Genomic DNA, 132586 nt, shown 5'->3' with positions numbered 1-132586 from the left:
AAACAAATGGAATGGTGGGGACAAAGAAAGACTGGAAGGAAAAACTTCCAAATGGTGCCATCTCTGGGTAGCCAGAAGTTAGCTGATTTCTTTATATTCTTGCATAGTTTCTAAATTTTCAGCTAAGCATGTATCTTCCTAATAATCTGGAAAAAGTAAAGTGTTAGGGAGGAGGGGGGAGACAATCTATGTCAAGAATGTGATAGTAGGAGGGGCACCTGGGTGGCTCAGTTGGTTAAGCATCTGACTTTGGCTCAGGTCATGATCTCGCAGTTTGTGAGTTTGAGCACCACATCAGGCTCTGTGCTGACAGCTCAGAGCCTGGAGCCTGCTTCAGATTCTGTCTGTCTCTCTCTGCCCCTCCCCTGCTCACTCTCCATCTCTCTCTCTCTCTCTCTCTCTCTCTCTCAAAAATAAATAAACATTAAAAATTTTTTTAAAAAGATATGATGGTAGGAAAGAGAGTCTAGACTCCATTTGAGATTCTACCAAATATGAGTCTCATTTCCAGGCCTCAAAAAAACTGAAATCCATTCACCATCAGAGTGTGGCAGGGTTGAGCCTTCCCTCAACTTGAAATTAAGGAAACAGCCTGAGTTAAATCTAAAAGACAGGAGAGCCAGGGTGGGTGATGAGACAGACCTTGGAACGGGCACCAGTTGATGTGGGTTCTGGTCCCAGCCTCATCTCCCCTCTCTGTGTGATGCAGGGTAAGCCCCTTCCCTCCCTGGACCTCAGGGTTCTCATCTACAATTTCAAGGGCTCGGACACAATGGGTTCTAAGCTGTTTTCCAGCTCAGAATTGGCAGCTGAAAGCCATAGGCTCTTGGCCATACTTTCCCAAAGTCTCCATGGCCCAATGGACCTCAGAAAGTCTTTCAACCCCGCTGTTCTACCCCTGCCTTTAATAAAGCCACATCTGGAGTGTATCTCCTCTGTTCCCTGTTTTGTACAGTTCTTCACAGCTGGATCCCCATAAATCAATTTGTTCTGCAGACAAGTTCCCAGAACTGTCCAGAATCTTACCCAGAAAGGGCAGTTTTATTTCCCTTCAGCTTCTGGTTCCAAAAGGAGTTTCCTAAGCCCATTCCATGTCAGGACAGGCTCCCCAGGTCTTTCCAACCCCATGGCCAGCTGGGGTTTTGCAGAGTAGCCCAGACTCACGCTCCCCTCCCCTACCTGTGGGTGCAGAGGATGAACCAGCCTGGGAGCCTGCTTCCTGGCCCCTCTTAGGATGCGGTGCCCCCACCGTACAGTGAAAAGATTGGACTAAAATGACCCCCCAAGCCTCCTGCAGTTCTTGAGTTCAAAGTTTTCCCACAGATGAATAATGAGAAGAGATGAGTTGAAAAGTTAGCTTCCCTATGGATGGAGGGGGAGGGAAACTGGGGAGCCTCTGAGGACTTCTTTTGCTCATTCGTTCAGCCACAAGGCAGCAAACAGCACAGAATCCAGGACTTTTATGAAGAGCAACTGTTATTCTTGGGCAGAGGTCTGAGATACTCCTTATTGTTTCTGACGGCTGGCCTGGTACCCAGCATGTCTTAGTACAAGCAACTCTCAATGTTTGGTCAGCAAATGGTCCCCGAGCACCTGTTCAGCTGGGTGCTTTATGCTCCCAGCTTTGCCCGCCTCATCTCGTTTAATGCCCACGACCCCCTGAAAGTTAGGTACTGGCACTGCCTCTATTTTACAGAGGAGGACTTGTGGTTCAGCGGGGTTAGGTTACTTGCCCAAAGTCACAGAGCTGGCAAGTGACCAATCAGAATTTATATCCGGGTCTGTCCTTCTACAAATTCCAACCTTTTTTAAATCTAGCCAGCCAAATAAAGCCAAATCTAGGTCCGTAATTGTTTTCCTGCTAACAAGAGTTTGGACTGAGAATTCATTTGGGAGAATTTTTAAAGATAATCTTTCCCAAATGTACTTAGTTAGCAGAAGTACTTTGCTTAAAAAGCTGAATAGTACTCAAGGTTTATAATAAAATCAGCAGTCCCCTGCCCCTCCCCACCCCCACCCCATCCAGATCTGGCTCCCAGGCTCAGCATTTCAAGCTATTTCTTCCAGTATTTGCCTCCGTATTTCAGATAACATAGCAGCCCTCCTTTCTCGTGATTTTTCTGTTTTAGATCATTATTATTGACTTCCTGTTATGGAAAATGAAGGTTGCCTTACACCATTTCTCCCAGTCTTGCTGCCATACACACAGACACGCATGCACAGCTCCACCCTGCCCCACAGCCCCTGATGTGATTTTATTGCCCTCAGAGCATCTGGGACAACCTAAGCTCGCCTAGACCTCTCTGCAGCAATGGTGAACAGAGTCTTGACCTTTGGTTAAATGGAGCAGATGTAATGCAAACGTTTATCTTCCCTACTCCCAGAACTCCAGTGGAAGCCACATCCCATCAGAATGGTTTGAAGAAATGAGGCTGGCTGGCCTGGAACAGAGAAGACTTGGACATATATCCTCTCTCCTTGAATCTCTGAGAGGCAAACACACTGGGTGGCCTCCCAGGGAGATCCAGAACAATAAGGGAACCTTCAGGGAGACAATTTCAGCTTCATAAGCCATTTGAGAAAAGAATGGCCTGAAAAGGGAGGAGCATCCCTCCCAGGGGCTGTGGACAAGCCAGTGTCTCTGACCACAGACTGGGGACGAGGAGTGAGTCCTGCATCAGGAGTGAGTTGAACATAGGACTTCTACAGTCCCTTCAAATTCCATAACCCAGTAGTTTGCTTCCTTTTGTAACAGTTGGCAATTAGACTCCGGGGCTGAGTTGCAATCACTCTTGAGTTAATAACCAGAGCTGCCCAATAGACACACCCTTCTGGCAATTTCTTTTTGGGATACTGAAATAACTGTCTTAATTCTAATGAGCGATCACTTCCACTGACCCTTGCCTTGTAAAAGAAGGTTCAAGATGACTCACAGGGGAATCATGACATAGCAGATGTGACAAAACTCTCCGCCCCATGGGTTTCAAGCACTCTGAAGACAGAAACATGCTGGATGGAGTGATTGCAGCTGCCCTGCCCATAGACTGTGGGCCTCCCTGGCTCTGCAGCAAGAATCTCATGGGAGAGACTGCAGAAATACCTCCCAAACCCAGTTTTGCTGCCTTTGAAAGAGAGAGAGGGCAGGCTGTATGGACAAAAGGGATTGCACCCGGACAGCTGGCCATGAAGGAACCGGTCGGAACCTTTGGCCACTCTGCACTTGGGACGGTGTCCCCGGGTTTGTTCCCGGACTTGGCACCTTCAAAAGAAATGAGCTTGCCCAGAGACAGGAGTCCACCGTGACCTCCTGAACTTTCCAAGCAGGACAGACTCAGTAATTCTCACGCCATAAGTAACTGGCAGTGTGGCGTAACTGGACCAAGAGTGAAAGGGGCCCTGCGGGCAGGAGCTGTTGGGTGGGTCATCCCTCCTCTGGGGGAGGCAGAGGACAGAGCTCAGATAGCTGAGCTCAGATCCCAGCACTGCCACCTATCAGCTGTGTGGCCTTAGATGAATTCCCTACTCTCTGTGAGTCTCAGTGTCCTCACATTTAAAAGGGGCACAGGGAGGGGAGGACTAACACCTACCTCACTGGGTGTTTTGAGAATTAAATTAGATCATTTACATGAACTGTTTAGAGCACAGCCCACCTCATGGAATAATAATAATAATAATATATAATATTATAATAAATATAATATTATATAATAATAATATAATATAATAAATATAATATAATAAATATAATATAATATAATATAATTATAATATAATATAATAAATATAATATTATATAATAATAATAATTTATTATTATTATTATTATTGCAGCAAAATTATTATTTTTGCAGCAGCAGCAAACAGGAGACAGCAATCCTTACCCAGATGACTTTGTAGGATCAAACAAAATAATACCTTGAGGGGCACCTGGGTGGCTCAGTTGGTTGAGCGACTTTGGCTCAGGTCATGATCTCGAGGTCCCTGAGTTCTAGCCCACATTGGGTTCCCTGCTGTCACTATGGAGTCTGCTTCAGATCCTCTGTCTCCCTCTCTCTCTGCCCCGCCCCTACTTGTGCTCTCACTCTCTCAAAAATAAACAAACACTAAAAAAAAATAATGCCCTTGAAAACAGAACTCTAAAGTTGTGTATAAGTATGAGAAATCTAGTGTGTAGTACATTAAACCTCACAAACATTAGGAGACTGAAGAGGCCAGTATTTCCCACCCTGCTTGTTAAATAAACATTGTAGTTGTGGTACAACCAGCCACGTAGCAAGGTCTTTAGAACTTTTTATCAAGATTGGTGACTAATTTTATTTTATAATTTAACATAATATATTAAAGCCAATGTTTGAAGATACGACTTTTTTTTTAATAGAATACCAATATAACACTTTAAGAAAAACACACCCAGACCAAATTTAGAACACAGGGGACCGGATGGAATGACGGAATGGCAAAGAAAGTGCCGTCCCTAACTTGCTGTGTGACCTCAGGCAAAACCCTTTCCCTGCCTGGCCTCAGTTCTGCCATTGGCTACCTTGGGCACGGAGTGACCTCTGGGCACCTTCCACGTCTGCATCCTGTGGACCCATGAGTTGGAGGATTTTTAGACCAATAGACTCGGCCTCAAGTAAAGCTGTGGTATGTTTCCTGAACTGACAACACCATCTGGCGTGTGTGTGAGGGTAAGACACTAGTGACTGGCCAACCTGGAGCTTTCTGCCCTCTTTCTTTTTCTCGCTTGAACATCTGGCCACTCCAAATATGGCCCACAGACCAGCACCCTTGGCATCATCCCGGAGCTCGTAAGAAATGTACAATGTCCAGGCCCAACCCGGATTTACTCAACATGAATCTACCTTTTACCAAGCTTCCAGGTGATCCTGTGCACATGCAAGTGTGAGAAGCACTGTTTTCACAGGCAGAAAGAAGGAAGCTAGTTAGTGCAGGCAATTTAAGTTGAACATATACTCAACCCTTAAAGAAATCTGGAATTGACTCACATACATAAAATAAATCCTTCCCAAATAATGTCTAAGGGGTTCATCATGTGATGAAGATTTCGTTTCTTGGGAATGTTTACAAGTTTTCAAAAAGGACCCTTCTTGAATGGTATAAGCAGGCATCCGATGACAAACATGGCGTCCCTGAACTTGATTTTCAAATGCGCCTGCACTGTCTGCATTGTTGTTAAGGTAATAACCACACTGGTGGGTATGTTTCCAGAAATTCAACATGAACTCGGCCACTCTGAGCTCCCAGCGGCCATCCTCAGGTTCTAGCCACTTGGCCTCATCACAACACGGCAGTGGACTTCTTCAAAGCCAACTAGAGAATTTCTCTCAGCAGGTGACCTCTAGGAGCTGAGGCTATCAGTCTTATAAGCACAAAGATCCAAATTCTGCCCACAAATAGTGGGCTTAGAAGAAGACTCCAGGCCTCAGAAAAGACAGCAGCCCCGACAGATCCTCAATTTCAGGCCATGAGCCCAGAGCAGAGAAGCCAGCTAAGTGATGCCCAGGCTAACGACCTACAGGGAAATGAGGGCTATTGTAAGCCACTGGGTTTGTGGTGGTTTGTTACACAACAATAGGAAACTAATACAGGTTTTGGTATTCAGAAGTGAGACAATGCTGTAACAGATATCTAGCATGGGGAGCAGCTTTGGAATTGAACAGTGGGAGAAAGCTGGAGGAATTTTGCAGAACATGGTAAGAAAGGCTAAATTTCCTTGAACAGACTGTTCATAGATATATGGATGTGGGGTACCTAGGTGGCTCAGTCGGTTAAGCGTCGGACTCCTGGTTTTGGCTCAGGTCATGATCTCATGGTTTGTCAGTTCAAGCCCTGCATTGGGCTCTGCAAAAACAGTGTAGAGCCTGCTTGGGATTCTCTCTCTCTCCCTGTCTCTGCCCCTCCCTCACTCGAGCTTTCTCTCTCTCAAAATAAATAAATTAATTAACTTAAAAAAATCTGGATAAAGAGGGCACCTAGGTGGCTCAGTGGGTTAAGCATCCACCTTCAGCTCAGGTCACAATCTCAAGGTTGGTGGGTTTGAGCCCCACGTCAGGCTCTGTGCTGACAGCTCAGAGCCTGGAGCCTGCTTCAGATTCTGTGTCTCCCTCTCTCTCTCTCTCTCTCTCTCTCTGCACCCTGCCCGGCTCATGCTCTGTTTCTCTCTCTTAAAAATAAACATTAAAAAAAATTTTTTTAATGGATGTTGAGGACACTGTTGGTGAAGGATTATAAGGATTGATTAGAAGAAAGTGAGGACCACGTTATTGGAAACAGGAGTGAGGGGACCCTTGTTATATGGTGGCAGAAAGCTTAGCAAAACTTCCTGCACTTACATAGAATTTGAAGGGATGAACCTGTTATATAGCTAAGATTTCCAGGCAGTGCTGGGTGCTGCCTGGTCTCCTGCCATGCATAGAAGAATACAAGAGACAGATAGATAGTTACACAAAAATGAAGTAGGACTAAATTATTTAGAAAATTCTCAGACTCTCCAGATGGCAAAAGATGGTAAAAATCAGGATGGTTGCTGAATGTGTATCACAGAGAAAAGGTTGAGTGTATGACTGCACCAACTTTTGTTAAAACCCCAGAGAAATCAAAAGGTCAGAATATTAAGTCACACCAACTGTGGGGCCCTTTCAAGATATTATGGGTGTGGGCACCTCAAACGTCTTCACAGCTGAACCAGGGGCATCTAGGAAACTTGAAGTCATTATCCCCCAGGCATCTTAACAGGAGGCCAACAGAGAAGAGACGTTTTTAAAAAGATCTGTGGATGTGGCTTCTGTTTAGTGAAGTGAAAAGCAGTGAATTCATACAAGATGCTCAAAGTTCTTGAGAAAATCATTTTAGCAGAAATCCTGCCAGCTTGGACTGAAAAAGGGACAGAGTACAAAATGAACGGAGACTCTTGGGCCCCTAAAATTCCACTGGAGGAAGCAGGTTGGTAAAACTATTCAGTTGCAATCATGTTACCTTTCATAAAAAAGGAAGGAGGACACGAAAAGGGGGAACTTCATGCCCAGAAGAAAGAGACAAGAGTCCCGAAGGTTCTTCCCAGGTCTTGAAAGTGAATCCAAAAAAGGCAAACATTTATGTGGCTAGATTTCAGAGTGTTATGGACCTGTGGCTCCTTCTGACCTTCATGTCCCCCTTTTAGAGACAGAAAGTCTGCAACCGTGATCACATGCTTTCCCACTGCTGTGTGCTGGCCATGTGAGGGCAGATAACCTGTCCCTTTGGCTTTGCAGGCCCGTGGGTGGAGAGGAGCCATACCCTGGCCACAGCACATGCCAGAGGGCTCCCAGGAGCCCCATCTGGACCTGGACCCAACTTAGTTTTTGGATTTTCAGCTGGTGAGATTTCGATTCAGATGATGAAATTTCTGACTTTGAACTCATACTGTAATGAGACGAGGCTCAGGAACCTGGGGTGGGGATGAATGTATTTTTTGTGTGGAGGGGGTATAAACTACTGCGGGCCAGAGGGCGGGCTGTGGCAGGCAGAATGGGATGAGCCCCAAACATTCTGCCTTTTGGCAGACATGCTCTGTGTGGTCTCATCCCCTTGAGTGTGGGCAGGGGCTAGGAATATGATGGGATACAACTCTGCTGAAGACATTTTGTGGATGTAAATAATACCCTGGATCAGATGATTTCTGAGTTAAGAGATGGGAGATTTATCCTGGGTCAACTTGACCTAATCAAGTGAGCTCTTAAAAGAGATAAGAATTAGCAATAGGCACTCTCCTACTGGCCTTAAAGAAGCAAACTGTCATGTTGTGGAGAGGGCCACATGGCAGGGAGCGGAAAGTGGACTTTTAGAGCTGAGGTCTTTAATTCTGTGGCCCCAGAGAATTGGATTCAGCCAACAGCCAGGGAGCTTAGAGGAGGACCCTGAGTCTCAGATGAGATCACAGCCAAGGTCGACACCTTAATTGCAGCCTTGGGAGACCCTGAGCAGAGAATCAAGTCGAGACATGCCCCAAATTTGACCTACAGAAACTGTAAGATACTATATTTAATGTTTTAAGCTGCTACAATGCAAAAGCTTCAAAGCAGTTATTAAAAATATATTCAAAGAATTTTTTAACACTATATTCAAAGAACTAAAAGAAAATGCGCTAACGATGGGTCAGTACAGAAGAAATCTCAACATAGAAATGAACGCTACAAAAAAGAACCAAATGGATATTCAGAGATGAGAAATATAATAACCAAAAAAAACCAAAACCAAACAAAACATAAACCCAGCAGCAGGTTTGAGATGGTAAAAGAAATCAAATGAACTTAAAGACAGATTATCAGACATTATCCAATTTGAAGAATAAAAGGGCAGAAAAAATATTTGAAGAGATAATGGCTAACATCTTCCTACACTGATTTTAAGAGCATTGCATTCCAAAGGCTGCAACAAACCCCAAGTCTGATAAACACGGGCTACATCTAGACGTATCTTAAACTGCTGAAAGACAAAGACAGAGAAAATCTTAAAAGCAGCAAGAGAAAAATGGCTTATCACAGACAGGTAACCAAATGATTACCAAATGACCTCTCATTCAAAACAAAGGCAACACTAGGGTGGTATAATCTGAAACTCACCACGATGAAGGCGGGGGATAAACCATGTAAATGAGCATTCTATAGCCAAGCAAACTATCTTCCAAAAAATTGAAGGTAGAATAGAAACATTCCCAAATAAATAAAAACTGAGCTTTTGTTGCTAACAGATCTAGTCCAGATGAAATACCAAAGAAAGTCTTTACACTGAAAGAAAATGGTACCAGAGGGTACTCAGATTCACAGCAAGTCGTGAACAGCATGGAAAATGATACTTAGGTGATAAATATAAGAGACTGTGTATATATACATATTTTTCTTCTCTTATTACTCTTCAGAGTAATAATAAAAATAAAGCCATAATTATACCATTCTACTGAGTTTATAACATATATTAACACAATTTGTATGTCTACGATAGCACAGAGGAGGGGGTAGGAAATGAAGCTACACTGATACAAATTTGCTAAATTTTATTGGAATTAACTCAATACTATGCTGAAGATTGTGATAAATTCAGGAAGCAGACTATAACCCTAGAGTAACCACTAAAAGTGTAACTAAAAAATTTAGGTAAGAAATCAACATGCTTGGGTACCTGGGTGGCTCAGCTGGTTAAGCATCTCACTCTTGATCTCAGCTCAGGTCTTGATCTCAGGGTTGTGAGTTCAAGCTCCACATTGGGCTCCGCGCTGGGCGTGAAGCCTACTTTAAAAAAAAAAAAAAAAAGGAAGAAAAAAGAAATCAACAATCTTAAGGGCATTCTTATCCCCATTATGTAGATGAGGAAATGAGTCCTGGGAGGTGAAATAACCTACATAGCTAAGGCTGGCCCCCAGGACCCCTGGCTCAGCACACTAGGACTAGGGGCCAACTCACACCTTCCAGTGGGTCAGATGGAGACACCCAGGCTCAGATTCCTCATCCATCATTGAAGGAAAATGTTCATCAAAATATTGTAAATTGCCTCCCAGTCTGTACAAATATTTCCCTTGGCATCCTAAAAAAATATTATTTTTATTAGTTTTCTACCCTAAAAATAACCGCACATAAGTTGATAGCAGGAGGAAGAGGGATGACTTCTTAAGCCAAACAAGTTGGTGGCAGTGCCCAGTGAGTGCACACAAAAATGCACGTTGTGGCCCCCTTGCACTTTTTTTTTTTTAATGTTTATTTATTTTTGAGAGAGAGAGAGAGACAGAGCGCGAGCGGGGAGGGGCAGAGAGAGAGGGAGACACAGAATCCGAAGCAGGCTCCAGGCTCAGAGCTGTCAGCACAGAGCCCAGTGCGGGGCTCGAACTCACGAACCTCAAGATCATGGCCTGAGCTGAAGTCGGACGGTTAACCGACTGAGCCACCCAGGCACCCCACCCTTGCACTCTTTATGAATTTGGTCGGCATCCATTTATGCCTGCTTGAACCGTCTTCCCACACCCCTGCATGGAGCTCAGACTGACACACAGCAAAGGTAAAATATGCATAACATAAAATTTCTCACTTTAACCATTTACGAGAGAACTGAGCTGTGCTGGAAGGGGTTCATACCCTAGTCCCACCTGCCAATGAGCTATTTAATCCCATAAGGATAAAATCACTAAATTCTTTAATACTTATTTTTGAATAAATGGCCGCAGATGCTTATTGTGCTTCACATTGTATAACACGTTATTTATGAAAATAGAAACTTAACAAGGGGCGCCTGGGTGGCTCAGTCGGTTAAGTGTCTGAGTTCGGCTCAGGTCATGAGCTCACAGTTCATGAGTTCAAGCCCCACATCAGGCTCTGTGCTGACAGCTCAGAGCCTGGAGCCTGCTTGGGATTCTGTGTCTCCCCCTCTCTGCCCCTCCCCTGCTCACGCGCACTCTCTCTCTCTATGAAAAATAAACATTAAAAAAAAAAAAAAAGAAATTTAATGAGCCTGTACTGCATGCCAGGGACTAAGCTAAGCCCTCATCTGCTCTGTTATGTAATCCTCACAATTCCCCTCTGAGGCTGGTTTCATTATTCTCATTTGACAGAAGAAGAAACCAAAGTTCAGTGTGGTTAAGAGGCATCAGATTGACATTAGCCAGGTCAGTTGGAGTTGTTCTGGGTGATTGTTAAACCAGATTGCTCAGAGAAGGGAGGATGCTTTTAAGACAGCATGAGGGGGTAGGAAATGTATGTTGAAATCAAGTACGCCTGTGTCTTCATTGCTCACATCTGATTGGTTACAAAAACAAAGACCTGCAATGTCCTCATAGTTTCCTTTTAATCATCACACTGATGCCATCAGGTGGACAAGATCTCAGAAGTGGATCTGGACTAGTTCACAGATCAGAATTCCTGACAGAAACAGCAGCAGGAGCTGCTATAGCACGGAACTGAACACGGGGTTCAGGACCAAATCTCATCAATGAACAAATTTGAAAACTGCGTTTCATAGAGCACATTGAATTTCCCTGATGCTAATGTGTGATTAAAACGTGAAATGACATAAATGTCTTTTAAAGTCACAGAGGTAATTACCAAAAGTAGCCAGCCACATCACAGCTGGGCATTGTCGGAAGGCCACGGTGTGCTTCAAGTTTACTGTGGCTCAGCAAGTCACACTGTTCCTTTAAGACTTCAGCTTTGGTGGGGCGCCTGGGTGGTTCAGTAGGTTAAGCATCCAACTTCGGCTCAGGTCATGAGTTCACGGTTTGTGGGTTCGAGCCCCACGTCGGGCTCTGTGCTGACAGCTCAAAGCCTGGAGCCTGTTCAGATTCTGTGTCTCCCTCTCTCTCTGACCCTCCCCCATTCATGCTCTGTCTTTCTCTCTCTCTCTCAAAAATAAATAAACATTAAGAAATTAAAAAAAAAAAGACTTCAGCTTTGGTTTAGTTCTCTTTAGCTAATGTAAACCTTTGCTGGAATTTTGACTATGGTGGCAACACATAAGCAAATAGCATTCTTTATTTCAATAAACCTGGAATATCTCAACAGTGTGAAGGAATCAATACAATGTTCCTCGTGTCCATCTGTCTACACTGAGAAAAACCTAACCCCATGCTTGAGGTGTTATCAGTGTACACAGAGTACATTACATGAGTCTGATTTCCACACATTCGTGGAACCCTCACAAACACCAAAAGAGAAGATTTACCTCTTTGCTAGGGGTTAAGAAAAAGACATGACAGTAGGACATACATCTTGATAGAAAAATATTTAAAGATTTTAATTCTCTGAATGCCACGAGTTAACATTTTATGATCACCCTTCGAAAATAGGGCATTTGGGAGCAATTTTGAAGTTTTCCAAATCAGTACAAAGCTGATTAAATCCAACGTCACATTCACAGATTGCAAAATGACTTCCTTATAAAAACAAGGAAGCCAGGGTTGGGGTGGGTCTGTCACCAGAGTCCGGGGGCCTTGCCACTCCTTCATGGAGCTCCTTGGTATTACATGTGTTCCTTAAAGAACCATTTCTGATGTTCCGAGTTGGTGCAGAGCCGTAGAAATGGTATGAAACTGTCACTGAAGGCCTTCTTCTCAGCCTGAACGCATTTACTGGACTGTACGTGAAATAAAGAACCATCCTACAAGAGAGAATAAGCACTGGCTGTTTACCAGAAATACAAATAATTCCTCAGAAAGTAGCTTTTTCCTTAAAATGTGTTAAGAGCTCGGATGATTTTTTATCATTGTAGAAATATTTACTGAGCACTGTGTTTGCCCCGTACTGAGGCAACTCAGGACTGCCCACGCATAGACAGGGCCAGGAGTGGACAAGCGCGTCAGGCTCGCCAGGGTTCCCGACTCCACCGTCAGGGCGAGTGGTGCCACCTGCTGGCTGCTCTGGGGATCCGTCAGATCCCAAGTCTCCTCCCTACTGCTATTCTTCTCCTTGAGGGAAATTAGGATCAAAGATTCTTTATTAACATCTTCCGCTTCCCTTAGGTCAACTAATTCCATCCCTGGCGATCTCTTTCTCTTAGGTATTTAAATACAGAATCAGGAAACTTGGCTGTAGTCCCAGCTCAGCCAGAGAACAGCTGGGCAAGGGGACAAGTCACCTGAGGACATGGGTTCTATGGGACTGTGCCAATTTCCCCAACCCCAAAAGATCATGGTCCTCTTTAAGGCCTTCCCCTTGTCTTCCTTTTCCCAACTGTTCTGAGTTACCTCAGCGAAACTCTCCCCCATCCTTGAGTCTGTGTTTTCCCTCCACCTCTCTGTTGTAAGCTTTAAGTTCCCTGGGAACTTAATCGTGGCTAGGAAGTGACATACCTGTTCCAGGGAAAGAGAAGCCTTTGGGAATAAAATTATAGGCAGAAGAATCTCAAAAATATTAACTCTGAAAACCCTTAAAAGAGTTCAAATGTTGCCTTCAGAGTACCATGAAAGGAAATAACTAAATAGCATCCCTTTTCCCAACCTTCTAAGGAGACTTTACTTTTCCTTAATTGGTCACTGAAATTTAAGATACAATTTTAATGATGTTTCAAACCAATTTTATGATTTCTAGCTTACATTACTGTGTAAGCCCCTTGAGGGCTTACAGTTAGAAGAAACAAGAGAAGGGGATGGAGGTGGGCGCTGCAGAGAACCACAGACGGGAGCTTGCAGAAGTATCTTCCCTCTTATTTCTGATATCAGACGGATAACACCATGGCGCAGGCTTGTTCAGGTAGCCCGCAAATTTCACTGATAATCATAATATCTTCTACAGGAAAATGTACTCCAACTTTTAATCATGCTTAGAATTAACCCATTTATTAGCAAATTAGACCAATCTTTCCATCCCTGGGGCCAGGCTGGGAACGAAAGCTTCCTATGGAGATAAAAATAAACTCATTTCATCTTTTGAATTATTTTCTTTGGATTTACTCCCTCAAGTGCTTTTTAGTGAGTCAAAAGATTTGACAGATTCACGAGTCCTGTTACAGCTTGTGGCCAAGTGTGGCGGGGCTAGTGCCTAACGGGCCTGAAATAATACCCGGTTCCAAATCAACATCAACTATTCTGATGGAGAGCCAGCTCCATCAGAGAGATGTTTTCTTGGTGATTACCCTGCAGGTAACAACTGATCTCTATAGAGCTTTATGGTTTCCAAGGACTATTTCTGCTGTCCATCTAGTCCACACTAGAGGTAGACAGGCTGCTATTATTGTTCCCATTTTACAGCTGGGAAAAATGAGGCTTAAAGAAATGGAGTAGCTTGCCCCTGGATCTAACCTCACATCCTCACGCTTTGGCTATTCGTTTCACTCATTTTAAGCCCATTTCATCCTTGAGTGTGTTTGCGACAGCTCCTCACTCCGGGACTATGGCTCACGGTCTAAGGAGGCCAGAACGACTAGATAGGAGTCAAAGCACTCCTGATGCTGGATGCCGGGGCCCCCGACCATACTGTTGGGTCCATGGTGAACTCCCTGGTCTCCCCAGATGTGGCCGCATCCTTGAGACCCTCGAGGACTGTGCCAGGGAACACTCTTTACCTCCACTCCCCCTTCTGCAGCCCATGCACCGAGAGCAAGGAGGGCAGCAGACGGCTCACTTACCTCCCGCAAGATGAACTTCTGATTCTCCGGGGCAGTTTCCTGGCAGAGTTGCATGATGAGAATATCCATTCCTGCGTCCACAGCGATGCAGGCCTCTGGCTGGTGAGTGTTATAGCGTATTTCATTCCGGGACGTGTACTCGAAAAACTAAAAATGGAGCAGCCAATCGTGCGTCAGTTACTCTCTGATGTGGAGAGAGGGAAATGGCTGGACGAGAGCCTGGGGTGACTTGGAGCTGGAAGAAACTCAAATCCCACCCACTCATCTCTAGGTGTCTGACACTGCTTAAGGCAGGAAGGCTTTAAAGGTCCAGGTAGCCAACGTTTCCCTCCTCTGAGTCTCCTGCGTCTCCTGCGTCCTCCACGGGCCTGCCCTGGTGGTTTATCTGCCTCCTGGGGCTGGGATCTGTTGCAATTCACAGACCTTCCAGAACTTGCTCCCCTGACCAGCCTGAAGCTCAGCACTTAACCCAGACAGACCTGCCCCGGCCACCAGCAATTGCCCTAAACACTGCTTTACATGGCACTATCCATCAAAACCTAGAATTCTGTTCAAGCATTAATTCTAAGGAAGTCATCGGACACGCAGATCTGTTGCTCCCCACCCCCCCACTTTTGTTTCTGACAAGAGGTTAGTGGCATGGTTACTTTACAATCAAAAACAGGCAGGCAGGGAATCAGTTAACTAAACAGTAATACAGCCACACAAAGGATTATCAAGAGGCCATTAGGAATGACATTCTCAAAGGATGTCTAATAACACGTGAAAAGTATGACGAAGTGGAAAGAATGGAATATAAAACATACAGACATTATGATAATAACTATTTAAAACACATGATCTAAAGGCCTTGCATAAAGGAAGATGAGAAATAACTAAGTCTTAGTTCTAATGGTGGTTGCAGGGTTCTGTCATTCACTTACTGCTTATATTTTTTTGCATTTCCCAAATATTCTGCAAAAGCATATAGTACCCTCATAATGCAAATATATATATATATATATATATATATATATATATATATATATATATATATAAAATATTTAATTTAAAAAAAAAAGAGAGACTTCCCCTCATTTCTCTCTTTAAAGACCCCGCACAAACGGTCCCTTGAACATTCAGGCTCCCACTGTCTGCTTTCCCCTGGCTCAAGAATGTCAAACTATAGAGAAGCAGCACCTACCTGGTTCTGACCCATTCCGTGACAGTGGTAGAGAAGGACCTGGTGTCCCACGATTTGGTTTTCATTGGGAGGGTTATAGTCAAAGCAGTAATCTCTCAGTCCTTTGTTCTGGAGCTAAACAAAACATAAAGGTGGCATTTTGGTCCAGATTTATACACAACAACAGGTTCCACCCAAGGCTCCCACGGTAATGACTCCATTGGAGAGGAGTCATTGGGTCAAGAACTGGACTTACTGGGTAAGAGCTCCTTAGATTTTTAGTTTTGAAAGTGCTTTCCCATTCTATACCATAGGCAAGAATCATAACCCCCAGTTCTAAAGATAAATCTGGGTTGCAGAGAGATTAACTCTTTATGACCTGAAAGCTCTTATCTCTCCATTTCTCCTTGGTGCAGACTTATTGCTGCACTGGTCCGTGCAGAGCTGGGTTGCTGCCTCACACATGTACCAAGGACCCCTGCAAGCAGGATCTGCAAAAGACATCCTGTGTGAGAGGCTCACCATTTTCCAGATGAGAAGTCCACCATTCTAGACTATAGAAACAGCACAATACAGAGCTGATGGCCCAAGGTCACACGAGTGGAGATGCCTGAGTCTTGAATCCAGGAACTCAGACCCCAAGTCCAGTGCTCTCCCCATCCCTCAACGATGTCTAATCTAATGCCATCTCTAAGGTACCTTTTAGATCTAAAACCCTTCGATCATTCCAAGAGAAAAAAATCATGCTCCCACCTCCCTTTTAGTAGCCTCCAGGGAAAGACATATACCTTCCAAATCTCTTTCTGGAGAGTTCAAAGACCCCTCAATGAACTCCTTATGAATCCCTCTCCTGCCCTGGCCCTTGTCCACCCTTGACTAGCCTGTTTCTGAAGATAAGACTCAGTCATATTGAAAGAGGATTCCACAATCCAATCCACTAGCTCACAAAGCACAGACTTCCATGTTTCTGAAGTCCCTTTGCTTGTGAAGAAATCTGGTTAGAATAAGCAGAACACCTCAGATTTGGAAGGGCTCAAATGTCATCTAGCAAATCAGTCCCCACGCTTGACCACCAAAGGACTGTGACCTCAAATGAACTCCCTATGTTCAGAAAGATTTGAAACGGAAAAAACACTAAAAGAGAGGTGGGAACCCTTGAAAATTAAAACTGAGATAAACTAAGCTAGCTGTATCAAGTTGGTGAAACAGAAAAAAGAATGATATTAAATGACTTTAGAACATTCCCCACTGTTTTTGTTTTTTAGAACATTCCATGTTTGATTACATTTCCTTAGTGAACTATATTCTATAAACAAATAGAGCAGCAAAGAAATCCTAAACCTCATTCAGTATCAACTGTCAGTGGTAATAGTGGATTATTATTTTGAAACTATTTTAAATATCTTTTAAGATAAAGCAAATAAGTAATATGGTAATATTTCTGAAACTAAGATTTTCAGTGTAAGAAAAAAGTAATACAAGTATAATATCGAAGAAGAAAAAATCCTGTAAGATTACATTTAAATTTGAGATATCAGTATGAGTTCATGATTTGTTTCTCAAAAATAGGCATTTCCTTTCTCTACCCACTGAAAAACTATAGCACTGTGCACCCCACATGGTATCCACTGGCCATATGTGGCCACTGGGCACTTGAAATGTGACCAAGTCCAAATTGAGATATGCAGTGAGTGTAAAATACACAGCAGGTTTCAAGACAGTATGAGAAAAAGACGTAATGCATCTCGATAAATTTTTACATCAACTACATGTTGAAATGATAATACTGGGGATACATTGAATTATATAAAATATATTATTAACTTCACTTGCTCCTTTTTAAAATATGGTTACTAGGAGCACCTGGGTGGCTCAGTTGGTTGAGCGTCCAACTTCAGCTCAGGTTGTGATCTTGTAGTTTGTGGGTTCAAGCCCCACATTGGGCTCTGTGCTGACAGCTCAGAGCCTGGAGCCTGCTTCAGATCTCCTTCTCTGTCTGTCACTCTCCCACCTGCACTCTCTCTTTCTCTCAAAAATAAACATTAAGGGGCGCCTGGGTGGCGCAGTCGGTTAAGCGTCCGACTTCAGCCAGGTCACGATCTCGCGGTCCGTGAGTCCGAGCCCCGCGTCGGGCTCTGGGCTGATGGCTCAGAGCCTGGAGCCTGTTTCCGATTCTGTGTCTCCCTCTCTCTCTGCCCCTCCCCCGTTCATGCTCTGTCTCTCTCTGTCCCAAAAATAAATAAACGTTGAAAAAAAAAATTAAAAAAAATAATAATAAACATTAAAAAAACTTTTTAAATAATAAATAAATAAACCTTAAAAATAAAGTTAAATATAGTTAAATTTTTAATTACGTATGTGGCTAGCATTATGTTTCTGGTGTAGAGTGTGGTCTAGAGACAGAGACCACAGCTGGCATCCGGATTGTGGGCTCTGAACGCTGCGCCCCACTGAAAGGGTCAGGGGCTCTGGGAGGGATGGCAGCAAATGTAGAAGATGAGCGTGGCCGGGATCAAGGAAGCACTCAAGCTACTACAAGGGGTCAAGATCACAAAAGCCAAAATGAAGAGGTTCTCACTAGCTGAAGATGGGCAACCTGAACTGTTCAAAGAAAAAAACAGAAATCAACAGACGAACTGCAGCACACTGACCATATAAAACCCCACTGGTTTACAGTGATGCTCAAGAAAAGAAAAAGCCAACAAGCAAATGAGCCAACAAACAAACTGGAGGAAACTGAAGTGCCAATTATTACTCTGAAAACAGGCAAATAAAGAGAAGGACTTAAAAATTTGTTATGCCTTTTCTTGTTTTTAATTTTTTAAGTTTATTTTTTTATTTTGATAGAGAGAGAGCGCGCGCAAGCTGGGGAGAGGCAGAGAGAGAGAGAGAGCAGGGGAGGAGCAGAGAGAGAGAGAGAGAAAGAGAGAGAGAGAGAATCCCAAGCAGGCTGCACACAGTCAGCTCAGAGCCTGATGCGGGGCTCAAACTCATAAACTGTGAGATCATGACCGGAGCTGAAATCAAGGGTCAGATGCTTAACTGACCAAGTCACCCACTCATCCCTAAAATCTGTTATGCCTTTTCTGAATGAACTCTAAATTTCACGAATACCAAATGGTCCCAGTTAACAAGGGAACGTTCTTCTTTACAGAAACATCTCAGCTAAAAATGCAGAGGAAATGAAAGGATTAGAAAAAGCACCATTTGACAATGCCACTTGAAGTTTGGGTCTAGGTGATGATTATCAACAGTTACAGAAAACACGAGAGAGGATGCTGACATGGCCCCTGATAGTGGCTGGTCCCGGACAGGCCCCATGGGCCCGCTGATCAATGTCATCGCTAGAAGCAGGATGACCAGAGGTTAGGTGCTCCTGCGATGATGCTGCAGGAGCACAAAACACACCTGTGAAGTGTTCTTGCCATAAAAGGTTGATGATTCCATTCCAATCAGACCTTTGGACCTCACTTCCATTTTAAGAACTATGGGCAAGAGGCACGAGTTAAAAGACACCACAAGGAAACAATTAGGTAATTCCAAGGGTGAGATGTGCTACTGGACAACGGATGCTGTTTTTGCAACAATATTAGCACAAGTGGGGAGGAGGAGGGAAGAGGTCTGCCTTAGATGAAGGAGACGTGGGAGGGAGGGCTAGCAGCCAACCACAACGCGAGACCTTGTCTGGACCCCAGGTGGAACCAGCCAGTTACCCTGAGAGAGGTGTGAAAAAGCAGGGGAATGTGGGTAAGGGCTAGATATTAAAGGGTACCAAGAAATTACTGCTCACTCGACGGGGGTGTGATAATGGTCTGCGGTTAGAAGATACCGTCCATACAGACGTGCACGGGGAAGCGAATGGGAGTGAAATGACAGGATGGCTGGGGTTTGCTTGAGCAAAGAAAAACATGAGAGGATGCAGCAGAGGAGACAGAAAGCAAGAGAGGCAAAATCATCATAATTCTAGAAGCTCGGGAACAGGGTTCATTACATCATTCTCTCTGCTTGAACCTTTTCATAGCAAAGACTGAATTTAATGCATTAACGTCCTGCTTTGTGTTTATCAGACTCCCAGAATGGAACATGGGCACTTCTGATCAACACGACACAGCAGAGGACACCTTCCTAAGTTGGTGTCGTTCCTCCCCAAAGCCAAAGGCACTGGACATTTTAGTTGGCTTCATCCCAGAGACATTTCTTTCAGGTTCTTTGAAATAACCGAAGTGACTCTTCTCCCTCTACTACTGCCTTTATCAATCCCCGAGCTGGGAATTATTAACTGGTCCAGCCATCTGAAGCTTGAAGTAATGTGAAACCGGACATGGAAACACCAGGTGAGCCTCAGTTTCTTTATCTATAAAATGGGAGGCTTATAGTCACCGATTTGGAGATGGCTTCTAGTGCTGACATTCTGGACTTAAGGCCCAGACACGGGGAGAAGGAAAGACAGTGGATTAAAGCAGGGAGGGGAGAAGGGGTGCGGAAGGCTAGCAGTCCCCATGAAGGGGACTTTCTTGGCTAGGATTTATTGGTCAGGGAAGCCCCTGCCCACCAGAGGCCCGCCTCACTCACCATCCCAAAGAAGCCAGGCCTGTCTTCAGGCACGTGCAATTCTGGGTACACATTTTCCAAGAACCACCTGAAGTCCTTACACTGGAGCTTTGCACGGAGCTGCTTCCTCTCTGTCACATCGCCAAAGGGTTCCTGAGGAAACAGCAAAAGCAGTGAGTCCCTGCAGGTCACGTACTTCCTACCAAAGCCTTCTCTCCACGGATGCTTCCCTCCTCTGCAATGTGTACCGAGAACCCACTGTGTGCTGGGTCCTGTACAGGCTCAGGGGGTCAGACCAGCCTCAGACACAGCGACAGCACCTTGGCAGGACAGACCCATCATACAAACAACTGCATTCTCGGGCACTCTCGCTACAAGGAGGTGTGGCCAGGTGCTCTAGGGAAGGACACGAAGCGCCTGGTAATGAAGTCAGGGAGCCGAGTCCTGGGGCTGCATCAGCTCCCTGGACCCGTGCATCTGCACCATCGATGAGTGTGTGATCACAGACCAGTGGACGTCAGTCGAGTACATACACCCTGACGTTCTGAATTACTGCTGATACCTGAAGCGTTCACTTTCAAACACAGGTGAATATTCTCAATGTAACCATGCACATAGACCTTATGTGCTCAACATGCTGAAGTCTGAACATATGCTTATAATGGTAAGTGCCAAGTGCTGCAGTGAAAAATACTTGTGGAAGTTTAGTTTTCTGGACAAAACAAGTGATTAAGAACTTCTAAATAATTGCGGCACCTGGGTGGCTCACGGCATGATCTCGCAGTTCGTGAGTTCAAGCCCCATGTCGGGCTCTGTGCGGACAGCTTAGAGCCTGGAGTCTGCTTCAGTTTCTGTGTCTCCTCTCTCTGCCTCTCCTCTGCTCGCACTCTGTCTCTCTCTCTCTCTTTTTCAAAAATAAATAAACATTAAAAAAAAATTTTTTTTAACTTCTAAGTAATTAAATAAAGTAAGCATCTATTTAGCATAGCCACAAGAGCAGTGCCGAGCACTATTACTGTCCTTGCAATATGATGTTAAAGTAATAAAATTTAACAGGCTAAATATTTAACAAAATGGTAATGTCAGGAAAACGTCTGAGCAAAATTTCAGAGTTTTACTTATTTCCCAGAGGGTCTTCCTTTGATGAGTCATTGTGCCCTCATCTTCAACCAAATATCCCTTTTAACACTCGACCACAGGCATCCAGACAAAAGGTGTACGCGGGGCCCCTCTAATATGTCATTCTTTGGGAAGCCTCAGGAAGAGAGAGCTGTGGGTTCCAGACTGGGTAATGGGAAGGAGCAGATGTTTCCACCCTGCAGCCTTGGGCATGACAGAGGAAGCAATGACCCTGGAGCCCAGAGGCAGAAAGGGGCCAAGGTCAGGGGCAGGTCCACAGGGCTCTGCAGAGCAGGGAGTGGGTTCTATGCACCCCAGGCTCAGTTCTGCCCACATCACCCACGAGGCCTTGGGCAAGCTCTCTGAGCTTCAGTTCTGGCATCTAAAATGAGAATTGGGGTGCCTGGGTGGCTCAGTAGGTTGAGTGTCTGACTCCCTCAGGTCATGATCTTGCAGTTCATGAGTTCGAGCGCCTCATCGGGCTCTGTGCTGACAGCTCAGAGCCTAGAGCCTGCTCCGGATTCTGTGTCTCCCTCTCTCTCTGCCCCTCCCCCGTTCACACACAGTCTCTCAAAATTAAATAAACATAAAAAAAAATAATAATAAATAAATAATGAGAATTTCATAGCTATCCTGAAGGGCTGCTGTGAGGATTCAGAAAAAGAGATTTGCATTTTCATTTTAGTTGATGCTGGTGCAGAGTGGGTACCCTGTCCCGGGGCCTGTAGAGCTGGCCAGTGCAGAGGCAGTGGACCTATTTGCTAAAGCTTATTTGTAACCCTAAAACCACTACCACCACCATCATCTGCAAACACATACAGAGAGGGATAAAAAAATCTGAGTCACCCAACGTGACGCTCCTGGCTGAGATCATGTCTCAGCTCTCACGCTGTAAACAAGTGTCCTGTTCATCGCCCACCTAGTGCCACATTTTGCTGCTTTGTGTTGGTGACCTCACTGTTTAAAAGGCCCCCAAGCGTGGTGCTGAAGGGCTGGCTAGTGTTCCTCGGTGCAAGAAGGCTGTGTTGTGCCTGGCGGAGAAAATACGTGGATTAGGCACGTGCCACGGTGTTGTTGGCCGTGAGTTCAATGCAAACAATCTTTCGACAGAAATATACACAAAACCACGTATTGTATACTGTATGTATTGATCGGTTGGCAAAAATGTCAACCTGCAAGAGGCCTGAAGGAACCTAGCACCGTATTTCTCTGAGAAGCAGCAGCTCAGTAGCCTTGAATCAGTGTTTGCAATGGTGACACAGACCATAATTACTGTAAATGATGAGAATCAACATGAATGTATTATTATAAGTGAGGGGATAAAGTTTTCTTATACTTGTATCTATTTCTGGAACCAGGTCCACTATGGCGGGGAGGCCAGAATCAGCTGCTTTTGCTTGGATGAGGCCAGCTGGGATACAGGTGGGCCGGGGAACTCACCAGGCGGGCATGGGGGTTGCGATGGTAGTAGAGTTCTTTAAATTCATCCATCCACACTTCAGCTGCTCGGACACTGTTGGCCAGAGCCTTACTGCGGGAGTAGGGAGCTTGCTTGGGGAAAACGTGGCCAACGTGAGAGCACGGGTGTGTTTCCAAGGTCCCACCGCACTGCCAGATCTGTGCAGAGAGCAGGAAGGAGGCCGGGTGGGTGAGTGGCAGGGCAGGGGGGGGAGGGGTGGCGCGGAATGGTGAGCTGCTGGTCCACCGTGCCCGCAGCAAGGAGGCCAGGCACACAGACATCATGATGAACACTGCCAGGCCTCACCCTCCATGGGGTAGGAGGCCACCTCCCCAGCACATTCAGGACACAGGATGCAGTCAAAGAGCAAGAACACAGCCCCAAAGACAAGCCGCTGGGAGCAAGATCCCAGAGTCCATGCACTAGAGCTCATGCACGTGACTCACAGGAGCACCCATAACTGACCTCACTGGGAAGCCATTACTCATTATGTAAAACACAGGCTCATTACCTGATCTCCTAGCCACAGAAGATAGGAAAGCAGCGAGTAAGGAGAGAGGTTTGGAAGGAGAAAGGAAGAACTTCTAGAGGCAGAGAGCAGCCTGACACCTAGGGAAGAGGCAGAAAGACCATTAAAAGCACATCCTAAACCTCAACAGGCTGACTTGTCTGAGACCAGCTCATGCTGGGGCACAGGGCCGTGAAGACCCCATGGTTCCCAGGATGTGAGACCAGGGAGAGTATCTGGTACTTATAATGGGGGTATGAGTCCTCAGCGGAGGGCCAATTCTTATTAACTCTAAGCAGGAAACCATATAAAATACTACCAAAATTTAAAATTTTCTATTAAAAACTACAGACATTAACATAAAATGTTGATACTCAAAATGCAGGATTCGGTTAACTGGAAAACCCACTGAAATGCTAGTGGCCTCTCAAAGGGGCATCCGTGGGACACAAGCAGCAGAATCAGGAAATGGGCTTTTCCCAAAAAGCAGATTCCTGGTCCCTACCAAAAATCTATCAAGCCTGACTTTCTGGAGACTGTACCTATAAATGTGTCTTTTTAAACAAGTTCTTTGTTAAACAATTCTTATATGTGGCAAAGTCTGAAGGTCACTGTGCTAAACAGGTTATTTCATAAGTAAATAAGCAAATCAGCAAATCAAGACTCCACAAGATGGGTCTGGGAAGCAGGGGCCTGGGTGTTAGCCCCGTCTCTGCCACTCACTGTGTGGGTGACCTTGAGCCAGTCACTTCCCCTCTCTGGGCCCCAGTCTCTCCCTGCTGTAGTAAGAGAAAAGAACTAGGTGACCTGCAAGGCCTTCCCTGCCCCAAATCTATGAAAAGTACAATTTTTTAAAAGTTCAAACAAGAAGGCAAGCAGGTTTATAGAATGTGCACGCCATTACTATCCTCTTTCAGGATCGTTAGATAAAAACCATCAACATGGAAGAAAAGTCTGCCAGGTTCTCCTGGAAAATCCCATCATTCCCAGAGAGAGAGAGAGAGAGAGAGAGAGAGAGAGAGAGAGAGAGAGAAGGGACCAGTGAAGGATGAGTCCAAAGAGAAGACTGGAATACTTACCCTAAAGGAGAATTCGAGGTTTTCTCCGCCCCAAACTTCCATTCCTGTATCATAAGACCCCAGATATTCAAAATATTTCTTACTCACAGCAAACAGCCCTCCAGCCATTGTTGGGGACCTAGGAGAGTGTGATAACCACAGTGCAGTGTGAGCAGCAGGTGAACTGTCGGGAGCCCTCCAGCCTGCCCAGTCGTCTCTAAGCACACCCTGACTTTACGCTCTGTACCAGGCCTTGCGCTGGGCCGGGAGGCATAGATGTGCCCCACGGTCCCTGCCCTAGGAGGCTCACAAACATCTCACCAGGCAGCACTGTGTGGGCACAGAGGGGAGGGCATGGGGCAGGTGGGCAGGGTTCAGTTTCCCAGAGGAAATGAGGCCTGAAGAGAGGAGTTGGCAGAGAAGAGGAATGGAATGTTTCTCCAAGAAGATACCAGCATGAGCACAGGCCTGAGGGTGAGATAAAACCTTGTACCTCTAGAAGCACAGACAACCCAGAGAGCTGAGGAAAGAGACAGGCTCCCCAAGAGGATGGCTAGCGCTGGGCTGTGGTGGCCTTGGTCACAGGGTCACAGGGCAACACAGATGCCCTTTGGAGCGTAGAAGACCACAGAAGGCAGCTCTCATCTCAAAGCTCCTCCAGGGCCCATTCCTCTCCTGCATGAGTGGCCTCCTTCCAGGACCCCGATGGCCACTTTTGCCTTCTTCTTCACCCAGCCTTGTTTTCTCCCCAGCAGGTTCCTCTGGTTCTAGAAATGGCCCAAGCCTTCTGTCCTACCACAGCAGAAAGCTGAAAGGTCAACACACCAAGACATGCAGATGCCAAGGAATGTATTCAGAGGTAGAGAAACTGTACATCATCAAGGGTCTAACTGTTTAAAAAGGTTAAGGTCTCCCGGCAGTGCTTCTGGGCCTTGACAAAGTATTGGCTTTCCCTGCTTTCCAAGCTCTGGGCCAACGAGAACAGGACAGCAAGATTCCTTGTGGAAGGGAAGGCTCTAGACTACAAAGCACTTCCACGTGTTTCATCCCCAAAATCTAAGGGGTAGGCAAGGTGGATATGCTTGTACCTATTTCACAGGTGAGGAAACTGAGACCCAGGGATATTATAGGAAGGGAAGAGGAGGTGGCCATGACATCCCCGAGCACATGTGTGTGATGGGGAGGAGGGGACCATGGGAGTACATGTCAGCATCCCAGGTTGGATGTATGAACCTGGATAAGACCCTTCCTATTCTGAGCCTTAGTTTACAAATCTGTTCAGTGAAAGTTGAGTAGGATGTCACTCAGGACTCCTACAGAAGCCGGGGTGTCACCACAATCCCTGCCTTCCCCATTCTCATTCAGTCTCTCTCAGTTCGTCCACCACATCATCTCTGGAGTACCCCGTTTCTCTCCATCTTCTCCTGCACCGTCATTCCTGACTCGAAGATTATGATGCCTCCTAAAGATGTCCCTGCCCGCTGCCCCGCCCCCTCCAGGCCCCTTGCCAACATGGCATCTAGCAATCTTTAAAGAATGCAACAGGCAGGGTCATTTCCAGCTCAAATCCCTTCAGTGGCTTCTATTCTCTCAGGGTAAAGTCCAAAGCCCCGTCCTTGGCCTTCTAGGCTGGATGTGACTTGGCCTCGTTCATTTCTCTACCCCCATCTCGTTTTCTTTAAATTTATTTATTTATTTTTTTTTTTTTTGGGGGGGGCACGCAGAAGCAGGGGAAAGGCAGAGAAAGAGAGAGAATTCAAGCAGGCTCAACGCTGACAGTGTGCCCCATGTGGGGCTCAGACTCATGAACCGTGATATGATGACCTGAGCCAAAATCAAGGGTCGGACACTTACTGACTGAGCCACCCAGGCACCCCTCTACCGCCATCTCTTAAGACTGTCTCCACAGGCATCTCCCTCTGGCCAGTGGGTCATCTCAAGGTCAGAACTCAGAAGTCCTCCTGCCAAATATGGGTGCAGATCTAAGACACCATTTCCAGCTCAATGCACCAGCAATAAAGCTGATGTCCGATCTCCCTCTGCCTGACTCCTACATCTACCTCCCATTTGCTCCTGAAATTGGAAGGGGAGGAAGAAGCCTTTATATTACTTCAACACCTCAAAGAATGAGAGCAACCAAGCCTCCGCTGAACCCACTCTACTCAGACCCAGGCTCACCAACTAGCCAAAGGTGGCCCATTCACCCCCCAGGTCCACCTATCCCCCAGTTGAAAAAGGACCTGACAGTGTGTCCTCAAAATGTTAAGCATGAAATTATCATATGACCCGCCAATGGTGCTCCTAAGTATATACCTCAAAAACCTGAAAACAGGGACTCAAACAGTAACAGTAAATCAATATTCACAGCAGCATTGTTCACAATAACCACATGATAGAAACAACCCAAGTGGCCATCAGCAGGTGAATGGATAAACAAACATGGATGTCTACACAGTGGAATATTGTTCAGCCATTAAAGGAACGGGGTTCTGGAAGAACCTTGAAAACACTTATGTGGAGTGAAAGAAGCCAGACACAAAAGGACAAATACTGTGTGATTCCACTGATACGAGCAATCTAGACTAGGGAAATCCATCGAGAGTACACTAGAAGTGACCAGGGGTTGAAGAAGAGACAGTCATTGCTCAATGGGTATAGGGTTTCCACACGGGACAATGAAAAAGTTCTGGAAGTGACGGTTACTCAATACTGTGAATGTGCTTGATGCCACTGAGCTAAACACTTTAAAAAATGGTTGAAGTGAACAATTTTTTTGTTATGCATATTTTACCACAGTTTTTAAATACGTAAATAAATAAAATATACCAACATAAAATTCATGTGGGTGGCAAAGATTTTTTAATAAAAGTAAAATTATGCTCGGGCACCTGGGTGGCTCAGTCGATTAAGTGTCCGACTTCGGCTCAGGTCATGATCTCGCAGTTCATGAGTTTGAGCCCCACTCTGGGCTCTGTGCTGACAGCTCAGAGCCTGGAGGCTGCTTCAGATTCTGTGTCTCCCTCTCTCTCTGCCCCTCCCCCACTCATGCTCTGTCTCTGTCTCTATCTCTCTCTCAAATATAAAGATTTTAAAAATAAAATAAAATAAACAAATGCTCTGGAGAAAGTGGGGGAACAACAGCTAACCAGCCCTCCCCGGGTACCCTCACTGACACGGTGGCCAGACGCAACGAGGCACGCTCAGAGAGTGAGTGGCCAGAGGTTAGCCTCTAACCTGATGACATCGATGGGCGACCGCATCCGCGTCCTCTCCCTCTCGGGAACCACGTGCCACGTGAACACCAGCCTCCAGTCGAAGCCGCCGATCTGTGGCTCCCCGGCATTGCCCAGGTACTCAAAGGTGTTCCAGTCAATCACATCGATCACAGGGCACACCACTGCCGACTCCTCTTCGTGGATCCTACGAACATCCGGGATGCCCCATGTGCCTCTCCATGAGGACAGGTGGCGGGAGGACGATCAGGGAATTTGGGGATGACTCTCCTCATCCTTCCGCGAGGAGGGAGGAAAGCCCGTGTGAGGAAGGCCTACGTCTCTCGTTGCAGGTGTCTGCAGCCACATGAGGCCCTGGCGGGTGATCCTCACAGGGAACGCTCAGGTGGCGGGGGAGACCGAGGAAGGAAGGATTCTGGCTTGAATAGGAAAAGTCCCCAGCTTCAATATTCAGATTCCATCTATGGACATACTGGATAAATCTGAGTCCCTCCATGAAAGTCAAGACATGTGAAAACCAAAGGTCACTTTTAAGACAGAAAGCAGATTTTGCAATTTCTAAAGACTGCCAAGAGGGACCTCATTTAATCACAACGAAATGTCTTAGTGTTGAGAACTAATTATCCCTCTAAAAAACAGAGATACGCCCAGACCAAAGGATCAGCTTTGGAGTTAGAATAAAAATTCGAATCCTGCCTCTTGTTTGCCGTGTGACATTAGCCAAGTCACCTAACCTCTCAGAACCTGTCACCTGTGGGTGACCCTGGAACGATAATATCTACTCTTAGGGTTAAGGTGAGGACGCCCTTGGGGGATGTTTATAAGGTGGCTGGCAGAGAACCTGGGACCTACTGCTAGTCTTTTCTTGTCCTCTTTATTATTGTGAAACAGGTTACAATACTGTAGAGAAAAATGCTGCAGATATCAGCCCATGTGCCTGTTTTAGCTATTCTCTCTGCAAACATGATCACAGACCCAACCATCCTTCAGCATGCTGCCATATCGTGTAGGGTTTTTTTTTTTTTTGCACTTGACAGTGCACTAGGGAAGATGAAGTGGGACTGGCCTGTGTGTGAACACTGGATTTCTCTGGGCTACATTCTGGGGGCTTTTATCTGGAATTTGAGACCTAAAACATCGTAAGTCACACAGAGCAATGTGAAGAAACAGAGATCGACCAGACTTGAGTTGTAAGTGTCCTTAGAATAATCCCAGAAAGTCAGAGGGGGCAAAGTGAATACCACACTCAGGTAAGAATTACAATATTCGGCGAAATTGCATTGTTCAGGATAGACTGTATGAATAAAACCTGTGCATTCACTAACTGAGGAAGATTTAATTTTTAAATGTTTATTTATTTTTGACAGGGGTAGGAGGTGAAGGACAGAGAGAGAGGGAGACAGAGGATCCAAAGCAGGCTCTGCACTGAGAGCGGAGAACCCGATGTAGGGCTCGAACTCACAAACCGTGAGATCATGATCTGAGCCAAAGTCAGAGGCTTAACTGACTGAGCCACCAGGTGTCCCTCCCCCCCCCCCGAATTCTTTAAACAAACTTAGGGCACTCTTAAAAGGTTTGAGAAGACAAGTGGCTGACCTGCTGGGCAGGTTCAAAGAAGCTTCTTAGCCCCTGACAGAGACCAGAAGAAGTTGTGACTTGCAATCAAACTGGTCGGGTGGCCTAATTTTTATAAGAAAAGGAAAACTGGGGGAGCCAGCATTGGAGTAAAGGACCCTGAACCATGGTTAGAAAGTGTGCAGGCCCAGTAACAGCTTGCCCCGTGGGTGGGGGGCGGGGGCAGGCATGCTACTGGCATGTGGGGCAGAACCAGTCTTTGTTGTGCAGGGCTGAACTGCACACTGTGGGATGTCTGGCATCCCCAGTCCCCGGCTCATAAAATGCCAGGAGCACCACCCACCTGACTTGAAAACCAAAGAATATCTATTGCCCAAAGCCCCTGGAGGAACATGGTTACTGCTCCTGTCGGACCGTCCAAGGGACAGGGAGGGTTCCCATTTGGGACCATCTGAGGGACCAGCGTGTGTCAACTCTGGTACACACCTAGGTCCCTGGGGAGCTTCTGAAACATCCAGAAGCCCGGGGCCACCTCTAGAGATTAAGATCCAGTGGTTGGCCATGAGACCAAGGAGTTGGTATGCTTTAAAAAAATTTTTTTTAATGTTTATTTATTTTGAGAGACAGACAGAGTGTAAGCAGGAGAGGGGCAGAGAGAGAGGGAGACACAGAATCTGAAGCAGGCTCCATGGTTTGAGGTGTTATCACAGAGCCCGATGCGGGGCTAGAACTCATGAACAGTGAGATCATGACCTGAGCCAAAGTCGGATGCCTAACCGAATAAGCCACCCAGGCACCCCAGGAGTTGGTATGTTTTACAAGTTACCCAGATGGGGTTCTATGGGTAGCCAGGGTGGAGAATCCTTTTATCTGGGGATATGGAACAAGGACTTGTCTATGGGGAGGGCTGCCTCACTGGCCTTCAGAGGATGGGCTGGAGTGGAATGCTGGGTGGTATTAGTGCATCAGGGGACTTCAGATCGGCCGAGAGGCAGCCATGTGTGTTCACAGTGGGGAAGGGGTGAAGGGCAAACCCACTGGTCCAGGTTCCAGAGGGAACCCTTAGCTGTCACCATGCTGTAAAATTCCATCACAGGCCTGAGGAACCCTGGGTCCTTGCTGCTGGTGAAGCTCATCAGAGCTGAGGAGGAGAAGGAGGCAGCTGTGGGACCCACAGGGGACAGGACATAGATAGGACAGCAGAAGTAGCAGAGCAGGGGACAGCCTGGTCTCACACAGGAAGGGAGGAAAGTGGGTCCCCAGCTCTTCCAGACAGACCGTGGCAACCAAAGTGCTAGAGGCCATGGGAAAGCAGTTTGCCAACTGCAGAGATCCTGATCTTCTTTAAAAAATTTTTTTAAATGTTTTATTTTTGAGAGAGAGAGAGAGAGAGAGAGCGTGGGCAGGGGAAGGGCAGAGAGAGAGGGAAACACAGAATCAAAGCAGGTTTCAGGCTCCAAGCTATCAGCACAGAGCCTGACACGGGGCTCAAACCCACGAACTGCAAGATCATGACCTGAGCCGAAATTGGGCGCTTAGCTGACTGAGCCACCCAGGCGCCCCAGAGACTCTGATCTTCTGACCCTTTGCCTGCTCCGCGGGGAGGGACCAAACGAAGACCCTCTCAATCTTGGACCTTCCTCCTCCACCTGGAGGAGCTCTGACTTTGCCAGCCCAGCTCCTGCCTGCTGTGATGCTGACTCAGGAGAATAGGGAGATGAAGGAGGAGAGGAGAGGAGAGGAGAGGAGAGGAGAGGAGCCCAGCGGCAGTAGATTTGGAGGACAGGCAGATTGGGAGGGTTAGCGTATGAGGCTGTGGGACAGCAGGAGACATGCCCTTAAAGACAGGGCTGTGTTATGACTTTTCATGACTTCATAAAAAATAACATATATTTAAAGCTGTATTTTATGACTTTATTGCTAGAAGGACAAACCACACTCCAGGCTAAATCCATTGTTATGATGCTCATTTTTTTTCTTCTGATGTAAAATAATTAACATAAAAACATTTTTGCGGGTCTATTAAAAAATTTCATGGGTCCTAAGCATTGTAGGTACTGGGTATAATGGATAAGACAGCCTTGCTTGAAGGAAATACACCAAAACGTATATTCTTCAGCACTGTGATTCTATATGATTAATAGCTTTTTCTTGGTTGATCAAAATACTTCCTAAGTGTTCCACAACAAACGTGTATAATAAGTAGTGGTAAAAGTAAACACTAAAAAGGCCTCATACATGCTAGCATGTTCTAAGGGCTGTATGTGTATTCATTCATTTAATGGCCGCTGCAGCCGTGTGGGGCACAGACTGTTATCATGCCCAGTGACAGAGGACTTGCCCCAGGGGCATCTGAACCCAGGCGCCAAGGTGAGAAATTTGTTTCTGCTTCTGCACAGCATTGGGCCCCCACTCGCACGCTCACGCACCTCTCCAGCAGCGGCTCGAGCCACCCCTCGTGGCACTCACAGTGGCAGTCCAGGAAGGTCAGCACTTCACCCTTCGCCGCGGAAGCGCCTAGAAGCCTGGCTCGCACCAGGCCCTCCCTCTTGTTGGCGCGGATCAGACGCACCTTGGGCAGCCCGGACAGCTCATTGGCCAGGCGCTCCTTCAGGTGCTCTGGGGAGGCAAGCGAGACAAGCGGGGTCACCACTACGCATGCCAAGTGGCATCCTTCCAGGCCCTCCCTAGCCCCAAATGACAACTGAATAGACAGAAGCCTCCTTTGCTCTGCACCTACCTGGGATGTCCTCACCTCACGCAGAACCAAGGCTGGACGTGTACGACGAAGGCCAGGGGTGGGTGGCTGGGGCAGAGGAATCCCAGAACCACCCAGGGCTCCCCGTCAAAACACACGCGCACTGAATTGTGTGCTTGAAATGGGTGCATGTGGTGTCTGGATATATCTCAATAAAGCTGTTACCCCCTCAAAAATACATTACACCTTGACTTGTGAACATTTAAAAATAAAACACACAAAAATTGCCCAACCACCATTTTTCAGGAAAACTGGGTTAATATACACTTGGTTTATTTATATTAACTAATTATGTAACGTGTTATAAAATTTTAATTTATGTGGAATTATGTTGACAAATTTTATTTACATTTATGTTAACACAAATTTTGTCAGGAGCTCATTTCATTTGACACAGTAATAGTAATAATAATAATGGCAGCTACCACTAGAGGGCCTATTGTAAGAATTACTGTCCAGGTGATTTATATGAACTCATCAGAGCCTCAGAACTTTCCCATGAGGTAGGTACTACAACTATCCCCATTGATAGATGAGAACACTGAGGCCAGAGAGGCTAAGTAATGTGTCAAGATCGCAGAACAAGTGAGCTAAGGAGCCAGGATTTTAACCCAGCCGCCCTGGCTTGAATCCATGGACTTACTACTGCCTCCCAGAGCTTTCTTCAATCTCTCAGCCTTGCTAAACAAACGCAAACTGGTTAGGAGAATGCGTTTGTCCCATTTTGCATAAGAAGAAATGAGGCTTTAAAAGTTGAAAGGTCTCCTCCACAGCGAGGGCTGGCCTCAGGACTCCAGACTTCACACACAGGTTCAGGGGCAGGAGGCCCTGATTCCCACCCCTCCGTGGGTCAGGTGGAGGTGGGGGGAGCCCATCAGGCAAAATAAAAATGAGAGAATCCCCCCTAATCATTGTGGGTGTCGTCTGAAAGTCTTCAATCATCAGCAAAAGGGAAAAGTCTGTAAACTGTTCTAGGTTGCTTCAGTTTGTAAAAATGTTTCCCTAAATATTCTTGACATTAAAAAAAAAAAAAGCATTTCATTGGTTGATTTTTTTTTCATCCTAAATATAACTGCAAATAAGCTGGTAGCAGGAATAAGGGAGGTGACTTCCCAAGCAAAGCTAATTGGTGGTGGCTATGCCCAGTAAACACACAGGTGCAAAAAAAAAATAAAGGGAAAAAAAGAAAATGCACATGTAGCCTCCTTGTACTCTTTATGGATTTGGTCAGCATCCATTCTAGGTCTGTCTGAACTGCCCTCCCATGCCCGGGGAGGGTTGGCGCCCCTGCACGGAGCTCAGACTGGCGTGTGGAAAGGCCAGGGGGAGGGGCAGGGCACAAATCCTGTCATCACGGCTTGAGCAGGCATCTTGTCTGTGGCGCAGGTCACCATGATGGAGAGGGCAGCCTCGGCCCCACAGAGACCCACACTTACACTCACGAGAAGAAGTGAGCTATGCAGAAGGGGTTCATACCCTGGTCCTGCCTGCTGAGGAGCTATTCAATCCCACAAAGATCAAATAAATAATCTGATCCTTGCTTCTGAATGAATACATTTCTGAAATATTGGGGGTACTCTACATTTTGTTAATATTTCATAAAAGTACAGGTACGACAATATGCCAGGCACTGACGTAGCATGTTACCTGCCTTTATCTCATTTAATCCTCACTGTGACTCTGCGAGCTAGGGACGAGTATCCCACTTTATAGGGGCTGAAGCCAAGGTTGACGCTGGACTTGCTCAAGGTTGAGTGGCTGCAAAGTGCTGGAGCTTGGACCAGTGCCAGCACAGATTTAAAATAGCCCCAGGGGGCGCCTGGGTGGCGCAGTCGGTTAAGCGTCCGACTTCAGCCAGGTCACGATCTCGCGGTCCGGGAGTTCGAGCCCCGCGTCGGGCTCTGGGCTGATGGCTCAGAGCCTGGAGCCTGTTTCCGATTCTGTGTCTCCCTCTCTCTCTGCCCCTCCCCCGTTCATGCTCTGTCTCTCTCTGTCCCAAAAATAAATAAACGTTAAAACAGCCCCAGGAGGAGAGGACCAAAGGAAAGGGAGATGAGTACCTACTATGTGCTGGCCAACGTGAGAGTCCATCCTATGCCTGATCTCATTTGTTCCTCACCACTCTCTGATGTAAGTGTGGACAAACCCATTCACAGATGAGAAACTGAGGCTCAGAAAAGACAAGTGACTTGGCCCAGGTGCCATGACAGGTTCACGGTAAAGTTCACCTCTGACCCAGGTGCCCTGACCCCAGAGCCCAGTGCCTAATGGGCTTCATGCAGCATCAAGCCCCAACTGTCGCCAAACACCCACCACAGAAGCTACAGTTCCCAGCCTCCCTTGCAGCTAGGTGTGGCCAAGTGACCCCTGCTCTGCTCCATGGGATATGAGGGCAACTTTCAAGTTTAGCTCTCCAGCCCCATGAGATCTTCCTGCCGATGACAACGCGCAGAAGGTGAAGAACCAGCCCGGGGCACGCAGACCGGGGCAGCACAACGTCCTAGAGAATGTGGAGATACAAGGCAGAAGGAGCCAGGCCCCAACACTATGAAGCCGCCACACCAGCCCTAGACCATTACGTGAGCTTTGTGATGGGAGAGATATCATTTTTTTCCCCATGTAAATCACTGTTGTTTAGAGTCTCTGTGAGAACGGCCAAACACACCCACCAATTAGGACACATACTCCAAGCTTTGAAGTCGGACGGACCAGACAGAGCCTGAAACAGCAAGATGCCCACGAAGCAGTAGCTGCTGCCCTTCTGTGTGGCCCACGGATGGTAATTTGGCTTGAGACTAACAACTCAGCCCACGGCTCTCCCTGTTGCTATGACCCTGACATTTCCCCTCAGCTGAGCTTAGCTCCCCCAGTTCAGCTAGTCACATGGCATGTGGCATGACCACAGCAGCCCCTCCACCTCACTCCCATCCATCGGCCATGCCCCACATGGCAGCACAGTGAGCCCAAGACTGAGGGACCTTCCTGTCCCCCCAGCAGCCCTCAGATGGCTCCCATCAGGCTCATTTATGCCTAAACCCCCTTATGGCAGCCTCCAAGGCCCTGCCTGGTCTGGCCTCGCCCACCCTGGCACCTCATCTCCCGCATCACCTCCCCACTGGCCAACGGTCTGCCCTGCAGAATGCCTGCGTGGCCCAGCTTCTTCCTGCAACTGGGGCCACTGGGCTGCCTCCTTTACATCCTAGCTTTTGGCTTAAAACCACTTCTTCAGGGAGGCTTCCTGCCCTCCACCAGGCTAGAGGAGGGCCCGTCCCCAAGCTCCCCTTACTCTCCTGCTCTGACTTTTATTTCACAGCACTTTGTCCCTTGCTGTAGTCCACCTGCTATATTGCTATATTATGCTATGTTATTTTGTATTGTGTCGTGTCATCGTGTATTATTCTTTACATGTTCATTGACCATCCCCACCCACCTCTCCACCCATTAGAATGTGGGTTTTACGAGAGCAGGGACTTGTCTTGTTTCCCACAGAATCCCTGGTGCCTAGAATGGTGCCTGGCACAAAGGTGGAAGCTCAAAATATGTTCACTGAATAAATGGAGTGCCAACTCTGGACTGCATGTGAATTGCTGGACCCCAGGTCACCGGTCAGGCCTATAGGGATATGGGTCACTCTCTCAATGGAACGCCTCTCCCTGGATTCAGTTCTTCTCCTGTCTGGGCTGCCCCTTTCCGATCTCATCTCAAACTTAACAAATCCAAAGCCAAATGCCCCACTTCCTTTCCCAGACCTGTCACTCCTGCCCTGGGTGGCTTATCTAGCTCTGGGACAGCAGCACCATTCACCCAGAAACCCATTCCAAGGGCCTGCAGGTCCCCCAGATGCCATGTCTCAAACACCCCTCCTCCTCCTCCCCTTCCCTCAACTACCACCAGACACCCAGCCTCCATCTCTCACCTGGGCCGCCTCTACAGCCCCCGGCCTCCCTGCAGAGCTCCCCTGTATACCGTTCTCCACCCACAGCCTAGAGGGATCCCTCAAAGGGCAAAACTGCTCTCCTGTTTAAAACCCTGCCCTAGGGGCACCTGGCTGGCTCAGTCAGTTAAACAGCCGACTCTTGGTTTTGGCTCAGGTCATGATCTCATGGTTCGTGAGTTCGAGCCCCACGTCAAGCTCTGTGCTGACAGTGTGGAGCCTGCTTGGGACTTCTCTTTCCCTCTCTCTCTGCCCCTCCCTGGCTTGCTTGCTCTCTCTCTCTCAAAAAAAAATAAACATAAATTAAAAAAAAAAAAAAAGTCCTGCTTTGTTCTCCCCGCCCTCAGGACAAAGTCCCGATGCCTCGGCCTCGCGTGTAACGCCTGCACCCTTCCCCATGTCTCATACCTCTCCTCCGCCTGCTGGTCCTCCGTCCTTCCTGAACTACCTACAGAGCCTATCATGCAACACTGTGCCTCGGAGGCTTTCCACATTCTGTGCCTCCACTTAAAACACCCTCTCTCCACCTCTGCTGCCCACAAACTACTTCAAGACTAAGGTCAGCCATTCTTCCTGAGTGCTCTGTCTCCTGTAGCACCATGTGGTAGAGCCCTCTGTCCACACACCTGCATCCCAGCAGGCTCCGAGCTCCTGGCAGGGGCGGGGCACACGGAGACACAGAAAGCCTGTCCTCCTGGGGCCCATTCCACCCCTCCCGAGTCGCACTCTTGCCTCCCAGGCACTGCTCTGGGAAGCCAGGCCCCTCCAAGAGCTCATGTGGAGGGCTTACCTCTGTCACTGTAGTCATCTACGAGGATGACTTCTTCTAGCAGCATGTCCGGGGACGTCTCGAGGACACTGTAAACTGTCCGGAGGAGAGTTGACCAGGCTTCATTATAAAACGCTATGACAACAGATGTCGTGGGCAACTTGTCATAATCATATTTCTTCTCTTTGCACCTGCAAATACAACACAGCTTCAGGGAATCGAGAATCCGCAGCTGACTGTGTGTACCAGGCCCAGGCTGGTCCTAGGGATGGAGGTGTGAAGGGGACACAGGTCACAGTCCTGAGACCTCCTCCTAGGGAATGGAAAATAATCTGCTGGGATCTTCCAGAGACCCCAGTGTTCCTCTAGGAGCCCCAGCGGAGTCTAAGAAAGGTTCTAAAGTGACACCAAGAAGCTTGAACCGTGGGACACTATTTTGAGGCTTTAAAGCAAATTTCAGATTTGAGCAACATACGAGCTAAGCAGACTCAGAAGGGAGGACGATGGCCACCTCCCCCTCCTCAGCACCTCTCTCGTGGGTCCTCTCCCTTCTGATTCCACTGCCAGGCCTGTGCTCAGACCAAGCCCTCTGCCTGGAACGCCCTTTCCTCATTTCTCTACCTGGCAAACTCTCTGTCCTCTTTCGAGAACAGCTCAGCCCCATCCTCTCCCTGGGACAGCCTGTGGGGGCAACTGCTCGCTTGTGGATGCTCCTCGGGCGCCTTGCCCACACGCGCGCCTCTGGTCCAGCAGGTGTCAGTCACAGCGCTCTGGTTGCTCACTGGCATCTCACTGCCCTCTCCGGCACGTTACCCGGGCAGCAGCGATGCTTACAAAGGTGGTGTGTGCAGAAACCAGAGCCACTGCTAGAATGTGCAAACAGTCCAGAAGGGCTGCATAGAGGACACTGACCACCCCCCTTCCAGTACCCACCCCGCTCCTTGCCCCACTCTGTGGCCTCCCGGTGGGGGTGGGGGCATGTGCCTTGACTGGCAGTGATAGGAACCAATAAGTTTCCTCTTTCTTTAGTAGGGTTTCTAGCTACTTCCTAAGGAGTTTCCCTAGTTGACAGAGAATTCTCTTCTCAGAGTGGCTCACGAGAAACTCCCAATGTCATCCCAGGGACTGGGCCGTGCCTGGAGACCTTCCATAGGTAATGGCAAGAGAGGGGAGGAACAGAACCCCAGAGGGGCACCCACAAGACTGGGCTGGAATGCGGAGCTGGCAATGCGAGAAGAGCATACATGCTTGAAGACCAGCCAGCCGGCCTGGGCAGAAAGGGAAGACCTCACAGCAGGCTGTGCAGCACGTCAAAGGGACGCAGGACCAAGCAGGATGAGGAGTAAAGCTAGATCAGCCAACTGCCGGTACCAGGCAACGCGTCAGCGGGCCCTTACCCGTCAGTCACCAAATATTTCCTGATCACCTACTATGTGGATTAAAAAAAAAAGCCCCCGGGCTTACATTCAAGGGGACAATGATCAAATAAGCAAACGTATCAGTAATTTCAGAAAGTAATGGTGCTATAAAGAAAAGCAGGGTGCAAAACAGAGCAACTGTGGAGGGCAGTGGGAAGGGGGAAACGGAGCAACCACAGAACAGGTAATCAGGGAGGGCCTCTTAGAGGAGGTGACATTGAGGAGGAGACCTGAATAATGCAAAAAAGCAGAGAAAAAGCCCTTTATGTATCCACTTTATTTCTTGTGGTTTTTCTCCTTTTGTTTCATCATGAATTTTTTCAAACATTATAAGGAACTCCTGGGACCTTTTGCCCAACATCAACAATTCTCAATGCATGGTGTATCTTGATTCATCTATGCCCTCACCAGACTAGGGTTTTTTGTTTTGTTTTGTTTTGTTTTGTTTTGTTTTGTTTTGTGTTTTAGAGAGAGGGAGAGAGAGAATCTCATGCAGGCTCCACACTCAGCTATCCCATGAGTCGTGAGATCATGACCTGAGCCGAGATCAAGAGTCAGATGCATAACTGACTGAGCCACCCAGGCACCCCATCCCAGACTAGTTTAAAGCAAAACCCAGAATATCACAGCATCCATGAATATTTCAATCTATCTAAGATATAAGGACGCCTTTTTTTCTCCATAATAAAACACAATACAACTGAGACGTCTTAAGAAGTTACCAATTCTTTACTGCTACCACATCTCCAGCCTGCAATATTTCATAAAAATTAAAGACGCCAATGTTTGGAACACACACCATTCTTTTAAGAACCTCTAAGGACAAGTGTTGCTTATCCTAACTGGAGGATGCATTGATTTTAAGATACATCCAAATCTCAGAGATGCTTCAATATGAAAAAAAAAAAAAAAAAGACTTAAAATTAATGAAATGTCCTACTTCATTTAACTCTCAAAACCACTTTCAGTGTTGGCATGTGTTGTTCCCGCTTGGAAGGCCAGGCTCAGAGAAGTGGGATAACTTGGGCGGTTCACAGAATGCCTGTGAGCACGTACCTGGCTGGGGTCCTCATGTCCAGAGGCCCAGTCATGGGGTTGTGGCTTGCCCCCGGCCGGACGCTCAGGTGGGCCATCTGATCCAATGAAGAGCCCTGCACCACACCTCCCTGCCTCGCCCTCCTCCCTACCTGTCCTCCCTCCCAGGGTCTTGCTCCAGGCCCTCTTCCTAAACTCCAGGGCAGTCTCTGCAGAGAGCTCTGCTGTCACTGGGAGGACCCTCCACATGAACAGGCGTATCTGGGAGACTCTGTTAGAGGCCAGCTCTTCTCAACCACACTCACATCCTCGCTCGTGCTGCGTTTGCAGGCCCTGCTCTACACGCTGGAGTCAAAGTCAGCTGAGGCTGGAAGCATAACAGCTCTGGTGTCCTAAAGTGACGACAGGGCATCCCCAGCAGCCCGAGCAGCGGGACGCAAATCCTTGGACGCCAAAGGCTTCTGATTCACAGAAGTGGTTACTACTTAGCACTGTGCTCCACAGAGGGGAGTCCAGCCCACACTCAAGGGGAGGAGAGGCAGGCTCCGTCCTTTGAAGGGGATGATTGCCAAGAATGTGTGGATATATTTGAAAACCACCACGCAGGGATAGAATGCAGAAGTGTGACAGTACGTGTCCTCCAACACCAGGCCCTAAGACACTGAGGTTCCCTCTTTGTTCCCTCCCATGGACCATCCATCCTGGGGAAAGCCAGTTCCATGCAGTGACGCGAGTAGACTCAAGCATCCTGTGGAGAGGTCTCTGTGGCGAGGGACCGAGGCCTCCAGCCAACAGCCAGCCCCAACTTTCCAGCATGGGATAAGCCCTCTTGAAAGCAGATCTTCCAGGCCCAATCAGGCCTTGAGATGATGAAATCCCCAGGCAGCATTTGGATTGCGATCTCATGGGAGATCCAGAGTCAGAACCACCCAGCTAAGCCACTCCCGAATCCCTGACCCACAGAGATTATGTGAAATCACAAATGTTTATTGTTGTTTCAAGTCACTAAGTTTATGGTACGGCCTATGCTGAAATAAATCACAAGGAAACTTTCAGCCAAGCCCAACGGAGAGAGATGTTTTATAAACCAGTAAGCCTGTACTTTAAAAAAAAAAAAATGCTAAAATGCCAGTGTCCTAAGAGACAGAGACAGGGCTAAAGAGACACAACAACTAAATGTCGCCCTTGATTCTCAATTAGATACCAGGTCCAGGAAAAATAAAGCTGCTCCAAAAGTTGGCACAGTTGGAAAAATCCAGTATTGTATAAACTTTCTTAATTTGAGAACTACATCATGGTATCATGAGAGAATGTCCCTGTCCTTAGAAAATGCATGCCGAAGGAACAAAGGCTAAAAGGTATTATTGCTAAAACTTACTCTCAAATGTGTGTAATAGTATATAGCACACATAGAGAGAAAAGTTAAGTAAATGGGGCAAAATAATGAATGGATCTAGGGGAAGGACGTACAGGAGTCTGTTCTGCTATTCTTACAAATTTTCTCTAGCTTTGAATTTTTCAAAATTAAAAGTGTAATAAATTAAGAAGAAAAAGGGGGCCCCTGGATGGCTCAGTCAGTTAAGTGTCTGACTCTTGGTTTCAGCTTAGGTCATAACCTCACAGTTCGTGGGATCAAGCCCCATGTCAGGCTCTCCCTCTCTCTCTCTGCCCCTCCCCAGCTTGCACTCTCTCTCTCTCTCTCTCTCTCTCTCTCTCAGAATACATAAATAAACTTAAAAAAATAATCTTTCTTTGTGAATATAAAAACGATGCATGTTCATTGTGAATAATTTTAGAATGCGGGAAAATATAAAGTAAGAAGCAGCAATAAGCCCACTGCTCAGAGATCTCCATTGTTAACATTTTTGGCATATTTCTTTCTATTGTTTATTGTTTGTGTGTGAGCACATGCTCACACACACTGCTGTTTATAGATCTGTACCCTGCTTTTTTGATTTAATATGATAGTGCAGTTATTCTTCTGTACTGTTAAAAGAGTCTCTGAGAATGGGTTTTGGATGGTCTTTGTAGCATTCCTTCATGAACCTGCACTACATTTCACGTTTTCTTGTCAGACCTTTGGAATTATTTACAGCTTTTTGCTATTATAAATAATGTTACAGAGAAAGATTGTTACTACAAGCGTCCTTCTGGGTTATCTCTGATTATTCCCTTAGGTGAGAAATTCTTAGATGTATTATGACATGATATTAAAAAGAAGAGGAACATTTTGAAGCTCTGAGTAATAGTGCCAAATGTAGCCAGTGCTCTTATGATTTGAAGGGACACAGATAGAGTACCTGGACATTCTAGAACAGTGGCCTTGGGCTTTGGGGTTTTGCAGAGCAGCAGAAACATATAAACAAAAACACCGAGGAGGGACTGACATCTGGTCCCAGCATTATTTGGTCAAGCAGAGATCTTCCTACCTTCCTACTTATTCTTATCATGGGAAGAAAGCCATTTTAATACCAACGGTTAAGGATGTGATTTTATACTAAAGGACCACTGTTTACATTGAATAAACCTCAGTTTTGAAAACCTAACTTTACTGTCCTTCTTTCCATTCATTTCTCCTCGGACCTATGTACATTTGGAACTAAATTTTAGCTTTTTTTTTTTTTTTTTTGATAAAAAAATCTTTATTTTTAGGTTGCACAGAAACACATTTTTTTTTTCATGGAGTATAAGCAATTAATTCTTTCTAAAGCTTCTAGCGGGCTGTGGCTCGGCACGACGTAGCCTCTCCATGAGCCGTGTCTACTAGTCAGGGGCTTTTAAAATGCAGATACACCTATTAATATTTTATATACATATATATGTTGTCTATTTGTTACAACATATATCTGCAGGAGGGCAGCTGTTTTGGTGGAAGCGGGAAGAGTAGGAGCGGGAAGAGTAGGAGAGGGCCTGTGTCAGGGCCACTAAGCTTGAGTTACCTATTTTTGGAATCAGAATCAGCTTAGCCCTTGGATATAACCTTTGCACCATTAACATTATTTTCTCCTTCTTTTTTTAAACTTCTGTTTATTTATTTTTGAAAAAGAGGGCACGAGAGAGTAGGGGGAGGGACAGAGAGAGAGAGAGGGAGAGAGAGAGAATCCCAATCAGCCTCCACACTATCAGTGCAGAGCCCAAGGAGGGGCCCGAACTTACAGACTGTGAGGTCGTGATCTGAGCCGAAATCAAGAGTTAGATGCTTCACCCACATGCCCCAAAAAAGATTAATTTTAAAAGGCTGGATCATATTTCTTTAGTAACACATAGCAAATGTCCTCATCGAGCAGTAATTTCATATTCTGACCGCTCCTTTTTTCTTGGCCTGGTATAGTTTCTCCTCCTTTCTCTAAACATACTTTACGGGCATCGTCCTTCGTGAATGTTCAATATATCCTTCCGGAAGGTCTAAGTTTGTTTCCAGGAAAAACACTTTCCCTTTTCCCTTTTTTCAAAGCAAGGTTCCAAAAGTTCAGATTGCAAAACAAATACTGCTGAAAAAAATATGCAATTTTCCTTCATTGCATGATCAAAGCAATTTGAATGACTTTTATAAATGTACGGGTCTAGCCTTCTAGAACTGTGAATTAACTAAGTCTTTACTTCAGTTCTCCAATTTTTCATTTTAAGTCAATTAACCAAAAAAAAAAATTATTGAAAACCTCTATGTGCCCTTCCCCATCCCAGGTGCTATGAAGGGATAGAAAAGAATTATGTGGCATTTCTCATTCTCCTCCCAACCAAAAGCAGAGCATCCTTTAATTAGATAAGAACAGCTATGCATCCATGCCTCAGGGTTCCACTTTTGCCTAGGGGACAAAAGGAAGCTCAGAGTCAAATTCACTGCTAAATCATACCAAGCCATCCTTTCTTTAACATTCCGGTATAATCCATGTGTCTTGTAAGGACAGGGGGTGAATTGTGGTTTTTGCTGTATTTTCTTCATGCCTTGTACTGTACCTGGTAATAATAATAACATGTATTGAGCGCTGACTACATGGTAGGCAGTGTGCTAAGCATTTTACAAGCATTATTCCACTTTCCCTTCCCAGCAACCCAGTTGGGCAGGGACTTCCATAAACTCTGCTAGCATAACATATGATTACGTATTATACAGATGCGAATGAATGGGTGCAGTAAATACCTCCTCGTCTTCCTTTATCTTTATATTCAGGTTATCACATAAAAGTCTTTTGAAAAAATGAAAATCCATACCTGTTGCAGAAAGGGCCAAGGAGGTCACAGTGTACCTTGGTGGGTTCTGCCTGCCCAGAATCCTTTCTCCTTTCTTCACATTCCTGCACTTTGAGTTCCCTTTGATGAAGCATGTCTCCCAGACTCGCAGGCCATGTGGTCTGCGCAAGGCTGAACACACACACATGCGCACACACATGTGTATACACACACCCCTCTGGGAAGGTCACATGCCCCAGGCCTGACCAATGAACATTTTTTGCCTAATGACACCAGTTGAGTCCCTGAATCCAGGGCCCAGAATAATCTGAACCTAGTCCCAAACCCAGACTTTCCTCTGATAGAAGCCAATATATTTTCTTTTATATTCAAGTCAGTTCGCATTTTGCACTGGGTTTACAGTTATTTTCAACCAAATGAACTATGACTAACAGAGGAAATAGGTTTTGTATTTTTTTGTAGTTTTTTTTTTTAAGTGAATGTAAGACTTCCACTCCGGGCAATATGGAAGATTAAAATGTCTGGGGAAACCCTGTTGGAAAAAATTTTTGATAAAATACTTCTTAAAAATCTTGTTTATTTATTTATTCATTATGAGAAAGCCAGAGGGAGAGCACACGAGTAGGGGAGAGGGGTAGAAGGAGAGAGGGAGGGGGAGAGAGAGAGAGAGAGAGAGAGAGAGATTGATTATCTTAAGCAGGCTCCATGCTGAGCACGGAGCCCAATGTGGGACTCGATCCCACAATCCAGGGATTATGACCTGAGCCAAAACCAAGAGTCAGCTGCTCAACCAACTGAGCCACCCAGGTACCCTTAAAAAAACTCTTTCAAATGCATGGCTCAGCTTATAGAAAAGGAAATAAAGTCCTCAGGGTCCAGGAACAACATGAAAATACAAATCTCGATATTAGAGCTATCAGACACAAAGCATAAAATAAGTATGCTTAACATGCTTGAATAAATAAAAGACACCCTCATATAAATGACAAAGAAATAAGAATGACAGGCAAATTTAACTCAGTATAGACATCTCACAGCAGTGACTTTAGATCACCAAAGACTTTAGATCCTGCTGAGCTGAATATGTACTTTCAAGTTTACCACCAAAGATTAGAAATAAACAGTATAACTGAGGCACCCGGGTGACTGAGTCAGTTAAGTGTCCAACTTCAGCTCAGGTCATTATCTCACCATTCGTGGGTTTAAGCCCCGCATCGGGCTCTGTGCTGAATGCTTGCTCAGAGCCTGTGGCCTGCTTCAGATTCTGTCTCCTTCTCTCTCTGCCCCTCCTCCACTTGTGCTGTCTCACTCTGTCTCTCAAAAATAAATAAATGTAAAATAATAATAATAAAAGAAATAAACAGTATAACTGCCAAATTAGTAGAGAAGAAAAAGTGGAATGAGAAGGGTAGAGAAAAAACTTCTATCAACTCAAAGAATAGTGTTAAAAGAAAAATAAAAAGGAAAACAGCACAGAAAAAGAAAAACAATTAGCATAAAATAAGATGGCATGATCAAAATAATCAAGCCTTAAGTATCCCGTAAGCACGCGAAATATATGAGGACATAAATGTCCAATAAAAAGACCGTCAGTCTGGATTTTCTCCTTAATGACCACACAAAATGCAGCAACACGCTACTTAGAGACAAGCCTACAACATTAGGACATAGAATCAATGATAGTAAAAGGATGGAAAAAGGTATCATGAAGATACTAACTAAAACTGAACACGTTCTCCAGACTTAAAGCACCGATTCAAAGAAAGGATGTTACTCTGACAACCACAAGATGGGTCTGGTAAAAATTAACGGAATAATCTGCAGTTTACAACTTTGTTGGGGAAGCAAAGAAACATTAGCCTAATCTCCACACTACGCGTGATGCTGTTCCAAAGACGATGTTGTTATGAGAACGGTCAAGCAGGCTACCGCTCTGCAAAAAGAGAACTCTTAACCAACTCCCTCCTGCCAACCCCATCAAGCACACTCTCTTTAGCTGAATTGCCTATTTCGAGCGATTCTGAAACTCTTCACCATCCCAGCACCCAAGTCCTGATCCCTGAATTCAGACACACATCTGCAATTATAGCACTAATAAGGCTAAAACCAGAGCAAACGTTCACGGAACACCTATGTATTGTTGCCTAATCAGCAGCTCAAAATTCTTCAGCTACAGCAGAGAACGGCTGATGTTCACATGTGACATCCCCGTCCATGTGCCATGGAAATGTGGAAATGCACAGCCCCAAGGGCACCGTCACTCCACCTTTTCCTCCTGCTCAATAGGTCGGACTATAAATGAGAATGGCATTATAGTGATTATCTCAACGCTTCTCTGGTCTATAAAAACTAAAACTCTTTGCCAATATTGGTACAACATTAGCAACCATCGCTCGTGACACACCTTACAACTGACTGTGATGTCATCACTGGTTTCACTGGCACCTGACCTGTTTTGAATCCCCACTTTGTCTAATTCTGGCATTCTCCCCCTTGCTCAAAAGCACTCACTTTTCATCTTCTGAGTAAAAAACCCACAGGCCCTAAGACAGTAGCTTTCAGCCCTAGGTGTACATCAGCCTCAGCCTAGGTGCTACCTACAGAAATTCTAATTAATTGTTCTGGGGAAGGTCCCTGGCATCAGTACATTTCAAAGTTCCCCAACGCCACAAATCCAGCTTCCTGGCCCCCCACTTTGGCCTGCTGCCATCTCAGAGTGAAAGTTCCACCTCCTTGCTCGGCTCAAAGGAGACCGTGTTTGTGAGTTTTGCAAACCCTGCCCTTACTATCCCACCACGTAAGGATTCCTGGTCATCCTGTTCCTTCTCCTCCTTCTCCTCCTCCTCCTCGATTCCGTGCTATAACTAACAGAAATAAAGCTGTGTTCTAATCCACTGGCACATGAATTACCAGACTCACAGAAGAGCTGGGGTCTACACCAAGTCTCAAAGACTTAGAGCCAACACTGAAGTGTCTCTAGCGGTTTGGTCTGTCCAAGAGAGCAGACGCAGTATCACGGCTTGCAGACGCCAAGAAGAACCAGGCCGGATCCCTTAGTAGTTCCCAACTCCTTGCAATGGGAACAGCTTCATCCATGTAGTGTAAAGATTTCAGTCACAACCATGTGTGAGCCTATGTACATACTCATGTTTGAATATGTTCTCGTTCACATACCCATGGGTATATTTTTCAAAATCTATTTCTATACCTGGAAAAGTCCAAAAGGATACACAGCAAAATGTTAGCAGTGGTTCTCCTGGGGTTGTAGGTTTATGGAAGATTTTTTTTTTTTTTTGGTTCCCTGTACATGCTAAAATTTCTAGAGTGAACATGTATTGCTTTTATAATTAAAATAAATAGATAAATAATTGTCTGCACCCCAAAAGGGAGGAGGGAATAAAAGATCTGGGCTCTAGGGGCGCCTGGGTGGCTCAGTCAGTTAAACATCCAGCTATTGATTTTGGCTCAGGCTATGATCTCACGGTTTGTGGGTTCGAGCCCTAGGTCCGGCTCTGTGCTGACAGTGTGGGGCCTGCTTGGGATTCCCTCTCTTCCTCTCTCTCTGACCCTCTCCCACTTGTGCCCTCTTCCTCAAAATAAATAAAAAAACTTAAAAAAAAAATCTGGGTTCTAGATAAGCTCTGCCCCAGATCTGCATGTTACCTTGGGGGCACGGCTTTGCCTCTGTTAGACAGGATGCTCACTCGGCCTCTCCCTCAGTGACATTCAAGGATCTTAACCACCCTCTGCTTATCAGTTAAAATCTCAAGGGACTCCCCCACACCCACCCTGACTCCAACTGTAAATTTATATTCTGCTATTCTGGTTTCTCAGGCTAAAACTCAAGACCCTGATTAGGTCCTCACCTTTCTATGAACTATAGTAAAAGTGAGTCTCCATCAAAGACCCTGACCTGGAGGGCAGAAGTTATGCCTCCAGGCCTCCCTGGCTGAGTCTAACACAGATCAAGCTCACCTTTCTCTCCAGCTAGACAAGAATAATCCAATAGGCCTTGCTGCAGGAATTAAAGGCAGGAGGCATTCACACTCCTTATCATGCTGGGCTTGTATTAACTTCCCAGAGTCAATGCAACAGCAGGATCTATAAGCAAATCCTGATAGGACACAGGGCAGCTCTGTCACCATGGAGACAAGGATACCATAAGCCCCACAGGTCATCCAGTGTTTGAAAGAGATTTCTCAACCTGGGACAATAAAGGAAGTTGGAACCCGGAAAAAAAAAAACAACTTTACAACCAATCCCTGCATGCCTCTTAAAAACAACCTCCTGAGGACATTGTTGGCAACAGGGAAGGGAAGAAAAACTAATAAGAATTGAGTACACAGTGTGTTCAATGTTTTATTAATTCCTAGGTGGTGTTATTTCTACGCATTCCTTATTTTGCAGATAGGGAAAGTGGGGGGAACTGCTACCAACACTAACAAAGTTCTACTCAAAAAGATTAACAGTGAAGATGCCTCAGGGGAAAGCATGAGGCTAGACACGAACAGATACCGGAAAATAGGGAAGACAGTGAAGTGTGAGTCCCTCCCAATTCTGCCAAGGTCGGGGGGGGGGGGGGTGGTAAGCAGCTCCTGGAGCAGGCACTCATGCTTTCTCTGGCCAAGGATTCACGGATCCCCAAATCCTGAAAGTAGCACAATGCCAAAGAGGCCATGAGGGTCACATCCCCCACTTTCCAGCTGTGGGGTGAGTCACTTGTCCTGACACCTGAGATCTTTGCCACACCTCCAAGGCAGGAATTCAGGGGAGCAGGAAAGGGTGGCAGGTGCCTGGTGCTCACACAGGCTGCTCCACTGGCTCCTCTTGGGACCCCCACTCTGAGCCCTCTTTTCCTCCAAGTCTTTAAGAACAGGGCTCAAGTGGGGACCTAGAAGATCCCCACCGATGCAGGAAAGGAGAGAGAAGGCCAGGAGGTCTGACCTTCTGCCAGCTTGCTCCCTTCTCACCTAGGCAGTGGGCACAACCCACCGGGCCAGCAGCTCAGGCAGGAATTAGGCCTCTGACTGCACAAGCTCGGGGCCTGCACCACCCACAGGAGTGAGCTGAGCTGCATCACAGCCAGAAGGAGCCCTTCCCACCAGCACCTCCTTCCTGCCCTCCTTTGCCTAAAGCTCAGGAATCCAGCTCCCAATGAGAGGGAAGCTTCAGACTTGGCCTTCCAGTGACCTTTCACCTCTCCTGCTGGGGCGCCCTCCCCTCCTGGTTCATTCATGGGCCTGACACACACTGATAAGTGAATGGGGAGACGATCTCGAACCCTAGGAGTCCTTAGTTTCACCAAGGAAGGGACATGCAGGCAGGGCTGGACTGGGGTGGGGGGGGAAGGTGCTGTGAAACCAGGAAGAGCACCCGAAGGGGGTCTCACACCTGTCTGCTTAGCCCTGACCCTCCCCCACTTTTTCAGAGCCGAATGACAGACCTTCTTAGGGAGGAGAGAGCGCCCAGTAAGAGATTCGTCAATTTCTGAGATTATTCTATTTTCTTTTTTTAAAACTTTCTTGCGTCGCCCCAACCCAGATGACCCCTTCCACTGCCCACTTTCCGAGAAAGAATAAGACGCGCGATCCCCAGGTATTTCGACACCCCATTTCCACCCCGCCACTTCACAGATGCCTAAACTGAGGCCCGGGGACTCCGCGGGCAGTGTTCCCCCCGCCACCTGCGGACTCACAGCGGGTTCCAGCGCTCGGGCAGGCGGCGGTGCAGCGAGATGCGGTCGCTAAGGTAGATGTTGATCTGGTGCACCCGCACGCTCTCCTCTTGCAGCCGCAGCTCCTCGCCCTGCAGCTGCAGCCGCACCGCCTCGCCCCGCGCGCCCAGAGCGTCGCTGGGCACCGGCGGCCGCGGCAGGACCGGGTCGCGCCGTCCCGGGCGTGGGGTGCGCGGGGGTCCGGGTTCGGCCGCCCTGGCCCCGCGCCGCGCCCGTAGCACGGAGCCCAGCCCGGCCAGCGCCAGCAGCGCCAGCAGCGCCAGCAGCGCCTTCCGGCCGCGCCGCAGCCCCAGCGGGCAGCGCCTCCGCGCTGCGCGCCCCCACATGCGCCCGCCAGCTGGGGCCAGCGCTCCGCTCGCCGGGAGCGGCGGCGCAGACCCGGACCCGGATCCCGGAACCGCGGCGCCGCGCCGCCCCGCCCCCGGCCCGCCCCACCTGCGCGCCGCCCCCTTTCAGCCCAGCCCGCGCCGTGGAGGGTGGCTGGTCTTCACTCTGTCCCCCCGCGGACAGGCCGAGACTCGCACCACCTTCCTCGTTGGGCTGTAAGCATGTAAGGTGACGGTCGTAAAACCCTCAGCTCAGCGCCTAGCACTTCATAAGCGCTCAGTAAATGTTGGCTGAATGCACTCTGCAGGGTGCTACGAAATTTACTGCCCTTATCTCATCTGGCCCTTATGCAGTCCAATCACAGGGGTAGTAGGATTATCAACTCCATTTGACAGATGATGGGACTGAGGCACAGTGATTCTGTGTCACTGAGGCCTGCAGGCCCGACCAAAGACCATAATACTGTTTAGATTCAGTGAATAGCAAACTTTCCCCTGGTTCCCTGTTAGTCTATCTTTGTTTTATCCCTAACTTTACAAAGGCCTCCAAGAAACTGATCAAAGGAATGAACCCCCTCAGAGAAACACATGCATAGGCACCCATAATATGATCGCACACATCCCAGGTCATGTGTTCCTGTTAAATACCCCCTGACCTTGGCCAGAGGTTTCCTTTGAGGGGATTGAAGAAATGAAGGAGCCACTTGGGTGCTGAAAATATTTAACAGGATCAAGACTAGAGTGAGTCTTGGCTCTCTCCAAGGCAAGAAATTATAGGTTGGGCCAAAAAGAATCAGCAATCAAAAATAAAAAATACTTTTGAAAATCAAAATGAAAGCAAAAAATCCACGATGAACAAAACATCAAAATTTTAAATAAAACAGACAGAACCTGACCCTGTGTTTACACAGCTCACCTCACAGGCCTCACTCACCCTAATCCCTGCCCTGATTCATGGCTAGATTTTGGTGGTGATTACATGGAGATATATACATATATATATATATATATATATATATATATATATATGCTATATATATATGCTATATATATGCTATATATATATATGCTATATATATGCTATATATATATGCAATATATATATGCAATATATATATGCCACATATATATGCTATATATATATATGCCATATATATATGCCATATATATATGCCAAAGTCATCTGGGCACGTGGGTGGCTCAGTCCTTTGAGCCTCTGACTCTTGATTTAGGCTTAGGTCATGATCCCAGAGGCGTGGGATGGAGCCCTGGGCTCCACACTAAGCGTGGAGTCTGCTCGAGGTTCTCTCTCTCTCCCTCCTCTGCCCCTCTCCCCAGCTTGTGCTCTAAAATAAAAAATTTATTACAAAAGTCATAAATATGCATTTGACTTATGAAAGTTCTATCTCAATTAAAAACATAAAAAATAAATAAAAAGAACTAAGAGGAATAAAAAATAGGAATACCCCTGGCCTCCAGTACAAATGCTGAAATGCAAGGCCTGTCTCCATGCCACTGAGGGAGAGGGCCTTCACCATTCCACACCTTTGTAAATTTTTTTTTAATATTTATTTATTTTTGACAGAGAGAGAGAGAGAGAGAGAGACAGAGCGTGAGTGGGGGAGGGGCAGAGAGAGAGGGAGACACAGGAATCTGAAGCAGGCTCCAGGCTCCGAGCTGTCAGCACAGAGCCCAACACGGGGCTCGAACTCAGACCGCGAGATCATGACCTGAGCCGAAGTTGGAGGCTCAACCGACTGAGCCACCCAGGCACTCCACCATCCCACACCTTTGTAACACATGCTGTTCTCCCAGCTTGAAATGCCCTTCCCCACCTGGCAAACTCCTATCTACATTTCAAGGCCCTGCCAAAAGCCACATTTTCTGTGAAGCCTCCAGCAACTCCACAGCCTTTTAGACAAATGCGTTTCATGATTGCATCACCCTTTTGTTATTAGCCAGGGTTCCACCAGAGAAACAGAACCAGGAGGGGATATAGTAAGAGATTTATTGCAAGGAATTGGCTTATACAACTGCAGGGGCTGGTTAAGCAAGTCCCAAATCTGTAGGGCAGGCCATCAGGAGGGAAGGTTGAAACTCTCCGACATGAGCTGAAGCTGCAGTCCACAGGCAGAATTTCTTCTTTTGCAAGGCAACCTCAGTTCTGCTCTTAAAGCCTTTCAACTGATTGAATCAGGCCCACCTACATAATCTCCATTAGTAAAGTCAACTGATTGTAGACGTTAATTATATTTACAAAATATTTTCATGGCAACTTCTAAGTTAGTGTTTGAGTGAATAACTTGGGATTAAAACCCAACTAAGCTGACACATCAAATTGACCATCTCTATTAGTTTCCTAGGGCTGCCATAACAAAGTACCACAATCTGGGTGGCTGAAAACAACAGAAATGTATTCCCTCTCCATTCTGGAGGCTAGAAGCCCAAAATCAATTAGTCCTATCAGCAAGGCCGTGCTTTCTCTGAACGCTCTAGGGGAGAACCCATTCCATACATTTCTCTTAGTTTCTGGTGTTGCTTGAAATCCTTGGCATTGCTTGGCTGATCGATGCATTGCTTCAACCTCTGCCTCCACTGTCATTCTTCTGATGTGTGTCTGTCTCTGTCTCTTCTACTCTTCTTCTAAGGGCACCAGTCACATCAGATCTGGGCTCACTCTGATGACCTCATCTTGATTATGTCTGTCAAGACCAAATAAGGTCATATTCATAGGTACCAAGGATTAGGACTTCAACGTATCTTGTTGAGGGACTCGATTCAATCTGTTAACACCCTCATACTTTGTTACAATGCTTAGTACATTGGGTCGTGTTTAATTTACCCCTAGCCTTGTAACAAAAATAATGTAAGGGACTTAGAGTATGAGCTGTGGTCACTTCATGATCGCAGAACTTGGCATAGAGTCAGACACACAGAAAGTGCTCAGTTAATGGCTGGCTTTGTATCTCACACTCACTTCTGTAGGCATCTCTTTGAACTTGCTGGGGAGGTATCTGATGGAAGGTATAACCTGGTTAAGTGCAGGGAGGAGTTACTCCCATAATGTGACAAACACGAATTCTTCAGGCCTTGTTCCTGGAAGGGCCTCAGTGTCCTTGAAAACTCCTAATATGGGAGTTTTCAAAAATCTGGCTCCCAGAAACCCTGGGAGACCACCCGGGAAAGGAAAAAGAGGCTGACTGAGGCTCCAGTTCTCTTCCCTAAAACCAGAGCATTGACACTTTTATCTGCCGAATGCTTTGAGCTGCCTTCTAAGACTACAGCACCCTCCTCCCTAATTACCAGACGAACTGGTAACAACACCAAAGAAAGTGTGTTGTCCAAGCCCACAGAAGGTCAGTGGCAGAACAGGAAATAAAATGGACTAAAAAGGTGTGGCAGAAACCTATGGATGTCTGCCAATATGCATTCTCCTCTCCTTTCTGAACAATGAAACCCCTGAGTCGTTTGCTTGTTTCTCTGGGCCCATGGTCTTCCAAAATAAAGACTAGAATTCCCAGCCTCCTTTGCAGCCAGGCATGGCCATATGACTGAGAGTGTAGCCAATGGGCGATAAGTGGTATCGTCAGATAGCGCTTCTGAGTAATCTCCCTAAATGAAACTCCCTTACCCTTGCTTCTTCCTGCTCGCTGGATTGTGGCTATGAAGACCAGAGCTCAAGCAACCACCGTGAGTCATGTGGTAAAACCACTCAGAGTGGTTAAACAACATGGCAGAAGGAACCCTAACACTGTGAACACTGAACCAGTCCTGACAACCTCCTTCCAGGCTTTGCTTATGTGAGGGAGAAATCAACTTCTATATTGTTTATGCCACTGTTTCTGTGTGTGTGTGTGTGTGTGTGTGTGTGTGTGTGTGTGTGTGTGTGTGTTGTCCTATGCAGCCAAATCTAATCCTGAGTGATAACAGAATTAATTGCACAAGAATTCCTCCCACATCTGGCTCTGATAGTGTGGTGGTTTTAAAACAAGGCTGCAAATTATTCAACACTCCCTTGCCTTGAATCAGGGCAGACTTGTAACTGCTTCAACTATTAGATTATAGTAGAAGCGAAGCTCCTTGACTTCACTGGCTAGGAGCGAGAAGCCAGCTGTGAAGCTTCCACCTTGTTCATAGGATCACTGTTCATGCAGCTTGAGCTGCCAGGGAAGAAATCCCTATCTTGGTGTTGTCATGCTGGAGAAGCCCCAGGTGGACAATCTAGCCAACAGTGCCGGCTGCACCCAAACTTCCGCTGGCCCAGACAGCCCAGGCATAAGGCAGGTGAGTGAAGAAGCCATCTTGGAAGTGGTTCCAGGATGCTAACCATTCAGGTCACTTCATCTGTGGCCCCAGATGTCACGGAATGGAGAAGAGAGGTGCCCTTTTCAAATTCTTGACCCACAGAATCCAGGAGCATGATAAGATGGTTGTTGTTTCACACCATTAAGTTTGGGGATGGTTTGTTACTCAGCGATAGATAACTAGAACAAATGGATGGTTTTAGCCAAGTTTTTTAATTCAGGAAACATTTACTGAGCATTGACTATAGTGCCAGGCACCCCGCTAGAGTCCAGGCACACTGTAACGACCAAGTGTCAAAGAGAAACAAAACTAGACACTACTTAAAGCGGTAATGACAGATTTTAAGCAGTAGCATGTTATCCCAATAGGGAAGAGGGCCCAGCATGAATGGATTCAACTTTGATTTGCACAGAATGACTGGGCATTTTAAATAGGGTCAGGGAAGTGAAAAATTACAAAGGAGTAATCAGCATAAATGCTGATAATGCCAGCTGTGTCTGTGGCTGGCAAGTATCAAAGTTAGGATTCTATTCTCACACAGAGACAGAGGCCCTATCCTTCCTGATTACATTGTAAAGGAATGGCTTTCAGTCCTTGAGAAAGACACTCTTGAATTGTAGGAGATACACATACATCTCACAGGGACAGAGAAAGGATTTATAACTGCAAGCCCTTCTTAGTAAGTTCTCTAAGAAAGGGTGGTCAGGGACTGACAGGTATCAGCTATGACAAATAGTAAATTCTTTGGACAGCCTTGAGTTTTCTGAGGCAGACACTTAAGCAGGGGGGTGCTAGGGTCATCTTGAGAGTGCAGCCTTGAGCTGTTAAAAACTCTGTTAAGGTTTAAATTTTTAATATGAAGGGAGGTAGATGTATAAAATTATCTGTCTTCAGTCCGTCACCTTCATAGGCCAAAGTTAAGGCTTGGTTGAGAAGTGGGCTCAGAGGAGCCTGGCTAGGGTTTGATCAAGGAGAAACTCTTTGTCACAAGGCATAGTTTCAACATCATGGTGCTTAGAGTGCAATGGAATAGAGTGCAAATATTAAAAAGGTATCTTATGGGGTGCCTGGGTGGCTCAGTCGGTTAAGCGTCCGACTTTGGCTCAGGTCATGATCTCACAGTTCGTGGGTTTGAGCCCCATGCAAGGCTCTGTGCTGACAGCTCAGAGCCTGGAGCCTGCTTCGGAGTCTGTGTCTCCTCCTCTCTCTGCTCCTCTCATGTTCATGCTCTGTCTCTCTCTGTCTCTCAATAATGAATAGGCGTTAAGAAGAAAAAAATTAAAAATAAAAAAAATTTAAAAAACAGGTATCTTACTAGAGTTGTGGTTAACTGTTTTGAAGAATTACAGGGCGCTAAAACCTGGTTTAGTTGAGGGTTTTAGGAAGACTTCTCTGAGGAAGTAATGTTTACATGAATACCTGAATGGTAAAAGTGATATCAGAGATTTGAAACCATATTTTAGGTTAATGTGGAGCTCCCTCTGCTGGGAGGGAAATTTGGGGAAATGAATAGTTTTGTATCTCCCATAGAAGGACAGAGTGAGTAAGCTGTATTTTTTTTTTTTTTTTAACATCTGGGAAGCTGGTCCAAAGTTTTTTTTATCAAATATTCTCTATTGTCAAGGGGACCACAACCAAAAAAGTTAAGAGGCATAAATGTGGCCTGATTCTCTCATTTTAAAGATGGGGAGCCTGAGACACAGAGTACAGAAAGGGCCTCGAACAAGTTGGTGTCTCCGATACAGGTAGAATGTAACCTTCCATCCTTGTTGACTCACAGCCTCCCTGGAGGAAAGGGGCCTTCCATGAACATCTCCCCCGGGACTCCAGGAGGGGGATGGGTTTGGAGTGAACCATGCCAAGCAGCGCCCACACAAGACAACCTGCTGAAGACACCAGACTGGTGGGAGGTGACTCCACCCACAGAACAGTCTGCTGGTTGGTACTAGAAGGCAGGTGTGAGAGAAAGGCCTGGAGCTGTGCCTTTTGGCCTCTGTCTGGATGTTCAACACAATTAAGATCTGCGGTCAGATTAGAAAACAGACACAGATTACAACTCATGCTGTCTCAGATCAGTTTACCAGATTGGAATGCTTCCTGATACAGGCTCAGCTGCCGAGAAAAGAAGGATGGCTCTACAAAACATGGGTTCAAGCCCCAGATAATGGTAAGGGCTGTCATTTATTGAGCATTTATATGTGCCATGAACTACTAGACTTTATTTTTCATGTATCATCTCCTTCCACTCTCATGACAACATTGCAAGGTAGACAGATGAGGAAATTTAAGGCTCAGAGAGAGGCGAGGTGATTTATTCAGAGTCAAATGACATGAAAGTGTAGAGCGACGGTCTGAGTCCAGGTGTCTTGACTCCTAATTCAGGATTTCCCACCACACAATTCACTGGCAGACTGCTGTGAGGCCAAAAGGCAGCTTAGTTTAATGTGTACGAGCACAACCTTGGAGCCCACTTGCCTGAGCTCACACCTCAGCCCCATCACGGACTGCTGGGTGGCCTTAGGCAAGTTACTTAACCTCTTGACTCAATTTGCTCATCTATAAAATGGTGATGATTATAATAGTACCTCCTAAGTGGGGTTTTTGGGAGGATTGAGTGATATAGTCCACACAGCCACCCCAGGCTCAAAGCAGGGTGGGAAGAGTTTCTGCAAGGGCAAATGGAAGGTGTCCAGCACCTTGCTACTCGAAGTGTGCTACTCAGACCAGCAGCATTGGTACCACCTGGGAGCTATCAGAAATACAACAGCCTGTTAGCAGAGATAAAGCACTAGGAATGGCCCCTGCCCAGAGTAAGCCCTTTACAAACGTTACTGATGATGCACCCATAGAGAGCAAACCCAGCTGGGACCTTAATTCTTTTTGCACCACTTCCCAAATTGAGTACCTTGTTCTTTCCTTGGGTTTGTTGTTTGTTTGGGGAGCTTATTTGTTCTTTGACCACACCATTTCGTTTCATCAGCTGTTCAACCACAAACAGATCTCTCTAGAAGGCACTTTCAATTTGTTGTATTAACTCCCTTCATAGGGGTCATTACACCCCTTTGAGAGTTTAACTTGGTGTATGGTAGATGTGGAATTTCAAACATTAGTGGAAAAAAGATGGCTGACTCAGTCAATGACTGAGGCAACTTGATAGCTATTCGGAAAATAATAAAGTTGAATCCCAAACTCACACCTTATACCAAAATAAATGCCAAATGATGTAAAGATGTAAAAGTAAAAATTAATAATAAAAATCCAGCAATAATAGTATTGGATGAAAGAGCCAAGAGACCATTATAGAAAAGATTTATAAAGTTGACCACATAAAAATTTTTAATATTCAGTAAAGTCCAAAATAATATAAACTCAAAAGTCAAAAGACAAATCAGAAAGAGATATTTGCAGATGACATTTACCCGGTATGTGAATCAACAGGGAAATAAAAGAACAGAAATGAAAATGGCTGAAAGATTTGAATAGACCATTCCCCCAATAAAGAAATACAAATGATCTATAAACATATCAAAATGTGTTCCATTTCTCTATTTAAAATGCATGCAAATTAAACTTACTCTGAATTATTTTTTCACCTCTCAGATTAGCAAAGATTTAAAAGGTTATTAATTCCAGCATTGGCAAGGATGTGAATAAACAGGTACTATTATCCACTATTGGTAAGAATGCAAACTGGCATAACCTTTTGGAAAGCAATTAGGCAACATTTATTAGAAATATTAATTCTCATATTCTTTTGATTCTTCAATGTCACATCAACAGAAATAGATTCACAAGTCCTCAAGAGATGTGCTAAGAAAAGGAAGCCTACTGCAATATTGTGTATAAAAGCAGAAAGTTGTTAATAACCTAAATGTCCACTAATAGGAGATTATAAAGTATTGTACATTCATACACTAACATACCACAGTATCATTAACAAGAGTGACACTAATTCTAGGTGTTTAACATACAAATGTGCTTAAGATGCATCATTAAGTCAAGAAAAGCAAGTTATAGAGCTATATAGACAGTATAATCCTATTTTGGTAAAATTTGTTAACATACACAAAGAAAAAAACTCTTAAGAAAATATCCACCAAACTATTAACTATTATATTTATTTCTGGTGAGTGAGATTCTGTGGGCCTTTACCTTTCACTCAATTTATTCATGTTTTTCAACAGATACTTATTGATTACCTACCACCTACCTATCATTGATCTTAAAGGAACTCACATTCTATGTTTGCACAACACTGGAATTCTTTTCAACAAACATTATTATCATATTAGGGAAAACAGGTTAGACATTTAAAACAGTACGTTTTATTTTTTTTAATGTTTATTTATTTGAGAGAGAGAGAGAGACAGAAAGAGAGGACGAGTGAGAATGGGGCACAGGCAGAGAGAGAATCCCAACCAGGCTCTGCACTGTCAGCGCAGAACCCGATGTGGGAATCAAACTCACAAACCGTGAGATCATGATCTGAGCCAAAGTTGGACACTTAACCAACTGAGCCACCCAGGCCCCAATAAGTACCCTCCAGAGATGATTTTACTTGCTGGCCCTCTTTACCTCCTTTCTAATCTACTGCACCAGTGTCTGGAATCCAATCCCCCTGCTCCCTCTTTCCACTCTGTGCCCTCTCTTTTCCTTCCACTACCAGGATATCCCCCAGTCTTTCTGCTCAACTTGGGGCCAAGCTCTCCCATGAAGCTGTCAGTGATACACCCAGACTGTGATACCTTCCTCTGAACTGACAATGAAGCTCATAGACCACCCTCTCTGCAATCATGTGGGATCCCCTAGGAGCCAGGGGCCGGCCCTATCATCTATAACATGCCATCATACACCTAATGCCGGGCACACAGAAGGCGCTCAATAATGTTGGCTGGATGAGGTCTGTGTTGGTGATAGAGCTACGCTGCTCAGATCATCCTTCCAGAGAACCTTGCTCTGATCCCTGGGAGGATGACTGTCGGGACCACAGCAGCAGGCTTGAACGTCTGGCTAACAGTTGGGTTTAGCACGAGAGGACAGAAGAAGGGTGAGGTCAGAGGATTTTATTCCTCAGGGGATTGCTCCCTACTAGGCTGGCCCTGTCCCTCTACCAATGGTCCTAACTCCTATCAACTAGATCTCTCCATTTTCTCTCTTGCAGAATTCCAGTGACTGCTCTCTCCCTTCCCCCTTCAGGCCTGGGGTGACAATGGCTCCCTGTTGTTACCAGCTCTGGAGTACTGCACCAGCTCTTGTGGCTCTTAGTAAACCCTGCCCAGAGTTCTATAATTAGCCCTTTAGTAAATGTTCCTCATTTCTTCAGCCAAGTGTGCCATCTGTCTCCTGCTGGGCCCCTGACTGCTATAACCACTGTTCCACACAAGATTTTTTTTTATAATAGCAGAACACTGGAAACAAGCTAATTGCGAATCATTAAAAACTGATTAAATAAATTATGGCACATCTGCTTAATGGTGTTACATGCTACCACTAAAAAGGATTCAGGAGATCTAGTCAAGCATTTGTTAAAATTTTTAAAAGCAAGATTCGGAATAGCCTGCACTGTATGAACTCATTCATTCAAAACGTAAAATCTACATTTGTTAAGGCTGGGATTGCAGGTGAGGACACCCCTGCTCAAAACAAACCTAACAAAAGCATGAAGGGGGGCGGTGAGGATTTTCTGACCCCATCTCTTTCTATCACTCATCTCTGCTTTCCTGTGTGGTATCTTCACGCTTAGGCAGGTGGTCTTCAAGTGGTGGCGGAGAAAGTACCTGTTCGGCTCACAACATCTGGACATCCTGACAGCTGACCACCTCAGCACAGAGGGCCTTGTTCCCAACTGCTTTAGCAAAAAATCCTGGGCCAAAGCAATCAGGACAGACTTGGACTTATGCTAACCACTGAATCATACATACTGAGAGTGGAGAGGGAGGATCCCTAAGAAAAAGGGGGCATTTCTTCCCGGAGTAGGAGACACAGAGCAGGTGTAAGCAGCAGGGATTCGCTTAGAGGGAATATTTGTAGTTGGTATTTGTTATGTTTTTTGGCTTCCCAGTATCTAAACCCCCCTCCCTATTCTGGAGAGTCTCCTACCTTCTAGAGCACGTATACTGGAGCCTACCCCCTGCTATACATACTGAAAGTGCCAGAAAGGCACTTTCCCAGCCTCCCTTTTTGCCAGGCAAAACCTGTGACCCAGGCTGAGCCATTTACATGCTCTCATCTCAGGCTTTGGCTCTCAAGCTGGTAATACAAAAAGGGGCCTGTGTCAGGGCCCCCGGGTGGCTCAGTTGGTTGAGCGTCTGACTCGATTTTACCTCAAGTCATGATCTCACGGTTTGTGGGATCGAGCCCCAAGCTGTCAGCACAGAGTGTGCCTGGGATTCTCTCTCTCTCTCTCTCTCTCAAAATAAATAAACAAAAAACTTAAAAAAAAAAAAAAAAAAAGGCCTGTTTAGACTCCATCCTGGTATAGGGTGCAGCCATGGAATGATCTGGGGCATTGTTCTTGGTTATCGGGCCTCCAAGATTGGTTTTCTGGCCCTTGTAGGATCTGTGACTACAAAAAGAACTTTGTATTAAACCCTCTTTCTACTTTCTGTCTAGAGGTTCAATTTCTACAGTTTGCAATCAAGAAGGTTGATCAATGCCTACATGTACATATTGCATGTTTGTATATGTGTGAAATATCTTTGGAAAGATAAAACAAATGTGAATATTGGTTACCTACCTATGGTAGGACCAGGACAGTGGGAGAAGAGGGAAAGGGGCTTTTACTTTCATGTCCTCTTGTACTGTTGGCATTTATTTTTTATCACGCATATTATTTTTATAATGAAACAACTAGTTAGTAAAAAGGTACCCGGATAAATAGGATAAGAAAAGGGTACAATTTTTCAGGATTTCCACAGAAACAAATGTCTTCACCAGACCTTCAAAAGGAAGTTATCCTCACCTCTGTTGTGAATGGGGCCAAATCTAGAAGCGAGTGAGAGTGTACCACCTCAGACACTGGGCCTAAGTGATTAGCTCTAGCCCTGTAACTCACCTGGTCACTTTCCATGCCTCCCCATTACTCACAGAATAAATCCCAGTCTCCATCCCGGCCCTGAAGCCCATGGCAATCTGAGTCCTGTGTACTTTGGAGATCTCTCCTCATCTTTACATCGTGCTTAGAAGACTTTCTTCCAGCCCTGCTGGCCCAGATCCTAAGGGTACTACCGTCTTCTCTGATCTTCCAATGCCATGACTTTTATTCCTTCTTCAGGCCCTCATCAAGTTTTGATCTGTGTTACAAGTCTATGTACATGAGACTTAGTCCTTAACACTCATGTACTGAGCACCTACTATATGCCTGGCCGTCTTCTAGGTTTTTGGACCACAGCGCACAGTCTATGCAAACCAATTACCCCATATCCGAATGTTGATGTTATCACGATAAGCAGGCAGCAAAAGCAATTTGCAAACAGGACTGCCCTTGCTAGAACATTTTTCCCCTCTGCTTGCATCATACTCTCCCCAAATGTCAGCATGGTTCCATTTTTCAATTTCTTCAGGTCTGTGCAAGTGCCACATTCTCCTTGACACCTTCTCTACCCACCCTATTATAAAATAACATCCCATCCTCTATCCTATTTACTTGGATTTATGTTATGCTCTATGTATTGCTTTAGTAGCACTCATCACCAACAGACATACAAGTTACTTACTTGTGTATTTACAGCTTGTCTTTTTCCACTGTCAGCTCGAGAGGCAGGGATTTTATTTTGTTTCCCCCAGCTTCTCCAGTACCTAGAACAGTGCAGAGTTGGCACTCCATAAATGTTTGCTGAGAACAGGAAATTGGGCTGGATGTCGGAAGAGCTGGTCCTAGCACAGCTCTCCTCCAGGACAGTCGTGTGACCTTTAGCAACACTCAACCTCCTTTAAGCTTCTGTTGTGTCCTCTGTCAATTGGAGTGGTCATCTGAGGCCTCCCCGGTGGCTGACAGGATGCTGTGAGGACCACACGTGGGTCTCGAATTTCAGGGTGCACCAGAATCAGCTGGAGGGCTTATTAAAATACAGGTGTCTGGACCCACACACAGAATTTCTGATCCGGTAGGTCTGGAGTGGGGTCAGGGAATTTGCGTTTGTGACAACGTCCCAGATGGTGCAGATTTAAGAATCACTGATGAAAACAGATGAGGGACAGGAGGCGCTGGTAGCCTTAACTCCCAGGTAAGGACCCGCTCTCAAGGCCCCGCAGGACGTTTAGAGCGGTGCAGCAGGCACAGAATGGATCCATCCGCCCCTCGCTCCAGCCAACAACTCTTCAGGAAGCGGCCGTGTAGCACCAGGCGCTGGTGGAGTAGGGGGCGGCGGCGCGCCACAGGCCGGCCCCAAGCGGCGGCGGACCTAGACCCCGTGGTTCCGAGCTCGCACCAGGAGTGGTCTGCAGCAGCCGCTCCGACCTCCGCACGGGGCAGGAAGTCCCCCGAGCCTCCGGAGAGGGCCGCCACTGGGCGCCGCACGGGCAGGGGCGGCCCCGGGAGTCGGGGCGCGGACGCTGCTCTGAGGTCCGGGAACTCGCCGTCCTTCCCGGCGCGGCGAGGACGCGCGGCCGGGACTCCGGCGCGCGCCCGGCACACAGTAGGCGCGCGGCCCCGCCCCCCGGCGCGCGCCCGGCACACAGTAGGCGCGCGGGCGGCGGGCGGAAGGGGGCGCTGGCGCGCGGTATCCGGGGGCGGAGCCGGCGCGGCCGGCCAGGCGGACGGGCGCGGGCCTCGGGGCCGCGATGGGCGAGGGCGGGCTGCCCCCGGCCTTCCAGCTGCTGCTGCGCGCCTGCGACCAGGGCGACACGGAGACGGCGCGGCGGCTGCTGGAGCCGGGGGCGGCGGAGCCGGCGGAGCGCGGCGCGGAGCCCGAAGCGGGCGCAGAGCCGGCGGGGGCCGAGGCGGCCGGGCCCGGGGCGGCGGCGGCGGCGGCCGGAGCGCCCGTGCCTGTGGACTGCTCAGACGAGGCGGGCAACACGGCGCTGCAGTTCGCCGCGGCCGGGGGCCACGAGCCGCTGGTGCGCTTCTTGTTGCGCCGCGGCGCCTCGGTCAACAGCCGCAACCACTACGGCTGGAGCGCGCTCATGCAGGCAGCCAGGTAAGGGGCCGGGGGGGCCTGGGGGTGGTGGCCCGCCGTCCCCGGGGCGAGGCGGGCCCAGGTGGCCGGCGCTGACCGGCGCCCCCCGCGGACGCCCCGGGAGGCAAAGAGTCAAGGACTCGTTCCAGAGAGCTGGAATGGTAAACTTTGAGCAACTTGGGATACTACAAGAAGTGGAAGTGCTCTTTAGTAATAAAATCAGAATCTTAGAAAGAGTGGGTCTTTTGAAACAGAATCTGAAGACTTCGTCGAGTGGAATCTTAGAGACACGCAATCTTAGAGGTGGTCATTCATTCCTTCTTTCAACATGGGTTTCCTACGAACTTACCTACCCACCTAGCCTGGAAATGGGACACTGCGGGAGCCAGGCAAAGTCCCACCAGGAGCAGCTCACGTCCTGGTGGACAGGCCACACAAGAGATCGGGCTTGACGGGGAAAGTGCGGGGAGCTCTGGGGATGGCAGACCCAGTTTGGGGAAGTGGAGGAAGGTTTTTGGTAAGAATGATGTATATATTCATGTCAAGACTCCGTAAAAATTAACCAGGACAGAAGTGGGAATGGGGTGATAGGCTCAAGCAAAGGTTTAGAAGCAAGAGTGAACATAAGGCATTGTTAGGACCGTTAGACTGATGTCAGTATGAGGAGGGGGCTAGACGTAGTGGGAGATGATCCTTCCCTGGAGAGAAAGGGGCAGATGCCATGTGGCAGGGGCTGAGAAAGATGAGCTATCCTAAGGGCACTGGGGATTGATAGAAGGTTCTAGGCAGAGTGAGTGACAGAATCAGATTGATGTTTTGGAAAGATCACTTTCACTGCAGTGTGAGGACAGATTGGAGGGATGGGCTGGCTAGCGTCAGAAAGCCTCGTTAGCAAGGAATTGCAGCAGTCCGGGGAGAGGTGATGGTAGCCTGGACCAGAGCAGAGACAACAGTGGGAAAACAAAGAGATGTTTGAGATGTACTCAGGAAGCAGGGTGAACAGGTGAACAGGACTTGAAACCCTGGTAGGAAGGACCTCAGATGTACAGTAAAGCCACTCACCTCTGTTGGCCATCTACTTGGGTCCCACCCAGCCGTTAGTTTGGTCTCTGGTGCACGTTCTTGTGTCAGAAATGATTACATCCATGTTTTTTCCTGCTCTGAAAATGATAGCCTTTATTGAGCACTCTTTGTGTCAAGCACCCTGTAAAGTGCTTTAAATGAAGTAACTCATTTGGTCCATACAAAACCTTAGGAAGTATAGGTAGTGTCACCCCCTTTTTACAGATGAGGAATTGAGGCTCAGAGTTAAGTAACTTGCCCAAGGTCACACCACTAGTAAGTGGCAGAGTCACATTCACACCCAGGCAGGTGGCTCCAGAGCCTGTGCTCCCCAGCCTCTGCTCTCAGCCACAAATCCTGTGACTGTTTCCTCCTGGTGTTGACCACAGGGAAGCTACTCGCCAAACTGGCCAAATGCTAAAGAGACAGGTTGTGTGGTGTTTACTTTGACCCTAACTTCACCCTTGGCCTCTTTGCTTCTGTCCTTCATTTCTCTGCCTGCCGGTGTGGCAGAGCTGGCCCCTCTGCTTCATGCTTTGGGTGGTGGGAGTTTGTGCCAGGTCTTTAAACACAGGTGTTAATTGCCGAAATTAATTGGCAGTCACAGCAGCTGTTCAGAAAGCCCCAAGCTTCCCTATCCTCAGTAATTACTTATTAGAAACTCAGCATCCACAAAATTATCTCAGCCTTCCTTGAGTTCTTTTATGTTTTCAGCCTAATTGAATGACCGCTTGGGCTACCCATGGATTCAGAAAGCATTCCAAATGTCAGCATTTCTGTCCAAATTCATCCCTTTTCTTTCTCTCTAAAAATTTGTTATATCAGAAGAGCTGGGATTTGGGATTTTAGGGTCTAGGTTCAAGTTTTGATTCTGTCAGTTTCAAATTGAGAGGCCCTGAATTTACTGCTTTCCATTCAAATCTTCAGTTTCCTCACCTATGAAATGGGCATTATCAGTTTATTTCAGGGTTTATTAAGATCAAGTGAAGGGCACCTGGGTGGCTCAGTTGGTTAAGCATCTGACTCTTGATTTTGGCTCAGGTCCTGATCTCCTGGTTAATGAGATTGAGCCCTGCGTAGGGCTCCGTGCTGAGTGCGTGGAGCCTGCTTGGGATTCTCTCTCTCCTCTCTGTGCCTCTCCCCCAGTCATGCGTGCCCCCTCTTTCTCTTAAAGTAAATAAATATTTTTTAAAAATCCAATGAGAGGAAGGGGTGCTTGGGTTGCTCAGTCAGTTAAGCGCCCAACTTCAGCTCAGGTCATAATCTCGCAGTTTGTGAGTTCGAGCCCTGTGTTGGACTCTGTGCTGACAGCTCAGAGCCTGGAGCCCACTTCGGATTCTGTGTCTCCCTCTCTCTCTATGCTGCTCACACCCTGTCTCTCTTCTCTCTCTCAAAAATAAACATTAAAAAGAATGTCCAGAATCCAGTTAGAGGTGTGCTTGGGTGGCTCAGTCAGTTGGTTGTCGGGTTCTTGATTTCGGCTCAGGTCATGATCCCAGGGTCATGGGATTGAGCCCCGTGTCAGGTTCCTTGCTGAGTGTGGAGCCTGCTTGAGATATTCTCTCTCTCTCTCTCTCTCCCTCCCTCCCTCCCTCCCCCTTGCTCATGCTCTCTTTCTCTATTAAAATAAAAAAAGATCAAATGAGACCAAAATGTGACAATACTTTTTAATCTGATGTTAGGAATTATACCAGATTTTATTTTACACTTGATAACTAAATAGCATGATTTTAAAAAATTCTCTACCTCAGTGCAGGATACACCAGTTCTTTAGTTACTCCCTTTGTCTGCCTCCAGACCATCCTCTATCTACTTAGTTATGCCAGTGTTCGTTTAGTCACTCATTCATTTGCCAGCAGTTACTGAGCCCCACTGTAGGTCAGCCAAGAGTCCTGTCCTTGGGGAACACACAGTCCGACAGGAAGACACAATTGTAGAAGGCTCAGGTGCGTGGATGAAGGGCACGTGGACTAGTGTGGAGGGTCTGGAAGCTGCTCAGGGGAGAGGTCTGAACTGAGTCCCGCAGCAGGATGAAGGGTGTGCTCAGGAGATACGGACAGGGGAGGGCTCTTGTCAGAGAGGCGGCATGGCAGAGGTGTGGGAGGAATATAATCAGTGAGTGCAGGCGTTGGGGGCGGGGGGGGGGGGCTGGCATGGGGGTTGGGTGGAAATGAAGCGGACAAAGTCAGCAGGTCTTCCTCAGACATTGGGAAGCTGGGAAGTGGCCATGAAGTTTAGGTTTGGGCAACACCATCACGGAGGATGGGCAGGAAGGAACAGGACTGGAGGCAGGAAGATAGGTTGGGGTTGCAGCTTTCTGCATTTGAGTTTATGTCCATTTGATTTGCTCCCTCTCTGCTCTTGGAGAAGAGGAGGGACGGGCCCAATTCACCAAGCTCTCCCTCCAGAGGCTGAGCTGACTCGGTGCCGTTAAGGTTCATGTCCCCCGAGGTATTTGTAAGTTCAGATCAGAGTTTGGCCTTGGCTTTGCCTCCACAGGGAGAAGGGAGGCCCTGGGTTTATAGGAGGTTTTAAAACACACACACACACACACACACACACACACACACACACACACACAAACCTCACTTCCGGAAAGGAGGGGAATGCAACGAGAGATTCAAAACACTGCCTCACAGATGTAGACATTATGCAGGCATTATGGTTTGGAACCGCCGGCCCCTCTCTTGTCATTCTTTCCCAGTTAGTCTAGGGCTCCTTCCAACTCTGACACACACTGCTCTGAGCCTAGTGTGCCAACCAAGTCCTACAAAACAGGTCTTTCCTGCCCCCTGGCGGCAAAAGAAGGAAGAGATTTTGCTGGGAAGAGGCATCTGTTTTCGTCTTCCTGGTATGGAGTTGGAGGTCGCTTGTTTATATCTCCCTGGCCAGCTCAAGATTCAGGGAGAAGGGTCTGGCCCAGGCCCATTTCTTAGCCACTGGCAGCGGACATTCCTGCCAGCAGGTGGCAGCAGGCCTCTTGGTAAGAGGAGCCTGAGCCCCTCTCTGCTGACCACAGCCATGCCACACCTCTTGGCATGGGGTGCACTGGCTCATCTTGAAGGACCTTCTGTGTGCGTTTGGGGATGGGTAGACATGAGTCAGATGTGAGCTCTGCCCACGGGAGTCAGCACAGGCAGAGATAGATTACAAGACTATAAAGCAGAATAAAATGAACTCTGAGATGTGGGGCGCAGTATAGTGTAGGGGAAAGAGTGAGTACATCGGGATTCAGACAGACCTGGGTTCTGACCTGACACCACCTCTTACCAGCTGCATGACTTCGGTACTTTGTGTAACGTGTAAGGTAAAACAATTATTATATCTAACATTCATGAGGTACTTCCTTTGGCCAAACTCTGTTATAAGTGCTATATATATATCATATATATGTATAGTAACTCATTTAATTCCCAGCAGCTCTTGAAGTAGATACAATTACATCCTTATATTACAGATAAGGCAATGAAGTCTTGAAGAAGCTAAAGTTCTTTTTCAAGATCACACAGCTAGTGATTGGATCCAGAGCTGGATTCGAACCTAGACAGGGCAGTTGCTCACCTTTGTGCTGGTGGATATGTGGGGCCAGCACAGTGCCTGGCTCCAGAAGACCTTTTATAATAAGTAACTGCTATGATTTTAATAATTAATGACAAATGAGGATCACATAAGCTGTTTCCTTATCAATGTTCCATGTTAGTGTCACTAATTCTCCATCTTCCTGGCAGATTTGGACACGTGAGCGTGGCACACCTCCTTTTGGATCATGGAGCTGATATCAATGCCCAGAACCGTCTAGGGGCCAGCGTGCTCACTGTGGCCTCTCGGGGTGGCCACCTGGGTGTGGTGAAGCTGCTTCTGGAAGCTGGTGCCTTTGTGGACCATCACAGCTCCTCAGGCGAGCAGTCAGGGGACAGCAGGGATGAGCTGTTGGACATCACAGCCCTGATGGCTGCCATCCAGCATGGGCATGAGGCTGTGGTGCGTCTGCTGATGGAGTGGGGCGCGGACCCCAACCACGTGGCCCGAACCGTGGGCTGGAGCCCACTGATGCTGTCAGCACTCACTGGGAGGCTCGGCATGGCTCAGCAGCTGGTGGAGAAGGGGGCCAACCCTGACTACCTCAGCGTGTTAGAGAAGACCGCCTTCGAGGTTGCACTTGACTGCAAGCACAGGGACCTTGCAGACTACCTGGACCCACTGACCACTGTCAGGCCCAAGACAGGTCAGGCTGTGCCACCACCAATTTCCTTCCCTTCCTTGCCATGGCTTCACAGAGGACCCTAAATTGTGTTTGAATGACAAAAGCTGAGGACTGCCCAACCAGAGGGCGTGTGCAAATCAGAAGTTTAGCCTACTGAACAATGGGTCTTAAGATGTGCTGTGCATAAGAATCAGTTGGGAGTACCTATTACTTGCAGGTTTCTAGCCCACCCTCCAGAGAATTATTTGGTATCTCTGGAAAGACCCTGGAACCCCTATGGCAAGGCCCCTCCTTTCTAACCAGATGATTCCGATGCAGGATGTTCTGGGATCTTTCTAAGACAGGGTTCAGCAGACTTTTCCTGTAAAGGACCAGATAGAAAATATTTTAGACTATGGGCCATTCTCTGTCAGAACCACTCATTCCGCTAGAGTGAAAGCAGCCAGACATTAAATGAGTGGGTATGGCTGTGTTTCAGTAAAACCATAATTACCAAAACAGGCTGCAGAGCAGATTTGGCCCGGGACCCCTGCCAAACTGTGTGCCCTCTGCCCTTGAGGACTGTGGCCTCTGTAGGGGAGACAGGCAAGAAACGGGAAATAAACCTACTGGAAATAATAACTTACGTAGTAGGCAGGTGGTAGGTACCACGCAGGGGAGGAAAGCAGGCAGGGCTGAGGTTTGGGGTGTGGGGGTGATGAAGGCTGCCGTGTGGTTGGGCGACCTCCTTGAACCTGTAAGACCGTAGCCGACATGGAAGCTGAGGGAGTGCTCCCGGCCGGCTCTCAGGAAGAGCCTCCAGGTAGGACGGCAGCAAGGGAGAGGCTGTGTTAGCAATGATAGATTATTATGTAAGTAACTGTTTATTCCAAGCTCTTTTTGTGAGGTGCTAGGAAGTTCACCTTGAAGACCCCCAGCTCTCTCCCTCTCATTAGCTGCAGGATAGGGTACCATCGAGGCTATAACGGTCATTGTGATACACCCCACCGTGGTGGTTCCTTGGGCTGGGAAGGGTCCCCAGAACTGTGGTGCTATTGATGCCAACACCGGCATCTGGAATGAGGAAAGGGCCAGCCCAGGGTCACTTGGCATCAATGGCACAACTGCCCAGGCCTCCTGAGGTCAGGCTAGAGGGTCAGTCATTCTTTTGTACCAGATGGTTGCTTAGCAGCCAGCACTAAGGTCAGGTGACATACTATTTTTTGTCAAAGGGTCTTGGTATGAGAAGGCCCCTCCCATAGCAAATTAGACTCTTAAACACTTAAAAGAATGTAACCTATTTAAAACTAAGATGCAGAGTCTTTTTTTTTTTAAGTAGTTCTTTCTGCCCAACGTGGGGCCCAACGAAAGTCTTGAACTCACAACCCTGAGATTAAGACCTGAGGTGAGATCAAGAGTCCGATGCTTAACCGACTGAGCCACCCTGGCTCAGAATCATCTCTTAATAGTATTGCACAGGCAAAATTAGACATTTGGTTCCATGGCCCTGTCTGTCCTCTATAAGAACTCTGGAGTTAAGTACCACCCTTTCTGGGGTGAGTGCTAATCACCGGTGAAGGCAACAAAAATTGCTCTTTGAATGAGGCCTAAGGCTTTCTGAAGCATTCTCCCACCTATATTATTGACCCCTGCAACCACCACATGGTCCCCATATTAGCATGTTATCCCCTGTTGTTGATGAGGCCAATCATCCTGGAAACGTACTCAAATTCTGATACGCCAACTCCAGACTCGGTGGTCCCTGAATTGTGCTGCAGCTTCTTCCCAGCTGCCCGAGGGGCTGACCTGAACCAGAGATTTAGCCCAGAGTCACAGGTCCCCCTCACAGCCACTCCATCCCTAGAGTCAGAGATTGCAGTAAGTCCTGCCTTCGGCCACCTGTGAGGGGACTGGTCATGATGATGTCTACTTTCTGACAGTAGCACAGTACTCACCAGCTTGGAGGAAGGTGGCAGATGAGCAGATGAAGGAGGGGCAAGCATTGGTGGGTGCAGCAAGGCCCAGGTTTGGGGGTAGGCATGGGCTTCTGGACCAGCTGAGGAGCTGGGCTGCAGGGATCAGCACGGAAACCTTAGGTGGGCAGTGGTCTGCAGAGAGCCATGTCTGCAAGTCTGGGGCAGAGTGACTCTCAGAATCCTTCGGATTCCTTATTTGGGAAGGAAAACAAAAATTAACATTGGCTCTTCTGGTGGCCGTCTCCATGACCTCCCTCTGGGCTCAGCTGCTGTCTCGGACCCTCTGTTTTGGAATTATCTCATGGTTGTACATTTAGTTTTCAGTAGAAAAGAACCACTTTCTTTTAAAATTTTTCATAGGAATCCAGATTTTTCCAAGACTATACTTTTCCATTACATCTAAGAGAGGCTATCCCAGAGTTTGGAATGCCCCAAAATGATTGCTTCTTGAGTGTGGGATCAGGAAATGTTCTGCTTATTCATGTTTTGTTGGCCAGATGACTGCCCAAGATCTATCTCTGGAGCATTTACAGACACTCTGTGATAATAACTCTTCCAGAAGGGCTACTGGATTCATCCGCTACACGTGTCTTTTATCTGATTGCTTTTGGAAAGTAGGTCATTTTTAAATGCTAGGCTGTATTGTTATGTGCTTGTGACTTCTCTGTTCTAAACCTTTCCTGGTTAACTTTTAAAATCCTTATTTACCTAGATGAGGAGAAAAGGCGGCCTGATATTTTCCATGCGTTGAAAATGGGTAAGTGCTTTTGAAAATCTTTTTAGAGATTTATGAAGATAGGGACACATTCTCCCAATCTAGTATTTATAGTCCTTTTTAAGGCCCCCCAGAGTGTTTGCGAAAGAAAACGGGCATTTTGTTGTTTCCTGACTGTAGTTTCACACAGGGAGGGTTCAGCCCCTGGAAGCTGATAGTTATTATGGTGCTTATACACAGGTTCCAGACCATCCTCCCAGGTCCCCCACCCCTCTGGCCAAACCCTGTGGCTATGCTCTGGCTTTTCCCTACTTCTGAAGTTCCTCACTGCCTACCTACTCTCTACTTTCTTTGTGATGAAGGGCTAGTTAGCCTAAGATCTCCTCTCCTGATATAGACCCCCACCTCTAGGAACCCCTCCCTGATTCTCAACCCCCACGCTGATCTGAGCTCCCTGTATGTGCATTCCCTTTCATGTTTCCTTCATCTGTTCTCTCAAGATCTCAATAACACTTCTCTCTTTCAGTAAAGCTGTTTGTGTGCTTGCCTCCGTCCCTCCAAGATTGGGGGATTTGAGAGTGGGGGCTACCTCCTTCTCATCTTTGTAGCCCATGTGACGCCCAGCAGCCCAGTGCAGGGGCAGGTAGAACATATGTTTGTTAATAACCCACTGGATAAGTAATCCAGCAGTGCCAGGCCCACTGAGCACCAGGCTCCTGCTTCTGTTTGCAGGAAACTTCCAGCTGGTCAAAGAGATCGCAGACGAAGACCCTAACTATGTGAACCTGGTCAATGGGGATGGGGCAACCCCGCTGATGCTGGCGGCCGTCACGGGGCAGCTGCCTCTGGTGCAGCTGCTGGTGGAGAGGCGCGCTGACATCGACAAGCAAGACAGCGTGCATGGCTGGACAGCCCTCATGCAGGCCACCTACCATGGGTCAGTGCCGACTCCACTCCTTCAGCTCGAGGCTAAGGGAATGCCCTGGTCTGAGCTAGGGTCCTTGGTGGGGTTTTCTGGTCCTGAGAAGCTGCAGATAAACTCTAAAGCTGTGAAGACCTGGAGGCACACACACAAAATTAAAGAAGTGCAGGGGCCTTCTGTTCTGCATCCCTACCTTCTGTGTCCTGATTCCTATTACCTCAGCACAGAATTCACCAGGGGCCATAAAAGCCATGCAGCAGGAACATTTTCTGCAGGAAGATGAGTTTCTGTGGGTTGATTTCAGTTGAACAGTTTGTTTGGAGTGTTCCCATTGATGTCCTTAAGTTACCCTTATTGGAAATGGAACATCAACCATTCGTACCATTGGTTCCTGGGCAACCAGTGCTGAGACTTGTCCTGACCCCTCCTTTTGAATAGGCACCGGCATTGACTGGTGCTTCTGAGTCCCTTCTCAGTCTGTCCTCCTGGAGGCCACCCCTTTCGGATAGGCTGACCCAGGGGCTGGGAGCTGCATACGGTCTTACAGCCACTAAGTGGTCTGATTCCAAATTACAGGCCTTTTCCTTTTCCTTGCCCTGTTTTAGGTGATCACAGCAATTTCCTGTGTCATCCTGAAGCAGTTTTTCTTCTTATTTGGTGAGCCTCGGACAACTGCATCAGACACCTCAGCCTCTGTGAGGCTTCTGCAGCGCAGGGGTCCCGATTTGGGGCAGCAGGAGTTGGGACCTGCGCGGTCATGGTGGCCATGTCGTTTTTCTTTTGCTTGTGGATGGAGCACATCAGCCTTGGTTTCCATCACATTCAGCGCTGACTCCCCCACGGAGTAGGGACAGGGAGTGTGAGACAGTTTGCAGCCTTTCACATCCTTCTTTCAGGCTCAGAGATGGGCGCTAATATCGTCAGCTTCTTGCCCAGGAGCAAAACCAGGCTTTTGTTTTCAGTGCGTCTAACCTTGGCTTTTTCTTTCCTCCCTAGGAATAAGGAAGTTGTCAAATACCTGCTAAACCAAGGAGCTGACGTCACTCTTCGTGCAAAAAACGGGTACACGGCCTTTGACCTAGTGATGCTGCTGAGTGACCCTGGTGGGTTGTTTCAGGAAAAGGGTCAAAGACCCTCATGGCCTTTCTCTGGTGGGGAATCAGGATAATCACCTTTGTGTCCAGCCCTTGCTTACTCATGAGGGAGGTCACTCTCAAGCCCCAAGGGCTCACCACATGTCCTCAGGCGAGTTCCTTCCCTCCTCGGCAAAGACTGGGCTGGCACCAGGTAGTCTCCTAGGCTTCTCCAGTGCCAGCCTTCCAGGAGTCTCCCAGGAGGGAAGGCCAGCGAGACACGAGTCTGCCTTGGCAGTCCATGCAAGTCCTGGAATGGTATCTGTGCTTTGTGACCAGAAACCCTGCCCCAGGAAGAAACAGAAAGGCCCCTTTGACAAGCAGAATCAAAGATGGAGTAGTGACCTCCTCTGTTCAGTCGTGTAGGTGGAGGCTGCTGGGTCAAGGGCACCGTGCTGGGGGTGTCACCATCCCTCATCCCACCTCTCTCGGGCCCTGCTGGCATCTGCTGCTCCCTTCGGACCCTCCCCCACTGTGACAGGCCCTCCTCTGGGACCTGACGCATCCAATTAGGTGGCCCAAGGGTCAGAGTCTGTCCGTCCATCCTCTCTTCTGTTGCCCTGGAATTTCAGCCCAGGGAGAGAGGCTAGTAGGCCCTTCTAACCCACAGGCTTTGAACCCTGAGCCAAATCCCAGCCTGCTGGCCGTGGGAGAGGACTTGACCTCCACAGACCCAAGTGGACATAGCCCTGCTGCCCCTCTCGGCTATGGGGTGCCCTGCCAGAGAGCCCTCCCTCTTCCCCAGCATTGCCCCCTCGCCCTGCCTGCTGCCGGCCCCGCATATCTCAGACGCACACTCGGCTCCGTTTCATCCTCGCAGTGTGCGTGAGGGGAAGCAGAGCTGCGTATCCCCTTGTGGAGGGGAGGTGACTGAGGCCAGGGGAAATGGCTTATCCCCAGCCAGTGAGGTGAGGTCCTCCGGTCAAGTCCAGTGAGCTCACTCCACCTTGTTGGAGGCTCTCCTGACGTGCGTAGATTTTATGTCGTTAAAACCCGTCTCCTGGATCGTGCACACTTTTCTCAGACAAACTCGTGTCTCACTGTGTCTCTTCTCCCTCTTCCCTTCCCGACCACTTCCCTCTCCCTTGCCCCATAAGAGTCTCTCCCTAGTCGATTTTTTTTCCTAGTGGGTTTTTTAAAAGAAGTTTTTGCCTGAATTTTTTTAAGAGACACGTGCTTATTATTGGACACTTGGAAAAGAAAATAAAAACAGTCATCAAGAGAAAAGCACTGTTAATAGTTTGTAATATTTTCTTCTCAACCACTGTTGTTTTGGTAACCCAGTTAGTAACTGCAAATGATACCTAATCTTTCTTAAGCACTTCCCTTATGCCAGAAATTCCCTCGCATCCTCCAGACACCTTTATGCACCAGCATCCTGTCACCCCTTTTACAGAGACACAGAGAAGTTCCCTAATTTACCTGCTGTTGCACAGCCAGGGAGGGGCAGAAGCAGAATTTAACCCCCTGACGTCTGGCTGCAGAGCCTATACTTACTTTATTTATCTGTTTATTTATTAAAAATTTGTTTTTGTTGTAAATGTTTATTTTTTATTTTTGAGAGAGAGAGACTGAGTGCAAGCGGGGGATGGGTAGAGAGTGAGGGAGACACAGAAGCTGAAACAGACTCCAGACTCTGAGCTGTCAGCACAGAGCCTGATGCAGATTTCAAACCCACAGACTGTGAGATCATGACCTGAGCCGAAGTTGGATGCTTTGACCGACTAAGCCACCCAGGTGCCCCAAGCTTGTACTTTTAAAACACACTTACCCCACTGTCTTTCTGTGGGGAGAGGGCTCCTGGTTTTTCCTTCTGGTCAAGTGGATTAAGCCCTGCTGGCCTGTTTGCCACCTTTCGAAGACCAGACGGTGAAGCCGGTGCCTTGATTCTGGAGTAACATAGACTCGAGCTGCAGGGCTGAGTTCTAAGGCTGACAGGGGTCTTGTTGAGCCCTCTCTCCTGGCCCAGCAGACGTATTTGCAGGTAAACGCTGCCTTTTGTGTCCATAGACACGGAACTTGTTCGACTGCTGGCATCTGTCTGCATGCAGGTGAATAAAGACAAAGGCCGGCCCAGCCACCCACCACCTCTGCCCCACTCGAAGGTCCGACAGCCTTGGAGTGTCCCAGTGCTGCCTGATGACAAAGGCGGGCTCAAGGTTTGCCTCTTCCTGTCCTAAAGGGCTTTAAAGAGAGCCAAGCTGACAGTGTGGGGGATGCCTGCCGCTTCCTGTTAATGCAGGGCTGGTTTAGGGTGAGGGTGACCAAGCAGGGACGGGAAATAAGCTGTGGGTGAGCAATAAGGAACACGGGATCAGGGAAAACTGGTGTGATCCTATCACATGCAGTGACTACTTTGCAAAAATATGGGTTCATGTTGTCAGATTGTCCCATTTTTTTCAGGAAATGCTAGGACGCTAGATATGGAAACCCAATTTATAGATGTCGGGAACTGGAGAATTTTGCATGATGTAGTACTGGGCTGGCTGAACCAAATGCCTCTCCTCCAGGCTGTCTGTCTGCGGCCTCTGCTTCAGCATGTGGGATATTGCTGATTGCGCCATTCTGGGGTCTCCCTGCAGCCCACAGGCCTCCAGCTGGGGCTTTCTGGAAATACCAAAACAACCTCCAGTTGCTCATTTCTAACTGCGAGCCTCCAGTTGCTCATTTCTTTGAATTTTTCGTCCTTCCCATGCTGCTCTACTTGGTTGAAGTCACACTTACCTTTTCTCTATCCTGTCTGGGACTCTAGCACCTCCTCAAATCTGCAGACTGAGCTCCTGTTCTTAGCTCACTCACTAGAGCCCCGTGTTTTCCTCTCAGTGTTGTTTGTATAGGTTCCTTCAGCCCTGTGCTCGCTGCCATCTCCCTAACCCAGGCCCTCGCAGCCTCCCTTCCTGCTGTGTCGTAACCCCCAAGCTGTCACGGGGTTAGGGACACCCTGGGGGGCAGCATTGGTCCTCTCTGTAGGTGGAGAGGCATCAGCTGCCAGAACAGATGGCCCAGGCCTTGGTGTGGACAACACCTCTTACACTGTCACTGGAAAGGCGGGAAGAGCTTATGCAGTGACTGATGCTATGGTGTTTGACGTTGCCTCTTGTCCATCTGTCTGTCTCTGACTCACTGTGAAACTTTGAGCAAGTTGGCACCCCATCTGGATCTCCATTTCTCAATCTGTGCGATGCGGAGATTGACTAGATGAGGGGCAGCAGATAGGGTCCACTGTCAGAGGTCAGAGCCTCGAAGGGCTGAGTCAGAAAGGCTTTAGAGAGAACCATGGCCTTATGGGAAGGGTTGCTGTGGCTGATTGGTAATACCTGTCATGGGCCCAGGAGAGCAGAGGGGAAGTGTGTATAAAGTGTGTCACCGTCCTTGGCCTGGCTGTTCCTGGAGCATGACCTCTGCTCTGCGTTCTCTTGGCAGTCCTGGTGGAACCGAATGTCCAATCGGTTCCGGAAGCTCAAACTGATGCAGACCCTGCCCCGCAGGCTCTCCAGCAACCAGCCATTGCCTTTCTGTGATGAACCAGACTCAGCGCTGGACTCCACAATGAGGGCGGCCCCCCAGGACAAGACAAGCTGCTTGGGGCTTCATGATGTAGCCCCCACAGTGAAAGATAATGGTAAGAAAAAACTGCATGTGCTGTAAAATTTCCAGAACGGTCAAACCCAAATTCTCTGCCCTTTGTCCTACCTCTTGGGCTGATGTGAGAGGTGAGATGATACTGGAATGTGGCCCTGGAACAAAGTGGCTGGTCTGGGGAAGGAGAAATGGGCAGGGACACAAATGCGGTCAGCATGGTAGAACGGGGATGTTGGTGGCAAGGGTCCCTGGTTTCTGTCCCACACGCCCTGCTCAGGGCCTTGAGGCCAGAAACTGCCTCTCTCTTGCCTTTGATAGGTGATTTTCCCACCTATCAAACATGATTGATCTCTGGCACTGGAAGCATTTAGAAATAGAATGAGTTGAGGGTAGGAAGTGAGCTTCGCAACACTGGAGGTATTCAACAGATTGGATGACTTTGCCAGGGCACTGAAGGTGATTCCCACACTGATTGAACGGTTGATCAGATCACACCCCTTCAAACAGACTCCCCACACCCAGCCTTGCTCCTTTCACAGCACTGTTTGAGACAAGCTGTTGAGCTGGGTGCATCACTGTCTGACCCATCACGCAGGGCTTTATGGAAAAGCTGAAAACACGCTTTGAGACACCTTTTAAATGCTTTCTGTCTATTCAAGTATTGGATACCAATTATTATTAAATATTTAATCACTCAGGAGAGTTGGTTTTCCAGGATGAAGGCTACCCTGGCCACTCATCCTCATGCCATGAACTTGTTGGGAGGGGTCATTTCAGGAAACTTCCATTTGTCTCTCAGGTCCCGGGAGCATGAGAGGAGACAAAGAAGATGTGTTATTGACAACCATGGTGAGTGTGGGGCTGTTCTAAAAGCATTTCAAGTCTCTACCAGTCATTAGTTGATTTACAAGGCTGGATGTGGACATGTGTCTCTCTTGGTGGTGGTCGCAGATGGGGTCGATAGCAAAACGTGTAACAGTGGGCACAGCTCTGGCGCTGAGGAATTGGAACAGATGCCAGTCTAAACTGTGGGTAAGGTGGTGCTGGTGCTTAGTGGCCAGATGTAAGCCCTGGTTGCGTTCACAGGGAGGCAGCGCTGAGGACAGGGCTTGCTGAGTAGGAATTGATGGGTGACAGCGGAGTCACCGTTTTGGTTTTGGGGAGTCAGAAGGAGAGGAGTCACAGAGGAGGCTGTGTTTCCAGCCTGAGAGGCCTCTGTCTCCTCATCTATGAATTAGAGATGCATCAAGATTAGTAACAAAAGTCCTCAAATAACTGGCATGAATGAGACAGCAGTTTCTTTTTCTCAAGTGCAGTTCAGGACGAGTATGTTGACACATGGTGTCCTTCTACCTGTTGGTCTCCCAGGCTTGGCTTCTATTATGAGATGGCCACCAGAGCTGTGGCCATTACTGCCTCCTCCTAGCCAGCAAGAATGATGAGGGGAGGAAAAAGTGTCCAGGGTCACACCAGGTGTCTTTCAAGAAGTTTCCTGGGAACTCACACGTCACTTCTGCTTATATCATATTGGCCAGCATTTAGTCACATCACACTACGTGTGGGAGGCTGGGGGGCTGGGAAAGGAAGTCTCTGTTCCAGGTGGTTGTGTCCCGTCTAAATGCCAGGGGTGTCTACTAAGGAAGATGTGGAAGATGGATCCTGGGGGACATCTGGCAGTGTCTGACTTTAAGGGATGCTATCCTTCATGGCTGTTTCTTTGAATAAGGTTGTCCCCAGGAAGTGTTTAGCATAGTGCCTGGCCCAGAATGAGCTCCTGGTTACCTGCTGTATGATCTTGGACATGTGACTTCACCTCTCTGGGCTTCGCGTTCCTTTTCTTTAAATGAGGGTTGGGGTTGAACTCAAGTCCATTTAGCTCTAAGACCCTAATCTGGAGGCTGGCCAGGAGAGGGCAGTATTGGAGAGGAGAAGGGAGCCGAAGCATCCTCAGAAGGGGCTGAGCGGGCTGGGTCCTGACTGGGACCTGCTTTCTCAGCCCTGCCCTGCCCTGCCCTGCTCTGCAATGGGTGTAAATTGGTGTCTCTAGACCAGATTACTAAAGTGGGAGCTTATACTACCTGATGTTTGATAATCTCATTAAATAGCAGTAATTACTTTTGTATGAAAACAGATCTATTCTTGAAATTTTGGAAGATGCAGTAAAATATAAAGAAGAAAAATAAAATCCCCCTTGATGACACACATAATCATGACTGACATTTTGGGGTAGATAAGTTTTGGGTATTTTTCTAACCATTTTTTAGCATTATGAATATACCACGTCCTACATGATAATGGCAAATTCCACAGCGCTTACTAAGTCCCAGCTGCTACTCAGAGCACTTTACATATATTCATTCATTTAGTCCCCCTGGCAGCCCTGTGAGGTGGGCACTGTTCTATTCCCCATACTATGCTGAGCCTGACTTATTAACAGTTTGTCTGACCATCTGTTCCATGTCATTAAACACTCTTAGCCACATCACATCTAATGGCTGCATGATGCAACATTCTGTCCTGGGAACGTGCCTCACACACCAGTGAAGGCTTACCTGTTGGACTTCGGGGTTTTTAGTTTTTTGTTGTTGTCACGGATCTAATGAATATCTTTATGCCTCAGTTTCTCCCACTTGCCTGTTTCCTTGGGCTAAATGTCTAGAAATAGAATCTCTGGGTCAATGGATGCAAATGTCATTGCCTTCTGGAAAGTTTGCAACAATTTAGACTCTGTCCCCAAGGAATGAAAATGTCCATCTGTGGTGGGTTTGTGGCTGCGGGCATCCTTAGTCCTCTTCCAGTCCCAGCCCCCTTGCTGGATGAGGTTGCTGAGGTCCAGGGGGCACGGCACTGTTCACAGATTCTCAGAAAAGCTCGGGAAAGCCAGGGTGGGACCCAGGATGCCTACCCTCCTGCGTTGGCACTTCCCTGTCCCACCTCCTCATGCCCCGTGGAAGGCACCGGTACGCTGGCCTACCCCTCGGCAGATGGAGGATGGCCAGGGAGCCCTGCCGAGTGGGCGTTTGCAGCCATCCTTGCGGAGATGCACGCCTGCCCGGCTCCCGAGGCAGGTTTAGCTGTGGGATGCCCTTCCCTGCAAAGCACCATCTGGCACCAAGTCCACTGTCTTTTCTTAATTAATGTTAGTGCGGACTGTGTGAATACTTTTCCTTGACAGTCCACCAGTCATCATTGTGTGGATTCTATGCTAACTCTAAATTACATTTTCAAAATACAAAATTACAGTTAAAAATGTCAGCAGTGGGAGGTGTGGCTGGACTAGGGAGAGTGCGGTGGGGTGGGGAAGAGCGTTTGCTGGGCTCACAGAGAGCCCAGCCTGGGCTTCCTGGTCCCCTGTGCCCTGTCCCTTCCTCCGGAGACCCCCAGCTCTGTACACACATCCTGCTCCTCTGGTTGTCAGGCCTGCCTGAGTTCTTTTCCCTGGGCCTGCAGTGCCCTCTTCCCCATCCCCCGGTGCCACCATCACAGCACACCCAGCATCCCTTGGCCTCGCCTCGGCTCCCCATCCCCTCTGTTTCCATTCTAGCTGCTGCAATGGTCCCAAGGGAAGCTGGGGGTTGGAGCAGAGTAAATGGGGGTATCGCTTGGTTGCTGGTAGAGCAGAAGATACCACATGGTTTCTGGCCGGGTGTGGGGATGAGGGGGTAGATGATGGTGCCATTCTCTGAGAAGCAGGAGAAACCTGGAGTCTTTCTTGAAGAGCTGGGAGCCTTCCCCCCCCCCCCGGGGGGGGGGAGCTTGTCTAACCCACAGCCTGTCTTTTTCAGCTTCGAAATGGAGCCCCCTTCCCCAGACTCCCGAGTGACAAGCTGAAGGCAGTCATCCCCCCTTTCTTACCCCCTTCCAGTTTTGAGCTGTGGAGCTCGGACCGGTCCCGGACATGTCACGGTGGGAAGGCAGAACCCATGAAGACTGTGCTGCCCCAGAGAGCTGGCCGGGGTGCCCCCGTGGGCATGGGCAGTGGGAGCACAGACGCTGTAAGTCTCCCACTGGATGTACTTTGACACATCACTCACAATGAAGTTGGGGTGTGTTGCAGGCAGAAGGGACCTCAGACCCACTTATCCAGCAGGTTTCAGGCTTTTTTTTTTTTTTTTAATGAGGGATATCCTTTTGTTTCAGTGTATCCTACAAAGGGACACTTTATTAACAGATTAAAACGTGGGGTGAAGGGAATGAAAGCGAGGGCCCCTCTTCTCTGTCTTTTCTCTGGGGCCCCAAGGAGCACAGCCTGAAGACCTGATCTCATCTCATCTAAGCTTCCCTATAGTAGATGGGAGACTGGGACTCAGAGAGGGGAACCAGCCTGCTGCAGAGCACCCGGCCATGTGGCATGGGCCTGGGACCAGGAGTCAAGTTCTTCGTTCCTAACCAGCTTCCACATTACATCATCGCTCAGGTCCATAACCAAGACTATGTGCACTACTGGTGTTTTCTTACACCCACAAGGAGTGTGACTTCTAGCCTTTTGCCTACAGTGGCTTCTGACTTGTGGCCCTTGCTGTGTCCCTGTAATGTCCTGAGGTTGTCCCTCTTGATGAGGGAACTTATCTCCATCTGTGTAGGCTGCCCACACCATAGATGCAGCAAATGGCAAACCGCAGATGAGGACTTAGGACCTCGCCCTGCCACTGTGTGCCGAGTGATTAGAAGGACCCAGAACCCCCATCTCTCTCTGTAAAGATGGGGCTGACCCCCTTTGCTGCTGCCTCATCTCAGTATCAAGTCTCCAGTGGGAGAGAGCCTGGCCCTGGAGGTGCCTCAAGTGGGCAGGGCTGGTTTGCATTTAGTCTGCACTGTGGGAAGAGTTGAGTGATCCTGAAAGTGGGGTGATTCAGGGGAAACAGCATCTCAGGGGCTCGGCCTGAGCTAATGGTCTGCTTGTCAGCAGATGAGGATGAACTCCCCTTCCCTAGGGGACTCCCCTCAGGCCGAGCACCAGTTGGCGAGGGCCACATGGGCTGGGGTGAGCCAGTGGAATCCGGATCCCTTCTCCTGTGGTCATGTACGTCCAAAGGAGGCAACAACAAACCGTAACCAGGACATCTACTCTATTGCAGACTCCTGTCAGGCCGGTTAAATTTCCATCTCTCTCCAGAAGCCCCGCCTCTCCTGCCAATTCCGGAAACTTCAACCACTCACCTCATTCCTCAGGCGGCTCCAGTGGGGTCGGGGGCTCCAGCAGGCATGGTGGGGAGCTGCATAACCGCTCAGGTGGGTACCGGGGGAGGCCACTCCGGGGAGGCAGGAAGACCCCTTGGGGGTCTGTCCCCCCACCTTGCTTCGCCCCTGCGCTTGCTCAGTGGACAGTCCCAGAAACAATGGCACACACCCTGTCCCCTTCCTTGGTGTGGCTAAGGGACTTTTCAGTGAATTCACGATTTTGCCCCCAGAGTGGCACTGTTCAAACATGTGAAATGTTCACAGCAGTATGTGGCAACTGGTTATTGCCTCACAAATGTTAGTTATTGGTGTTTTCCCACTCGGATCCTCTCTAGCTCTCTAGAATTATTTCTTTCACAATAATTCGAGATTGCTGGTGGATTTGGGGAAACTGGGAGAGGGAACACAGCAGTCCACTCTGAGTGCTGTGGACTGAGCAAGTTATTGGCACAGCTGTGGAGTGGGGTCGGTAAAGCTCCAGAAGGGGGGTCAGAGGGCAAGCAGGCAGCCCCTGTGTGGCTGCTGGAAGGGGTGGTGCTGGGGCTGCCGCGGGCGGGGCGTCTGTGCCTTCCGGAGGCCGCACAAGCTGGCTATGGCAACGGAAAGTGAGGACAAGCTGATCGTGCCTGCACTGCCTCTTCCAATACCTCTCGCCATGGTGCCTTTGGCGTGTGATGACCTCCGCACCTGGCCACCTCTGGTTTCCACGCGCAGGCCTCTTGTGGTCAGCCCTGACCCACAGCCGCAGAGGCTCAGGGGAGTCTGGGGAATGCTTCTCCAGCTCAGCAAGGTCAGCACGCGAAGTCCACTGTAGTCATGTTGCTGGACCCTGGACCCCTGAGGCAGTCACGTCTATTCCTCTTTCCTCAGGTGGCAGCATAGACAGTGTCCTGTCACAAATTGCTGCCCAGAGGAAAAAGGCAGCCGGATTATCTGAGCAGAAGGCCAGCCACCGGTCAAGTCCTGTTGGGCCAGCGCCAGGGTCCGGCTCATCTGAGCTCCCAGTCTCTCCTGCAGGCAGCGGCGGTCCCAGTGGCAAGGTGCTTGTTCTGTTTCTGTCTCCTGTTACACTCACACATTCTGTCCTGATGTGGCCCACGTGCTGGGGAGCACAGGCACTGCCACAGTAGTGGGACGGCACTAAAGAGAGGCCCCTTCCAGCTGCCCGCTCCCGGGCTTTCTGAGAGGTTGGATTGTGCAGTTGCCGGGATCACACCCTGTGCCCTCGGCCCCCTACACGCATGGGTCTACCTCCCCCCTGACCTGCAGGGCACCTCCAGGTGCCTCGTTCAGCCTCGAGTTGTTCATTGCTTAGAGCAAAGAGGTGTGAAGTGTGGGAACAGGAGCAGACTACCTGGGATCGGGTCTCAGCCCCACACTTCAGACTTTCATGTAGGGCCCGGCACCTGGTAAGCCTGTAAGTGTCAGCTGTAAGTGCTGACGTTATCAGCAGTAGTATCTGTGGTCCTACCTTATTCATCACTGTGCACATCTTTGGGGTGTCTGCTTTGTGCCCAGCACTGCTAGCAGTAAGGATCCAGCAGTGAACCGGTGGTTTGGTGACCCTCTCAGGGTGTCACTGCGGACTCAGTTTCACTCAGTGTGGTAAGGGCTGTCGTGAAGAAGGGAGGATGCTGTGGTGGCACAGATGGGGGCTGCTACCCAAGCTTGAGGGCATCAGGGAACCCTAAATGGGGATCTGAAGGATGAGGAGCTGATGAAAGGGGCAGGGCTGGGGCAGGGTGTGACACCGTTCCACAGTCAGGGGGTAGCATTTGTGGCATTCCAGAGGGGAGGAGCTGCAGTCCTGCTGGTAGACAGGACAGAGTTGGAGTCTCACCTCACTGCCTGGCACCTTTCCTCCACTCATGCAGCCCAAGAACAGTCACCACATTGTCGGTATGTATGTGGAGTTTACAAGGGACAGGAAACCCTCAATGCCTCTCTGTAGTGAGAAGTCTTTTAGTGTCTATAGAGTCTGACCCTTCTAGCTTTTGAGCCCCTCCACCTGGACTGATTGCTGGAATGACCCCCCCCCGACCCCCACCAAGTGTGGGTTCCTGACAGTATAAATTGGCTCCTCTTCAAGGTGCCCCTCTCCCTTGGTGCAGTGTAGCCCATTTCCTCCTCTGAGAGGACCCCATGGCCAAGCACTGTCCCACTCTTCATATTTTTTAGATGGCTTGAGCTTTTTCCCGGAGAAAAGTTAGGTCACCTGAAAGCCTCACCCCTGGACCCTTGCCCAGATGTGCCTCCAGAGACTGGTATTTTAACGGATGTATAAGCAATAGTCTTTATTTTCTGCCCACCACTGTTGGTTACAGAACTTTTTGTTTTTCAAAGTCTCTTTTGCAATCAGACATACAGAATTAGGTTCCTTTGCTTCAGAAAAAGTTTCTCTCCCTATGCATTAGCATATTTTCCATTATATTGAAAATTACTTGTGTAATAGGACCTGTGTAATTAAGTTCCTTTTAGAATTCAGCTCTAGAAAAAAAAACGTCTCTACCAATACTTTCGTACATTTTCTTTCTTCATGTAGTAAGGATTATATAATTATTGTATTTCTCTTTTTGCCTTTGCTGCTAGGAAACTCAGAGCTACTAATTAAAGTAAGTCTTCTGGTGTGAGCTTTGATATCGTTTTCCTCTTCTCTGTTGTTTAAATTTTTCTGTTTCTATTTTGATGATCTTACTAGATGTGTTGGATATTATTAGCTTTCCTTAACTGGTGTTAAAAATAGGTAGGTGTCTAAGTTATAAATTATATCAACTATTGTCTCCCTTGAATGCATTTATTATATATAATCTATGTTTAGGTATATTCCAATGAAAGGAGATTGTGTCCAAAGATACACTCAGGAAACAAACCGAGGAAACAATCCAGGTCAATGACACCTGATATTCTTAATAATATGCTGTAACCTTGGGGCGCTGTCTAAAAATTCAGGTCTCTGGGTGCCACCCAGGATAACTGTATGAGACTCTTCAAGATGAGATCTGAGAACTCTGATTTTCCCCCGAGAGAGTATTGTAATCAGCCCAGCCCAGGGCTCTTAGAAACCACTGCCCTAAATCAAAGGGCACAAGGGGTGGGCTTTCTGTCAAAGGCTCCAGCAGCAAAATGGAGACATGAAGTGTTTTTCAAAGACTCCCTTAGGAAGAATTAGAAATTAGCATTCAAAATAGGAGCCTACTGAATCTGGTTTTCATACTTTGCTTAAAATAAGCACCACCGTAATGGTAGCATATTCACAAGGCATGGCTTCTAGCATGTTCACAAATCAGCCTGAAGCAAACCTGAGGAGGCACAGAATCAAGGGAGTCAGAATGTGTGTCGGTGCTTCCCAGACCTGTGGAAGCTCAAAGTCCCACTGAATACATCAGCTCTCTCTTCTCACCCTAAAGCTTAGTGGTTTAAAACAGAAAAGCGTTTCTTTAGCTCCTGAACCTGTGGGTTGGCGGTTTAGTCTGAACTTAGCTCGGTAGCCCTTGTGGTCTGGAGGGATCACTTACACATTTGGCTATTGGCTGGAGTGACCAGGATGACTGGGCCATGCATGTCCACAACAAGCTTAGATGTGTCCTCATGGCAAGAGCCAAAGGCATGAGTTGAAAACCAGTCAGGTTGTTGAAGCAAATCAGCACACCCACTGCAGAAGAACACACAAACACACGTTGCAAAGGGTATGGATTCAGGGAGGGGTGGAGATGACACCATTAACAAGATCCGCTATGCGGGGAACATAGGGAACAGTTCAGATATTTTATTAGAGCATCCCAGATAATCATATTTATCTGCCCCTCCCCAATAATGCTCCTACAAGGTCCAGAGTATCATGTTTGTTTGCTTCGGCTGGGATAGATCTGTTTAGTATGGATATACTAATTATTTCCTGCCTAATCAGAAGCTTTGTTATTGAATGTCTTTGTTTATAAAAAAGCAGAAGGAAGAATTTATCAACAATATAGGCAGCTAATTGACAGTCTTTCAAAATCGAAGAGAGACATCTTGTTCCACTCTGAGATGTAGTTAGGAAGGGCATGAAGGCTTAGCAGAAGGAGAGGTGTACCCACTTCCAGGCATCAAAACTATTTATCTTAGTCTCTGCTATCCTAGTCAAAATGTCCAATTTTACCAAAAATTATAAGACCTACAAAAAGACACAAAACAACTGCACACCCAAGAAACAAAGCTGTCCTCAGAATTTGATTTAGATACGACACAGGTGTTGGAATTACATGACCATGAATTTGAAAGAACTACAATTAATTGTTAGAGGCTCTAATGGAAAATTTGAATGTGCAAGATCATATAAGTAACTATTTCAGCAATAGATAGAAACCCTAAGAAAGAAGGAAAATTCTAGAAATACAAAACTTGTAACAGAGTTAAGGAATGTCCTTGATGGGCTCCTCAGTACCCTTGACACAGCCAAGGAAAGAATCCATGAAGTTGAAGACTGGGTAATAGGAATCACCCAAACTGAAACACAAAGGAAAAAAGAAGTTAAAACAAAAATAGGAACAACAAAAACAGTAGAATTATATCCAATGTTCTTACATACAGGTAGTAAGAAGCTCTGAAGAGCAAGAGAATGGTAGGACAGAAGGAATATCTTTTTTTTTTTTTTTTTTTTTTTTCAACGTTTATTTATTTTTGGGACAGAGAGAGACAGAGCATGAATGGGGGAGGGGCAGAGAGAGAGGGAGACACAGAATCGGAAACAGGCTCCAGGCTCCGAGCCATCAGCCCAGAGCCCGACGCGGGGCTCGAACTCATGGATCGCGAGATCGTGACCTGGCTGAAGTCGGACGCTCAACCGACTGCGCCACCCAGGTGCCCCTAGAAGGAATATCTTAATGCCTGAAAATTTCCCCAAATTGATGATAGATTTCAAAGCACAGATCTAGGAAGTTCAGGAAATTCTCACTATAGAATAAATCCGGAACTCTCACTATAGAATAAATATAAAAAGAATACACCTAGCCATATCCTATTTAAACTCTCAAATAGCTCTCAAAACTCAGTAAAAAGCAAATTTAAAAAATAGGCAAAATATCTGATACTTCCTCAAAAATATACAAATGGTAAACATGAAAAAACGTTGAACATTAACTACTGGGGAAAATGCAAATTAAAACCACAGTGAGATAGCACTAAATACCTGTTAGACTGGCTAAAACTTAAAAACTTTAAAGAAACAAGTGCTGATGAGCATATGGAGCTCCTAGAACTTCTGTGCTCAGGGCAACGTGATAACAGTACCGCCATCTTGAAAAGGTTGGGCAGCATTTGATAAAACTATATACTTACCCTATGAACTGGCTATCTCCCTCCTAGGTCTTTACCCAGGTGTATTTTTAAAAAGTATTCATGCCACAATCTGTCTGTGAATGTTTATAGCAGTTTAATCCATAATCACGCCAAACTGGAACCATCGCATCAACAGGTGAACGGGTAAACTAACTGTGGTACATCCACGCAGTGGGACACTGCTCAGCAGTGGAAAGGAGCACACTGTCAATACATGCAGTAACTTGAAGCAGTTTGCTGCACCAGACCCAAAAGTCTACATGTTGTGTCATTCCATCTATGTGACATTTTAGAAAAGACAAAAACATAGGGATGGAAAACAGATCAGTTATTTTCATGGGTTGGGATGAGGGAGAGATCGAATACAAAAGGACAGGACAAGGGAATTGGCTAATAGAGCTCTTCTCTATGGTACCCCCACCTCTGTATTTATCAAAACCCGTTGAATCGTACACAACAGTTATTTCTGCTGTATGCAAATTAAAAGAACAAACAAACAGTATTGGCCAGGAACCAAAGAGGGAATGCAGACTATAACGACATATCTAACTATATTACAAATGACTGACATAACCACACGTTGGGAGATGGGGGGAGAAAACTAGGTCAAGGGGATATGGTGAGGCCTAAGTAAAAGACATAACCATACCCAAGCACTGTATCCTCGTTGATCGTTTGTTGTCGTTGTTCTTCTAGGGATGTGGGTTTAATTCCGAAACCACTTTATTTATACATTTTGTATACATGTACACTTTACATATATACTAGGGTTGAGCAAATAAGTAATTATAATGAGCCCAGTTTTTAACTGTCAGAGATTGAACCAAAGAGGAAATATTAGAACAAACCCCATGGATATTGGATTGTTGTCAGAGGAATCGGTACGAATGCGTGGTTGTAAATGTGTGTGTGTGCGTGTGTGTACACACAGATTTATATGGAAGTAAGTCGGGCTATGTGGATGCATGGCTTAGTATACTTTCCTGTCTGTCCACTGAGAGAACGTAGAATCAGTGATATCCCAGTAGCCACGAACAGCCTAGTACCCAGATTTTGGTTCCTAAATACCATGCTCCAATAAAAGGGACCAGAGCCTTGGAGAAGTGGTTTATTCCAGTACTGGGTCCATGGAGATGCAAGATGAGCCTGAAGCATTTTGTGGTGTCAGAAAGTAAGGAGATGCTCTCAAAAAGAAACAACAACAACAACAAAAAGATGGACATGGGGAAAGAACATAGGAGCCAACCTGAAAGATCTCAGTGCCCCAAACTGGAATAGTTTGAACAACTGTAAAATAAATTGCAGTAGCGATTAGATTATAAAAGAAACGTCCACGAGCCCGTACTGCTAGGAATAAATAACTGAATAAATGGGGGAAATAGTATCTCTTCTGTCCAGAATTCCAGAAAATAAATGTGAAAGGAATAGGGGAAATAGATCTCCTATCACTAGAACATCACAGTAGTAATTGCTATAGACAAGATCGACCAAAGAATGCCAAAATTAGTGGGAGCAACAAGATATTTAGCTCAAAATATCTCCTCCCCACCCCAAATATTTGTTAATTATAAAGAGAAATGGTATCACTTCACAATGGAGAAACCCGACACACACCACCTCAACTAAGTGATCAAGGTTAACGTTATCAATAATAAGAAATGGATGCTGTGTGACCCCGGGCATGATGTGGTAGGAATGGCTCATTACCTCTGGGGTCATTAATCCAAAAATCCATAAACAGATCTAATTATGAGAAAATATAAGACAAACCCAAACTGAGGGATGCTTTGCAAACACCTCAATTCTTCCACAGTGTCAAGGTCATGAAAGAAGGAAAGACTGAGTTGTCACAGAGGAGGTCAAAGAGACATGGCAAGTCTATGCAGTGTGGAATCCTGGACCAGAACAAGGACATTAAGTGGAATAACCAGTGAAACCTGAGTAAAGTCCATAGCTTACACTGTTAACTTCCTAATTTTGATGATTGTGCTACGGTTATGTAAGATATTAACGTCAGGGGAAGCTGGCTGACGGATACACAGGAATGCTCTGTTCTATCTTTGCAGCTCTTCTATAAGTCTAAAAGTATTTAAAAATAAAAAGGCGCTTTTTTTTTTTAACTAAATGACACACACACAAAGGGGAAAAATGATGTGTTCTTTGGTGAGAAGTTGGAAATGACTGGTTTAGATGAAGGAACGTCAGGAGCAGAAAGGGACCTCGTGCATTTATAAGCCACACTTCCATTTAGAGCTGCATTAACTGAGAGGTAAGGGGACTTGGCCAAGGACACAGTGCTGGTAGCTGTACGGGCAAGATTAGTACCTGACTTCCTGGCTCCTCAAGTGCCACTTTTTCCATCCTACCCCCTGCCTCTGTGCTCCAGGGCAGGATTTTCCTGTCCCTATTCCAATAATGCTGTTTCTGCTTTGCATGTTTTTTTTTTTTTTTTTTTTTTTTTTTTTTTTTTTTTTTTTTAAGTAGATTTCATAGTCCTGCTTAGATACCTTGCTGAGTCAGCTATCACCCGTGTTCCCTGTCGGGTGTCTGTTTTAATCACTTCTACCCTCCAGGTGATGGCTTACGTATTTGTCTTACTCTTTTCAGCAGAAACTGGAGACGAGCAAACGGCCTTTGTCTGGAACTTCCACTACCTCCAAAAGCACCTCCCCCACACTCACGCCCTCCCCTTCGCCCAAAGGGCACGCGGCCGAGTCCTCTGTGTCCTCCTCGCCCCATCGGCAGTCCAAGAGCAGTGGGGGCTCCAGCAGCGGCACCATCACAGATGAAGGTGAGCCCCCCAAGGTCCCAAAACGCCAGCCTTTCCTCTTTGCCTCTGTGACCTGGCAGGTGCTGTCATTGCTATAGCCATCCTAGGTCCTAGGTCATTTTTAAAATTTCAAACAAAAACACCTGTCTCCATTCTTCCCCGATTCTACGTTGTATTTTTGTCTTCACTTTGCTAATCGTCCGGTAAGCTCCCTCAGAATGTTTTTGAACTTAGTAGAGTTTCGTTTATGTACACAGACGTACACTTGTAGAAATGCTTCTCCAACACCAGTGATGTACCTTTCCCTGAGCCTTGTACAGATCAGAATTCTGTCATTTGCAAGTAACGCAATCTCCACTGACACTGGTTTGAGCAAAAGCAAAAAACATAATTTGTTGGCTCATACAATGAAAGTGTCCAGGGTGTGCTTCAGGCGTGTGTGGATCCAGGTACTTTGGGAGTGTTTCTCTCCATATCTCAGGTAGGCTGTCTCTAGGCGGTGGCAAAGTTGTCCCCCATGAACTTCAGGCTTGCTTACTTCTCCTGCTAACTTAGCAACGCCAGCAGAAAGAGTGCTTCTTTCTTAGTAGGTCCAGCAAAATCCTGGGGTAAACGTCATTGGCCTGCCTCGTCTCTATTTATAATGACGGGACATTTGTGTATCCTTGACTGTGCGTCTGTGGCAGTGGAACGTGCTGATTGACTGGGCGCAGGTCACATGTCTGCCTTTGTAGCTGGGCTCAGGGTCTGCCCTGCTGACACTTTGTAGATTGGGAGCAGGAGAGAGGGGACTCCTCAAAGGGAAATCAAAGTGCTGTTTCCAGAAGGAGGAGGGGAAGGATGGTGGGCAAGCAGAAACAGTAGCTGTCCTCTGTAACCAGGAGAACTTTAGAACCTGTGTGGGTGAAGTGCAGGTCCCTCCTGTGGGGAAGATGCAGAAAGGAAGATGGAGTGGAGGAGTGCTGGGAGGCCTCAGATAAAGATAGGAAGATATAAAAGACAAAAGGAGATGAAGAATCCTGTCCCTTGAACTGCCCTCTGGTGGTCCTGGCAGTTGGGGGCGGGGGGGAGCGGGGGAGCAGAGTTATGGGGAGAGATGGGACCCAGGCAGGTGCAAGCCAAGTAGTAGTGTTCAGAGAGGAGAGAAATGTCAGGTGTGCCAGGGCCTCCCAGACACAGCTGCAGGTGTCTCCCCGCAGCTGCCTGGAGGAAGGTGCCCAGCAGGTGATAAGTGCCCAGCAGGTGATAGGTTGAAATCAGCCGCACAGGCTGTGGTCTGGACTGAGTTGGTAAATGCATGCTGCCATTGGCATCCTCTTTATTTGGGGGCTGCTTTTATTGTTTTGTGATATCTAGTGCAACCATGTATAAAAGCTTCAGAGATTCACTAGCAACCCTGTTCCTCCCTAACCGTGTTTTCTACATGCAGTCATGAATTCTCCCACCTTGGAGGCTTCCAGGAATCCAACTCTTAGAAGTTCAGTTAGGTATTTGTACCCCCCCACTTTTTCCAAAAAAGAGTTGAGACCGTGGCGGTCTGTATGCACTGTCCATGCCCACTCTTTTCCCTCTCTCTCATTATTTAAAAAGGTTTGCAAGCCCTGGTTGAGATAAAAACAGAAGAGGACCTGACCGCAATTTCTTTTTAATTTCTCTGGTGTAGAAAGCCTAGTTTTCCCCTCCAGAGTTCCTGGGTCTGGAGGCAGCAAGACCTTTGTCCCGTGGGCATGAGACTATCAAAGGACAGACCTGCAGTCCATCCCCAGACAGCTACTTTTTATGACATTCTTCTGGGAAACACTTGGCCCCAGTCGAGGACCACATGCAAGCCTTTGCCCTGCCCCATCTTTCCTCCTGTGGCCCCTCCAGCCCCCTCTATGGGGAGTGGTGAAGCCTGTGTCCCGGGTGCCTTAATCTGTGCTGGGTTAGCTCACAGTCGGGCTGGGGATTCAGCTGCATTCAGCACAATACATTTAAGTAACCACCACACAAATGGGGTCAAATCTGTGTTATCAGCCAGGCATGGAGTGCCATGGCACAGGCTTCACTGAAGAGCAGGCACTCAGGCCGGGCCGGTGAGCCAGAGTCCATTGTTGAATCTACAGGAGATGTATAAACCAGTGATGAAACACAGCCATTATAAGTCAAATTACAACAACAACAACAACAACAACAAATACATAAAAAAGCCAAAGAAAAGAAAGAAAAAGTCAAACTATATGAACTTATATAATTAAATTATGTTAAATATAAAGGTATGGGGTACTTAAAATGTTATTAATTTATTAGTACATTTTTCTAATACTTGTGCTGTTTATGCCGTAGGAATACTATGTCATGATGTGCTACTACACACGTCCCTCCTCCGTTCCACTTTCAGGAACATTAGTTGTGTTGTTAGCCTAAAATCAGCCAGGAGCAGGGTATTGACTCCGTGACATCAGCAAATGCCACCAATCAGGGGTTGGTTTACTATCTCATAGACCATCTAGCTGTAATCTGGACAGTGATGGAGAAAATGCCCATATTGCAGACGAAGGTTAAAAGTGTGTCTGTCATATTGTGACTAGCACAAAAAAATTGCGACAGTGTTCTTCCAGGATTTTAAAACCATTATCTCATTCAGCAGAGTTGCTCACATGAAATTCCAATATGCGTCTCCATTGTTTCATTTCCTCTTACGTGTTCCCATCCACGGAACTCCCCAGTGGCATCCCTGTTGGAACTATACTCATTGGCTGTGGACTCAAGAGGAAGGGAAAAATCAGTGAAAGCGTTCAGTGAGGTGCCTCAAGTGCAACGCAAGCATTGGCTGCATGGGATCTATAAGAAACAGTATTGTGTAGTTTATTATTACACGTTAATTGTGTACTATACATCCTTTATATCAGTAAAATCTACAGTAAGCTTATGTACCTACCTCCCTACATACGTTTTCCCTCAGAGAGCCGGTTGCTAACCATTTCCCAGCCCTCCACTACGGAGGAAGACTACGTGTGGCGGGAACAGCCCGAGCAAAGGTTTGGTGCCACGGAGCAACAGTGGGTTCAGTATGGCCTGGGTCTCGATTCATCTCGTACAGCCTAGCACAGTAGTACTCTTCTGTGAAGCCTTTTCCGGTCCTTCAAGTGGGTCAGCTGTCCTCTCTGTGCCCAGACCCCCTTGTCGATGCCCCTCATCACAGCGCTTGTCACCAAGGAGAGAGATGGCGGTGTGTAGCTTCAGGCCTGGTAGCTGGACCACTAGTGTGAATTCCTGCTCTGCCGTGGACTGGCGGCATGATCTCCAAGATATGGCAGCCATGCTTTTCCGCCTTGCTTCCTCATCTGTAAATGGAGACACTGATAGGATCGTTACAGTCATTGTAAAGAGCAAATGGGTTACCTATGTACAAGGTAACTGATGGTGCAACAGCTGTCACCCTCATCATTTTATCTTCCCAGCCACGCTGAGCTCCTTTACAGCATGGACCTTTCCATCCTTGTACTCCCAGCATGTAGTAGGCGTGTTGGTATCCACTCTTGAATGAACAAATTAAAAAAGGAACTCGGGCACGCCTGGGTGGCTCAGTCAGTTGAGAGTCCGACTTCGGCTCAGGTCATGATCTTGTGGTTTGTGGGTTCGAGCCCCGCATCGGGCTCTGCGCTGACAGCTCGGAGCCTGGAGCCTGCTTCGGATTCTGTGTCTCCCTCTCTCTCTGCCCCCTCCCCCACTTGTGCTCTGTCTCTCTGTCTATCAAAAACAAATGTTACAAAAAAAAAGGAACTCAGACCTCCTAATCTCCAGTCCCTCTTCTGTGAATTGCACCCACTGCCCCAAGACCTTTGTATTTGCTGTTCCTTCTGCCTGAATACTGCCTGGTGATCTTTCCCTTGGTATTACACAGTTCACTCCATTTACTGCTCAAATGTTACCTTATATAAAGGAGACCTTCCCTTACCACTCTCTATAATAAATAATGTTCTCCCATTCCCTGTCATCTTCCCCTGCCCCCTTCCATCCTTCCTCAGTGCCTTTGGCCTGGCAGCCTGCTTATCTGTTTTGGTCTTTATTGAGTCCCTAATGTCTGGACTGGTAACTCCCTGTTGAATGTGTGAATGAATATTTTTTCAAACTACCCCCCCCCACCCCCACCCAGATGCTAGTCTTGTCTCCTTTCTTCACCCTCCCTGCTCTGAAATCATGATATCCAAAATCTTCTGTTTTCTCCTGCTCTGTGCCCCTCTGGCTCTGCTGTTCCACTCAGATGTGTCTGTCCTTCCTTCAGGAAGCCCACAGCCTCCTCACACTGAGCCAAACTCCAGTTCTGGTCTGAAGCCACCTGCTTGTTCTCTTAAGTTTGTTCTCCGCCTCGCTGACAACTTGCTGGCATTAGCATTTGCTGCAGGTGCAGCTACCAGCAGTCAAGAAATCATAATTAAAAACCATTCTTGGACAGAAAGTGGAGTTTTAGTCCTAGCAGCTAGAACTCTGAGAACTTGGGGGTTGCAACCATTGGAGGGTCAGCCTGGGCACACACACCCCCATGTTTGGAGTCTGGGGAGACGCCAAGGGCCTGCCCTGAGGGGAAGTATGGCTCGGACCCACCCCCTGCCGCATTCACACGAGTGCAGCTTAGGTCTGCTTTCTGTGTTAGAGTTTCTTGTGACATTTCATTTGAAATAGGATTGCCACTGTTTTATGAAAGTTTGAAGACCACTGTTCTGACGCCTTTTGCCAAATTCTAAAATATCTTTTCACATCTTTCCCTCTTGAAGATGAACTGACTGGAATCCTTAAGAAATTATCACTTGAGAAGTATCAGCCCATTTTTGAGGAGCAAGAGGTAAGGATGTTATTTTTGAACGTCCATCTAAATCTTACCATAAAAGAAAATGGTCTCACACATGTGGGTGTTCATCCTGCAAGCCTAATTGATCTCTCTCCCTGAGACGGCAGGCGGAATTTGTGTTCAGCACGCTTAGTGCAGCTCACTGCAGTGAGACCCCGGGACCTTATGGCTTGTTCTGTTGGAACAGAATTTTGTGATCTCGAGCACCGCTCTCGCTAGTGAAGTTCGTGTCTGTCCTGCATGCGCTTCTGTCGAAGGTGATTGACTGGCTTTCAGGTTTAAAGAGGGTCATAAGCAAATCCTAATGAATCTATGCTAAGTGTCTGCACGTAGGCTCTGTGTTAATCTGAGTGCTCAAAAGCACTCACAATCACATTTTTTTTACAAAAAAAAATACTGTTCTGCAGTTTGGCCGTTTCTCAAAATGTTAAACATAGAATTACCATGTGACCCAGCAATCCCACTCCTGGGTATATGCCCAAGAGAACTGAAAACATATGTCCACACAAAGACTCGCACACGAATGCTCACAGCCACGGTATTCCTCATAGCCACCAAGTGGCAAACAACTCAGATGTCCATCAGCTGGTGAATGGCCAGATTTGTTAGCGCTATACAATGGAATATAATTCGGCCATAAAAAGGAAGGAGGCACTGACACGCTACAAAATGAAGGAACCTCGAACACATGATGCCGAGGAGAAGCCAGTCACAAAAGGCCACATATGGTATGATTCCATTTATAAGAAGTGTCCAGAATAGGCAACTCTGTAGAGACAGAGAGTAATTAGTGGTTGCCAGGGAGTGGGGGGAGCACAGAACGGGGTGGGGGGGAGTGACTGCTTATCTGGGGGTGGGTTTCTCTTTGCAGGTGATGAAAATGTTCTAAAATTGAGTGTGGGGATGGTTGCACAGCTCTGAATATATTAAAAATCATTGGATCATACACTTCATTTTCTTAATTAAAAAATTTTGTGATTTGCACATAGTTGACACCCAATGTTACATTAGTTCTAGGTGTACAACTTAGTGTTTGACAAGTTTATATTTTATGCTGTGTTCACCACCAGGGTAGCTACCATCTGTCCCATCACGTCGCTAGTACAGTAGCATTGACTATATTCCCTATGGGTTGTATACTTTAAATGGGTGGATTGTACAATAAGTGAATTATATCTCAATAAGTTGTTTAAAAAAAAAACTTATGTTTTGGCCAAATAAAACTCCTCTGCAGGCCCACTAGCCACCAGGGTATCACCGTTGGTTTAGAATATTCTGCCTGGTTGAGTACATGACAGCTGTCATAATTACAGTAGCAATCACAACAACCACTCAGTGTCCCTGACAGGCTTGTGATGCTATTGAGGAGTTTGTACTTGGTTTTAAGAAGCAGACAGAGTGCAGTGGCTTCCTTCCTCCATGTGCTTTTCTGCCATATCCAGTGTGTCCTCCCTGCGACTTTGGCATTTTAAACTTCAGTAGTGACTTTTTCTCATCGCCAAGAAGTCTTTCCTGTGTGCTGATGGCTGCCTGCTTTTGTTTCATCCGTTCCATACCCTCCTGGAGTATACAGAGAACACGTCTCCGGGGCCATGTCTGTTTCACAAGGCAACGGTAGTTCTGAGTTCTTGGCTTCCTCCCAGTTTTGGAGCTGGCATGTCTGGGGCATACCTGTCACTCACCATCCTCCGGTTCTTGCAGTTGTCCCTTGTAGGGAACTGAGGTATGTTCCAGATGAAATGGGAGGCTTTCAGAGTTTTAAAGGGAAGGCGGAAAGCGGACCATGCAGATTTGCTGTGGTCTTAACCCACCCACCTGAAAGTCTCCACGGTCTCTGGGGTTGGGAATGTGCAGAGTCCTGAGACAGCACTGTTGGAATGGGTGCTGGGAGCCAGTGGCCAGAGGGTTTCTGTGTGTGTAAGGTACTGTGAGGCTAGCTGAGCCAGTGCCCTTGTTAGGAGCCAGCTCAGCAGTCCCCCCGCCCCTGTGCTTAGCCCCTCTCTGGACAACATACGAGCTAGGTAGCACTGTGTGACATTTGCTGTCTATCCACCCGGAGACCCCGTGCTCCCTTGAAGGCTTTGATGGGACTCAGGTTTTAACACCCTTGATTGCCCCTGCCCTCACCTCCTCACCCATCCCCACAGCTGCAGGGCACTTGTTAGTCCCTTAAGAAATTCCTTGAAGAACCTGGCATACAGATAGAAATTTTCCCTCACTTCCAAGGCTGGTAAAAATTTCTCCCTATTATTATATGCTTTTAGTCCATGTTGAGAATTTGGAAGAGGAATGAAGTTAATACATTTTCTCATCTTGTGATTTTGAAACTGAAGACAGACTAGTAATTTTCATCTCTCTACTTATATTAGGATGGATTTGGCTGAATATATTGGAAAATCCCCAAATAATAGTATCTTAAACAAAATGGAAGGTTTTTTTTTCCCCACAGAAAGTTTTGAAGTGAGTCATCTAAGCTCCTTCTAGCTTCCCTGCTCCACCATCACTAGGGTGTGTGGCCCTCATCCTCAAAGTCCAGTATGGTTGCTAGAGCTCCAGCCATTACATCCACATTCTAGGCACCAGGATGCAAGGAGATGGAAGCAAAAAGACACATGCTCTCCTTTTTTAGAGAGACTTCCTCAAAGTACCATAAACCTTCTTATATCTCATTAGCCAGAAGTTTGTCAATTGACATACTCATATGCAAGGGAAACTCAAAAATACAGTACTTTAGCTTCATGGAAATGTGCCTAGCTGACAACTAGGATTCTATTACTAAAAAAAAAAGTAGGGCATGAATATTGAAAGGACACAGATGTTTCTGCCGCATCCTGCTAACCCTTCAGAAGTATTCACATGAGGAGAATTCAGTCTCTGGCTTCTCCACCTAAAATGAGCTGTGAGGATTTGGCAACCCCCAGGGTTGACAGAGGTCAGAGACTGAGACGGTCAGTGCAGATGGGGATGCAGTAGAATATTGATCGATGTGGTCATTCAGTCAAGCAGATGCTACTCAGGTCGCTGTCCCCTACCAGTCCTTCTGCCAGCGCCTGACCCTGGGATAGGGAGAAACACTCAGAGCGCTATGGGAGCCCAAGGAAGGGGCCTATAGAGTGAGGGCCAGAGGAGACCTCAGCTGAGCATAAACTGCGCTTTGAGGGAGGGGAGTGGGGCTAGAAGGGCACCTGGGAAAAGGGAGCAGACATGTGCAGAGAACCAGCAGCACTTTGGCCTGGCCAGGGCCTGACTGAGGCTGGCGCCTCTGGAGCAGAGAGGGCCTGGCCAGCGTGGACGTGACCCTCTGAACCACAGTCTGGAGGCAGACGAGGGCCAGCAAGATCTCTGGCCTGTGGCGTGGATGGCGGCCCAGGGTCGGTAGGGGAGTTAGGGGCAGACTCACAGGGAGGGAGACTCCAGTTAGAAGGCCGGGATAGGGAGGCCCCGGGCAAGAGGGCAGAGAGGTGCTGAGGAGCTGGCTGTGGGGACAGGCTGGGGGTGGGTGTGTGGGGAGAGGGGCGTGTCTGGCACTGCCAGGGGCAGGCAGTTTCTGTCAGAACCACGCCATCTGTCCTGTGAGGCCCTCCGTCCCGTGTGAGCTGTCATGTCCCAGAGAGACACAGGGAAACGGATAATGCCTGTACCTCAGAGAGCTTGGGGCTCGTAAGGAAGCAGACCCTTCTCCACCAGCTTGCACCTGGTTCAGGGTTTTGTTTTTTTTTTTTTTTTATCCGGGAAAGTAAAATGATGGTTAAAATAGAGGAGGAAAGATAGGAGAAATTTCTCAGAAAAAAAATTGTGTTATTTCTACATACATCAAATGTCTTGAAGAAAATTTTTAAAAATCTTGTTCAGTATCTAAGGGGGAACGTAAAAGAAAGCCTGCTTTTAAAGTGAATGGCTAACATGGCGGGGGTGGGGGCTGGCACCTGGGTGGCTCCGTCAGTTAAGTGGCTGACTTCAGCTCAGGTCATGATCTCGAGGTTTGGGAGTTCGAGCCCTGTGATGGGCTCTATGCTGATAGCTCAGAGCCTAGAGCCTGCTTTGGATTCTGTGTCTCCCTATCTTTCTTCCCCTCCCCCACTCATACTTTGTCTCTCTCTCTCTCTCTCAAAAATAAATAAACATTAAAAAAAATAAAGTGAAGGAATAAGGATTTTCAAAAAGTTACAGAAGTTTTTTTTTTTTTTTTTTTTTTAATTTGTTTTAATGTTTGTTTATTTTTGAGAGACAGAGAGAGAGAGACAGAGCACAAGCGCGGGAGGAGAAGAAAGAGAGGGGGACACAATCCGAAACAGGCTCCAGGCTCTGAGCTGTCAGAACAGAGCCCGATACAGGGCTTGAACTCACAAGCCGTGAGATCATGACCTGAGCTGAAGTCAATGCTTAACCAGCTGAGCCACCCAAGAAATTTTACTTTAAATGGCACCAGTATAATATAACATAAAACTATAGTATCTTTATAATTTATAAATGTAGTTTGCAAAGCTTTGTGTAAACTCCCTGTAGAACCTACAACCACCTGTAAGTGAGATGGTGAGAGAATTCGTATGTTTCAGGTGGGAAACGGAGGTGAGGTACCTGCCCGGGGCCCCCAGGCAGCAGGTGGGACTTGAGGCTCTGTTTGTCCGTGTGTGCCTCCTCGCCCTGGCACGGGCTGGAGATGAGACTGTGGGTGGCCAGAGCCCTTCCACCTCTCCCAGATGACTGCCATTTTGGGGTCTAATACTGGAGAGCCTGTACAGATGACAGAACCTGTTCATTCTTAGGGAGCACCAAGTGCTATTAACAAGAAGCTGCTGCCCTTGGGAATCCCGGGAGGGAACACTGGGAAGGCGGCTGCAGCATCGTAGGGTGACATGAGCCCGTGGAGAAGAGCAAGGACTCTTGGGGCCCACTGCCTGGGTTCAAATCTTGGCTTTCACTGACTCATCACGTGACTTTGGGAACTGAATCTCTCCATGCCTCAGTTTCCCTGCCCCCAAATGGGGAATGGTAGTATACTCACCTTACATTGCAAGGTGTACACGACTTGGTCTGTGTCTTCCCCATCCCCACCTGACAGTGAGACTCCAGGACAGATCTGGGGTGTGTAGGGCTGTCCTCCACCCTGTGTGTGTGAGGGTGGGTGTGCTTGCTTCTTCCAAGCCACATCTGACCTTAGAAGGACAGACTGCAACATATCCATTGTATAGCAGGGAGGCCCATTAATTTTTTGCCTGGAGCTGAGGCCTAAGCAGGAATTTTAGGATTTCACCATTAGAAGCCAAGGGTCGTATGGCTTTGAGTGGCCCTTGTTCTGAGCCCTCCTCCGCTTCAGTTCTCCATGGCCCTTCTTCCTTTTATCGCTTCTGCTTGTTTATTTTCTCTGTCTTTCCACAGTCTGCATCTCCCTTGTCTTCTGGGGGGAAACATGGTGAGTACCGCCATGTGTGCACCTTTTCTGTGCAGCTCCCAATATCATCAGAAGTGCAGCAACATTGGAGCCAAGTTTCTAACAGCGGATTTGGATTTGCACCGCTCTGGCCACCCACGTCACTGTCTCGGAACTCTCCTTCCTTGTTAAATGGTCACGGTCTTTCCAAAATGCACCTGTCCTGAAATTCCCAGCCCTAGAGCTGAGGAGAGTTAGTCCTTCATAATACTTTCAACTAAACTTTCATCATAAAGTCAGGAATTGGAAGTAGTAAATCATAATTAACTCACTACTAATAAACACTAATAGTCCATAATCAAGATATTTCTGTTGTGGTTGGAAAAAAGAGGTGTGGCATCAAGCAGATGGTAGCAAATCCCCCTTCTCTCTTTCCAGGTGGATATGGAAGCATTCCTCACGCTTACCGACGGCGACTTGAAGGAGCTGGGTATTAAGACAGATGGGTCCAGGCAGCAGATTTTGGCAGCAATTTCTGAACTGAATGCAGGCAAGGTATTGTTCTCAATCTTTTTTCCAGTGGAGAGCTTCACTACCTAGGGTCCCAGGCCCTCAGTGTTCCCAAGGATGTTTATGGTCTGATTTCATCTCCTCTGGAACGTCTGGCAGAGGATGGCCCCCTGTGCATGTTTCTCATGACCGAGCACTCACTACCTCCCTGTTCCTCTTCCTGTCCCTTCCCATAGATTCAGCTAAAATATTCCCTGCGGTAATTTCAATCCACATGGCTGGGTATTGCCCTCCAGTGTACAATGGAAACAGACCCCTTGTTTAATAGGGGCCCTGGAGTCAGGCCCACCTGGGTGTGAACCCACTCCTCCCCTTACTTGCCGTATTATGTAGAAGTTGTCACCTCTCTGAGTCTTGCTTTCCTCATCTGTTGAGATGGCCAGGGACACTGGGGCTGTACCACAGCGCCCCTGGTACACACAGACCCGTCAATCACTGTTGTTGCTGGCATCCTGCATTTTTATCTAATGTTAAATTTCTGTCTCATCAGCTTTAAACTAAAGATGAACCATGCTCCCCACCCCCCCAAAGGCATACATGTGAAAACAATTAAAATCACCACTCACTTTGCACACCTTAGTAGGACAGTTGCTGTTGGGCTATTCAAGCTCCCTTGAGCTTTGCTTTTTTCTCTAACACAGGATGGACTTTTCTGTCTCACTCACTCCAACAGTGTGTACGACTTGCTTACCTGTTGCTTTCTCACGCTTTGCCTGACGGTCCCCCTCTTGTAAGACAGTGATGCCGTGTCTGGGGTTTTGCCATTACAGATAGCACCATAATGGATGTCTCTGCCTTGCTCCTTTTTCTTCTGTTGTTTTGTTCCTCAGGCTGTGTTCCACAATACGAGGTTATGTCAGAGAGCGTGACCGGTCTCATGGTTCTTTGTGTGTTTTGCCGGGTGTGCACGCAAATATTGAACAGACTTAGAGCACCAACAGCAAATAAATATTCATGTAGCACTTTATCATTCACAAGACACTTCACGTACATTTCCCCAGTAAATCTGAGGAGGCCGTGTCCTCAAACTTCCCTTGTCCGGCTGGCTGCTGGCTGGCTGGCGAGGGAGCGGAGCCCCAGGGAGGGAGGTGTGCCCAGGTGGAGAGGTGGGCAGGAAGGCGAGGCAGGACCTGCACCCCGGTCTTCTTCCTGTGTTCCCCCAGCACAGAGCTGCATGGGGGTGGCTCCGGGCCTCCCTGCCGGGGTCGGGGGTGGTGGTTTTTATTGCTGCCGTCGTCGTGATTATTTTGCCTGTTCATAGGCTGTGAGGGGGTCCTTCGGAGTGGTTCGGTTGGCAGTGCTTCCAATGCTTGCATTTTCCTTTAGTCTTTATTGTCTGTTCTTCTTCTGCTGTTAGTAGCCTGTTCCCAAACACTGCTCACCTGTAACGTGGGCCTGGGCTGCCTCCCTTTAAGATGGGGAAGTTGAGGCTCAGAGACGGACGGTGAGCCCTGGCCCCCAGCCAGCACCGCTTCTGCTCCACTGTAGATGAGGAGGGGAGGGGGTGAGGCTGGCATGGGGGCTGCAGGAGGTGGGCCAGTCTGGGCTGGTAGGAAGGGCACACCCGGGTGGCTCATGGGACACCGATCAACCAGAGCAAGCAGTAGAGTCTTTGGAGCATTCATTTCGTCCTGAAAAATAACCCTTGCCTCTCCGCCGTGTCCCAGGCACTCTGTGGGTGTTAAGCACTGAGCACACTTTGCGCCCAGCCCTGCTCTGAGCCTGTCACATCTAGTCATACATTTAACTTCACGGGAGCCACTGAGGCCAGTTCCGGTTCATAGATGAAGGAACTGAGGCACAGAGCAGTTAAGGAACTTGCCTAAAATCACATAATTGGTAAGTGGCAGAGCCAGAACTAGAACCCAGAGTTTGTGTGCTGACCACTCTGTAGCCCTGACTCAGTGCTCATTAAGGAGAGCTCCGGACTTCAAGTGGGGGCTGGAAAGGCAAGGTCCTGGAAGACATTCCCAAGGGAGTGGCAGGAGGGCTGGGATCTGAAGAAAGATGGGAACCATGGGGTAGAGGGCTAAAAGAGTGCAGACCAGGAGGAGGGACACACATGTGCAAAGACCCTGTGGTGAGAGGGTGTATGGTGCATCTCAAGAACTAAAAATGTGTGGAAGCTGAGAGCAAGAAGTCTGGTGTGAGGGGAGGCCGCAGGGGACAGATAAGGCCCTCAGGGTGGCTGAGGGGGACCCAGTCAAGTAAGGGCAAGGGCTTTGGGGAGGAGGTAGGTGAGTGATGTGGATGTGCTTCAGGGGTTACAGGACCCTTCATGCTTGGCCTCCAGGGGCCAGATGTGCGAGCCAAGGAGAGGAGGGTGGTGGGGCAAGCCAAGCCCGTCAAGCAAAGACAGGTAAGGTACTAGATGTAGGGCCAGTGAGGACCATGGAAGGTGTGGGGGGACAGGCCAGGAGCTGGATGCCGCTGGAGCCCGGCCCAGGGCGTGGTAGATAGTAGCTGCGAATGCTTCCAGAACCTCCCCTCTGCCCTTGGCAGCCATGGCCTTTGTGGTCTGGGATCCCAGATAAAAGGCAGACTGGGCTGGCTTGAAAATCTCAGGAAGCTTAACTGCTGCCATAGAGTGGAAGAGCTCAGGTCCACTCCACAGGAGAACATTTTTCTTAATATTCGTACAAACTGGGACCTTTTTTCTTTTTCTCTCAAATTCATTGCCCCCATACTCTATTTCTGTGACAGTCTGCATCCTGTACCAAACAAAGCCCAGTCTAGAGAAGCAAAAGGCAGGACAGCTGGTGGCGGTGGTCTTGGTTCGGGCTGCATGACAAAGGACCATGACCTGGGTGGCTTGTGAACAACAGGAATTTATTTCTCACAGCATGGAGGCTGCCAGCATGGTCGATATCTGTGAGAGTCCTCTTCCATATTGCAGACTGCCAACCTCTCATTGTGTCCTCACACGGCAGGGAACAGGGAAGCCAGCGCTGTCTTATAGGGGCACTGATGCCATCATGGGAGCCCCACCCTCATGACCTCATCTAAACGCTGTCACCTCCCAAAGGCCCCACCTCTTCGTACATCACACCAGGGGTAGGGTTTCACCATATGAATTGGGGGGCGGGGGGACACATTCCTTCCATAAGAGTGATATTTGGGGGCACCAGCTGATCAGCTCCCAACCAGGAGACCTGGGTGCTTCCAACCTGCCAGACTGAGGGTCTCTCTGTCCCAGCCACGTTCTTCCCACGGGCAGCGCCCACCCTCAAAGTCAGGTGATTCCGCATGGAAATGGGTGCAGAGCGAAGTTCTGAGCCACCAAACAAAGTCCTGTGGAAGTGAGAACCATGTATCACAGTGTGCCATAGAACAAAAACATGACTGGGGCAATACTAAATATTACCAAAACAGGTTTATCTTCTGTACTACGTGGGGGTTCCCATTGGAGCTATGTACTGCTTCTCCGCAGGCCGAAAGGAGCTTTCTGGAGCCCTTTGGATGGCTTTCTGATGCCCTGGCCCTCAGCTGTTCTGGGCTGGACCTGCCTCACTCTGACTTCAGGGCCTCCTGCCTCTTTCTGGATTGCTGTAGGGCACCAACTCTCCCTTCAGTGTTCATACTTTTTCTTTTGCAACCCAACCTCAGCCAGGAGAGTACCCACTAGTGGCTCAGATGCTCTGTACACATTCGAGAACCCATGAGAGGACCCATGAGAGAATGGAGGCCCAGATTTCCTTGCCCGCTAGTGTTGTAATGTCTTAATGGCTGTGGTCCACAGCTTGCCAGGCTCGAGGGTTGTGCACTCAATCTAGCGGTTTACCAGCAGCTTTTTATTTATTTTTATTATTGTTTTTTAATGTTTGTTTATTTTTGAGAGAGACAGGGTGCAAGTCAGGGAGGGGCAGAGAGAAGAGCCACAGAATCTGAAGCAGGCTCTAGGCTCCGAGCTCTCAGCACAGAGCCTGATGTAGGGCTTGAATTCACGGACCATGAGATCATGACCTGAGCCAAAGTTGGACATTTAACCGACTGAGCCACTCAGGGACCCCACCAGCAGCTTAAAAACAGAATAGGGTAGAAAATATCAACATTCTTTGCAGGTAGGAGGGTAAATTTGTTTCAGTTGTATATATTTGCCCATAACAAGGTTGTGATGTAAAATGTATTTCTTGCACAATCAAAAATAGTTTGAACATTTTAGCTTAAGATGTTTTTTTTTAAACAAATATAAGCCAAAAAACCTAACTTGGCCATAAAAATATCAGCAAAGCAGTATGGATCCTCAGTCTTACAAGTCATAGATCTGGGTGAACCTTCCCCCTCCAGTATTCAGGTTGTGATAATGTACTTGAGACCGCTTATTAGTTTGAAATGGTTTATATGTTGGAGAAGGTCAATCAGAAATCTCACCTGCATTTCACCTTTGGTTGGTCTTAAGCCTTGCTTCTCTGTATTGCCATTTTTTTGTGATCATCAAAGCAGTGCACATTCATTTTGCTAAATTTGCACAGTGCCAAAAAGGTGAAAAGACTTTTTTTTTTTTTTTAATTTTTTTTTTTCAACATTTATTTATTTTTGGGACAGAGAGAGACAGAGCATGAACGGGGGAGGGGCAGAGAGAGAGGGAGACACAGAATCGGAAGCAGGCTCCAGGCCCTGAGCCATCAGCCCAGAGCCCGACGCGGGGCTCGAACTCACGGACCGCGAGATCGTGACCTGGCTGAAGTCGGACGCTTAACCGACTGCGCCACCCAGGCGCCCCTGAAAAGGCTTTTTAAAGAAGTCACGATCCAGCCACCCAGAGGCCAATGCTTTTCACATTTGGGACGATCACTGCAGTGTTTTGTGCCAAATGTTTTTCTCTCCGTGGCTGAGATAAATTTGGATCTATAATTTTACATCCTACTTTCTTCGTTTAACATTAAATATATGCAGTTACCCATGTCATTAAAAATTCTTTTTAATATGATAAATTTGTATGGATATACTAAAATTACTTTATCTTGAATCCCTACTTGTTGGATATGTAGCTATCCAAACTTTCTATTAATAGTGAGTGCTGCAGTGGGCAACTTTGTGTATAAGGCTTTCTAATTATCTCCTCAGAATAGATGTCTAAAAGTGGAATTTTGGAGTCAAAGAGTCTAAATCAAGGTATATGGCACTTCTTCCTGAATTACTTTCCAGAAAGAGCCAGTGAACATCCCCATCAGCTGTGGCAGTGTGGTTCCAGCATCAGTGAATCCCTGCCAGTATTGAGGGCTATCAGTTTGTTTTTAAATTTTTATTAATTTGAGAGGCCAAAAAGTGTGCCTTGTTTTAATTTGTATTTCTTTAACTACTAGATAGACTGAACACTTTTTTTCTACTCTTAATGGCCATTCGCTTTTTCCCTTTTAAGAATTATCAGGCAGGTCCTTTGAAGCTCAGGGGTTTTTAAGGGGCAATTATTATCATCATCTTCAATCAGCAGTGGATACAGGGAACAATTATGGTTTTCATCATCTGTGGCTCCCTCCTAAGTAGGAGGCAGAGTGCTGGAACCCTGTCTCTCCCTGACCTCGTTTCTCAGGCAATTAAGGCTAAGGTAGTGTTTAATAATGACATTGCTGTCATCCCTCCTGTTTATTTTTTAGCCCTCTGCAGTTTGCACAGTGTCACCCCGTTCATTATCTCGGGTTGAGCCTCATCACAGCCTCAACATGTCCTACTGTCCCCATTTTATAGATAGGACACCCGACAGCAAGGGGCCCTGCCTGGGATGCCGCCACTAGGGAGCGGTAGAATGGGGACTCAACTGTCCTCAGACTGCCACATCTGGTGCTCTGTCCTCTACCCTGCTGCCTTCAGGTTTGTGTTGTTGGGCTCCTGGGGCTGCGGGGAGGCATTTTTCTAGGTGATTTAACTTACTTGGAAGGATTGGTATGCTGGGAGGTCTTACTGCCCCCTCAGGTGTCCAGGAAGGCCTCAACAGCGGTAGAGGTTCTTGCTCTGGGGTCTGGAGAGTCCACGAAAAGAAAAATTTTGAAGTTGAGCTCATTCGGTAGACTTTTTTTTTTTTCTTTGTACTCTTAGCAGAAAACAGTCTACCAGAGATTATTCATTTTTAATTTCCTTTACATTTTGATCACCACATTTGTTGGTTTTAAAAATGTGTGTTTGGGGGGGCACCTGGGTGGCTCAGCCGGTTAAGTGTCCGATTTCAGCTCAGGTCATGATCTCACGGTTTGTGGGTTCAAGCCCTGCATCAGCTCAGAGCCTGGAGCCTGCTTCAGATTCTGTGTCTCCTTCTCTCTCTGCCCCTCCCAACTTGCGCTCTATCTCTCTCTCTCAAAAATAAATAAACATTAAAAAAATGTGTGTTTAGGGGACACCTGGGTGGCTCAGTTGGTTAAACACCCAACTCTTGATCTCAGCTCAGGTCTTGATCCCAGGGTCATGAGTTCAAGCTCCACCTGGTACGAAGCCTACTTAAAAGTGTGTGTGTGTGTGTGTGTGTATGTGTACACGTGTGTGTATGCGTGCATGCACACACGCACTGAGTCCACACTGCTATTCTCTGACAATAAGACCTGTCAGCCTCCTGCTACCCACACAGAGTCCGCTGTCACCAGCAACCATTTGAGTACCATTGCTATCCCATTTTACAGATAAGGAAACTAAGGCCCAGAGAGATTAAGTGTCTTTTTCAGGGTCACCCAGCTAGTAAATGGGAGGAATGGGATTTGAACCCAGGCTGTTTGGTTCCAGGCCCTGCTCTTAACTTCTATGTATCACTGCCTCTCAGCCAGGTATTTGGTGAAGATGTTCTCTGGGCTCAAAGAAACCTCTACATCCTCCCTTTTTCACATCTCAAAACATGTGTGTTAAGGGGTGGGGATGTGGGGGAATGTTGCATGGATAGAGTGAGAAGTGAATCACTGTGGAGAGGAATCTGACAGCTTTTGGGCAGGGGGGAGTGAGGCAGTTGAAACTCTCTGTAGCAGAAAGAAGTTCAGCTCCCACTCAATCCCCTGGAACTCTGAGGGCTAGAAAGACACCCAGTGAATCAGGGGAGGAAACTTCCCTTGCAGGCCATGTGACCCAGGACAAGTCAGTCCAGCTCCTGGGCTCTGCATCCTGTCCTTGCCTGAGGGATTGGACCCCTGTGTCTCGAGGGCCCTCTCTAGCCTTTCGTGTTGTGATTATGGGTGCTAGGGGACATTCTGACTCAGTGTGTTTTTATTAAACTCAGTACTCTCTTAATCAGATAATTTATTTCCCCATGACACGCATAGGTTTCTAAAGTATTAGTTGAGGATTAACAACACCATGTCAATTGAACTAATAGTTCAAAGATTTAACAAGACTTTGTGTCTGTTTTCAATTTCCTCTACAGGGACGCGAGAGACAGATTTTACAGGAAACCATTCACAACTTCCACTCTTCCTTTGAGAGCAGCGCCAGCAACACCAGGGCCCCTGGAAACAATCCCTGTACATGATCCTCCCTCCTGTGGTCACCATCGTGAGCTTTCTGAATTCCAGTACTGCCCTCACACAGCCAGTGCTCTGGCCACCGTCAGCTCTTTCCCCATTCCCTGAAACAGGCCACACTTTGTCACACCACCATGCCTTTGTTCACTCTGCCCAGAACACCTGTCTTCCCTTCCCTGCTGTAGTAGTTGGTGATGCTTGTTGCTGTAACAAACTCAAACATGGTAGACTTAACTTCACATGAAGTCTGGAACGGCTGCTTCTGCTTGGCAGGTGACTTCACACTGTGATTTGGGGACCCATCTCATTTCATCTTGCAGCCCTGCCATCCCCAGGGACCTCAGCATCTTTTCTTCTGGTTGGCAAAAAGGGAAAGGGGACAGTGGAGAAGGCACAGCCATTCTTAACTACTTTCCTCTTAATTGCCCTTGTTCCACCTGTTCCTCCTCACATTCCATTGGCCTCCAGTAGTCATGTGGCATCATCTGACTGTGAAGGATGCTGGGAAATGTAGTCTTTGTTTAGGTGGTGGCTCCCCAGCAGCAACTCTAAACTTAGCTGGGGCAGCATGTGTTTTGGAGAATGCTTAGCCTTCCCTGACACATCTTTCTGGAAAACTTCTAACTTGTTCTTTGTGATCCAAGTCGCCTGTACAGTGAAGCCTTTCTTGACTCTCTTACATAGAACTAACTTTTCAGCCCCTGGGGTCCTTTACTGCGTGTCTGAAACTCTGTTCTAATGCTTGGCTGCACCCACTGCATACAACATACAACAGGTGTTCAGGATGTGTATGTTGAATGCATTTTTCTTTGTTGCAAGGGCAACCTTTTCTATAGGAAACAAGAGTAAGCCCACTGCATGATCCTGGATCCCTTCTTTCTGGCCTAAGTGCCGTCACCTGCAAGATCAGGGCTTGGGCAGGATGATGCTCTAAGTCTATGCTGTTCACCCGTATCACTGTAGGGCTTTCTACACTTCAGGTGGGAGCAGAAGACCCTAATAGATTACATTGTGGAAGGACTTTGGTGCTCACATTTTCTAGACAAAGAGCTAAGCATTTGGAATTTCTCGTATACCCTGTTAATGCTATGTTCCTCAGAAGGGAATTAGTTCTTGTAATTTTCTGCCATGTCATAGTACCTCAGCAGCGCCCCGACTTCTAAAATCCAGTAGCTTTTGGAAGTGTTTTCAAGTGAGTAATTTGTTTGGCCAGTGCTTGCTACATTTCTTTTACGTGCTGAGTGCGGGGGATACAGAGATGAGCTAGAGCCAGTCCCACCCTTGGGGACCTCGAGAGGCAGGAGAGGATGTGAACAGACGATCCCAACCTCAAGAGGCAGTATGACAGAGTAGGAAGAGTTTGTACTCTGGACTCGGGCTCAGAGTTCACATCCAGTCCTTCGGCTGGCCAGCTGTGTGGCCGGGACAAGTCACATAGCCTCTTGCCCGGAGCTTAGAGCCAGCGTGCAGAAAGCAATTGGTCTGCACGAAGTAGACAGCAGCCTTCACAGTTTTGGTCTTTGCCACAAGCTCTGCCAGGCCACATGTCCTCGGGAGGTGCGGTCTTTCCTATGCCTCTCCCAGCCAAAGGCCTGGTCCCCTCCACTGGCTTCTTGAGAGGCAGTCGTGACCACATAGCCCAGAGCCACCTCATGCTCGCCCTCTGCCTGTTGGGCCAGTACCTCCATCTTCTCATCCCTCCCACTGGCAGCTGCCAACATGCAACATGACTGAAGCGAAAAGGTTTCACTTTGCCTTTGCTGACAGGCATCTTTATAAATGTCCCTCAAATCCCGGCCTTTAATGAGAAATAGTCATAGAGCGCCTACTGTGTGTGGCAGCTTGACTGCAGTGTCATCCGTCCTCACCGCCATGCGGGAGAATCCTGCACATCTGAAAGACAGAGTGCAGCTGCGTGCCAGCAACATAGCCCAGAGGGGGCAGAGCTGGCTTAGAACCGGATCTGGTGTGCTCTGGGCCCCTGCCTTTCCACCGACCCGCGTAGACTCCTGGAGCTGGGAGCATTGGGGATTTTCACTGTTGTAATGACCTGATCTCTCCAGGGGTTATCAGTGGGCCTAGGGTTGTTTGCCCTTGAAATACGTGGCCCTGGAGTGACATGCCTTGAGGTTTTGGGTCTGCCTCTTGCTGCTGTCCTGTTTTTTTCATAACCCCTATATTCGTGCAGCTTCCTGTCAGGTAGGTTTGAACATCCATCATATACAAAGGCTGTGCTGGAGGAGTCTGCTTTCCACAGTTCGGAATCCTGTGATTTCATCTGATGACACCAGGCAGAGCTGGGCTGATTCCCAATTTGCAGACGGGAAACCTGAGGCTCAGGACAAGTGTCTCTCTTGTCTTTCTCACTAGACTCAAGTGGTTCTAAGGCAGTTTGTGGAGTGGTGAGAGATTCCTGGCACCCATTCTGGGCCATGATCTCCCCCTTCCTGGTAGCCCCTCCCATCTCACATGTATCCCTAGGCTGCCTGCAAGGGTCTGTTCTCCTCCACAGTAAATGTTTCCCTTGCTCGATGACCTTCACCAGCATTCCCCAAAATGTATTCCTCGGAACACTAGTTCCATAGGATGTTAATGGGTTTTTCATAAAGAAAAATAAAGGGGGTGTATATGTGAAAGTAGGATGAGGCTCTGATCAAATAGGTTTGGCAGGCACTGGGTTAAAGCCCAGTTACTGGACTGTCTTGCTGTAGGACATCTCAGAACCCTCGGCACGCCAGCGTGTGTGTTGGGCCTCTTACAAGGGGGTCAGGTAGTACGTAGTATTTCCCATACGTTTGATCACAGTGTTTCTTCATGGTGCTGTTGCAAGACAGACTCCTTGGACGCTGTCCGGGAATCCCTGCTTTAACTAGGACAGCAGCAGCCATGAGGACTCGCAGCCGCTGGGGGCGGGCAAGGGGGCACTCGGACTTCAGCCGGGTCAGGGGTCTTCGTTGCTCATCCATCCTCAGCAGCTCTTGGCAGAGGTGCCCTGCTTGGCAGTAGGACATCAGGTTGGGGGAGTCCCTTGACTTTTAGGTGATTGGGACCTTGCTCAGAGGCCTCTCCACCTTGGGGGTCTCCTGCAGGGTAGAGGGCATTGGTTTCCAGCCTGAGTGCAGTGTCTTGCCCGGTGGGTACTGGGTGTCCATGCCACACCCCCACTGGCCAGGGCATCCTTCCACCTTTCTTCCTTTAGGGCCAGACCATTGCATGGAAGCCAGCTAGTTTTGCTAGGAGAATGTTTACTTTTTCATGCTTTTGTTCCCCAGACATTCACTGAGCATCCAGCCTGTGCCTGCCCCTGCTTGTGTTTTGGATCCAGAGATGAAAATACACTCATTCCTGCCTTCAAGGAACCCACAGTGTTTTAGAGGAGACAGGCATGTAAATAAAACATTGTGGTGCCGTGTGAAGAGTCTTGTCACGAAAGCGTGTGCTAGGTCCATGGCACAGAGAATGTCATTTGTGATGGCTCAGGTTTGGCCCCCCAGGAGGGAGCTGGCAGATGAGGAAGTGAAAGGGCACCCAGATTGAGGGACAGCCTGTGTGAACTTAGTCTGCATATAGCATTCGTGGGTTACGTATTGCTGGAGAGAAGTTAGATACCTGTTTTTCTGATTTGGGTTGGGGTGTGTGTGTTTCTGTTTTTTATTTTTTTATTTTTTCATTTTTTTTTTATTTGGGTTCTTTTCTTTGAAGTGCATAGAAGCAATCTGTCACCCTGGAAAGAGCACTGAATCTAGAGTCAGCCCTAGCACCGGGGTTTGGCTCAGCCACTTACTGAGTAACAGCGGGCTTGTTTCTTCTCCTTGAATCTCCGTTTCCCTTTTGGTTAGAAGGGGCTGGTGCTCCCCAAGGTGCTGAGGATCAGATGAAAGTGAGAAAGCCCTTTTCACAGCGTGTGGGGCTGTGCAGATCTGAGAGATCACTATGGCTGCACATTGAAATCAATCTCAGTCTCTCTGCCTCTCTCCTTTCCCCACCCCCACGACCCACTTGCCTGGATGTAGCCATGGGTGGGGAGGGGGGGAGTAAGATCAGAGGAAGGGGCCTACAGCCAGAGGTAGCCCAGCTTAGATGGCTCTGCTGGCATCAGCCCAAGGCTGACAGTGGATCCCCACGCTCCAGCTGTGCCTGACTCTGGGTGTTTGTGTCTCTGGGATTCCCAGCAAGGTGGACGGAAAGAAGCAGGAAGGCTTTCCAGCCAAACTGCAGGAGCTGATCCAGCAGACAAAGAGGAGGCAGGAAACCCTTCCAGTTTTCTCTTACCTTGGAACTGCCCAAGGACACTACTGTGCAGGTCAGGATTGGACTGAGCAGCTCTTGACATCCACACTGACCTTTGCTACCAAAAATATCTCCTGAAGCCTCAGGACCCTTCTTGGGAAAATTTTGCAGCCCATACCGAAGGTGTTGTGAAGTATCATCTGTGCTCGTATGTCTTTGTCCATTTCAAGCAAGATAATCATGTCTTTTTAACTAATAGATCCTGTTCAGCATGTAAGGACACCTGATGTTTTCCCCGATAAAGTCAATACTAAATTCTGTAGGATAGGCCGGAAGATGAATTTCCTCCCTGGAAGATGGGGTAGGTGAGTCACTTCCTCTGGGTGGGTTCTCCTTAGATATTTCTGCAGGGCTTGCCAGGCTCCCTGCTGGCCTCAGGGGGCCTCTGCTCCTCTGTAACATGCAGCCTAAGAGGGGATTAGATCCTGCTTTAAATTTTAGTCCCTTGTCTAAGAGCCAATCTCTATAGATGGTGAGTCACCAATACTTGGGATAACAAGAGAAATAAACACAGAATCACTGGTAGTGGGAAAGAACAGAAGGCCCAGTTCATCTGTCTCCAGCTCCTTCTAGGGTGGAGACCACCTGGGGCTCCCTTCTCAGGGCCCTGCCCAGTGGGTTGAGCCAGTCCCACCAGGTCCCCAGCTCCTGTCAGAGCCACCTCCCCAGGGCTGATAGACACAGGGCATGGCCATCCTCTTCAGAGGGACCTTGTCCCCCCACCTCCAGGTGGCTGGGGTAGAATTTAGCCTTACCCTAAGTCTTCAGCAAGGCCACCGTATCCTTTGATAAGAGGCCAGGTTGCCATCTTGTTTCAGCCCTGTAGAGTGGGTTTACAGGTTCCTCACCATCAAATGTTACCTTTTTATTATTACTGTTATTTCCATGCAAGAACTTGATCCTTCAAAGGATTTTTGTTTGCCAAATGTGTATTAAATAACAGTGAATTTGTCTTCTCACTTTGATTTTGCTCATCGAAGGCATAAATGCTGCTCAGATTTCTTCCAGTGATAACTATTAGAGCAGGCGCCTGTGGTGTGCGGGGTGCGTCTGTAAGCTGCCTCGCCTCCTTCACAACTGCCCATCAGGCAGCCTTCACATTCCCTTTCTACTGATTCAGTGACTGTGGCACACAGACATTTTTTTCATCATAAGTGTACTCCTTAATCCCTATCACCTGTTTCAACCATCCCTCCACCCACCTCCCCTCTGGTAACCATCAGTTTGTTCCCCATGGCTAAGTGTTTCTTGATTTGTCTCTCTCTCTTTTTCTCCTTTGTTAATATCTGCACACAGATATTAACCTCACCGAGGCCCCCCAGTTAACAAGGGACAGTGGGCTTCAATGCAGATCTCACCCCTCACTGTTAGAGGAGCCGCATTTTCTCCGGGCTGTGTTGCTGCCTTGCTGCCTTTCCACACAGAGAGAAACGTTACATTGGTATAAGCCCAGCCAACAGCAAAAATAAAACCTGTTAGTCTATATGGCTTGTTCACAATTTTTTTTGTGGGTGTGCTCATGAAATACTATAAATACCTTGGAGATTCTCTTTGTTTCTTCTAAGAATTCTTACAAGTCCAGGGACTGCCTCATCTCCACCTCCTTTGGTATCAGTATCTCATGTTGGCATGCTCAGCCCTGTAGAACATATAGGAAGCAGAAGGTGATGTGGGTTCCAGTCCTGAAGTGGGTGGAGTGAAGCCAAGGTCTGTGAGGCCCCAGAGGATGGAGCAAAGATACTAGGGAGACCATGGGAGTAGAGCCAGCTTTCCCTGAGGAAGAGCATCCAGGAACCCGAGCTACCTGGGAGAGGGAGCTTCCTTCCCCCAAGGCTGGGCAAGCCCATACCAGGGCAGCTGGAGAGGGGAATTCAGACTTTGGATGAGGATGGGACCCAGCAATTGGTTCCCCAATGACCCAAAGTTGGAGATGAGGGGAGACAAGCGGGTATATAAGGCAGTGAGTTACCTGACACTAAATATATGCATTTTATAGGGTTGACCTCGATGCAAGTCCCTCCTTCTTGGGGAGAAGGGGTGGTGGTGATGGTAGTTTTAGTTTTACTGATGTGTGAATCCAAAAGTCTGAGAAAAATCATTTTAGGTCATTTTTGCAGTCCCTTCCTGCCCTCTGATTCTATGAAAATCTATAAAAAGGGGAGTGTCTCATCAATAAATTAAATGTAGAATTACCATGTAACACAGCAATTCCACTCCCAACTAGAGACCCCAAAGAATTGAAAATAGGTATTAAAAAAAAAAAACCCAAAAACGTGTATGCAAATATTCAGAGCACTATTCACAATAACCAGAAGGTGGAAACAATCCAGATGGCCATCAAGAGATTGAAGGGGTAAACAAAATGTGGTGTAGCCACACAATGGAGTATTATTCAGCCATAAAGAGGAATGAAATACACCTGCTGTGACACAGACAAACCTTGAAAACATTACGCCAGGTGAAAGAAGCCAGACACAAGAGACTACATATTCTGTGATTCCATTAGTATGAAGTGTCCAGAATAGGCAAATACGTAGAGATGACCGGAGTTTGGGGGGGGGGGGGGGCGGCGAGGAAATGTGGAGTAACCGCTTAATGGGTAGGGGCTTTCCTTTGGGGGTGATGAAAAAGTGCTGGAACTAAATGATATGGTTGTAAATTGTGGATGTATTTAATGCCACTAAATTGGGTACTTTAAAATGGTTAGAGTGGTTAAGTTTTGTATCTATTTTATCATAATTTTTAATAAAAAAAAAAGGAGAAAGAAGAGGGGAGCTCATCACCTGGTTGGTTTTCCATCCCTCTCCTGTCAGTCTGCTCATCTCCACCTTGTCATCAGTGTGAAAGGTCCGTGACTACCCTGGGGTCTTCGACACTCCCATGTGCACAGGTACACCCAGTTTTCTGTCCCCTTCATCAGAGGGTAGAGATGGGTGGAGGGTCTCTGGCCAGCGTCTCCAGAGCCTATTACAGAAAACCCTCATGAATGGGGCAGGGCCATCCCTGTCCCTCATCCTGTCTCTAGGGAAGCAAGCCCCTTTGGAAGGCGGGGACCTTCTCCAGGCGCCAGGTCACCTCATGTGCTCCAGGCTGCTTGCCCCTTCTCCGGCTCTCATTTCTTTTCCCCAAGGGTCTCAGAGCTTCTCTGCTTCACTTGCTCACAGCTCTTTCAGTTGAATAATTGTCTCTACTTTCCTCACAATCAGAAACACTCCCTTTGAGTCGCAGATGGGTGTTTTCAGAAGCCCTTCTGCGTTGGCATGGACACCCACTGGATGAAGGACTTCTTCAGCTGTTGAGTTGATGCCTCCGAGGGACCCAGGCCCGTGAGCTCCCACTTATCCCACTGCAGCACCCACCAGCCCTGCGCCCCAACCTCCCTCTGCTCAGTCCCACATGCCCCTGCCCTGCCACCAGGGGTCCTCCCAAGACAGCCCCTAAACCACACGCCACAGGCTAATCTCCACTCAGAGTCTGCTCCCAGACTGCGAGCAGGGACTTTATAAATGGGGGAGGCCTTGTGTGCGTGGAGGGGAACCTCAGCCACGAAGAAGGATGTCAGCACTGTCACTGCCGCTTCTGTAGGTTGGCTTCATCTGTGAGGTGACCTCAGGGCAAACTGATTTTAGTAACTTCTCACAAGGGACAGTGATTAAGAACCTGAGTCAGAATCCTCTGAGAGAATGCCCCCCCCAGGGCACCTGGGGCCACAGGCTGGGGTGGGGGATGGGGGGGGTAGTGTGGGTGGTGGGAGTCTTAGGTAAGCAAAGCTCTGTTTCCTCCTTGTTGGAATGAGAGCTGACACGCTCCCTCGGCAGACACTGATGGAACACCGTCACAGGCACCGGGGATGCACTGAGGGGGGCAAAGCAAAGTTGCCGCCTTCGCGGAGTTTATGATCCACGAGGGGTGATAAAAATCTTGGCTCTCAGGGCACTGTGAGGATTAACTGAGCTGTTCCAAGTCAAGTGCTCAGCACAGTGCCTGGCACAGGGTGAGTGCTCAAGGGGCAGCAGCCACTTGTAAGTGTTCATCTTTCTCTCTGTTCCTTAGGGGTCAGGGTGCAGGGAGCCTTGTAGCAGCCACAGTGCGGGGAATATTGTGCTCCTGCCACATGAACGTACCCTGAGCGGTTAGCTGTCAGAGGAGCTGGCTTAGGGACCTGCAACAAGGGCCTGGGATGCGCCCAACCAAATGAATTGCAGGCATGAATGGAAAACATTTGTTTATTGCCAAGCAGTGAACTTAGTGCACATAATTGAGTTTATAATCTGCAATTACATAAGGAAGAATACAGAACAAAGAATTGGACACAAAAGCACAAGGTGCAGACTGTGTTCTTTAGACCTGTGTAATAGCTCTACTTTGATCCACGTTCTGCCATGTGCTTGTACCTGGATCACTTAGCATTCCTAGGTCACCTTGCCTTTTTTAATTTAAGTTTATTTTTCTTTTTAAAGAACTGCATAAGTCATTATCAATGAGTATGTTCTGATGTGCAAGATGTGACACATTTACAGTTTTACATCCTCCATTGAGAGCCCTAAGATCGGGTATAGCTTTCACCAGAGCTCTGGGGGGTTCCAGGATACAGAGCCCTGGGCCTGGGGGGCCTGGGGAGTCCTTCTCCTGATGGAAATCTCCCACCTTGGAAAACTTTCCGGATGGGCTCCTGCTGATGCTCCCAGTGAACTCTCCAAACTTCCTGAGTTTTGGGGCTTATAACTGGAGGCCTATGGCCATGGCTGTCTGTATGGTTGACTGGTAGTAACACTTGGATGGTGTTTTCTTGGAAGCTACAGCCTTGCTACTCAAAGTCTGGTCCTTGGACCAGTAGGCTTGACATCCTTTGGATGCTGGTGAGAAATTCAGGTGTGCCCCACATTACTGAGCCCAAACCTGATCTTCACAAGGCCCCCCAGGGGATGTGTGCACATGCTGTAGTGTGAGAGAGGGCGCTCTCCAAGTACCCTTCCATGCATTAATTTCATGCACAACATCTGCATGAACGCTGAGACGCTGTCATCTTTTACACAGAGAGGGAAACTGGCTCCAACAAGCAAAATGATCCGCCCAAGGTCACATGATGTTTAGAGTAGAACCCAGGCTTCTCACACCTACTGAATCCAGTAAGCGCTGATTGTGCTTTTTTTAAAAAAATTTTTAATGTTTATTTCTGAGAGAGCATGAGTGGGGGAGGGGCAGAGAGAGAGGAAGACACAGAATCCAAAGCAGGCTCCAGGCTCTGAGCTGTCAGCCCAGAGCCCGACGTGGGGCTCGAACTCACAAACCGTGAGATCATGACCTGAGCTGAAGTCGGTCGCTCAACCGACTGAGCCACCCAGGCACCCCTGATTGTGCTTTTACACACATACTAATTGAATCCCCTCAGCCATCCGGAAGTATCATTATTACTACTCCATTTCACAGATGAGGAAAATGAGGCACAGAGAAGTTAACTTGCCTCGAGATGCCACAACTTGATCTCGACCCAATATAGGTATAGGATTCACCCCTTAGAAACCCTAAGCAAGTAGAAAGTCTGCAGGCCAGGGCATTCATATCCATCCTGGTGAAGCAGACCCCACATGAGTTTCAAAGCCATAAAGCCTGGGTTTGAGTCCTGCTGACACGTCTGTGGGCTGAGAAGACAGATGAGCTCATCTCTGAGGCCTTGGTTTTCCTGTCTGTAAAATGGAGAGAAAAGCAAATGCTGTCTGGCAAGGCCCTGGCAAGGAGTAAACGAGACCATAAGTACTGGAGTGTGTTGTAAACTGTAAAGTGCCATGCACATGCCGCTTACTGGCTTTATTCTCCAGGGACCCTGGCACAATGGTGGAAGAGGAAGCAGCTTGGAGAACGGGGAAGTTGCAGTAGGTGGAACTTAGGGGTTGTCATGGGAACCAAAGCTCCGAGGCTGATCAAGGCAGGAAATACCATCTGGTTTTAAACACCAAAAAGCCTCGACTCACACTGGACTTATTTCTGTAAACAGCAGAATTAACATCATCCTGTAGCAGTAATGTCAGCCCAGAGCAATCTAGATATTGTCTTTCTGCTGATTTCCCTGGTCAGATCCAGACAAAGCACCTAAGGAACTCCTTATCCATTAGCTGTCACTTCCAAAAAAAAAAGAAAAAATGTGGAAAAGTCACTTAGTAAATCTGAACTTAAACGGGAAGAAAAGGTGCTGGGAGATGCTTTCCCACCCCTCCTAGGCTTTGCAAGCACGGAGGGAAGGCTGGAGATGACAGCAGTGGGGGGGGGGGGGGGGGGGTGGCTGCAACCCCAGGCAGAGCTGACCCTGGAAGGGTGCTTAGAGAGGATCTCACCTCCCCTCCAGATTATGAGATAAAACAGGCCCAGAATGGGATGGTGCCTGCCCAAGGTCACACAGCAAATCAGTGACAAAACTGAAACTTGCATCTAAGTGTCTCAATGATAAAGTCAGCATTTTTCCTCTTCGCCAATCGCTGCTTCCTTTGGTATTTGCTCCAGCATTGTCATGTTGCTCCCTGGGAAACATGAGACTGGGGATTTCTCTGGTTCCCCATGGGCTCTGCAAGATGAGAAGCAGAGCGTTTCTTGAGTCCTGCACCTCCCAGGGATTCGACTCAGGAAGCCATTGTTTCTTTGTTGGGAACAACAAGATTTTTGTAGACCACATGAGCCCAAGTGAATCAGGGTGAAATTTTAAAAACAAGAGGGTGATGCCTTTGAGTTTTCAAAATCTAGAGGACTACCCAGCTTTCGTTGGCGGCTCCAAATTCAGCAGAGGTCTGGGGACGGAGGTTTTTTTTCATGGCGGGGAGGGGGGACTTGCGCCGGGAATCATTTGAGCTGAGAATCGTTCTCTGCTGGAAATGTACCCAGGGTGGCTGCTGCTGTGTAGACTGGCTTTCTCTGAGCCTGTTTTCCTGGGTGCACCATGAGGCAGATCCCACGTGACCACCTCTGAGGTCCCTTCCAGCTCTGACATTCTGTGACTTGCTAATCACTTTTTAAGAAAGGAAAGAAGACCCACTGCTCCTAGAGCCAGCCTGATACTTTGTTCAACAGCTGGCATGGACCCAAGTTGAGAAGCATCAGCATTGGCCCTTCAGCTCCTTGCTGGCTGGGTCCTGGGAATTTCCCATGAATGGGGCTGGGTTGGAAATAGTCGCTATCCAGCCTCAAGGAGCGAGGGACATCTGAGGCCACTGTCCCCAGTCATAGCCCCAGGACCCTTAGCCTAAGCTGGCAGGTGACACCCAGAGGTAGCAATGACACAGAGCGTGCCTATGGCTGTGTTTACCCCAAGTCACCCTGCCTCACCCTCAGACCCCCAGGTTCTTCCCTCAAGCCCCTCTGTCCTGTGTCGGCCCACCAGGTCACAGGTAGCATCATCTCCTGGCAGTGGAGCAGGGGCTGGGGACCTGGGACATCTTCTGGCCCCACAGGCCTGAGGGAAAAACCTCACTCCCGGGGATGGCCTTGGTTTTTCTGGATCCCGCTGTATTAATGAGAAGCTGCACTCCTAGGGGCTGTCACTCACCTTCTGTCCCTTGGGGTAGGCGAAGTCTTCCCACCCTTTTCTCGCTTGCTCGGAGCCATAGGAACCACCTCACTGCCATCTCAAGGGAGCCAAGTCTCAGCAGGGGATCCCTGGGGCTGCCAGGGCTACAAGAGTGCCTGAGCCGGGGGAGGGGAGGGAAGCTCTGGGCTGCACCATCTGCATTTGGGTTCCCAGGGCAGGAAGAGGGGGACTGTGGCTCTTTCATATTTCCCAGGAGTTAACTTTTTGGCCTGAAAGAACTTGAGAAATGTCTGATGGAAGAGCCAAAGCCCCCATCCCAGACAGCTCCATGTTTCTGTTGTTTTGCAGGCTCTTTGGCAGCTTCCCAGGTGTGATCTGAAATGGGCCCTGTATGTGGAGGGCAGGGAGAGGAAGGAAGGAAGAGGAAGAGGCAGGCCCCTCCAGATGGGTAGGTGGCAGGTTTGATAAGCAAGAGAACTTACGTAAGAGGCTTGTCTTGGACGCCGCAAGACGAGTAGATCTCCACACCCACCCACCACCTCTTAAAAGTTTATTCAGAGGCCTTAACTGGGTTAAGTCATGTATACATCCAGATGGTCTTAACACCACCTTGCTATCCCAAGGCTATGTCCTTGGGGCAGCCCCTGGGAGCAGGGAAGGCAAGAGGAACCCACAGTGCAAGGACAGGGGAGGGACAGGGAGCCTCTCGTGTTGGGGTCCAGCTCCCAGGTCAACCAGCGGTCACGTCCCCTCGGTGACCTCCTCTGACAGTTTCCAGTCCAACTAAGGGCAAGGGCATAGCGATCCTAGTTGTTTAAGCCTGGGAACTGACTTAACCTCTCTGCACCCCTGACTCTCAGCCTTGCCATCTGTAAGATGGGGGTACTAAATTTCTCTTCCTGTGATGGCTGGGAAAATTAAATGAAAAAAAGAAACCTTAGTGCCTAGCACACAGTAGGTGCTTTAGAAATCTATAATTGCAGGGGCACCTGGATGGCTCAGTCGATTAAGCATCTGACTCTTGATTTCAGCTCAGGTCATGATCTCCTGATTCATTCGTGAGTTCGAGTCCCACATCGAGCTCTGTACTGGCAGCGCAGAGCCTGCTTGGGATATTCTCTCTCTCTCTCTCTCTCTCTCTCTCTCTCTCTCTCTCTCTCTTTCTCTCTCTCCTTTCCTTTGTCCCTCCTGTGCACTCTCTCTCTCAAAATAAATAAACTTAAAAAAATTCTCTATTACTAAAGAAAGATCTACAAAAAATGCAAACACTTCATTTCCACTCTCTAAACCTTCTTTGGACAGGTATCCATGGTAAATGTCATTTTCCACGTTGGGGGAAACTGAGCTCAAAGCAGTGGGGTGACTTACGGGAAACCTCAGAGTGGCCACATGCTGGAGTGGGGTCTGTCCAACATGTATCCAAAGCTCCTTCTGTCTCCTCGCAACCATGTACAGCTTTCTGAATACTTTGATGAAATGAGGGGAATGGAAATGAACTTGAGATGCATATATTTCCTCGAGACACGGCACCTGAGAAAAGTGAGAACTGAGAAATGCCAACTTTCAATTTTCTATTTACTTCCTTTCCTTACAGTTTCCTGACAGGGGCCTGGTTTGGAAACCAATTTTGTTGCATGTGTCTTTCCTTCATATTCTGCCTTGCTATTTGCAACTGTGGTGTTGTTTGTGAAGACAATGTCTAGTATGTTCTCTGGGAAGCTGACACCCAGAAAACAAAGGTTTCTTTAGCGATGAATACGCAGCCTGGGAACAGAGCAGAGAACATCTCCCTGAGACAATAGCTCAAAACTGGGCCATGGAGGGAACCTGGAGAAAAGACCAAGCTTCTTGCCCTCTCTCTGCAGTTGCACACTTAGAGAATTACAGCACAGCACAGCCAGGGGACATGACCCACCCACGGTGATAGCACTGGCAAATTGTAGGTTTAACTACATCAAAACTGAAGATTTCATTAAAAATTTTTTTAATGTTTATTTTTGAGAGGGGTGGGAGGACAGAGCACAACCGGAGTGGGGGGTGGGGTGCAGAAAGAGAGAGGGAGACACAGAATCTGAAGCAGGCTCCAAGCTCTGACCTGTCAGCACAGAGCCCAATGTGGGGCTCAAACTCACAAACTGAAAGATCATGACCTGAGCTGAAGCTGGATGCTTAACCAACTGAGCCACCCATGCGCCCCTAAAGATTTCTTTAAAAATTTCTTTTAAGTTCATTTATTTATTTTTAAGAGAGAGAACGAATGGGAGAAGGGCAGAGAGAGAGGGAGAGAGAGAGAATCCCAAGCAGACTCCACACTGTCAGCACAGAGCCGAACGTGGGGCTCGAACTCACATACCGTGAGATTATGACGTGAGCCAAAGCCAAGAGTTAGATGCTTAACTGACTGAGCCACCCAGGTTAAAGATTTCTTTTTTTTTTTTTTTCAACATTTGTTTATTTTTGGGACAGAGAGAGACAGAGCATGAACGGGGGAGGGGCAGAGAGAGAGGGAGACACAGAATCGGAAGCAGGCTCCAGGCTCCGAGCCATCAGCCCAGAGCCCGACGCGGGGCTCGAACTCACGGACCGCGAGATCGTGACCTGGCTGAAGTCGGACACTTAACCGACTGCGCCACCCAGGCGCCCCTAAAGATTTCTTTTTATTTTTTTTTTATTTATTTTATTTTTTTTTTTTAATTTTTTTTTTTCAATGTTTATTTATTTTTGGGACAGAGAGAGACAGAGCATGAACGGGAGAGGGGCAGAGAGAGAGGGAGACACAGAATCGGAAACAGGCTCCAGGCTCCGAGCCATCAGCCCAGAGCCTGACGCGGGGCTCGAACTCACGGACCGCGAGATCGTGACCCGGCCGAAGTCGGACGCCCAACCGACTGCGCCACCCAGGCGCCCCTAAAGATTTCTTTTTAAATGAAGGTCACAAAGCTGATACAGAGGGAAGAGATGTTTTCAATGCCTAAATCTGACAAGGGGCTCACAAGGGGCTAAGAGCTAGATTTATACAGGAACTATTTGCAAACCAGGAAGAAGCCATTTCGCAGAAGCAGAAACTCGTATAAATATATGCAGAGATGCTCAACCTCACCGGTCATTGAGAAAAACCCAAACTACAACAGCAAGATTCAATTTCTTACCCATCAATTTGAAAAATGAGAAAGTTGGATAATGCTAAGTGTTGTTAAGGATGTGGGCTGTGTGAAGCGGCACAGCCATCTGGAGAGCAGTCTGGCAGGTTTTCGTGACATTGGGTATGTGCCCACTGCGGAGCCGGCCCCAGGCTGTGTGCCCTGAGATACGTGTTCCTTGTCCTCTGCTGCTGCGTTGCTCTGTATTGAGTGGCTCTGGTCCCTGCAGGCGGTGTTTTCCAGGTTCCTTGTCAGCTGGCTCCCACTAAGAGGCACTGACAGGAAGTTGGAGGACAGAAGGAAGAAGCCAGGGTATCTCTTGTCCTCTCCTCTGCCGCAGGTGGCATCTCCAAGCAGCAGCTGTGCCTCCTTCCAAGGGACCAGGACTGGTGAGTTATGACTCCAGATTTACCAGATAACCCCTCCCCTCTCTGGTCCTCCTGTAGCACTTCTCCACTGTTGCTAATTTCTGGCTGCTTCACTGTCCCCATGTAGCTTCTCAGCCTTTCCATTCTCCAAGTAACCAATTCCCTGCATGCAAGTCCCTGTGTTTTAAACACTCAAGCTGATTCTGTTGCCTGGTTAGACTGATTCGCATCCCAGGATCCGCGCAGTCCCAAATCCTAGGTATGCACTTTAGAGCCACTCCCCTGCAGGTGCACAAGGAGAGATGTCTAAGAATGTCTGTCTACAGTGTTTGTGAAAACGGAGAGGTGGAGGGGGCATGGCCACCCATTGCCAGAGGGACGGATATTGTACAAGGGTAGGTAACATGTGACGTGTAAGCACATTGAAGGGGTGACCATGTTGGGGGGTGGGGGAGGAATGGGGACCAAGGATGAAGTGGAAAACAAAGCAGAAGGGCGTTGCATGGAATGAATGAATGATGAATGTGTCTTGAGCCGAGGAAGTCGTTAACTCAACCTCTGCAAATGAGGTTAAAAATGTACATTATGCCTTGAAAAGATGAGCGGGAAAAGAATATGCTTGTCCAGGCAGAAAGCATAACGTGTGAAGAGCAGAGGCCTAAAAACGGCCTGTCCAGGGAACAGCCAGACGTGACATGTGGCCCATGGCCAGTACCGTGCCCACTGGAATTACGGAATGTCAGCTACACTCAAAAGATCTTAAAGATCTGTTTAACCTCTCTTGGTATAGATGGGGAAACTGAGGTCTGGAGAGGGGCAGGGATACCCACGGTCTTGCTGTGGCAACTCATCCAGAGCCCAGGTTTCCTGACCCCGTTTGGGGAATTTCTACTAAGTTCTACTAAGTTCTTCACTCTGTGCCAGGCACTGTGCAGGCCTTGGGGACACAGCCCCTGCCCTCCAGGGCTGCACTCATGGGAACAGGACAGGCACAGAGTCAAACAGGTCAAACAGCCCTGATGTGTGCAGTGGTGGCAGGGAACACCGACGGGGTAGGTGGCCCCAGTGAACTATGTCTCTCGGTGTCTATGATGGTTTGAAGTCCTCTCCCCTTGAGTCTGGGCTAGGTCTGTGACTTGCTGCCCCATGAAATGTGATGGAGGTGACATTGTCCCTGTTCTGGGCCTAAACCATAAGAGAGCCTGGGGTTTCTGCTTTTTCCTCTCAGAGTCCTGAGCTGACACATAAAAAACTGGCTACCCTCCTGGGGAAGCCTCATGGAGAGACCGTGCACAGAGGCCATGTGGAAAGGGAGAGTCTCCAAGACTAACTGGAAAGACAGAGAATCCCAAATGTGCCAGCGTCCCCAGCTGAGCCTAGCCTACGGCCAACCTGCCAACTGAATGCAGCCACATGAGTGACCAACCAGCAAGACCAGCAGAACTGCCCAGCTGAGCCCAGCTCAGATAATAGTCATAAGCAAAACGGTTGCTATTTTAAGCCACAGAATCTTGGAGTGGTTTGTGATGGCAGCAATGGATTACCAAAACATGCAGTGTCAAGTGAATAGTGAGGGGACAAAATGAGAACAGGGTACACGGAGGGCCAGAAGGAGTGACAATGAATCTGACCAGGAGGATTCTGAGAGCCGAGCAGGAAAAAGTGAAGATGAGTCTTGGGCATCATCAGTGCATTTCAACAGACGCCCTCCGAGGACCTACTACCTGCCAGGCCCTGGGTGGGGCTGAAGAGGAGGCAGAGAAAGACAGCTGCAGCCTGGTGGGCGAGGGGTCTTGAGCACTGGCAGTGATGGTGCGAGGAGGTTGGACGTGCTCGGTGGGAGACAGGGGCTGAGCGCTCAGAAGGCAGAGGGCTTGTCTCCTTGGAGGAGTGACCAGGGAAGACTTCACGGAGGAGGTGGAATTTAATGTGGGCTCTGAAAACTGGACGTGGTTTAGAGTTAGAGGGAAAAGCTTTCCAGGCGGAGGGTGTCGTGTGCACAGCGGTACAGAGCTGGGATGGTTGGCCTGTCGGGACCAGAAGCGGCCAGTACGGAAGCTGATCAGATCTCCACAATGAGGGACACTGGTCCTGCTCTGTCTTGGCTAAATCCCCCAAACACATGTATACAGAGATACTGTAACAGCAGCAAGCCCTAGTAACACTCTGGTTACGTGAGGTAGGGAGGAAATGCCCCCCAAATGAGCAATATTTCTTCCAAAGTCAGTTCATGTTATCATTGTGGATTGGGAGACAAATAAATGCCTAAGAATAGACACAGAACATTAATTTTTTATTGATCATAATATCATTTTCGTGAACATTAAAAATGTAGACTTTGGCAAGAAATAATTTTCACAAAAAGAGAGAAAAGATATTTGGAAGGGTGTGGCATTTCTCCTTTCCCGTCCCTTTGATCTTCCTGCCAGCCATTTCAGGAGAATGGACCTGTTGGGGTATCATAGTGGGGGTAGTAGAGCATAGGGTAATAGGGTAGAGGGCCCGGGAGGCTTTCAGACCCGGCTTAGAATCCCAGCACTGCCCTTTTCTAGTTATAAAGTGCCAAACTCAGAGCGCAGCCCCTGGTAAAAGCCCAGCACGCTCTTGGAGTTGTTAAAATTACCCATGATCATCATTCACGCTATTTTAAAAGAAGGAAGCTGAGGCCAAGGAGCTTCCCAAGTGCCAGCACACTGGGAACAAAATGCAGTCCCCATGTCTCCTACTTGGGTTCCCTCTGTTTCTCCTCCCTGCACCCCACCTCCCTTCCTTGCTCTTAGGGTCTGCGTCATTATGTGACAGGGGTGCTGAAGTGAGAAACATTGAACTCCAGGTCCTATGACCCTTCTGGGGTGTTTCTTGAGGACCTCCAAGGCGACAATAAATCAAACTGACTCCCTTGGAGACTCATAACAGCATAAGATAGAAGAACGTGCAAGCCACGGGGGATCTTGCTAAAAGAAACAAGCAATGAGGCATCAGGTATCCACTTTTAACAAAGGGAACAGAAACAATAGGAGAAGCTAGAAAATCTACAGTTCACTTAACCTTAAACTATGGTGTGCTAGAAAAGACAGGTTGGCCTCTTAAATCCAGAATTATAGCCCCAAAGTTTGTCACTTCTGTGCTCGCTTGACATTCAGCCTAAGACTCCATTTTATCTTCTGTAAAATGGGCATAAGAATGCCTTACAGAATTATTAATGAGACCAATTAATGAGATAATATATAGAAAGGACATTGTGCCCTAGATTGTATTGAAGAGATATTCTGGGGGTACAATCTCTGAAGCTGTGTGTCTGTGCTTTCCTCTGCCAAGGGGATCCCCAGATTCTCCACAGGGTCCCTAACTCTCCCCAGATAAGTTTATGTTTTAGAGACTGAAGGGTTTTACTTTGTTTCTAATATAAGATTAACCCTAATATTGAAAAAAATCAAAGCATAAATAAAAAGAAAATTGAAGAGGAAAAGTGATAGTAAACAGTAGAAACCAAATGTAGTGGGGTTTTTCTTCAATCTTTTTGTTGTTTTGTTGTTGGGATTTTTTTTAATGAACTGAGTCATCCTCTAGCTGAACGTCTCAAAATGAAAATATAAGAGGGAGAAAAATAGAACCAAAAGCAATAATAAAACAGAGAGCAAAGTGGTGCAGGAAGCTTTTTTTTTTCTTTAATAAAAGAAATATATGCTCATAGTAAACAAAACAAAAAAAAAAAAAAAAAACCGAACAGTACAGAAGGATAGAAGGTGAAAAATAAATCTCTTTTTCCCCTTCCATTACTTCTCTCTCTCGGTCCTATTAGCCAGAGGTCACTGCTCTTGACAGCAAGAAACTTTTTATTTGTTTCTTTCACATTGCAACTGATCATATCCATCTTTTAAAGGAGAAGATGGAATTTAGAAAATTCCCAGAGGCATCTAATTTGCTAAAAGATAATGAACATCGTATAAAAGAATTAAGTGCTTTCCAAGATCCTGACAAAATAAAGATATCAATCAAAAAAACTCCCCAAAGGAAGTCCAGATGGCCATGCAATTGAACTTTATCATGCTCATCGGCCTGGCAATCTCCATGCCCTTGAAATACCCAAGAAAACCATCCAACAGAAAGCAACACCTGATACATATAGTGAATTCTTCATCAAGCTGATCTAAAACTGGAGCAAATCCTATAAAGCTGTTAGCCTGTTCAGGATCCCTGATGAACCTAGGCGCAGAGTTCCTTCCAAACCCGTCTTTTATTTATTTATTTTAAGTGTCTATTTATTTTTGAGAGAGAGAGAGTGTGAGTGAGGGAGGGGCAGAGAGAGAGGGGGACAGGATCCGAAGCAGGCTCTTTGCTGATGGCAGAGAGCGCGATGTGGGGCTTGAACTCATGAACTGCGAGATAATGACCTGGGCCCAAGTCAGATGCTTAACTGACTGAGCCACCCAGGCATCCCCCAAACCAGTCTTTCAAACATAGGCACAGGTCCATCTGGAGTCAGAAAATTTTATACTTCCTTGTGCAAGATGGTGTAATACCAGGAAGATACGGTACCATTAATCACAGCGAGTCGATCATCCCAAAGCATCTGATGACGTACACTGTATTTCCAAATTTTAGAAGCACGTGGAAAATGATAGAACATGCTGGAGTTTACTAAAATCAGCTATGGAATTTGAACAGCTGGAATGTTAAGGAAAGGGCAAAGAGTAACCGAAATATCACTAAAGTCAGATGCCGGCCTACCTGTGTCCTTTGCTATTTAATATACTATAGAGCTGAATTGGGGGATAGGGCAGAGGGAATAACTGATTTTGTTAGGAAAAGGCAAATGAAAAGGCTCACTGTTGTTATTTAAAGCTTGGAGCAAGATTGGCAGGATAGGATGTACAGCTTCCTGTCTCAGCGCGCTCCTGAAAACCAGGCCATAAATAAGATCCTTGAAAAGCAAATCATATTTACCCGATAGGAAGGATGTCATAATTGAAGCTTGCTTTGCTGATTAAGGATTTGGCATTAAATTAATCATATGTAGCCTTCCCCCTCCAAGCTGTGCCAGCCCCAGGGAAGTGAGACTCCCCCACTGTCACCTGGCCCTCCGTACCCTGGAAGGAAAGGGTAATCCTCTGCCCTTTGTGACGAACTTCATGAAGAGCCACATGGAGGGGACTTCCCCACGGCACCCCCTCTCCCCATTGTAGAAACACATGTAGAAGGCGTTCAGGTAATAATGAAAAATGCACACCTATTCATTCAACAAACCCAGATTGTGTGCTTGTGTGTGCCTATGGTCTCACATGTGGAAGAGGACTCAAAGAGGTAGACTAACTATACGACACAGTGTGGTGTCAGAGACTCTTTCTAGAATGTGCTGAGATAAAAAATGAAAAACTGTATTTCATCGAATCTAAGACACCATTATCTTATGTATCACTGAGAAAGGAAAAAATACTGCCAATTATAAGATGCCATCAATGGCAAGGTGCATTCTGATGCTAGAGACGAATACAAATGTGGGTCTCAGAATGGGTGAAATGTGGTAATTAACTTTTAAAGAAGTGATAAGTGATACCTCTCAGCATGAGCCAAGCCTCACCATGGGAGCTAGGAGAAGGTAGCAATTACTTCTGCTGGGTGACTAGGGGAGGCATCACAGGGACGTGACATCTGATCTCAGTCGTGAAGGATTTCACCAATGGGAGGAAGAGTGGGAAGAACATTCAGGTTGAAGGAATAGCACAAGCAAAAGTTACGGAGGCAGAAAAGGGCAGGCATGATTATGGACCTGCTAATACGCCCTGAGTAGTTAGAAGGCATGGGGAGGGGTGCGAAGCTGGGACCACTGAAGCCAGATTGTCAGTAGCCTATAACCCCAGTCTTGGGAGTTAGTGCCCCATAGATGACAGGGAGCCATAGAATGTTTTGAGCTGTGAGGACATGATTGGAGCCAAGTGTCGGAGAGGTTTGTCTGGCAGGGTAAATGCAGGGTAGGTTGAAGGGTGAGACCAGAGGTGGGGATACAGGTGAGACTTGCAACCGGCCCAGCTGGGGGCGGGTGGAGACAAAACCAAGGGGCCCCACATGGATCCACGTGATCAAGTCAGATTGTGAAGGGCTAAGGCCACAAGGCCATGAGAATAAAAGACCCACAATCACACACAACAATATGGATAAATCTCACAAACGCAACGTTGAGTGAGAGAAGCCAGACACAAAAGAGGACACAGGCAGTGATTCCATTTTGTACCAAGACCAAGAAAAGGCCCAGACCAATCTACAGGGTTAGCAGTCAGGATGCCGGTTACCCTGAGGGAGGATAGTGACTGGCAGGGACCCAACGGGGGCTTCTGGGTGCTGGTCATGTTCTGGTTCTTGGTGCTGTTTATATGGGCGTGTTCACTTTATGAAAACTGACTGACCTGTGAATTAAGATTTGTGCACTTTCTGCCTGTATGTTGTGGTTTGATACAATTAACCCCCCTCTCCCCACCCCCCAGTTCAGGACACAGAAACTGGAAGTAGGGGTCTAGAACGGAGGAGCCTGCAGGAACACGCAGCCACCCAATGCCAGAATGAGTCACAGTCCACTCAAGAGGCTTCCCGCAGTGCACTTGGAGTGGGTATGAGCAGATGAAGAAAGGAATGAAGAACTTTCTCACCTCTGGGCCTATGACAGAGGCACACCAGACGTATTGGTGGAGAATGACCAGCAAACAGAAATAGTGGGGCGAGCAGAATTACAAGGGAAAGGAGAGATGAGGAGAATCTCAGGGGGCACCTAGGTGCATTCAGTGAGCCCATGGAGTGCCTGTGAGGGCAGGGCGGGAAACTGTGGATGGGATCCAGGCAGAGCAACTAAGCATCCTTTGGGAGATGAGTGAAAGGGAGTGCAGAGAGCGGGGGACACAACCGAGTCTGGGAGTCCTGAGAGGCTAAAAGGGTGAGGTCAGCAACATGGAATTTGGGTGTTGACCCTCAGTGGCTTTCTAGAAGTCCTGGTTTTACAAATGCTGTGTGATCACACAGAGAAGAGAGGGATGGATGGTCCCTAGACGTGGATGTGGGTTCACCACCAACCAGCCCAGGCACACTCACCCGTAATCGTGGCTACTAATCTGGATGCCCTTAACGGTCTGGAACATGGGGACATAATCACGAGTGAAATGTTTTGGCCCTGTTCACAGGCCCCTGCGTTAAACTGCTGGTCAGCAGGCTCAGGGAGATCTGGCTTGCTGTTGATCTGAAACAGCACAACAACAAGTCCACAGAGAGCAAACCTGGGGCTCTTAGAGGACCACAGTGTGATGTGGCTGCCGGCAAAATGCGGGTGGCCCCAGACTGCAAGGACAGCAGCCCAGAGGCCTGAACACAGAGGGATGCTCTTGTTATTCTGTGTGCTTCTTGGTCCATATGGAGGGCTTGTGGTCAGTTCTGGACATCACTCGAAGAAAACCATGAGCAGACTAGTGGCCAGGGAAAGTTGAGGAACCTGGGGACATCCCTCTGAGGAAGAGGTGACTTGGTTGGGGGTGGTACACAGCATTACTTGTGAGCTGTCCTTGGTGAAGGACACCATGGATGAGGGAGAGACTCCAGCAGCAGACTGGGATCCAGAGTGAATGCCACAGCAAGGCTGACTTTGGTGGAGCACACAACCGCCATCGACCGAATAACGGCATGGGAGCCTCAGGAAGCACTGATCTTGCCACTGATCTGCTGGTATTATTACTATAATTGTTATTAGTTGCATGCCTAACAAGAGCTAAGTACTGTGTTAAGTACCTTACATGCACGTATGCATTATCTTACTAAGGGAGTTAATGATATGAAAAGTGCTCAGAACAGCGCCTGGCACACGTGAGTACTTGAAGTACATTCGCTGTTGTAATTATTTAATCTTCACAATAAACTTGCTGTGAAAGAGGAATTGTTTATTCTCACTTCACAGACAAGGAAACTGAAGGTCAGGAGAGTGAGCGACTCCCCCAAAGTTGCACCACTAATGACTGGTAAGCCAGACTTTGAGCCCAGGACTACCTGCTTCCTAAAGTTTGATGAGTGGTTAGACCAGAAACTTTCCCGTCTGGCCAAGGTTCTGTTCCTAAACTGTACCTCTTGTTCACTGATAACCCCCTTTGTAAAGGATCTTATTGTCTGTGAAACCTGTAAATGAGGGGGGCTTTTGGCCCCCTCGCCAGTCTGTGTCCTTTTGGAGATGCTCAGTTATGACTAAACTGCCTGCCTATGTCTGCTCGGGGCTTGTCCAGCCGATATGGAACAAGCCGATATGTCCATCCTTCCTCTGTTGTCAAACTGACAAAGAACACGGGTGGGAGGAGTGGCTCCGGGCTCTTCTGGTCGACCCCAGGTTCGGCCTCAACTCCGGAAGGGTTTTGTCATAGACTCTCCCCAGGCCAGATGCTCTCCCCTGACACCTCAGGAGGAGGGCCAGCTTCATCTCTGTTTTGGTGAGGGACCCTGGCCAAGTCATTTTACATTTTTCTGGTGTTGAGCCTCAGGGGCGTTCTTTAGTTCTTTAAGACTATTAACTTCTCAGTCATAGAAGGGCATCTTCAAGGAGAGGCATGTGGAGTAGAGAAATGTGCAGGAGTTTGGGGTCAGACAGACCGGGTTTGGGCTCTGTCACTGTCTCTGCCAAGTATCATTAAGCATGGTATTTAATCCATCTGGACTTCAGTCTTGTAATTTGTGAAACTGGGATCCTAACACCTATTTTTCAGACAGTTGTGAAGATTAAGATGATGCATACCAAGGTGTCTGGCACAGAGTAGGTAGGTGTTTAATAAATGGCAGCTATTATTATTACTCGAACTGTGTCACCAGACCACATTTGATGCCTGAAACCCAATTTTACGGTTTAAAAAACATGCCTTGTGAGAAGAGAAAAGCGACTTAGATTCATTCAGCTAATCTTTTTTGGAGCCATCATTCATAACTTATCCATTAAAAAAAAGAACTGAAAACAAACAATGTATTTAAACAAAAAACCAGCTGAGCTACTTGGTCGAAAGAAGCACTTCGATGTAAACACGAATAGGAAATACGTGGGGGAAAGAGAAGAAATACATGAGAGATGTTTGTACGATGGCTTATGGTTTTGGGGGGTTTTTGGTTTTGTTTGAAGAAAAAAGTACAAGAAGAACTCCCTGCTGTTGGGGCAAGAGCAGAGGCAGACATGGATGATGGGATCGATTGGGAACAGGGTGTTGGAAACTGGAGCCAGTCCCTGGGAGGAGACAGCTGCCACATGGCAGATCCCTGCCGCTGGCACCAGCGTGGCAAGGGGTGTCCAGCCCTGCCTGGAAAAAGGACAGACAGCAGGGGGAAGCCTGGTTATCCTCCCAGGGTCGGGATCCTGCTCAAAGACAGCCAGATGGACCATGGAGCCCCCAACATCCTCTGAAAGAGAATGGGCATCATCTTTCAAAGCAGCCCCAGCCTCTAAGCCAGGGTTTGGAGGCTGGCTTCTGGTTCTTGTGTGTAGGGAGAGGGCGTGGGAGAAAGTATTGCTAAGATGAGAATTTAAGCCATACAGACCTGGGCTGACGCTTTCTTAAGTCTCTACTGAGTCCCTTGTAAGGTAGATGAGCCTGTAAATCAGTGTTTCCCACAGTCCTAGGACTTGGCATCTGCTGATGCATATTATTCCATTAATAATGAGAAGAACAAGGGCACCTGGGTGGCTCAGTCGGTTGAGCGTCCGACTTTGGCTCAGGTCATGATCTCACTGTTTGTGGGTTTGAGCCCCGCATCAGGCTCTGCTGACAGCTCGGAGCCTGGAACCTGCTTCCAATTCTGTGTCTCCCTCTCTCTCTCTGCCCCTCCCCTGCTCATGCTCTGTCTCTGTCTCTCAAAAATGAATAA

The 132586-nt window shown here is 47.6% G+C and overlaps 2 protein-coding genes and 2 long non-coding RNA genes across 34 annotated transcripts; 1 reads left to right on the top strand and 3 right to left on the bottom strand.

The window, feature by feature from the left end:
• Positions 1-4294: 4294 nt before the first annotated feature.
• LOC123593128 lies at positions 4295-9215 on the bottom strand. Its single transcript, XR_006710142.1, has 2 exons — positions 9178-9215; positions 4295-5533 (listed from the first exon to the last, which is right to left on the bottom strand). It is a non-coding gene; the product is annotated as an uncharacterized LOC123593128 (long non-coding RNA).
• A 2535-nt stretch (positions 9216-11750) lies between these two features.
• On the bottom strand, positions 11751-48999 carry GALNT12 (polypeptide N-acetylgalactosaminyltransferase 12). Its single transcript, XM_045467860.1, has 10 exons — positions 48569-48999; positions 36251-36420; positions 31198-31387; positions 27195-27380; positions 23982-24099; positions 22376-22552; positions 19838-19969; positions 15287-15400; positions 14104-14250; positions 11751-12138 (listed from the first exon to the last, which is right to left on the bottom strand). Exons 1-10 carry the CDS (start codon positions 48931-48933, stop codon positions 12001-12003), a joined length of 1737 nt encoding a protein of 578 aa, XP_045323816.1. The 5' UTR covers positions 48934-48999; the 3' UTR covers positions 11751-12000.
• A 1928-nt stretch (positions 49000-50927) lies between these two features.
• Positions 50928-61901, bottom strand: LOC123592625. Its single transcript, XR_006709873.1, has 2 exons — positions 60954-61901; positions 50928-51635 (listed from the first exon to the last, which is right to left on the bottom strand). It is a non-coding gene; the product is annotated as an uncharacterized LOC123592625 (long non-coding RNA).
• Positions 61902-61953: 52 nt separating this feature from the next.
• ANKS6 (ankyrin repeat and sterile alpha motif domain containing 6) lies at positions 61954-130628 on the top strand. Of its 31 annotated transcripts, none has more exons than XR_006710525.1 (21): positions 61955-62375; positions 67145-67641; positions 70288-70332; positions 71023-71227; positions 72209-72315; positions 74356-74504; positions 75769-75967; positions 76727-76776; positions 79713-79922; positions 81006-81159; positions 81979-82148; positions 89032-89215; positions 93952-94019; positions 99835-99951; positions 114451-114582; positions 114899-115018; positions 115534-115686; positions 116730-116821; positions 119557-119656; positions 122578-123111; positions 129199-130628. XR_006710525.1 is itself a non-coding variant. In XM_045470308.1 (15 exons), the coding sequence occupies exons 1-15, from the start codon at positions 62020-62022 to the stop codon at positions 107408-107410; spliced, it is 2613 nt and encodes an 870-aa protein (XP_045326264.1). In that variant the 5' UTR covers positions 61956-62019; the 3' UTR covers positions 107411-113175. The 31 variants fall into 31 exon arrangements, 4 of the variants coding, with proteins under 4 accessions (XP_045326265.1, XP_045326266.1, XP_045326264.1 ...); XR_006710523.1 differs by having other exon boundaries at positions 115511-115686; XR_006710521.1 differs by having other exon boundaries at positions 114899-115686; positions 122578-122737; positions 123043-123111.
• Positions 130629-132586: the final 1958 nt, after the last annotated feature.

This window comes from Leopardus geoffroyi, chromosome D4 (assembly GCF_018350155.1).
Source record: "Leopardus geoffroyi isolate Oge1 chromosome D4, O.geoffroyi_Oge1_pat1.0, whole genome shotgun sequence".
Lineage (NCBI taxonomy): Eukaryota > Metazoa > Chordata > Mammalia > Carnivora > Felidae > Leopardus > Leopardus geoffroyi.
Note: the sequence above shows the minus strand (reverse complement) of the source record. Positions and strands in the feature narration are given on the sequence as shown.

Coding starts and splice junctions, on each gene's coding strand:
- GALNT12 (XM_045467860.1), bottom strand. CDS start 48,933: ATGTGGGGGCGCGCAGCGCGGAGGCGCTGCCCGCTGGGGCTGCGGCGC. Junction 36,421..48,568: donor CCCGAGCGCTGGAACCCGCT/GTGAGTCCGCAG, acceptor TTGTATTTGCAG/GTGCAAAGAGAAGAAATATG. Junction 12,139..14,103: donor AGAAGTTCATCTTGCGGGAG/GTAAGTGAGCCG, acceptor TCTCTCTTGTAG/GATGGTTCTTTATTTCACGT.
- ANKS6 (XM_045470307.1), top strand. CDS start 62,020: ATGGGCGAGGGCGGGCTGCCCCCGGCCTTCCAGCTGCTGCTGCGCGCC. Junction 67,642..70,287: donor CACTGTCAGGCCCAAGACAG/GTCAGGCTGTGC, acceptor TTATTTACCTAG/ATGAGGAGAAAAGGCGGCCT. Junction 94,020..99,834: donor CCATTTTTGAGGAGCAAGAG/GTAAGGATGTTA, acceptor CTCTCTTTCCAG/GTGGATATGGAAGCATTCCT.